Source organism: Oncorhynchus masou, chromosome 10, assembly GCF_036934945.1.
Source record: "Oncorhynchus masou masou isolate Uvic2021 chromosome 10, UVic_Omas_1.1, whole genome shotgun sequence".
In the NCBI taxonomy this organism is placed as follows: Eukaryota; Metazoa; Chordata; class Actinopteri; order Salmoniformes; family Salmonidae; genus Oncorhynchus; species Oncorhynchus masou.
Window position 1 is genome coordinate 11,853,588 of NC_088221.1, and position 131,429 is coordinate 11,985,016.

At 42.3% G+C, this 131,429-nt stretch overlaps 2 protein-coding genes across 4 annotated transcripts; both read left to right on the top strand.

Annotated features, from left to right (window-relative positions):
• Positions 1-4,954: 4,954 nt before the first annotated feature.
• LOC135547147 (protein Wnt-6-like) lies at positions 4,955-37,868 on the top strand. The gene is made up of 4 exons (XM_064975859.1): positions 4,955-5,570; positions 9,826-10,046; positions 33,110-33,420; positions 35,110-37,868. Exons 1-4 carry the CDS (start codon positions 5,491-5,493, stop codon positions 35,569-35,571), a joined length of 1,074 nt encoding a protein of 357 aa, XP_064831931.1. The 5' UTR covers positions 4,955-5,490; the 3' UTR covers positions 35,572-37,868.
• Positions 37,869-39,305: 1,437 nt separating this feature from the next.
• LOC135547148 (protein Wnt-10a) lies at positions 39,306-61,948 on the top strand. Of its 3 annotated transcripts, XM_064975861.1 has the most exons (5): positions 39,306-39,389; positions 45,523-45,612; positions 46,876-47,141; positions 51,481-51,854; positions 60,041-61,948. In XM_064975861.1, the coding sequence occupies exons 2-5, from the start codon at positions 45,551-45,553 to the stop codon at positions 60,509-60,511; spliced, it is 1,173 nt and encodes a 390-aa protein (XP_064831933.1). In that variant the 5' UTR covers positions 39,306-39,389; positions 45,523-45,550; the 3' UTR covers positions 60,512-61,948. The 3 variants fall into 3 exon arrangements, with proteins under 3 accessions (XP_064831933.1, XP_064831932.1, XP_064831934.1); XM_064975860.1 differs by lacking the exon at positions 39,306-39,389 and having other exon boundaries at positions 44,993-45,612; XM_064975862.1 differs by lacking the exon at positions 39,306-39,389 and having other exon boundaries at positions 45,554-45,612; positions 46,881-47,141.
• Positions 61,949-131,429: the final 69,481 nt, after the last annotated feature.

Genomic DNA, 131,429 nt, shown 5'->3' on the forward strand with positions numbered 1-131,429 from the left:
GTGCAGAATGTTCAAAAATATTACATTTTGCCTATTGAAAATTATGGAGCATCCACATTATTGTTGATGTAGAATACTGTAATCTGGAATACAATTACATAGAATTAATGAAAGGTATTAGCCTACATAACATCTGCAAGCTTAACAAACAAAATGATAAGACAGCGGTAGCCTAGGCTACTAATTAGTCATACTGAATTTATAAGTAGACCTATAGAATTGCACATTGCATAGAATCATATAGTATTTTAATAAGATCTCTGTTTATAAGTTATTCTTCAAAAGTCAATTCCACTGGGCACACACTGGTTGAATCAACGTTGTTTCCACATAATTTCAATGAAATTACGTTGAATCAACATGGAATAGACGTTGAATTGACGTCTGTGCCCAGTGGGATGTCATTAATTAAAATGACCATTAAAGACCAGGAATAATTTCTATACATTTAATCCTATCCGAATTCAAGGCCTGGTTATTTCATGTCCATGAATGTTGCATTTTATCTAATGAAATCCATTGTGGGTGGTAACTGTAACACAAGACCTACAATTTTCAGAGATTAGCCTACATGCTACCCCAGAAAACCCATTGCCGGAGTTAGTTTAACTGTATAAAGTCTATACTTACTCCAGGTTACCCATTATGGACTGTAACTATAGAAACAAGGTAGCCTTATTCACATCAGGTGAATTTAGCAAAACATGGTTGATTTTCACTTCAGGGGAATTTAACGAGAAGTGGCAGCCTATTTGCAAGGCACCTCCTTGTTATTGCATTACCATTTTTGTTTTTGTGTGTTGCACTTGCATTCAGTAGCATCTATGAATCACGTGATTATGAAGGCATAATCGATGAAAGCATGTGTACCTATTTTACATTATGTAGTTCTGTCCTCGATATAGCCTAGCCTACTTGTCTATTAATGTTAGGCCAATGTATTATGTCATGTATTATGTTTTGTGTGGTCCGAAGGAAGAGTATCTGCTGCTTCAGCAGTAGCTAATGGGGATCCTAAAAACAACAACTAAATAGCCTACTAAATTATTCCAGGTTGTGCCTTCTCATAAAAAATGGATGACATTAAAGCTCACACCACATACAGAGCAGCCTCGGCTAGTCATTAATACTTTCCTCTGTTCTCTCCTTTAGTGTCCTTTACATAGATTTCCACAAGATGGCGCTATATACTAATAAACCATATCAACGTTTTACATACAGGAAAAATTTCATCTCAAATTGTTCTTCTTTCAATAGGCTATGATACAGTATGTAAAAATAAAACAAAATGAATTGAAAGCAATATTTTCAAAGTAGCAAGGCTTCATTATGTAGTGTACCTACTGTACATAACATCACGAGGCATCATGATGAATAATCATATAGTGAGTGAGGGTAACGAAGAGAAAAGAAAGGTAATAGAGCAAAGATTTTAAAAAAGTAAAGAAAATCATATCTTCAATGTTGTTGTATATACTCAAGATAATGCATCTCTCCCCTTGGTTGCACATTGTCGCGCACAATGATTTTCTACATCTCATTATGAGCACTGTTAATGAACTGGGTTTATCATTCCGTTGATCAGTGTGAATGCCTGTTATCTTTGGAGACCATCTCCTCCAGGAGAGATCCACTAGTACATAAATATTTCCTTTGTTAGACACAGATGGGTGTGTACTGTTGCACATGGAGACGCGTGCTCAATAAAAGAAGATTCAGAAGTAGCTCCATTCATCTCCTTTTGTCTCTTTTGTCTTTTAAACACAACCTAAGACAAGAACACACATTAACTGTATTACCTCGACTAACCCGTACTCCTGCACATTGACTCGGTACCGGTACCCCTTGTATATAGCCTCGCTATTGTTATTTTATTGTGTTACTATTTTTCCTTTACATGAGCAAATTGTTCATAAAAATCTCTGCATTGTTGGTTAAGGGCACATAAGTAAGCATTTCACAGTAAGGTCGACACCTGTTGTACATGGCGGATGTGACAAATACAATTTGATTTAGTTCCATGGCTTTGTGTAACATAACCCTATCCAACAGAGTATACCTTGGTGATGTCAAAGCAGCTATACATATAACTGATAGACACACAGTGGGTCTCACTTTCACACAACACCATGGGTAACACAATCGATTGGGCCAAACCTAATCTAATAAACAAAAGTTCAACAGTGATGTTATTGTGGAGTATTAAATGTGACGCACTTGGAAGATGCGACCACTGCTGGAATGAATTAGGTTTCCAATAGGCTGGCCCGATTCTGAGGGGACTATTTGCTGCTGAGGGGGTGATCTCATGATCAGTAAAAATATTAACACTTTTTTTTTACACATCAGAATGTGTAATCTGCACAAGAATTCGGTTTTCATTGAGGAAGCATGCAGTCTGGACTCACTGAAAATGGTAATCAAAATGGTCATAGTTGACAGGGCAGATTGATTTTTGGGTGACATTGATTTGTGGGTGTTTTTTTCCCCTCTGGGCAATTTACTATTTTCCTAATAACATTTACACAATTCTGATAAAAACATTGTGTCCATGTCCCTAATTTGCTGTAGTCAGGGTATCATATGACATAACGCCATTTATTTTTCCAAACATACTTAGTGTTTAAATTACAGATATGTGAAATCATGCGGCATTATCAATGTTTTATAATAAAACTCCCTTGCCAGTTGCAAAGGAATTTCACAAACTTGACTTCTCAAGGGAATTCCAGAAACGACTGTGGTTTGTTTAAAAAGGTTAAGGAATATCGCCGTCATGTGTTTCTGATTTAGCCTTAATTTAACCCGGCATATGAAATGTGATGTGTGATGGGATTTCTAATCGTTTTGGATGATAATCCTAGGGGAATGTATTGACGGACTTTTTGCCAAAGCAAGGGGATTGAAAGATTTGAGGAACAAAGGGCTAATGTGTGGTAGAAAGATGAAGCTCTGGTAACCAGAGATAGAAGGTGCAATCCCCTGGCAGACAGTAGGTAGCCATTTCATGGTTGGATGAAAGCAGTTTGAAATAGGGAGTGTGCTGGGCAAGGGTGGAGGGCAAAGTATGGAGCACATACTAGCAGTGAAAATGTATTGTTGAAGCATTGTCAGCTAAAGACAAACTCTGGGTCTGCTCAGGGCTGTTCTCAGGCACACTCAGCCAAGAGCTCAGGCTCAACACCCTGCTGTACTTTGAAATAGGATCTTTATTGTCCATAAAGTTTTAACCAAGTATGAAGAATCAGTCCTCCCTAACAAAAACACTCGCCCCAGAGAGAGAGAGCGAGAGAGTTAGAGAGAATACAAGTGGAGTAGTCATGCTTGACATTATGCCTCAGTTAAATATAGACAAGGAGTGATAATGCCATTTTTTTGTATAACTTTCTTATTTCATTAGGAGTGCAAGTCACATATTCATGTAAATAGCGGGGAATGTAATTGCAGGAATTCCAAAAATGTAAGGATAAACTTATCTAGGCATATTTATTGGATTAGGTCAAATGTAATGTATTGCACTCAAAGCTGGGACATGAACTTTCTGGATGTGGTAAATAAATACACTTCAAACTTGATACAACATTGCGCCAAAACAAACACACGCATCAGCACACTTTGAATGTCGTCCTACATCTGATCATGAGTATACTGTAGGTCATGCACATTTAAAAAAAACATTTTTTTAAACATAGTATTTGATTGAATATCTGCTTTGTCACATGACCCGGGGATGCTTTGCTACTGTCTGATGCACTTCAACCTGCCATACATTGAGCCTGAGCCAGATATCACTTCTCATTTATCTAATGATAAATGGAACTATCACTACCGTGAAAACACCTGCGGTTCAGACAAAACTATTCCATATCTCACCTTTTGACGTTGGAGGTAAAAACAAAAGGTGAGAATGAAAGAAACCTGGTCACGAGACAGACAAACGGCTCCTGTCCTTTACACTCTGCTGTTCAGGACTATCAAGAGAGAGAAGTGAGCCATGTGAATGAGACTAGTGCTGTTACCTGTTGGCTTGTGACTGTATTGTGATTGATTTCTTCACTGTGTTGGAATGCAGAGGTGAATCTTTGATGGGCTACAAGAGAGCAGAGATCTTGAATTTTCAATCGGGATGCCATATTGGCCACTCGAAAGGGGAGATATAAACGTGCCAATGTAAGACATGTAATGACACATGGGCACGTGTCATTTTGTCTTGGAAATATTGTAAATCATTTATTAATGACTAATATGACAAACAAAATAGAATGTGAACTCAGCAAAGAAAAAGCACTGAGAGCAGGTGTTTCGATAAGAGTCGGGCCTATAATGGAAACATCACAAAATGGTTTTGAGCACAGATGGAGCTATTAACCTAGATGAATGTAGGCTACATGGCCTAAATGAAAAATATAGATGAATGGATGAGCAGAAACACATTTGATAACAGTCTGTCAAGAAATAGTTTAGCATGTTGTTGCATTTCCACAGCTGTTGTAGTTGCAATGAAAGTTGTGTTTACTAGTCTATTGGCCTACTTTATTATAGAAAAACAGGTGAGGGCATACATAGTTTCCCCAAAAGTGTGCATGTTTACGTTATCAACAGATATGGGCAAATATGGCAGAGGTATGCCTATTTGCAACACCTGAGACGAATTCCTCCATTCGCGTGAGCTCTTATTTCTTTACTGTAAACACGCAAGGGAAATGTTTCTCCCTTTCTCCCATTTCACAAAATACCCTTGTGCACACAGGCTCGTCCAAGTAATTATCCAGTTTTTCTGAGCGACAGTAAGGATTTCACTTGCCCCGAAGCAACGTCATACCGGGTTGGAGATGAGCGCATTTCTTATCCAAGGAAAATACGTTCCCACTTGAATACGGGTGTGGGGGGAAGGGGGGTGCACGAGCGCGCAGACACCTGGGTAAACTTGTGCGCTTTGACTACTACCCGTGAATCGAAAATGAACAACCAATTCGATGCCGAGCAACGCACAAATCCAACCAATGTTACCAAGGCCAATACAATTGATTACTTTTGCGTAATAACGTCAACATTAATTGTCCACACGGAATCTGCTGGGTCATTGGGTTTACTTTTCTGCCCAAGGTCTGGCTGCATCCCACCACCCCCGGGCTGTAGTATCCTTGCTGCCAGATTAAAATCGCTGTGCTATTGGAATTTGTGTGTTTTAGTTAAGACGTGCTTGTCACTTCTTCCTCTGGCATTTGAGCTTTGAATCTGTCTGCCAGAGAAAGGACTATGAAGAGGTTAACACATTTCACCACGGATGTTTCTTCCCTCTTGACCGAGTAATCGAACGTTAGTGATGCACCCAAAGAGGAGTTCAATGGATTTTTTGCGCGTTTCGTGGAGGTTCTAAATCCTGCAGATCACCAATTTTGCAGGACGTCCCAAGAAAACAACAACACATTAATTGACGGCTCTAATTTTTGAACGTAACTTTTTTTTTGTTGGTAGGACACTCTCATCATGACGATTCTATTATCTCGGACTCAACTTGCCCTGTTTTTCATTCTCCTATGTCCGGTCAATATCATTGGGTTATGGTGGTAAGTCATGCTACATACAATTAATGTGCTTCCAGTGTAGTTGCAAATGGAAATGAGGTTTCTCAGAGTAAAGTGTTTATGTCATCTGATGTTTTGTAGGCTAGGTTATGCACGCGTGTCCATGTTTTTGATGTTGTGTCCATGTTCTGCATATTGCACTAAAATTCAATTCTGGATCCGACTCTATTGATACAACCACTATTCAAATAGCCTCGTATTGACAAGTGTAATAACATGGTAACACGTTTGATGACCTTGACCGCATTGTGAAGCTTTGTCTGCAATTACTTTCCAATTAAATATTCTGCTTAACCTCTCACCGTATTGCAACCTTACTCAAATAAATTGTAACGATTGACAAACAATCCCTGTCAGTTCCCAACATTTGTTAATTTACCACACAATATTTTTTCGATAAAGCATTTTTATTGTTGATAACAAACGAATCTTATCATTTTATAATGTGGTTAAGTAAATAAAAAAAGTAAAATAAAAACGAAAGACCCTAATGTTATGCCTTGGCTCGACAGAAAGATGCAGCTGCAACTTTTGGAGGTCTGCCTTTGTAGTAAAAACAAAAAAGAGAAGATATTAGTGCTGTCAGAGTTGGAATTTTAGGTGGACCTTGAGGCAGTGCCTATATGTCATCATAAAACAATTCTTTGTTCAGCACTCTGAGATGTATGAGACTTGAAAAGACAGAGCCAGATTTGTTATTAAAGTATAATACATTCATTTGAGACATGCACATCTGAAGGGGGATGTTAAGATAAATCAAACCATTTCAAGTTTGCATCTCATCCAATCTCGATAATGGCCAGCTATTAGTACTGCTGAACTGTGAACATATCTCCTCTAAGACAAAATTGGAGCACTCAGGTGAGCACACCTGGAGGTCCTGCAGTTTGACAAGACAAAGATGCTTTCTGTTGAGAGCTGGGCATGCCATCACACCCCTGTCTCTCTACCCCTTGTCTTTTGAAGCAAATGATTGTCAGCGTGACCAGACAGACAGGATGTCATTTGTGGGGAAGATGAAATGTCCAGAGATAAACCCATTCTTTCAGAGCTTCCTTGATTAGGCTCTAATCATTTGGACAGAGAGCAGTGAGACCAGCGAGTGTGGAATGCTTTGCAGGTTTCAGGACAAGTAACCTCCTGATCCTCCTGGGTAAGTGTGGGTCATAAGTCTGGCAGGCAGCCAGGAGTGTGGCCCACAGGTATGCATATAGCGTGTGCCATTCCCACTCACCCGGCTTGGAATGGATCCCGGACCAGTCTACAGCTCTGCATCACCTGCAGAGAAGCACTTCATTATACTAGATATTTATTGTTCTCACTCCCATTTCAAAGCAATACATATGTCTGGAAAATTGCATGATTTCCAATCCAGGCCAGAGAGATGGGATCAGATAAAGATTCAATGACGAGGCTCGGCCAGGGATACTATGCACACTGTTTAACCGCAGAGTATGTGGCCTCTGTCGATTTCCAGACGTTGGGATTTTTCAGTGCACACGTAGGCCTCATGCTATCCTCACTTATTGCAAGACAAACATGTGACAGACAGCAGCGGTGCATCGGTGTCATGCAGGACCCCGGGCTCCAGTCACTTGATTTAGTGTCGAGTTCTAGCGATGATTGGGCCATGGCTCTGAGCCACGGACCACAGAGCTGAACCCAAGCCACTCTCCAGCTAGCGATCCAGCCTTGTCGTGACTGACTTCATATCCAGCATACTTAGAGGATTAAGGAGGATGAAATTCACTCGTATGCAAAGTGAAAAAAAGGGACACGTATCTACGGCCGTGCAATTCATAATGTAACTTGAGGTACACATATACAGCTAGAAGAACGGCTTATCTCCAACGGATCACGTCGGCCTACATTGAGACTGATTATTTGGATACTTGTCCCCTTATCAGTGTTTCCCGCTCTATTTTGGTCTCTGGTCATCTCCATGCTATTTAATGTGAGGCGCTGCTTAGAGGGCTCTTGATTGCATCGATGGCGATACATCCTCATTTGTGTTATGATTGGACTCTGTTTCAACGTTATCATGTCCTGGGGCTTTACTGTGACTGATAAATCAAAGGAATACCGACACATTGCATGGACAGGGAAGATTGATTGCTTGATTTTGTAGTTCCTTTTATGTGTGCTTATAAAAGGCCTTATCCTTTATATTCAACACAAATAGCATCACGTTCCTCTTAGGGTCCTGTTCAGGTTAGTGCTGGTTTGGATTAACACTGGAACACAGTCTGGTGGTCAAGACAGACAAATGTCTTCATCTACATATTTCTCGACCATACTCAGACTTTGTCAATGCCAGCGTTCCCGGGCCGGCTCCACACTTACTATAGGTGGCCCGACAACATTTTTGTATTGATTAATAATATTTTACAAAAAATGTTGAACTCAGTCTGTGTCTCAACTTACTGTTGAGAGTTAGAATAGTACACTACACAAGGTGCAATTTGGAAATTTGGTTATGCAGCAGTTTTTACCTTGTTATGTCAGTCACTGACAATCACTCAATTAGCCCATGTCAGCAACATTTTTGTAGATTGGTAAATTAGTTTAGCCAGCTATTAAAACTTGACCAATGGCAAAATGAGCAGAATTGCATGAAGTTTGTTATAAAATAGCAACATTTTCTCCGCCCCGTGGAAAAATGGGGGGTGGCACACAACAACATTTTGCCTAGGGCCCCCGAAAAGCTAGGCACGGCCCTGCCATTGTTCCAGTTGCATCAGCTGCTCATGTGATATTCAAGCGTTTCTTTTGAATTGTGCTAGGAGGGTTTGCCTTTGCCTTGAACAATGACACAGGACTTAGAGAAGAAACTCTGTCCAACACGGGCTGCTATTTTTTACGAGTCTACACCTACTGCAGTAAATCCTGGTCCCTTATTCTTGTGAGCAGCTCGTCGAGCCAATTTCAAAGCTGTGATCCTCACACACAGATTCACGCAGATTTGAAGGCCGTGACACATCAGATAATCAGGGGTTGTAAAGACCTGGGGTGTCTTGCTAAGTACTGCATCTGCAGATCTTAATTACATAGGGGTGTGGATTCATTGGAGTCAGATCTGTGTAGGAATACTAGAGCGTGCTTGAGATGTAATTCCCCTGTAATTTGTTTCTGTGGAGACGTTGTCAATACATTGAAGGATGTCTGGATCCCAGAAGTTGTTGACGCTGGACTGTCGGAGTCAAGTTCTCACACTTCCGCGAAGATAACTCACATTGTGGGCATTAAGTTGCTTTTCACTCCCCACTTTTAGGCTTTTAGGAATTTCTATTTGCTTAATCTGTGCAGCCATTATGCCATTTTTCAGTCTTTCAAGGACAAGTGTACAGCATGTTGGCAGTTCAGTTTGTAGTTTTCCATTACGCTATAACTAAAAAAGGTACATCTAACTGTACAAATAATTGGTATTTTGATTGAATCACAGATATACAGTGACATTTCAGACATTGATATATAAATGGTTTCTACTTCAATAAAGTAATTGACTTACCGGAGATGGGATGCATTACATTTTAAGAGCAAATATCCTGTGTCTCATGGTTCTTATCAGACCGCCATGCTAGGGATTGGAAAGAGCGCTTGTTTGACTTCTTAAAACAAACTCACGAGGCAGATGAATGTTATTACTTAGAAAGATTAGCTGTGACAGGGGTGAGTGAAAAGCAATGAGGTATTCTCACTCACTCCTTACTCCCACATAATGATAAAAATGGACTCGAGGTTTACGGATCACATCAGCTGAACTGGAGTCAGATGGAGATTTATTGAATAGAGGGAACAGGGGGATAGGGCTGTTCTCACATTATGTCATAGCAACTGTCATGGGAAGTACTGGCGAGAGTTCACAGTGTTGGACCTGAGGCCCGTACTCCCATTAGGAATTGAAATAAACAATTTACCTAAGTGTAAACATACATCTGTCAACGCGATGTAAGAAACACAGCAATTAAGATGCAACTTTCTCTCTCTTTCCTATGTTCCCTGACGATCAGCACAGCTTTACTATTTCTCTCCACACCTGAAATGTATTTTTTTTGCACAACTATGTGGTGTCAAGTAACCAAACTGCCTGATAGAAGAACACGTTCATTTAACTTTAGTGCTACTTCGATATATGATACTTCTCTGAAATGTAACAGGACCTCATAATAATGTTATGCCACTGTAGCATGACACAGGAGTTGTAGTCACAGTCTATGTGTTGTGTGCTTCCCTGTAGGGCAGTGGGGAGCCCTCTGGTTATGGATCCCAACAGTATCTGCAGGAAGACCAAGCGACTAGCGGGAAAGCAGGCCGAGCTGTGCCAGACCCAGCCAGAGATCGTCCACGAGGTCGCCAAGGGTGCCAAGCTGGGTGTGCGGGAATGCCAGTACCAGTTTCGCTTTCGCCGCTGGAACTGCACCAGTCAGAACAAGTACTTTGGCAAAATACTCCAACAAGGTGAGTGAGGACTTGTCGTAACGGAAATAAATAGGAACCTTTAATAATTACCCCCTAGTTTTTCTAATACCTCAACACACATGCAGCCTGACATGGAGAATGATCATCTAAGTGCCTTTCTCATGGTTCAAAAGTGTATCACTTAGGATGTGACCCCTTGACCCTTTGAGAGCACAGCCAATGGCCTCACTTCAATTTCAGGTCTGATCCCAAGTACAGTGGAGAACAAGGCCATCTGTTGTATGTTAACAAGGCAGATTTACACTTGACTGCTCCTCTTTTGCATTCAGTTGCACACTCCAAATCGATCTCCTAAATTGCTTCTCATAACCATTGATCTCTAACATCAACTGTGCTCTTTGAAGTCAGAAATAAAAGTGTTGGGTCCTGCTACTATTCAATTATTGTCCTGCTTTTTGTACGGAGTCTCGCCCTTTTTCACCTTTCAGTTTGTGGTTCATAGAGACCATTCTGTGTGTACCAACAAGGAAGTGTTTTTTGTCAACAAGCCACCGTTTAGATCCAATACAGTGTATCCTTTAGTGGTTTTATCTCCTTAACTATTTAGCTCATACATGGCCTTCAGAGGATGTCGTTCATCTTCAAAACAATTAGAGTTTAGAGTTAAGAGTTCACTTAAAGATTTTCTGTCTCAAAGAACCTCTACTTAGTTCTTAAGACTACATTCTGAGTTAAACATATCTCATGCCGTAGTCGAGCCATATAAGCAATTCCAGACGAAGCCTGTAATCTCCTGTGGCAAAGCTAAGTATTCTGCGGGTGTTTTAACATCATTTTGGTCGCACAATGAGGAAGATCTGGGTATTAAGATGATACCTCCTAAAGTGCTAGATTACATATGTCATCTTCCTGTAAACTCTAGTTTGTAACTTTCCTGTTTTGTTGCTGAAGGCCAGCAGAGGGCAGAGTGCCGGTGGTGTGGTATGTGACCACTTATTGGACTGATCATTTCATAGACAGTCTGATCTGAGTAGCATCTTTGTGGCTTTAGTTGAGTGTAAATTGAGTGACGAGATGTTGCTGTCAGGATTAGGCTACAACATTAGCAACTCCTTTCACTGAGAACTAGAGAACTCGGTGAAACTGCTAGGTAAAATGGTAATTAATCGTAAATTCCTCCATGTCTTTAGGTAAGGCTTAAGTGCTCCTCTGTTTTGAAGCATTCAGCACAATTATCAAGATGTACCACTAATGACCATTTGTCAGTGCAGGGAGATCTGCAAAGACAGGTTCACTTTCTCACGTGCGCGCGGTGGGCTGGGGCTGCTGCACGAAGTAGCTTACATTTTTCTCCCTTTGCAAAAATAACTTGAAGCTATATTTTCTAGATTTAAACAACGCATAATCCAAAGCTGTTGTTGTGTTGGCTTCTCGATGCCAGAGGTTAACTGTGATCCCTGCTGGCTGCTTCGACATGTTGTCTCATGGTTATAATTGAGTAGTTAGACGTGCTCAGAGACAATATGTGGTTGTGATTAGATATAATAATCATAATATAGTCTGAATGCCATTTCTATTGCCACCTCAGGAATGCAACTCAATATTAATTTGTCAGAATGTTCCTGCTTCTGTCTGCTTATCTGTCAATCATCATTTGGGAGCTTTGCATCGCCTGGCTTGGCGGAGATGTTTTCTCCAGACTCCTGGAGAGAAAACAACCACCACACATTCTATGTCCTTCCGTAGTCCTTCCTTATGAATGTGACACACTTAGTCTGAGTCCAAAATGGCATCATATTCCCTATATAGGACAACACCTTTGTGGAAACGGTGTAATTTGGGATGCATACTTATTATTATTATTATTAGTACCCGTTGCCTTGATGACAGCTTTGCACATGCTTGGCATTCTCTCAACCAGATTCACCTGGAATGCTTTTCCAACAGTCTTGAAGGAGTTCCCACATATACTGAGCCTTTGTTGGCTGCTTTTCCTTAACTCTGTGATCCACCTCATCCCAAACCATCTCAATTAGGTTGAGGTCGGGTGATTGTGGAGGTCAGGTCACCTGATGCAGCACTCCATCACTGTCCTTCTTGGTCAAATAGCCCTTACACAGCCTGGAGGTTTGTTGGGTCATTGTCCATTTGGCCACTTTGAAGATTCTCAAATATAAAATATATTTTGATTTGTTTAACACTTTTTTGTTACTACATAATTCCACATGTTTTTTTCATAGTTTTGATGTATTCTACCATTTAGAAAATATTTGTTTTTTAAATAAGGGAAAAACCCTTGAATGAGTAAGTGTCCAAACTTTTGAGTACATTTGGAAAGTCTTCAGACCCCTTGACTTTTCCACATTTTGTTACGTTATGGCCTTATTCTAAAATGGATTAAATAGTTTTCTTTCTTCATAAATCTACTCAGAATACCCCATAATGACAAAGAAAAAATAATTTTTTTAAATGTTGCAAATATATTAAAAATTAAAAACAGTCACATTTGCATAAGTATTCAGACCATTTACTCAGTACTTTGTCGAAGCAACTTTGGCAGTGATTATGACGCTACAAGCTTGGCACACCTGTATTCGGGTAGTTTCTCCCATTTTTCTCTGCAGACCCTCTCAATCTCTGTGAGGTTGGATGGGGAGTGTCGCTGCACAGCTATTTTTAGGTCTCTCCAGAGATGTTTGATCGGTTTCAAGTCCGGGCTCTGGCTGGGTCACTCAAGGGCATTCAGAGACTTGTCCCGAAGCCACTCCTCCATTGTCTTTGCTGTGTGTTTTGGGTCGTTGTCGTGTTGGGAAGTGAACCTTCACTGCAGTCTGAGGTCCTGAGCACTCAGGAGCAGATTTTCGTCTTTCCCTTGAATCTGACTAGTCTCCCAGTCCCTGCCTCTGAAAAGCATCCCCACAGCATGATGATGCCACCCCCATGCTTCACCATAGGGATGGTGCCAGGTTTCCTCCAGACGTGACGATTGGCATTCAGGCCAAAGAGTTCAATCTTGGTGTCATCAGACCAGAGAATCTTGTTTCTCATGGTCTGAGAATCCTTTAGGTACCTTTTGGCAAACTCCAAGTGGGGTGTCATGTACCTTATACTGAGGAGGGCCTGGTCTTAATGGCCTCTACTTAAAAGTCTGATTTGTGGAGTGCTGCAAAGATGGTTGTTCTTCTGGAAGGTTCTCCCATCTCCACAGAGGAACTCTGGAGCTCTGTCAGAGTGACCATCGGGTTCTTGGTCACCTCCCTGGCCAAGGCCCTTTCTCTCTGATTGCTCCGTTTGGCAGGGCGGCCAGCTCTAGGAAGAGTATTGGTGGTTCCAAACATATTCCATTTAAGAGTGATGGAGGCCACTGTGTTCTTTGGGGACCTTCAATTCTGCAGACATTTTTTGGTATCCTTCCTCAGATCTGTGCCTCAACACAATCCTGTCTCTAAGCTTTATGGACAATTCCTTCAACCTCATGGCTTGGTTTTTGCTATGACATGCACTGCCAACTGTGGGACCTTATATAGACAGGTGTGTGCCTTTCCAAATCATGTCCAATCAATTGAATTTACCACAGGTGGACTCCAATCAAGTTGTAGAAACATCTCAAGGATATTCAATGGAAAGAATGCATCTGAGCTCAATTTCGAGGGTCTGAATACTATTGCAAACAAGGTATATATAGTTTTAGTTGTTGTTGCTAAAATAAAACTATTTTTCTGCTTTACCATTATGGGGTGTTGTGTGTCGATTGATATGGACATGTTTTTATTTTATCCATTTTAGAATAAGGCTGTAACGTAACAAAATGTGGAAAAAGGGAAGGGATCTGAATACTTTCCGAATGCACTTTACCTTGACTTGGAAGAGTTCCAGTGTTGGATAGTCATAACCAACTAGCTAACCTAGCATCCCTCTATGTTTGAACTGGGTGTTTGAGTAGGTTAAACTAGCTAGCTGCATTTGCTAGCTAATTAAGTGAAAGTGACAAAAATGATCAAATCTCTCTCTCTCTCTCTTGCTCCTCCATTTTTGAATTTTTTGAACTTTTCAAAACTGTTCAATTATTTTCTTTCTCTCTCTTTCTTTCTCACACATTTGATGCAGTGCAGTTCTAGCTGGCTGTAGCTTATGCTTTCAGTACTAGATTAATTATTTGATCCTTCGATTGGGTGGACAACATGTCAGTTCATGCTGCAAGAGCTCTGATATGTTGGAGGTTGGAGTTGATATAATTACTGTGTAGGTCTATGGAAGGGGGTGAGAACCATGAGCCGCCTAGGTTTTGTATTTAAGTCATTGTGCCCAGAGATGGACGGAAGCAATTTGTCCTCCAGCTACACCATGTTGCTACCCTACAGAGTGCTGTTGAGGCTACTGAAGACATCAAAACTATGAAAGAACACATATGGAATCATGTAGTAACCAAAAAAGTGTTAACATCAAAATAAATTTGAGATTTTTCAAAGTAGCCACCCTTTGCCATGATGACAGCTTTGCACACTCTTGGCATTCTATCAACCAGCTTCATGAGGTAGTCATCTGGAATGCATTTCAATTAACAGGTGTGCCTTGTTAAAAGTTAATTTGTGGAATTTCTTCCCTTAATATGTTTGAGCCAATCAGTTCTGTTGTGACAAGGTAAGGGTGGTATACAAAACATAGCCCTATTTGGTAAAAGAACAAGTCCATATTATGGCAAGAACAACTCAAATAAGCAAAGAGAAACAACAGCCCATCATTACTTTAAGACATGAAGGTCTGTCAATGCAGAACATTTCAAGAACTTCGAAAGTTTCTTCAAGTGCAGTCGCAAAAACCATAAAGCGCTATGATGAAACTGGCTCTCAAGAGGACCAACCCCAGGAAACCAACCCCAGAGTTACCTCTGCTGCAGAGGATACATTCATTCGGGTTAACTGCTCCTCAGATTGCAGCTTCAAATAAATGCTTCACAGAGTTAAATTAACAGACACATCTCAAGATCAACTGTTCAGAGACTATGTGAATCAGGCCTGTTCGAATTGCTGCAAAGAAACCACTACTAAAGGACACCAATAATAAGAAGAGTCTTGCTTGGGCCAAGAAACACGAGCAATGACCGGTGGATATCCGTCCTTTGTCCAAATGTGAGATTTTTGGTTCCAACCCCCGTGTCTTTGTGAGATGCAGAGCAGGTGAACAGATGATCTCCGCATGTGTGGTTCCCACCGTGAAGCATTGAGGAGAAGGTGTGATGGTGTGGTGCTTTTCTGGTGACAGTGTCTGTTTTATTTAGAATTCATGGCACTCATAACCAGCATGGCCACCATAGTCTTCTGCAGCGATACACCTTCCCATCTGGTTTGCACTTATTGTGACTATCATTTGTTTTTCAACAGGACAATGATCCAACACACCTCCAGAATGTGTAAGGGCTATTTGACCAAGAAGGAGAGTGATGGAGAGTTGCATCAGATGACCTGGCCTCCACAATCACCCAACCTCAACCTAATTGAGATGGTTTGGGATGAGGTGGAGGAAAATCAGCCAACTAGGGCTCAGCATATACATTTACATTACATTTAAGTCATTTAGCAGACGCTCTTATCCAGAGCGACTTACAAATTGGTGAATTCACCTTCTGACATCCAGTGGAACAGCCACTTTACAATAGTGCATCTAAATCATTTAAGGGGGGGGTGAGAATGATTACTTATCCTATCCTAGGTATTCCTTGAAGAGGTGGGGTTTCAGGTGTCTCCGGAAGGTGGTGATTGACTCCGCTGTCCTGGCGTCGTGAGGGAGTTTGTTCCACCATTGGAGGCACAGAGCAGCGAACAGTTTTGACTGGGCTGAGCGGGAACTGTACTTCCTCAGTGGTAGGGAGGCGAGCAGGCCAGAGGTGGATGAACGCAGTGCCCTTGTTTGGGTGTAGGGCCTGATCAGAGCCTGGAGGTACTGCGGTGCCGTTCCCCTCACAGCTCCGTAGGCAAGCACCATGGTCTTGTAGCGGATGCGAGCTTCAACTGGAAGCCAGTGGAGAGAGCGGAGGAGCGGGGTGACGTGAGAGAACTTGGGAAGGTTGAACACCAGACGGGCTGCGGCGTTCTGGATGAGTTGTAGGGGTTTAATGGCACAGGCTGTGAGCCCAGCCAACAGCGAGTTGCAGTAATCCAGACGGGAGATGACAAGTGCCTGGATTAGGACCTGCGCCGCTTCCTGTGTGAGGCAGGGTCGTACTCTGCGGATGTTGTAGAGCATGAACCTACAGGAACGGGCCACCGCCATGATGTTAGTTGAGAACGACAGGGTGTTGTCCAGGATCACGCCAAGGTTCTTAGCGCTCTGGGAGGAGGACACAATGGAGTTGTCAACCGTGATGGCGAGATCATGGAACGGGCAGTCCTTCCCCAGGAGGAAGAGCAGCTCCGTCTTGCCGAGGTTCAGCTTGAGGTGGTCATCCGTCATCCACACTGATATGTCTGCCAGGCATGCAGAGATGCGATTCGCCACCTGGTCATCAGAAGGGGGAAAGGAGAAGATTAATTGTGTGTCGTCTGCATAGCAATGATAGGAGAGACCATGTGAGGTTATGACAGAGCCAAGTGACTTGGTGTATAGCGAGAATAGGAGAGGGCCTAGAACAGAGCCCTGGGGGACACCAGTGGTGAGAGCGCGTGGCGAGGAGACAGATTCTCGCCACGCCACCTGGTAGGAGCGACCTGTCAGGTAGGACGCAATCCAAGCGTGGGCCGCGCCGGAGATGCCCAACTCGGAGAGGGTGGAGAGGAGGATTTGATGGTTCACAGTATCGAAGGCAGCCGATAGGTCTAGAAGGATGAGAGCAGAGGAGAGAGAGTTAGCTTTAGCAGTGCGGAGCGCCTCCGTGATACAGAGAAGAGCAGTCTCAGTTGAATGACTAGTCTTGAAACCTGACTGATTTGGATCAAGAAGGTCATTCTGAGAGAGATAGCGGGAGAGCTGGCCAAGGACGGCACGTTCAAGAGTTTTGGAGAGAAAAGAAAGAAGGGATACTGGTCTGTAGTTGTTGACATCGGAGGGATCGAGTGTAGGTTTTTTCAGAAGGGGTGCAACTCTCGCTCTCTTGAAGACGGAAGGGACGTAGCCAGCGGTCAGGGATGAGTTGATGAGCGAGGTGAGGTAAGGGAGAAGGTCTCCGGAAATGGTCTGGAGAAGAGAGGAGGGGATAGGGTCAAGCGGGCAGGTTGTTGGGCGGCCGGCCGTCACAAGAAGCGAGATTTCATCTGGAGAGAGAGGGGAGAAAGAGGTCAGAGCACAGGGTAGGGCAGTGTGAGCAGAACCAGCGGTGTCGTTTGACTTAGCAAACGAGGATCGGATGTCGTCGACCTTCTTTTCAAAATGGTTGACGAAGTCATCTGCAGAGAGGGAGGAGGGGGAGGGGAGGAGGATTCAGGAGGGAGGAGAAGGTGGCAAAGAGCTTCCTAGGGTTAGAGGCAGATGCTTGGAATTTAGAGTGGTAGAAAGTGGCTTTAGCAGCAGAGACAGAGGAGGAAAATGTAGAGAGGAGGGAGTGAAAGGATGCCAGGTCCGCAGGGAGGCGAGTTTTCCTCCATTTCCGCTCGGCTGCCCGGAGCTCTGTTCTGTGAGCTCGCAATGAGTCGTCGAGCCACGGAGCGGGAGGGGAGGACCGAGCCGGCCTGGAGGATAGGGGACATAGAGAGTCAAAGGATGCAGAAAGGGAAGAGAGGAGGGTTGAGGAGGCAGAATCAGGAGATAGGTTGGAGAAGGTATGAGCAGAGGGAAGAGATGATAGGATGGAAGAGGAGAGAGTAGCGGGGGAGAGAGAGCGAAGGTTGGGACGGCGCAATACCATCCGAGTAGGGGCAGTGTGGGAAGTGTTGGATGAGAGCGAGAGGGAAAAGGATACAAGGTAGTGGTCGGAGACTTGGAGGGGAGTTGCAATGAGGTTAGTGGAAGAACAGCATCTAGTAAAGATGAGGTCGAGCGTATTGCCTGCCTTGTGAGTAGGGGGAAGGTGAGAGGGTGAGGTCAAAAGAGGAGAGGAGTGGAAAGAAGGAGGCAGAGAGGAATGAGTCAAAGGTAGACGTGGGGAGGTTAAAGTCGCCCAGGACTGTGAGAGGTGAGCCGTCCTCAGGAAAGGAGCTTATCAAGGCATCAAGCTCATTGATGAACTCTCCGAGGGAACCTGGAGGGCGATAAATGATAAGGATGTTAAGCTTGAAAGGGCTGGTAACTGTGACAGCATGGAATTCAAAGGAGGCGATAGACCGATGGGTAAGGGGAGAAAGAGAGAATGACCACTTGGGAGAGATGAGGATCCCGGTGCCACCACCCCCCTGACCAGAAGCTCTCGGGGTGTGCGAGAACACGTGGGCGGACGAAGAGAGAGCAGTAGGAGTAGCAGTGTTATCTGTGGTGATCCATGTTTCCGTCAGTACCAAGACGTCGAGGGACTGGAGGGAGGCATAGGCTGAGATGAACTCTGCCTTGTTGGCCGCAGATCGGCAGTTCCAGAGGCTACCGGAGACCTGGAACTCCACGTGGGTCGTGCGCGCTGGGACCACCAGATTCGGGTGGCCGCGGCCACGCGGTGTGGAGCGTTTGTATGGTCTGTGCAGAGAGGAGAGAACAGGGATAGATAGACACATAGTTGACAGGCTACAGAAGAGGCTACGCTAATGCAAAGGAGATTGGAATGACAAGTGGACTACACGTCTCGAATGTTCAGAAAGTTAAGCTTACGTAGCAAGAATCTTATTGACTAAAATGATTGAAATGATACAGTACTGCTGGAGTAGGCTAGCTGGCAGTGGCTGCGTTGTTGACTTTGTAGGCTAGCTGTCAGTGGCTGCGTTGTTGACACTACACTAATCAAGTCGTTCCGTCGAGTGTAATAGTTTCTACAGTGCTGCAATTCGGGGGCTAGCTGGCTAGCTAGCAGTGTTGATTGCGTTACGTTACGTTAAAAGAACGACAATAGCTGGCTAGCTAACCTAGAAAATCGCTCTAGACTACACAATTGTCTTAGATACAAAGACGGCTATGTAGCTAGCTAGCTACGATCAAACAAATCAAACCGTTGTACTGTAATGAAGTGAAATGAAAATGTGATACTACCTGTGGAGCGAAGCGGAATGTTGACCGGGTAGTTGAAGTTCTATTCGGTAGAGGTTGGCTAGCTGTTGGCTAGCTAGCTAGCAGTATCTCCTACGTTAAGGACGACAAATAGCTGGCTAGCTAACCTCAGTAAATTAAGATAATCACTCTAAGTCTACACACTCTAAACTACACAATTATCTTGGATAAGAAGACAGCAAAGACAACTATGTAGCTAGCTAACACTACACTAATCGAGTCGTTCAGTTGAGTGTAATAGTTTCTACAGTGCTGGTGGACGGTGGACGTTAGCTAGCTGCTTAGCTAGCTGCTGGGCAGATAGCAGTGTAGACTACGTTAGGACGACGAAATACGATAATTACGCAATTATCTTTGATACAAAGACGGCTATGTAGCTAGCTAAGAAGAAATTGCTAAGATTAGACAAATCAAACCGTTGTACTATAATGAAATGTAATGAAAATGTAATGAAAAGTTATACTACCTGCGGACCGAAGTGTAGATGCGACCGCTCGCTCCAACCCGGAACCATTCCTCATGAAGCTGAGTGTTAGTTTTTCACTCCATTTTTCAGAACCTAACGGACAACTAGTCAAAGCTCAAACCAAGTTTATTCACCCAATGGTTCAAAAAGCTGAAAGACAAAGACATATTTACACAAGCCCATATATTTATACCTTCTTCCTTTGCCGTGTCTCCTCCCTTACACATCTGGACAGCCAACACATCTCTGTTGCTAGACAGAATTTAGTGATGCGTGTTATTTCTCACTTCATCTGACCTGACCTTGGCCCAAATTGCTCACTCCTCACCAACTCACGACTGTCCTGTTGACTGGAACCACACTCTGGCCCTCTCCATAGGATACCTGATATATGACAATAACATGTTCTGACAGCATGTGCACTTTCTGCATTCCCTTCTCTCACTCAGTAGATTTCTATACCCTCGGTTCTAATATGATAACATGAATAGGGATATTTCATATTTCAAGTTTAGAATGTAGTATCCAACAGTCCCCCCTTTTGTACATGAATTCCATACTGTTCAACTCATTTAAACTTGGAATTACTTATAAACGAACAGGAATTTAAACATGGTTAACATTCACAGTTGATTATTATGTTTACACCTCCGAGGCTTATGGCCTCTGATCTATAATTACACTATGCACCCTGCTATTTCCATCTCTCGTTGTTCAACTGAGAATAACATTTCAGCTGAAGCTTTTGACTTCTTCCATTTCAAATGGACCTTTTTACTTTCTCCACTTCCTCTTTCTGCTTCCTAAGAGAGTGATAGCGCAAGACTTGAAAAGCAGAAAGAAACACAAAACACAACAAGTGTTAATGATGTGCTAAGCCTTGCATAATTGTATATGCAAAGACAAACTGAAGTTTGATAACATGACGATTCCCACTCGCTCTTCACTTGACTCTATGCCGTTGGGATAATTTTCTGCCGGGTTTCTCAAAAATGAAGGCCCTAAAAAACCTCCTCATGCCTCACCCAGACTTCCCCCTGTCAGGCCACAGGTTACAAGAGGTGTTCCCAAGCCATGTCATTTTCACTTCGCTCCCAAACTCCTTCACGAGATACACGAGATACACGGCCCTAATCAACTTTATCTCATCCTGAGGTAAATCAGCACTGTATATACGTATCAACATCAATGCCTTCAGAAGATGATATCCCAACAATGCACAGATAGATCTAGGACTGAACCTTTCAGATACTCCCTATCTGTCTCCCAACTCATACCTGGTTCCCTAGCCACCAACATCTTCAATGACCTCCTATATTCTGCTACAGTCGGTACCGTGGATAATACTTTCCTCTGCTCCAGTTAGGTACACATCGCTCATCCCAAGGCCGATCCACACCCACCCCTTTGAACACCCTCGTTACTGTGCTAACTTTCGGTCCCAATGGTTGATAAGCAGTCACCTTCTGACACTTTCTGTTTACCGTCACTCGGTCTCAATCTTCTGGGAGAAATGTCAAGTGTTTGCTGGCTGTTAGAAATGTGGGAGATATTAGTGGAGTTGGAAGAGTATCCAACCTTACTAAAATCTGATTCACATGTTTCTTAATCACACTCTGCAGGAGATGTGATGATACTACCTCAGTGAACTTCCCTTCCGGTGAGATGGCCTCCTGTATACAGGGATCTGTAGCTATTCTTTCAAGCGTTGTACCTTCTTTGACAAACGCCTCACTGACAGTTGACAATAGTGTCTGAAATGACTATCTCTGCTACTCTCACCATGATCTGGGTATGTGTGATGTTCAGGTAAACATCATAGTAGTCTCTATATTGTACACAGATGTCATTCCTCTCCTACGAGCTATCCCCTGTAACAATATACACAGAGTGTTATCGTTCCCCAGAGACTTGATTACCCACTTCCTTAATTTATTAGCCTCACAAATCGCCATCCCAGTCATATTAAATTCTGCTCTTCCAATTCCCTGTAACGTCCCCCATTGTCAGATTAGTACTGTGACGTGGTACGGTTGGACCCAGGTGCAGAGAAGAGACCAGACAAGGAATCAGTGGTTAAGGATAAACATAATACTTTACAGAGAAACAGAAGCCACAGGCTCTCAGTACACTTAAAAAGCCAACAAACACCAAGTCTCACAAACTCACTCACGTAACGACCACAGAAAACACACCTCTTTTAAGAGGCACATCATTAAAATAATAAGACACACCTGAGTCCAATAAAAGTCTCTAGGGCGGACTCTACCGCCCTCTGGTGCCAGGAGGAACCATGACAAGACGTAACGCATCATCCATCCGATCCACATAATCGCGTACTCCTTCTTTCAGTTACTAATTTTACTCGCATCCGTCTAAACAATACATTCCCAACTAGTTAGGAGTTCCTCAATTTCATAGTTTGCTGTGGGCTGGGTCACATGCTTCGATATCCCCGTGCGAGTGCTGGTAACATGGCCCTTGGCAAAAGCGAGCGTACAATATGATTGTAATCACCAGCATGGAACCCAAAAATTCTACCCTGTTTCCTCCGGCAACTGATAAATTCCTGTCCCTCCCTTACTGGATCTGGTGCCTCTTTCATAATACTACCCAATTCGCTCATTGGCTGATGGTGATGCTGAATTTGGATCCGTACTTGAGGATGTGCGTCATCAGGAACAGGGTTGTCCTCCCCTGGTACTATTTGTCACGGATAATATGTAACCGGGGTCTCGTGTATTCGTACTGGGTGCACATCTCTACGATTACCTGGATAATGCTAATCACTATCCAGTCCGGTACTACTATAATCCAGACTCGTAATTTTCCTGTCCTCTGTCTCTCGCATCCCATATCGCTCTTTTGCCTCTTTTACCTGTGACCTTTCACCTTGTAGCATGTGGTGAACGGCGGATGAGGTGCAATTACATATACTCCTTCCACACGTATTTGTAATACTGTTGAAGCGCAACCATGAGTTGTTTTATTTGTTTTTGTCTATCCTCAAGGGCACCCTCGAATTCCTGGTTTAGGTTTTGACTCTTTTCTAGCGCGACAGCCAATTCCTGCTTTTGTTAATCTAATCCAGGGCTCTCCAACCCCGTTCCTGGATAGCTACCATCCTGTAGGTTTTCACTCCAACCTTAATCTAGCACATCTGATTCTAATAATCAGCTGGTTGATCAACTGAACCAGATTAGTTACAACTGGGGTTTGAGCGAAAACATACAGAAAGGTAGCTCTCCAGGAACAGGGTTGGACACCCCTGATCTAATCTATGCGCACTCCCTTCGGATACGCCTAGTTTCTTATTTGTCGTCTCATTCTTGTCCACTGCCTGCTCCATTTGACCTTGCAGGTCTCTATTTTTCCCTTTTTCCAGTTTTATCCGCTGCTGATAAAATGCCATGGTTAGGATGCCTGCATATTGTAGTTTGGACCATTCTCTGATTTCAATATTCCACACTACGATTGCATTCTTGGCTGGTTTCTATCTATGGGATAATGTGTAGCAATTTTGTCCAATTTGGCAAATTTTTCCCACCATTTATTTGGTTCTTGGTGATTGTCATATGCCTTTTTTTTGCACTTCTAATGCTTTGGTAACATTTTGCCTTTCTACCCATCCCACTCCGGGAGTCTCCTGGTGTAACCGATGTGAAATGGCTAGCTAGTTAGTGGGGTGTGCGCTAATAGTGTTTCAATTGGTGACGTCATTCGCTCTGAGACTTTGACGTAGTTATTCCCCTTGCCCTGCAAGGGCCGCAGCTTTTGTTGAGCGATGGGTAACGATGCTTCAAGGGTGGCTGTTGTTGATGTGTGCAGAGGGTCCCTGGTTCGAACCCAGGTAGGGGCGAGGAGCGGGACGGAAGCTATACAGTTACACTGGCTTCTAAAAGCCATGTTCATTATAACTGACTCGGCGTCACCCCCCAACAGTGTTGAGTAGTAACAGCTTAGGCTATCAATAGTTTGGTCGCTACACCATACTCCACCTTTTGGTGCTGGATGATACTTTTGTGTCTGTCAATTCACCTAATCTGTCACATTTCCCCGCACCACTAAGGCATAAACCAATCTCTCTTTACTGCTACTGCTACTACACATGAATCATCTTCAAACGTACACACACACACACACACACACACACACACACACACACACACACACCCTTCGGCTTCATGGCCACTGTGGCTGAGACTTTCGTCCCTCTTTCAAAATTCCCCCACTAGGGACCTGTCCTTCACGGAACCTACCCAACACTGTAGTGACACTCATGGATCTCGCAGAGAAACACCCCTACTCTGGACCTATCCTTACGGAACCTACCCTACACCATATATTTACATGGATCTCGCAGAGGAACACCCCAACTCGGACCTAGCCTTATGGAATCTAGCCTACACCATATATTTACAACCGGTTGTAACACAATGGGACTTCTGAATAAGCTCTGGCTTTCTAGGTCCGTAGCCTATTCTTGTTCAGCCTACGATTCTCATCTCCCGAAGATGTCAAAATGAGTGGTAACACAGTGCCTTTCAAAAGAATTCATCCCCCTTGGCGTTTTTGTTGCATTACAACCTGTATTTTAAATTGATTTTTATTTGAATTTCATGTAATGGACATACACAAAATAGTCCAAATTGGTGAAGTGAAATGAAAAAATAACCTGTTTCAAAAAATTATTTACATTTTTTTTACGGAAAGTAGTGCATGCATACAGTGGAGCAAAAAAGTATTTAGTCAGCCACTAATTGTGCAAGTTCTCCCACTTAAAAAGATGAGAGAGGCCTGTAATTTTCATCATAGGTACACTTCAACTATGACAGACACAATGAGGGGAAAAAAATCCAGAAAATCACATTGTAGGATTTTTAATGAATTTATTTGCAAATTATGGTGGAAAATAAGTATTTGGTCATCAACAAACAAGCAAGATTTCTGGCTCTCACAGACCTGTAACTTCTTCTTTAAGAGGCTCCTCTGTCCTCCACTCATTACCTGTATTAATGGCACCTGTTTGAACTTGTTATCAGTATAAAAGGCACCTGTCCACAACCTCAAACAGTCACACTCCAAACTCCACTATGGCCAAGACAAAAGAGCTGTCAAAGGACACCAGAAACACAATTGTAGACCTGCGCCAGGCTGGGAAGACTGAATCTGCAATAGGTAAGCAGCTTGGTTTGAAGAAATCAACTGTGGGAGCAATTATTAGGAAATGGAAGACATACAAGACCACTGATAATCTCCCTCGATCTGGGGCCCCATGCAAGATCTCACCCCGTGGGGTCAAAATGATCACAAGAACGGTGAGCAAAAATCCCAGAACCACACGGGGGGACCTAGTGAATGACCTGCAGAGAGCTGGGACCAAAGTAACAAAGCCTACCATCAGTAACACACTACGCCGCCAGGGACTCAAATCCTGCAGTGCCAGGCATGTCCCCCTGCTTAAGCCAGTACATGTCCAGGCCCGTCTGAAGTTTGCTGGAGAGCATTTGGATGACCCAGAAGAAGATTGGGAGAATGTCATATGGTCAGATGAAACCAAAATATAACTTTTTGGTAAAAACTCAACTCGTCGTGTTTGGAGGACAAAGAATGCTGAGTTGCAACCAAAGAACACCATACCTACTGTGAAGCAAGGGGGTGGAAACATCATGCTTTGGGGCTGTTTTTCTGCAAATGGACCAGGACGACTGATCCGTGTAAAGGAAAGAATGAATGGGGCCATGTATCGTGAGATTTTGAGTGAAAACCTCCTTCCATCAGCAAGGGCATTGAAGATGAAACGTGGCTGGGTCTTTCAGCATGACAATGATCCCAAACACACCGCCCGGGCAACGAAGGAGTGGCTTCGTAAGAAGCATTTCAAGGTCCTGGAGTGGCCTAGCCAGTCTCCAGATCTCAACCCCATAGAAAATCTGTGGAGGGAGTTGAAAGTCCGTGTTGCCCAGCAACAGCCCCAAAACATCACTGCTCTAGAGGAGATCTGCATTGAGGAATGGGCCAAAATACCAGCAACAGTGTGTGAAAACCTTGTGAAGACTTACAGAAAATGTTTGACCTCTGTCATTGCCAAGAAAGGGTATATAACAAAGTATTGAGAAACTTTTGTTATTGACCAAATACTTATTTTCCACCATAGGACCACTTTAAGCCGTACACTTTAAGCCGTACACTCCACAGACCTGGGCTTTACGGAAGAGTGTCTAGAAGAAAAAAAACATTTCTTCAAGAAAAAAATAAGCAAACACGTTTGGTGTTCGCCAAAAGGCAGGTGGGAGACTAAATATACACTACCGGTCAAACGTTTAAGAACACATACTCATTCTAGGGTTTTTCTTTATTTTTACTATTTTCTCCATTGTAGAATAATAGTGAAGACATCAAAACTATGATAGAAACTAGTAAAAATAAAGAAAACCTTGGAATGAGTAGGTGTTTCAAAACATTTCACTGGTACTTCACTGGTACTTGCTTAAATTAATTTCATTAATATTATGGTGTTTCTAATATTTTGGTGTTTCTAAATTTAAAACCCTCTGTGTTTCCGTTGGAATGGAAAATATGGCGATGTACAACGTGACGGTTGGGAGTTGGGAGTACAATACTGGGCTATTTAGCTCAGGAATCCCTGTTTTGTGCGGGAGACCGTGGTTCAATTCCCTGATGTCGAAGAAGAAGGAGTAGGCTGTCCTTATAAATAAGAATTTGTTCTTAACTGACTTGCCTAGTTAAATAAAGCTTACACTAACTCCAATATGCTCTTTAAATAAATAAGACCTATACCACTTTTAGTAGCACATTACTCAACACTAGTGAGACTCATGTCGCCTATGGTAGGCCTACAGTATGTTGAAAAATATGACATGACTCTCTGCCAATAATTACATATTAAGGATTGGAGGATATTTCTGTAATTCAGTGATATTTATTCCTATAGTAATTTGTTATAGATCAATAACTAAATATACATCGGCATTTTGAAAAACTATTTTTAGCATAATTTTATTAATGACAATGAATGGGGTCCACCCCCCGTCCCCCTTCCTCCTCCTCCCTTCCCCATGGGCTAGGTCGGTCTTCTGTGCGAGGCTCTGCGTCCCATCCCGTGCCCCCTGCCCTTGTGCCTTGAACCTTACGTGCTTTCAGTGGATACAACTGGAGAACTGCAAGGCAATCCCATTGTGCACCACTCGGGAGCCATGAACAATATATACACTGCTCAAAAAAATAAAGGGAACACTTAAACAACACAATATAACTCCAAGTCAATGACACTTCTGTGAAATCAAACTGTCCACTTAGGAAGCAACACTGATTGACAATAAATGCCACATGCTGTTGTGCAAATGGAATAGACAACAGGTGGAAATTATAGGCAATTAGCAAGACACACCCAATAAAGGAGTGGTTCTGCAGGTGGTGACCACAGACCACTTCTCAGTTCCTATGCTTCCTGGCTGATGTTTTGGTCCCTTTTGAATGCTGGCGGTGCTTTCATTCTAGTGGTAGCATGAGACGGAGTCTACAACCCACACAAGTGGCTCAGGTAGTGCAGCTCATCCAGGATGGTACATCAATGCGAGCTGTGGCAAGAAGGTTTGCTCTGTCTGTCAGCGTAGTGTCCAGAGCATGGAGGCGCTACCAGGAGACAGGCCAGTACATCAGGAGATGTGGAGGAGGCCGTAGGAGAGCAACAACCCAGCAACAGGACCGCTACCTCCGTCTTTGTGCAAGCAGGAGCAGGAGGAGCACTGCCAGAGCCCTGCAAAATGACCTCCAGCAGGCCACAAATGTGCATGTGTCTGCTCAAGTGGTCAGAAACAGACTCCATGAGGGTGGTATGAGGGCCCGACGTCCACAGGTGGGGGTTGTGCTTAGAGCCCAACACCGTGCAGGACGTTTGGCATTTGCCAGAGAACAGCAAGATTGGCAAATTCGCCACTGGCGCCCTATGCTCTTCACAGATGAAAGCCGGTTCACACTGAGCACATGTGACAGACGTGACAGAGTTTGGAGACGCCGTGGAGAACATTCTGCTGCCTGCAACATCCTCCAGCATGACCGGTTTGGCGGTGCGTCAGTCATGGTGTGGGGTGGCGTTTCTTTGGGGGGCCGCACACCTCCATGTGCTCGCCAGAGGTAGCCTGACTGCCTTTAGGTACCGAGATGAGATCCTCAGACCCCTTGTAAGACCATATGATGGTGTGGTTGGCCCTGGATTCCTCCTAATGCAAGACAATGCTAGACCTCATGTGGCTGGAGTGTGTCAGCAGTTCCTGCAAGAGGAAGGCATTGATGCTATGGACTGGCCCGCCCATTCCCCAGACCTGAATCCAATTGACCACATCTGGGACATCATGTCTCGCTCCATCCTCCAACTCCACGTTGCACCACAGACTGTCCAGGAGTTGGCGGATGCTTTAGTCCAGGTCTGGGAGGAGATCCCTCAGGAGACCATCCGCCACCTCATCAGGAGCATGCCCAGGCGTTGTAGGGAGGTCATACAGGCATGTGGAGGCCACACACACTACTGAGCCTCATTTTGACTTGTTTTAAGGACATTACATCAAAGTTGGAACAGCCTGTAGTGTGGTTTTCCACTTTTATTTTGAGTGTGACTCCAAATCCAGACCTCCATGGGTTGATAAATTTGATTTCCATTGATAATTCTTGTGTGATTTTGTTGTCAGCGCATTCAACTATGTAAATAAAAAAGTATTTAATATGAATATTTAATTCATTCAGATCTAGGATGTGTTATCTTTGTGTTCCCTTTATTTTTTTGAGCAGTGTATATTTTCCTGCTAATAAAATATCTGTGAGAATATCCAACGGGATTTTATTTAATTCTACTAAATTAATAATAATTGCTTTGTTTAAAAAATAACAATATTTTGGAGATTATTTCGTTTTCAAATAACGTAAAATGAGGGAGAAAAAGACCATTCTTGGACATGGGGTGAGACATGTTTTTAGAGGGAGAGAAACCAAAAACCGACAATCGTCTCATGGGTTTCCCAGTCGAGGACGGCACGTGTATGTAGCAACACAGCTTGCACTGGTATTCAGTGTCTTAGACCGTTGCGCTACTCAGGCGCTGTATAACGTGACCGGTCATGAGTGGCCTACAGTACTACAGTAAAACCAAAATAATCCTAACAAAATAAAATAATAAAAACCTTAGTGTAACAACACTTTTAGTAAGTAATACTGAAGTTGTGCACAATTATCCATTTCTATTTAGATTTAAGCCACCCATTCTTTGTCAGTTAGAGACACAGTAGGACCCAAAAGCATGATCAGTGCTCTAACTCCCCCTAGCGCTGGTCTGGAGCAATGAAGTGGTGACACAGGGTACCGCACTAAACCACAAATTACCTCTAAGTCCCGAAGCCTATTCACAAAACATTTAGTGGAACAACCACTGTATGCTGAGCCCTTTTTGGCTGCTTTTCCTTCACTCTGTGTTCCGACTCATCCCAAACCATCTCAATTTGGTTGAGGTCGGGGGATTGTGGAGGCCAGGTCATCTGATGCAGCACTCCATCACTCTCCTTCTTGGTCAAATAGCCCTTACACAGCCTGGAGGTTTGTTGGGTCATTTTCCTGTTGAAAAACAAATTATAGTCACACTAAGCACAAACCAGATGGGATGGCGTTGCTGCAGCATTCTGTGGTAGACATGCTGTGTGCATTGAAGTGTGCATTTAAGTGTGCATTGAATTCAAAATAAATCACAGACAGTGTCACCAGCAAAGCACCATCACACCTCCTCCTCCATGTTTCACAGTGGGAACCACACATGCGGAGATCATCCGCTCACAAAGACATGGCGGTTGGAACCAAAAAAACGCAAATTTGGACTCATCAGACCAAAGGACAGATTTCCACCAGTCTAATGTTTATTGCCCTTGTTTCTTGGCCCAAGCAAGTCTCTAATTCTGAGGTGCAGTTACTCTAATGAACTTATCCTCTGCAGCAGAGGTAACTTTGGGACTTCCTTTCCTGTGGCGGTTCTCATGAGAGCCAGTTTCATCATAGCGCTTGATGGTTTTTGCGACTGCACTTGAAGAAACTTTCGAAGTTCTTGAAATTTTCCACATTGACAGACCTTAATGTCTTAAAGTAATGATGTCCTGTCGTTTCTCTTTGCTTATTTGAGATGTTCTTGCCATAATATGGACTTTCACCAAATAGGGTTATCTTCTGTATACCACCCCTACCTTGTCACAACACAACTGATTGGCTCAAACACATTGTGGAGGAAAGAAATTCTGCAAAATAACTTTTAAAAAGGCACACCTCCTAATTGAAATGCATTCCAGGTGACTGCCTCATGAAGCTGGTTGAGAGAATGCCAAGAGTGTGCAAAGTTGTCATCAAGCCAAAGAATGACTACTTTGAAGAATCTCAAATATAAAATTATAATTTGATTTGTTTAAAAAAAATTGGTTACTGCATTACTTTCATAGTTTTGATGTCTTCACTATTGTTCTACAATGTAGAAAATAGTAAAAAAACAAATAAAAACCCTTGAATGAGTAGGTGTGGCCAAACTTCTTACTGGTACTCTATATATAAAAACAAATTATTTCAAAACATGCTTATTTAACATTGCACACATTCCTCTCTGAATGAGATGAGACATTGTGACATAATGTCATAATAATGTCAATTAAATGATCCCAGTTGGACATGGGATAAAATGTACAAATATAAATGAACATTCATAAATTATCCATACCACCAACACCTAAAGTTGTGTACTATATCAACCTCTCACTGCTCCACTGGGGCAGACAGTTGTTAAGCTTACTGATTTTTCATGTATTTTCAATATAATCATTTATTTCACACCTGTGTTAAGGCACAGTAGTGTGCATCCAGTGAACACCAATGTCCAGCTACAGTCAGAATACTCTTGAACATTCCTCTGGCTCGAAGTTGAGGGCTTGAGAGGGGCTTATGGCCTTGGACTCTGCACGATGAAAGAAATATGTGTTTTCGCCATTCAGAGATCAACAGAGCAGCTGCGTTGAGTCAATTATCAGATTATAGTAAAAGCTATGCAATATAAGGCTATGCATATTTTTTTAAGTTGGAATGTGTATAGTTTTGGAGTAAGTGTATTCGTCTATTTTGTGCATCTTTAGGGATTACTTGGTGTGCTCACTGTTCTATGACTTAATAGAATGGATTGCAGGTTCTCTATGAGATATGTGCTGTACAAGACTTGACTGTGACACATGGAAGCAAAATCAATCAATAAAAAGTATTCGCACTCGTCAGGCTTTGTCACATGTACTGCTACAGAGAGGGGCCATGGGTTCCCTCCATATTTTTTTTCTTTTTTTTACCTGAACCCATGCATCATTGACTCAAAGATTGAGTATTAAAAAAAGATTAGCTAATTCCTTGTGAAGCCCCTTCTGGCACCAAGTGATCTCCCAGGCAAGCCCAGGCATAGGCTGCTGGAGAAGTTTGGAATTTGTGTCTTGGAGGAAATTATAAAAGGGTGTTCAAATCAAGAGATATACATTTTCATAATCTCCTCTCTCTCGTAGTCATGTAACTGTTTTTTTTTTATCATCTTAGTCAAGAGGGTCGGTCACATTGTACAACTGAACCGGCACACTTTTTGATTGTGTTTGTAATATAGTTTCGTTTAACGTTATGAATTGAACGTCTTCTATCCAATATAGATATCCAATATAGATATGATGATGGCATTATACGTTGGTGTAGTAGCTAAAGACGAGCGAAGCTAAGGGACATAGCTCTTAACTGAAACAAAACTGTAACTTGTCTAGACATTGAACCCCTTAGAGATTCGGGGGGGGGGTTCTAAACAGTTGTCTGTAGTTGTTTTCTCTAGTTCCACCTCTCCTGCTGAAACAGTAAACAGGTGTGACTGTTCGACGTCTCCCTTCAATCCCTCCATGGACGCTTCTAAAATGGCACCCTATTCCCTATGCAGTGCATTACTTTTGACCAGAGCCTTATGGGCCCTGGTCAAAAGTAGTGCTCTTTAAAGGGAATAGGGTGCCATTTGAGACACAGGCTATATGAAACCTCCTGCAACAGCAGCTGACGTGACTGGCCTGTCTAAGAGGAGTCTCAACAGAAGTTATTGAGTTAGTCAGCTCTACCCCTTCTGTACACTCAATTGGCCTGGGAGGAGAACGTTTTGTTTTCCCCCAGATCTATACAGCTGGTTGAACCTGAGAACAAACAGTGATGGTGTGTGATAGGGAATGGCCTGCACAATGCATATGACAGGCAGGCAGGGAGGGCCTTTATTGGAGAAGTATGTAGGGAGGACTGAGGAGGAATCAGGATGAGGTGTGTTCAGGTGGGATGTTCTAGGGCTGGAGCTGGGCTGGGGCTGTTCAGGTGACTGTCAAAGCTGAGCTAGGCTGGGGCTGGACTGGGCTCAGGCTGGGGCTGGGATGGGCTGAGGCTGGGCTGGGCTGGGGCTGGCAGGGAGACGCCACACACACAGAACAGGCCTGTATGGAGCCATCACTGGGTGTGCAGACAGACAGCTGGTATTCATATCACAGGGTGCTGGTCTGCAGGGCCCTCGCACGGCACCGATTCTGTTTCAGTAGATTTAATGAATCCCATTCACTGAATCATGCGATATGGAATTGGCAACAGGGCAGAGCGGTGACTACACGCTCATGTCTTCCAGCTCCAGAAAATAAGTCATTCATTTTAGCTTCGACACAATGGACTGCTAACTGCCTACCTCCCTTCCCCCAGTTCCTGGAAATATAGCAGCTAGAAACAGTGAATAGAGATGTTGTCGACAACTGGCCTAAAATACACCTGGATCTTTTCCAAAGTAACAAAGAACAGGGGAATCTGCAGTTGCAGCTGTACATCCCTCTGGGCCAGGGGGGTAAGCCCCCTCTTCTACAGTAATAGCCCTGCAGCTGTGTCTGAGATACCAGGGGTATTGAGGATTTACCAGAGTGTTTTACCCCGAAAGGATCCGACCTTTCTGTTTCCATCTACGCGGGCCGGCACCCATGTCTCACTGAGCCTTGGCTCCAGCGGACCTGCTCTGACTTGGAGCCAAGGCAAGGCCGTGGCTACTGTTCTACTAGGACTAACATATCAATGGCTAACTGTGAACTTGAACACCTTCGCACAAAGCAACAGTCTTGAATGCTGCAGAGGTTGTTGGTTCTTCTCGCCACAAGTCTGTAGTGTCACACTCTGGATTGAAACACAATAACACTAGTGCCTGCATTAACACAAAACACTGGCGGCCCACTCATTTGCAGGCCGTCATTGTAAATAAGAATTTGTTCTTAGCTGACTTGCCTAGTTAAATAAAGGTTAAATACAAAATAAATCAAACAACAATTGGAAAACCACTAGGTGCCCTGGCCTACTCTTTGTTCACTCCTCTGATGACACCCCTGTGTGTGTGCGTGTGCGTGTGTGTGTGTTTGTGTTTGTGTGTGTCTGTGTCTGTATGATCTTTCAGACATCCGGGAGACAGCGTTTGTGTACGCCATCACGGCGGCTGGGGTAACCCACGCGGTAACGCAGGCCTGCAGTATGGGGGAGCTGCTGCAGTGTGGCTGTGAGGCGACCAGGAGCAGGGCTCCCCCCCAGCCTGCCTCCTTCTCCACCACCACCTCTGTCGAAGGAGTCAAGTGGGAGTGGGGCGGCTGCGGAGACGACGTGGAGTTTGGCTACGAGAAGTCCAAGCAGTTCATGGATGCCAAGAGGAAAAAGGGCAAGAGTGACATCAGGACGTTGATCGATCTCCACAACAACGAAGCAGGACGACTGGTAGAGTGAAACTTACATTTTTTAAATAACGTGTGATACAGTCCCACTCCTTTCGTAATTCTTCATGCTTTATTACAATGGATATATATAGGTAGGAAACAACAGTGGGTCGTATTCGAACCCATCCTTGCAGTTGCACAATGTTAATGTGCCCCAGAGGCAGTAGCTTATGGAGCAGTAGACCACCCCAAGCGGTGAGCTAACTTTTTATCATTCACTCCAAACACACTTAATCTCATATGTTTTACTTGACCTGTGCTGATATAAGCAGAAGTACAGGAAATTATACTTCAGAAATGTTTTAGATTATGTTCACCTGATGCTTACTTTTTTTTAACAATGGTGTCTAGCTGAATGTTCCTCCTTTCATCCAATGCATCATCCAAGACAGCCTCTAGCCATAGTTGGACTCTAAACTTCCGCCCGAAGTTGGTCCCTCTCCTTGTTCGGGCGGTGTTCGGCGGTCGAAGTCACCGACCTTCTAGCCATCGCTGATCCACTTTTCATTTTCCATTGGTTTTGTCTTGTCTTCCATCACACCTGGTTCCAATTCCATCAATTACATGTTGTGTATTTAACCCTCTGTCCCCCCCATGTCCTCGTCGGTAATTGTTTCTTCTGGTGCCTATGCAACGGTATGCTGGTATTTACCTGGTTTTGTTTGACACATTTATTGTATTGTTCTGTTGACGGTGGTTTATGGATATTAAACGACACCGTTGTAAATCAGTTTTCGCTCTCCTGCCCCTGACTTCTCTGCCGCCAGTACGCACCACACTACAATAGTTCTATAACACTGTAAACTGATAGTTTAACAAAAATCATGTTTCTGAACAAGGAAACAAGTGTGTGCCACACAGTTTGTTTTCAAACCTTTAAGCCAAGTAGCTGCTAATATTTCGCCTTATAAAACTGTGATTTTCCCAGCTCTTTATGAAGGACTAAGTACATGTATGTAGACAAAGTGAAATATTGAAATACAATGACTTTCTTGTTGACAGGGAGAGTGCAACATTGATCCCGTAGTATTTTTTCAGCAGGGGTATGTGTGTTGGGGGGGGTGCATTGCTACTAGCCTTAGCGCAATAACATGCTAGCTGTTCCCATATACTTCCAGTCATTGAACCAACAACTATTGATTTAAAATGAGTCTCGGCAGAAGCGGTGGAAAGAATTTAGCAGCGGTGGTCCATCGCTGCTAAATGAATATAGGGGAAACACTGACTCAGTTTGGAGGTTGTCTGCTCTTTTGAGAAGGTAATTACAGGTTATTACTCTGAATTTCCTGGGACTTGCTCACCCTTGTCAGTATTGCTTCATCACAGTATGTTACACTGTCACACAAGCCAAAACCTTTCCAAGGGGTCAGAGACAGGTAAATGGGGAGGAGTGGCTGTGTAGTTGGGCCAATTATAGTCTCAGGAGGACATCTTTGGAAAAATAACATACAAGAAGCAAAGGGAGCCCAAATGTAGAAACAACAATGTGATCTTAAAGAGCTACTGAGAGGTTAGAGCAGTGCATGCAGCCAGGGTTAATTAGCACGAGTATAACTTAATGATCTTTGTTCTGTTCTGTTGTCAAGGTCTGGGAGCTCTGTGAAGGCCAGAGGCAGGAGGGGGAGGGTAAATTCCTTCTGTATGGTGTCTGCTTTTATCTCACCTATCTATCTCTGTGTCTTAACAACAGGCGGTGAGGAATTATATGAGGACTGAATGTAAATGTCATGGCCTGTCCGGGTCTTGCACACTCCGGACCTGTTGGAAAAAGATGCCTCACTTTCGGGAGGTGGGTGATCGCCTGCTGGAGAGGTTTAATGGAGCTTCCAAGGTGATGGGAGGCAACGATGGCAAGACCCTGATTCCTGTGGGCCAGAACATCAAGCCTCCGGACAAACAGGACCTGATCTACTCGGCCGAATCGCCCGACTTCTGCTCACCCAACAGGAAGACAGGCTCGCTGGGCACGCGGGGCCGCATGTGCAACAGCACAGCCATGGACGTGAGCGGCTGTGACCTGCTGTGCTGTGAGCGTGGCTACCGAGACGAGACGGTGGTGTTCGAGGAGAACTGTCTCTGCCGCTTCCACTGGTGCTGCGTGGTGCAGTGTAAGAAGTGCTCGGTGAGGAAAGAGCTCAGTCTCTGTCACTAGCATTACCACAGAGGAACTTGGTTGGTTTCAGGCCTCTTCAGCCTCACAGGAATGATGCACTGAGATCAGGCTCCCACAGTTCACTTCAGGAGCACGCTGAAAGATGAATGTCTTATCTAGGATCATCTTGGACAGACAGCTGGAGGAACTCTCCTCTCAAGCTGTAGAACAGTCCAGAATGGCCACTACTTCCGTGATCACCACATAGAGCTCTATGACCCTGAACTTAGGCTCTTTTTAAAAGTTACATTTCAGCTCCCAGAACTTTCTAGAACAGAATGCAGGGGTCCCATGTCATATAAGACACTCAGAAAGTTTGGTACTATTCTCAGTCATCTGTACAGAGCTGTTAGCCTCTAAAACAGTGGTTCCCAAACATGTTTGCACAGTGAACCACCCACCACAAGGCTTTAGCCATTGACCCAGAAAATAGCATAACAAGTGTTTCTAGCCTCAAACCCAATGCTAAGACCCACTAAGAACATGGGGCCTACAACCCACCATTAGGGAAAAACTTTGCATAGTCAGTTAACCATGTATCTACGAGGGGTAACTATTGTAAAGAAAACATAATGACTTTGCATGTGGAAAATACAAATATGGTCATGGTGATAAAATATTTTCCTATGTAGCATAAATGCCCTTCATGTGAAAGGTAAATGGACATGCTCAACATGGAATACAGGTTTTTTGTATCTAGCACAAAATGTATAAAAAAGGGAAATGTGGGGTTGTGTTTTTGGAAGACGAACCGAACCCCATCTTGTTTCATGGTGAGGAGCTGAACTGACATCCGAGACTATTATTTATGAACATTTTTATGACAAGACTACTCATAGTGATAAGGTGAGGAACGTGCCTACCGTCTCTCTGAAAAGCACTTTGGATGTTGGAGCTATCTATGTAAACCATTTGTTGCATTTCTGGTTTTGTTTGTTTGAGTAGTTTGCAAATGGAAAAATATGTTCAGATTTTTTTTTTTAGTTGTATTATGGTGCAGTATCAAGAAAGTATGATATTATGTTTATCTGTTTAATATAAAGGGCTTTTGTAATGCACTTTCAATTAAAGCATTTGTTACGTTAAGCTTTGTTAGGTATAGTCATGTTGTGCAGAATAGCCAGTCACAATCACATACAATGCTGACAATGAATCCATACATTTGTCTTTTTGATAAGTCAACTTGCTGAATTGAGTTGGAAGTTCGAAAGACCATTTATTTTGACTCTCTCCCCTAAATTCTTTAGAATAGACAAATAAGATCTCCTTGCTTGTTTTTTTTTGGGGGGGGGGATAAAGCATTCACTGTGATTAATAATAATAACGATTCCTCATGAGTTATGTTGGTACCCAAACACGCTGTACATTTTCTGTTGATGTGCGTAGCTATAAGTTATTGAAATGTACTGTGTCGTACCCTTCTTTTAGAGTACGCTTTTTTTTTTTTGCTACTTACCTTTCAGGGATCTGTAAGACAAGAAACCATTGGCAAAACAAAGAGAGAGTACGATGAGAGATCACATCGCTATAATTTATTGCCAATATACCATGGTTTATGACCAGATGATTTCTGGCCAGAGTTCATAGTTCATATTGTTACCATGACAGTGACTACACACTGCACAGGATCACTCTATTCTCAGAGCTACTAGCTCTATCTGTGGAATCAGCAACATTTTTTGTTTAATTTAATCTAAATACAGTTTTTGTACAAAAAGAATATCACTTTAAGGGAGAAGAATTGAACTATTCTGACTGAGATTTACTACAATATTAGGCATTCTTTACATACAGTTATGTTAGCAGTAGAACTGGTCACTTTACCATGTTAAGTTTGGGTTGTAGTCGACCAAATGATGAAATCAGACCAAATGTGACATTTCATATGTGAGATATATGCATGACTAAGCAAGGTCTTGGCCTATCCATTCCCCATAGAACAAATTTTGGACTTGTTGGGCTGCCAGGAGCATTTTACTGTTACTGTATGTAAGTTTAAACAGCCCTTGTCAAAATGGAAGAAGGTTGTTTTGTTGCTTTCTGGATTCAAAGGAAGACACAAGTTTAGAAAACAGGATTTTGTCATGGAATGTTGAATGATTTAAAGATCATTTCTCTGCATTTGTTTGTATTCTTAGACATCATTTTGATATTCTCATACTTTGTTGTTCATTGATTAAACTTGTATTATTCTACAAAGTTCATTTCATGTCCATTTAGTTACTTTCCAGTTACAGTATTTATATAAATTTAAATAAATTGGCAATTGAGTTTCTGCATTTACTATACAAATAAAAAGTAAACTGTTCACTCTAGTTTTCATTTATTTGTATTTTTTGTTTTCTGGTCTGTGGAGCAATGAATTCAAATGTCTTTTTTTTGTTGTCTCGTTTTAAAGCCTTTTTTTGTTAGACCAAGACAAAGCAGAGATTTAAATGCATAACCCTTTATAAACGAGTAGATTTATAGAAACGTATGTCACTTTTGCCTTCCGTTGACCTTTAACACATTGTGTAAGTGTTATTCATATTAGTTGTCTTCATGCTGGGTCAGGGTGGATGGTTTCACCTCACTCCCTTCCAATGACCATTCTGGAAGATATATTTTCAACACTTCTGCTTCAACTATATCATTTTGCCACCCAACAAAAAAATGTGTTGTTTTGAGTTATTTATGATGTAAAAAAAAAAAAAAAACTCCTGCTGTATTAGTTTGAGCCTTGCAAGTTGACACAAGTTCATTTTTTCCAGGAATTCACGTTTCAGTGGAGCCAGCAGTGTTTAATACAGAGGTGGGCCACAGACAGGGAAAGCGCTAGGAGCGCTCTCTCCTCGAGCTGCCACGGTTCAGCGTGGGTAGAGCCAGAGGAACTGCATAGACAGTGGATAGATTTATAGAAGCCCTGGTATTAATGTGGCTGCCTCTCTGCCTGCCTGCCGTCTTTCAATGGAGAGGTGTACTTTTCCACGTCTCCCCCTGAACAGTGCGCTGAGGAATGTGGTGTATTCGGATATGTGTCTGCCTTTGCCCGTTGATTGTAAAACACACAGAGACGTTAATGAAGGCCTGCCACTCTATGTGGCTATATGTCATGAGGCAGACACATTTCCTTGGATCAATCAGACCAATATGACTGGTGTAATGTCTGACTATCATAAGGGCAATGATGAATAAACTCCCGGTGGTCTAGTCACTGAGCTTAGAGGTTCTCATTAAAGGTGCATATTCTAGATACTGGAACCTTTGGCAATGTCCCAAATGGCAACCTATTCCCTATTTACAGCCCTACTTTTGACCAAGGGGCCACATAGCTCTGGTCAAAAGTAATGAAGTAAATGGGGAATAGGGTGCGATATGGGATGCAGGTTTGTCACAGAGTGTAACTGTTGACATGAGAACAATTGAAAGCCAGTTATCACGACAAAGATGTGCATCTCTTCTTGCTTGCTCCTTTCCTTGGGGAGATCGTTCTCTGTTGTCAGTCAGCTTGAATCTTGACCAGGAACAAAGGAGAGAGTAAGAGCAAGAGTAACTGTCCCCTGGTAATGTAACACCCATAATGTTCTGTGAACCTCTCTTGATCTTCACCGAGACGCTCTCGACTCCATTCCCAAGCGTTGTGTGAGGCTTGATCTGATCGTAATCAGTCTAATTATAACCCACATAGTGTAAAACCTCTGTTCTAGTCATGTGTGAGCACAGTGTTTGGATGAAGCAATGATATTTACGAGAGAGACATGCCGCAGGAGCTGGAAGTTCAGCTGTTGTCTGCCTGGTGGACTGACTGAGAGGGGCCCACCGAGGTAGGTGGCAATAGAGTACGTGAGTAACGCAATTACCTTCAGTGTATCATTACTTTGTCCGGGAGGAACTCTCTGTGTAGTAAAAGTAGACCTTGTTATCCTTCACGGTGAACAAAAAAAATTGCTGCTTGGGAAGTGATTGAGGAACCTGCTGTTTGAGGTTGACTTGGCAATTCCAGTTCAACAGAAAACAGGCTTCAGGACAGTCCCTCCATTGTCAATAAACACTTTTGTTTGCCAACACTCCAGACGGGAATTTCCTAATGCTGTTTAGCCTATGTCCCCAATCAAATGTTGTTTTCTCTGTTTGAACACAGCCCTCTTGTTGAGTGTTTATTATATATGGTTCAATTTTAGAGAGTCCCGGGGCTGTATGTATCAAGCGTCTCAGAGTAGGTGGGCTTAACTAGGATCAGGTTCCCCCTTTCCTTGTAAAAAAAAAAAGAAGAAAAAAAAGATACTAAATCAGCAGCAAGATGCAGTGCCAGCTCAGAGGACAGTATGATCTTTTAACACAAGATGGCGATCTTTGAACAGGGTGGGTTTTTTTCTCTCCCCAGCTGTACCATGCTTCAAAGACAATTCCTTGAAATGTTGTGTCATGAAACAGCTGGTTAATTGCAAGAGGGTTGACTTACAACACTAACACGTCTGGGTTTGGAGCTTCTTGTTGACTGTTATGGGGCTTTCAAATACTCCACAGTATAGTTTGCTGTTCAAGGCCACTGGCAAGCCACAGTAATCTGTTTTTGCCTGGTCAGCTCAGTGCACTCACTCCCAAATGGAACCCTGACTCTCTATATGGCACACTACATTGACCTTAGGAGCCCTATGGGCCCTGGTTAAAAAGTAGTGCAGGGGATAGGATGGCATTTGAGACACGCAACCACTGTCCCGGTGGGCCAGGTGCTTCAACAGACTGAACTCCCTGCTTTCTCTCTCATCCTTATCTTCATCTCTGTGACCTGAGACCACTCCACTTAGAGGTCGTTTTGAAGGAAGGCCATGCATAGCATCTCTTCAGATCTCCATCTCCAACCCATTTCTCTCCTCAGATTGTTTATCAATAATGCCTCGAGCAACTCCTTTCTCCTTCCTCCGGTAACTTTCTGCACTTTATGTGCAGTTTACCTAAAGTTGTAAAAGTGCCAATCCTTATTTTGATGAGATCCTTGTCTTGATAAACAAGATGTTGGTGGATGATTCACAGGAAGCCGTGGAGAGAGACAGAGTCCAGATGGTCGGGTCAGCACAGCCCACTGTCTATAGCAGAGAGATAGAGAAAGCGAGGGAGAGATAGAGAGACCACCGTCTACAGCAGAGAGAGAGAGAGAGAGCTCCCACTGTTCAACAACAGAGCAAAGCTCGGAGAGACTGTGCGTGCGCACATGTGTTTGTCATTTCAGTTACAATACTTATGCATTTAGCCAGCTACTATACTTCAATTCTTTGCGTAATTGCACAGCAATAAACATCAACATTACTGTACCTCTTATGTTTTCGACCCTACATTCTTCTCTGGTTGTATCACCAGCATTGCTCAAGCAGATGTTTTTGCACAATAACAATAGCACGCAAACATAGTGTAATTATGTCAAATTAGGGAAACCCAGGATTAATTTAAGCTGTAAAGAAAATAAGTGATGCTCAGATTTTCCTCAATGGGTTGTAGAGTGCCTGAGCCAGCTGGTAGGTAAACCCCAGCACAGAGGATTCCCTGCTTGTTGCCCTCCAGTAATTAATACCACATTAAATGCTATGTTCAAACCACAAACAACTACCTGGTCATGGGATGCCTTTGAATAGCTTGAGGATACCCAGACACAAGGCTTCAGAAAAGAGCAGAATATAATTGAATAAACAAATAATAGAAGAGAACGAAATAGAATAGTGGAAATCGTTGCTTTTATCCCCAAGAACATTTCACTTTACTAATTTGTGGACTGCATTCTGGATGAAAGATATCCCAAAATGGCTTAGGTTATATTCTGTTTTACTCTAACTGTCCAGAAGAGGGAGCCTCGGTTTTCACAATAGCAACTTTCCCAAAGTCCATTGTGTCCCCAGTCTTTTTGTAACTCACGGATGTAAAGACACTAACACCATGAGCTCTATGTATCTCGATACAGTTGAAGTCGGAAGTTTACATACACTTAGGTTGGAGTCATTAAAACTCGTTTTTCAACCACTCCACAAACTTCTTGTTAACAAACTATAGTTTTGGCAAGTCGGTTAGGACATGTAATTCGTGCATGACACAAGTAATTTTTCCAACAATTGTTTACAGACAAATTATTTTACTATTAATTCACTATATCACAATTCCAGTGGGTCAGAAGTTTACATATACTAAGTTGACTGTGGCTTTAAACAGCTTGGAAAATTCCAGAAAATTATGTCATGGCTTTAGAAGCTTCTGATAGGCTAATTGACATAATTTGACTCAATTGGAGGTGTACCTGTGGATGTATTTCAAGGCCTGCCTTCAAACTCAGTGCCTCTTTGCTTGACTTCATAGGAAAATCAAAAGAAATCAGCCAAGACCTCAGAAAATAAATTGTAGACCTCCAACTGCACATGGGGACAAAGATCGTACTTTTTGGAGAAATGTCCTCTGGTCTGAACTGTTAGGCCATAATGACCATCGTTATGTTTGGAGGAAAATGGGGGAGGCTTGCAAGCCGAAGAACACCATCCCAACCGTGAAGCGCGGGGGTGGCAGCATCATGTTGTGGGGGTGCTTTGTTGCAGGAGGGACTATTGCACTTCACAAAATTATTGTGGGAAACTTGTGTAAGGCTACCCGAAACGTTTGACCCAAGTTAACAGTTTAAAGGCATTGCTACCAAATACTAATTGAGTGTATGTAAACTTCTGACCCACTGGGAATGTGATGAAAGAAATAAAAGCTGAAATAAATAATTCTCTCTACTATTATTCTCACATTTCACATTTTTTTAAATAAAGTGGTGATCCTATCTGACCTAAGTCAGGGAATTTTTACTAGGATTATATGTCAGGAATTGTGGAAAACTGAGTTTTAATGTATTTGGCTAAGGTGTATGTTAACTTCCGACTTCAATTGTAGCTATTCACACATTCTACAATCAGTATGGGTACAACCCAAATAGTACCCTTTTTCCTATATAGTGCACTACTTTTGTTACCTTGGTTTAAAGTAGTGCACTATAAATGTTATAGGATGCCATTGGGAAAGCAGATTATATCTTCCCATGGTAACATGGGAACAACAAAACAACAAAAGGCAAAAGGAAATGTCACATGAAGGACTGCACTTGTATCTTCCTGTGCTCTTATGCATGTCAGACATTAGAGAGAGGTAGAGAGCGGCAATCTACGTCCCAAATCGTACCCTATTCCCTATATTGTGTACTGCTTTTGACCAAGGCCCATAGCACCGTGATTTGCGACACACCCTATTTCAGCCTGACCTCCAGCATGTCCTTTCCAGATAAATACACTGCATAGACGCCACACTCTTTCTGCATCATTTCACCACACTTCTGACTCTCTTTGCTATAATCAAAACAAAACAGGCCACATTTTTCAAAAGCCCATAAAAAGTTTAAACCCTCCCCGAGGCGACAGATTAGTGTACCTTCTGTGAGTTGTTAAGACCGTCCAAAATAAAGTTCCACTCATCCCCAAACTATTTTCAGTCCCACAATGACTAGTTAATTGAAAACCATACTGTTCTTCCTCCCAGAAGATTGCAACATAGATACAAAGCAACAACCAGATCGGCCTAAACTTTCTATTGCACCATGCATCTGTTGAACAGTGCAGTTTCAATAAACATGATTATAACTATAATGTCTTGGCTTTTCCTGAACTTAAAAAGTTCATTCCCAGCTTTGAAGTGTCCCTGCACACTACTGTAAGTCTCTTTATTTATTTATTTTTATAGAAATTCTGCAGAATTTTACTGTGCCATAATCACTCCATTTCTGTAGTGGATGTTACTATTGAGATGTAACAGTAGTGTAGATGGTTATTCACCAACTAGTAGAATGGCTTATTCTTCTATATATATTCACTAAATGTGTTTAATACTGTGACTATACATTACTATTTTGTAATGTAGTACAAAAGTAATGAAGCAGCGTTTTCACAATACGGAAACTGAAATTCCCTCTGGAAAAATCAAGCTATTCTATTCTAATATGATCGTTTTTTCACCGTCTGTCCATTTCTCGACTGGAAGGGAGAAAATTCTTAGAAAAGGGATGTTAATTTGATAGCAAGAGTCACTATAGCATCCCTTCTGCTATTTGAGCAACAATGCAGTACAACCTTTCACTCAAATTTATGGCAGATTTCCCCCCTCTACTCTGAGCCTCTGAACACAAGGGGCTTCTCCCAACAGAGACTGGTCGTAAATTTGTAATGAGGGACATAAATACAAGCACAACTACTTAACTTCAAGAGAATGGTAGGAGGACAGAAAAGTTGGAATATAATTTTAACTGACAAGAAAGTAATCTTGGTGAATTTTCATATTGGTGAATTCATAGTGCCTATCCTGAAATATGAATATAGTGTCAACGGAAGTAATAGAATAATAATATAATGATATAATCTACTGTATAAGCCTTTTAGATACATGCTATTGGTAGGAAATAGCCATGGTTCGTCCCTGAACAGGACACTGTAAAGCACACAACGTTTTAACTCAAATGGCTTGAGGAAGCTAATTGCCATGAATCATTTGAGAAAAGCAACACATTTTTTGTAAGTTAGAACTGGCCTACCCTTGGTTGACTTGGGACCGATCAATTTAAATGAACAGCAAATGGATTCCCGAGTGAACGATGGGAAACAATTAGGCTCCTTGTGTGAGAGTCCTGAGAGTCTTGACTGCATATCTTCTTGGCAAAACCCCACAGCACACCAGATGGAAGCAGTATTTTTTTTTTTTGAGCTTCTAACATTTTGCTATTTAATTCTCTGAGAGGAAATGTGTATATTGTAATGTATGTGACCTGAGGAAAGTAATACGTGAGTCATTTAAGCCGAACAGTTGACTCAGTCGTAATGGCTCACAGTCGTGGTTATTTGCAGTAGTATGAAGCAGACAGTGGGACAATTGCCATGTATCTACTCCCAGTCAAGTAGAGAGGTTCAGACCATATGAACTCAGGTTGTGACTTCACATTGTCAGAATGATACTTTACACTGATGGCGGTGGCGGTGGCTAAAGGTTATATGGTTTCATTTCTTCATACCACCCGCTCTCTTCAAAGCCTAACAATATGCGTAATCACATGGCTTGGAACAACTTCGTATTTAGACAATACAGCTCTTAGGAAAATAAATCAATGTACATTCAAATTAGGGTTGAACAACCATAATAAAGTAACTCTAGTCAGAAAGAAAAGTTACAATGTCATCATATTTACTCATAGTATTATTGATTGTTATTCATAAAAGTGCAGCCCGATCACTCCCATGTCAACTCATTCTCTGACTGAAAGTAAGTCAATGAACTTTTTTTTGTATCATTCTTCTCAATCTCATCATCATCATCATAAGAAAAGAGGACTAAAAGTATTTGTCGCTGTCCCAGACCGCCCCATTTAGACCTCTTATCTGGGAATCTCCATATCCCCTAACAAGACACTTGCGCTCTTCTGCCGCTTTTCTTTGCTCTGAGTGACGTCGAAGTGGGCTGGCAAAGTGCTAAGTGTTGTAGTTTAGAATGCTATCAGTAGGCTATAAGAAAAACTTCACAAGTCAACGAGACTCAAGATAGTGCGCATTAGTACACCCACTGCTTTCGGATGGATTCCAATGCTTATATCTTGGCGGAGCTATCGTACATTTGCGCAGATGTGAGATAGCATGAAAGAGTGTTCAGTCAACTCACTTCCAATTTATCTTCATTCTATAAGTTATAAGAAAGTGCAGTCAAACTTTTTCGTTCTTTAAATCACTTGTCCTGCAGTAGTTAGGATACATCCAGCACTTTGTCTGCCTTTTATCAGTTCTCAAATCAGATACACACTTGAACCCAGGACCTGTCATCCTCAAACTCCGTCGCCGGGAACTCTGGAGTGGACGAGCCTTTGATAAAGCTGTCAGATTTTAGAGGGACATAAAACTTGTTATACGCGCTCTATCTCTGCAGGTATCTTTGGTCAAAAACGAGCCATACAATGGATTTCTCATTCTGCCGCCTAATATGTCTTCTGATGGCTATCACTCTGCTCAATCAAAGGTGAGTTGAGAAGTTTAATTTACTTACTTTAATATTTTACATGAACATTTATTTGAATAGTAGCTGGATACCTTTTACTTTCACCGGCGTAGTTATTTCATCTTCAAGATGTACTCATACATAAGTTAATAAAAATAAATAATTGTGCCAGTGTTTATATAAAGTTTGTATCGCAAGTATTTATACAGTTGCTACATCATTCAGGTGTGTTTTAATTACATAACCTAGCTGCAGTTAACCCAGGCTAATCTATGAAGGCGCAATCAGGTTCATTGTAGGTATTGCTTTTGTTTGCAAATCATATTGTGCAATTATAGTACTGTCCAATAAATAACTCAAAACAAGTTTTAGCTCTGCAAATCCTGTTCGTCTAACATTAGAGAGGTTCAGTTTGTTATAGTCACATAATAAGTATAATTTTGCAGATAAAACAGGCTTTGTTCCTTCCATGTTGGGTCAGTGTAGGTAATAACCCAACATTGAATGAAAGGGTTATGAAATATGTATTTAGCATACCTGTTTAATGATCAGGATGCTGTATCACATAAATGTTCCCAAGTACTTTTCTAGGATTTTTTTTATTGACTTGAAAAGTTATCCCACACTTGTGGGATAAGTGTTTATTTTTTTTATTCTTGCCAACATGTGGTTCCATCCTCTGTTTTGACATGCCCCTTCATTCAATACCAGACTGCAAGATTTCAAGTTTGTTGTCACAGAGTGCTTTGAGACATGGTCAAAATGGGTTGGGAAAATGCAATCTGTTATTTGTTTTATTGGTGTTTGATTGGTACATGTATATACATGTTTTATTGGTCAATACTATGATTACAGTAACAACTCTTCAAATATGAATGATTGCACAAATGGAATTTGATGTAATGAACTTCATTGTGCGTGTGCGTGTGCGTGTGCGTGCGTGTGCGTGTGCGTGTGTGTGTGTGTGTGTGCGTGTGTGTGTGTGTGTGTGTGTGTGTGTGTGCAGGAGGCAATATATTTAAGAATGCATAACACAATAATAATAAAACAAATCTTTTTTATTTCCTCACTGTACAATGTACCGCTTTCAGACCTTCAAACGCTTCCTGAGTCAATATTGTCAGAAACAATTTACAACCATAAACTCTCAGAAGTGTAATACTCTTAAACACCTGACTCCTGTCTTGTGAATGACGGTTGTTACACATGATTTACGGGGCACAGAAGTATCAATCTTGTACTACAGAACAGGCACACCTTAACATCAAACCTTCTGTGTTCCAGGGTAGATTCCAACGAGATTCTAGGGCTGAAGATCCCCAATATTGACCCCATTCTCAACGCCAACACCGTTTGCTTGACCCTGCCTGGACTGAACCGCAGACAACTGGAGGTGTGCATGAGAAACCCCGACGTCACCGCCTCAGCCATCCAAGGGATCCAGATCGCCATCCATGAGTGCCAACATCAGTTCAGAGGACACAGGTGGAACTGCTCCAGCCTGGAGACCAGGAACAAGATCCCATACGATAGTGTGGTTTTCAAACGAGGTGAGTCACCTTACTGAAAGTACGGGGTAGTGAACCCCCTTAGTTAAAAAGGGTGCTTCTGATTACCACGCCTGCATCCCAAATTCTCTATAGAATGCCCTTCTTATGAAAGGTATTGCACTATAAAAAGACTAGGGTACCATTTAGGTCTTCTACCACAGGTCCCCTTTACTCATTCACTTCACACACTGACTCACAAAGCTGTTTGTCATTATCATTATTGGAAGAGTTGTTGGTTTTCTGGCACTTGGTTATGGACGGGTATGTTTTTCCTGAGGCATAGAAACTCTAAATGATAGATATTAACAGACACTTTTAAATGAGGTGATTCACCCGCTAAGAAATGCATACTGAATGAATATTTTGTTGCATAGTTGCAGATACATGAAAATATATTTTCTTGTACTACGTTTTACATACAGTAAGTAAGTAGCCCGATGGCAGAAATAAAGCTATTAAGTAATGTGAGTCTTTGTTTATTTCAATGCTTTTATGAGTGGGGTTTTACAAATGCAGCATATTATGCATGCCCTAACTAATTGTTTGTTTGGATATCTCATTTTACTACAGGAAACGGATGTCATATCCTCTTTACCTCAAACATATATCTGCTTGTTGATTAATTCTGACATACTTTATAGGGCCATATTTCTACATTAACCGGAATTAAAGCTAATCTAAAAAGCCAATGAGACATATAAAGTGAGCCTTCTCGAGGCCTGGCTAGTGCTTTTACTCTCTGCCAGTGCAAGTGCTGTGAATTTGCTCTCAGCACTTTCCCAACTCTCAGTGGCAATACATAAACCTGTTTAGTTGGTTTCTGTAAGACAAAGTGACAGTTTTCTTTAATCTTTAATTAATTTTCCCACTTCCTCAGCCATCAGTTCAGCCGGGCGTGCCTCTCATTTTAAATTATTTGTTAGACTGATTTGTTCCAGGTCTCTCGCCTCAGCCTGCTTGGGAGGAAATCTAAAACAGCATTTTCATGTCTGTGTCTCTGGACTGCATCTAAGTGCTGTCCTCCGCCCCCCATGGAATCATGGCAAGATGGAGAGGGAGAAAAAGTATTCTGTGTGTGCGTGCCTGCATGCGTGTGTACGTGCGTGTACGTGCGTGTGCGTGCGTGTGCATGTGCGTGAATAGGGGATGATCAATGAATCATCATTGACTATATCTTATGTATCTAAACCAGCATTTCCAAAAACATCAGATGTCAGATATGGAGTTGAAATATTTTCAATTTTTGGTTTGCATCCCAATATTACACTTTATATACATCACATAAGACTGAAATATAACAAAACCATTTGACAAAGAAAGTAAATCAGATTTTTGTAGTTAAAAAAAAGAATATCTTTATTCATTATGAAATCCAACCATGAGGCCAAAGATGGCACTTTTGGTCATCGACTGCATGAAAGGGCTACAATCCAAAATATTATGACAATCACTAAAAGATAAGACTCTCTGTTTCCCTCTACAATCGCCACAAACCTCATTCATTAGATGAAACCAGGCACTAAATCAGACTGGGGGGGGGGAGAGATCAAAGAAGATCATACAAGATCATACCAGAAGATCATACAAAATTATTACCTGAATACTTCCCAATATCTTTCTGATGCATTTCAATACTGTCAAAAGTACTGTCAGACTGATTTGTAATAGACTGTCATAGCAAACAATTAAAAAAGTAAACATTGGCCGTTGATTCCATCATTTCTTTTATGGGGAATCAAAATGGGGTCGCGGACCAAAAAAGTTTCGGAAGCCCTGTCTAAACCCTTTGGATGCCATGGTAGCATTTTTTTAAACATGTTTTGTGAATAGTGCAAAGTTCAGACATTACCGGCTCACATCTGATTGAACAGTGCAGTACAGTTTTTCATTAATCATGTGCTCCATCTAAGGTATAACAAAAGAAATCTGCATTGAACTGGAGTCATGGCCAGTTTAGGACTTGGGTCTGAACATCTCTTTTTTTAAAGTTTTTATTTTTGTAGTACATTTAACCCCTTATTCTCCCCAATTTCGTGATCTCCAATTGGTCGTTACAGTCTTGGCCCATCACTGCAACTCCCATACGGACTCGGGAGAGGCGAAGGCCTCGGGAAAGTCGAAGAACTCAGGTCTGTAGTGACGCATCAAGCACTGCGATGCAGTGCCTTAGACTGCTGCACCACTCGGGAGGCCGAACTGAGCATCTCTACAATGGTTACAAATAGGGCTGTTTGGCTGTAAGATTTGGAATCGAACTGTAAGCTTTAAAGGGCAAATCAGCAGTGGAAACAATCTAAAATCGTTTATCCTGGCCCTGTTACAGTAAAAATCTGAAGGTTGGGTCTGGAGAAATGCAACCATTCTCAAGTTCATAGACAGAGGTATGGATGCAAGGACTGACCATCCATGACATCAGTTATAGTTTTAACCATGTTTTGAGGCTATAGCGTTTATTAACATTTCATTTGTTTACAAACATTTAAGCAAAACAAGCCCATTCTTTGAGTTCTGATTGGGTATGCCAGTTTAACTAAGCACACGAGGCTTAGTTATATTATTCAAGAAACAATGGGTACATATCACTAATTAAGTCCAAAAATGGATGTCTCAACTGCGGATTGCTCCTTTAAAGTCTTGAATTTAACAATTTATTTGACATATTCTAAACATGTTTGTTTAATAACACAACATTTCTCTTCAGTGAGTTATTCTGAGAAGGGATAGTTTTACAGGAACTCAGCGAGTCATGGTTGCAGGCTATTAAGTCTGACGGGCACTAAGGAGAGTACAGTATAGACAGATACTCTGTATGTTACCCCGTTACCCTGTAAATGGGGAGCACTGGACAGAGAAAGTCTAGGCCCATTAACTTGGTGTAACAATGTTAAGATTCTCTAGCACAACTGTAGAAAAACCCTCAGAATCACCTTACACACGTGTGGATCCACTGTCAAAGATGTGTGGAATTATGTATATACAGTACGTGGGACAGGTTCCTGCCCTAGGCATAAGAAACATAAGCTAGTGGCCTAGTTACAATTTTGACTTAAATCGGCTTGAAAATCTATGGCAAGACTTGAAAATGGCCGACATTTATTTTTTACGAATAATGTGCAAATATTGTACATTCCAGGTGTGCAAAAGCTCTTAGAGACTGACCCAGAAAGACTCACATCTGTAATAGCTGCAAAATGTGAATCTAACATGTATTGACTCAGGGGTGAGAATACTTATAGACATTTCGATTTTGTTGTTGATTTGAATTTCAATAAATGTGCAAAAACGTCTAGAAACGTATTCACTTTGTCATTATGGGGTATTGTGTGTAGATGGGTGAGCCAAAAAATATATTTAATCCATTTTGAATTCAGGCTGTAACACAACAAAATGTGGAATAAGTCAAGGGGTGTGAACACTTTCTGAAGGCACTGTACAGTATGTGTATTTACAATCCCCTTCTCCAAAGAGATTACAAATTTACCTAGCTCTTATCAATAGCTCTTATCAATTTATAAATTACAGTACATGGAGAATGCTGTTATTTCTATCGCGAAATAATAAAGAAGATGCTTTTTGGAACCGGCAGGTTCCCTCGACCTTATTCATGGGATCTTTGTGCGTTAAGGTGGTGGAATTATGAGAGAATGAAATCAAGGTCCGAATACAGTATATCTGTAGACACACCACTGCTACACCTTCATTTCTTTGATCTCCACCTCCAACGAACAGCGGTTGAATAGCACGCTGCTCACATGCTTAGGTTCAAGGTCAGAATATGCATAGAGAGAAAAATGTATAAAAAGGGAAATGCCTTCCATTTACCCGTGCTTAACTTGAATCAGAATCTCCCCCCTACCCCCATTTGAAATGGCAGGCAGATCAAACGGCTGCCAACAGTAGCCAGGCTAATTGTAAACATGCCGGAGAGCTCAATAAAGCGAGAGCTTTAAAGGGGATTAACAATACGGTGCTCATATACTCTGCACCATCATCGGCCACTTCCATCCCTGCTTATGATCACTGTCAGATCCTTGTGTTGAAAGGATGGTTGATGGTGGGGGTCTGTTCACTTTCAGCCTCTGAGCCTGGAGACATGCAAGTGTTTGGGATTAATTGCTATTGTCCCAGATGTTTCTCTGCCTCTGTTGTGAGGCACGGCGGGGGTTTCATACTGGTACTGCAGGCTCATTGGACCTCTCCTCAGCTCAACAGATAGTCATCTACTCCACTGTACTGTATATGCAGTAGGAATCAAACGGTGTACAGCAGGATCCTATCTCGATCTTAAACATGACCCCTTGTTTTTTTCTCTCCCCCCCCCCCTCCCCCACACCCCCAGGTTTCCGTGAGAGTGCTTTTGCATACGCCATCGCAGCGGCGGGCGTGGTCCACGCCGTGTCCAACGCCTGCTCCATGGGGAAGCTGAAGGCGTGCGGCTGTGATGAGAAGCGGAGAGGCGACGAGGAGGCCTTCCGCGTCAAACTGAACCGGCTGCAACTGGAGGCCATCCACCGCGGGAAGGGCATGGTGCACGGTGTCATGGAGCACTTCCCTGCAGATCTGCCTGGGTCTCAGGACTCCTGGGAGTGGGGAGGCTGCAGCCCCGATGTGGACTTTGGGGAGAAGTTCTCCCGGGACTTCCTGGATTCGCGCGAGACCTACAAGGACATCCATGCCAGGATGAGGCTCCACAACAACAGAGTTGGCAGGCAGGTGAGAGGAGGCGTTTCAGCTACTGAAGGGCGCTGTTTGGGGGTGGTGGGAGTTATGACTGTGCAGAGGGGTTTACAGTACAGCTCTCTTCTCTCTAGAGAAAATACTATTTGAGAAGGTCCGGTCACACAAATTTGCTTTGTGGCAAGGTCTGAATGTGCAGTAACAAAACCCCACCTTGCAACCCATGCGATCCCAAACTTTTCAAACCGTTCACACCCCTCTTGTTGGTAGAGAGAAATTGCTAATTTCCTGCAATTGTGCCCATTTCGCCACGTATAATGTGTTTTCATATGATACCAAGCGTCAACGTCCGACTGAGTTCCAATTTATTTTTAATTTTTTAGCCGGGATCCGCGGTCCTTATTGATCCCGTTCTCTGGGTCTGGATCCGGCCTGTGGACCATCTGTTGTTTATCGAGGACTTAGTTTGTGGGGGCCCATAGGGCTATGGTCAAAAGCAGTGCACTTAGATCACCATTTGGGACACACTCTTAGTTCACTGAGGAGTTTTTTTAATGGAAAAGACACATTAATGCAGGTACAAAATGAGAGGATTACGACTCGAGTCCTAACGATAACGTCATTTTGAGGCACATGCACTGATTTTATTGGCTCAGTTGTCAGTAGTGACCTATCAATACAGATTACTCACTGATTTCTCCACATGATGCAATTGCCTTGCATCTGTGTTCTTTTGAGCCAGGCTTCCTCTCCCACTTAGTTCGTAATCAGGCAGTTGTAGCCTACAATAACAACCATGGAAGCAGCTGCGTATGTTGTTTGAAAGTACTCATACTTTTAGTATGGTTTTTCAGATATCAATATAGGAAATCGTTAATGGATTGATATGAAATAAATGTCATAGCTGACATTTATTGGCAATGAAGGTGTCTGCACCAACCCTCACCATATACATTTTCCTATCATTATTACGTTTCAAAGCAAGATGCCTAATTATGTGGACAACATAGGCAGTTCTCCTGTCTATGTGATCTTGCAATTTGTGCATGCTCAGTTTAATCTACTTATGTGTTCCTATGGGCAGTGTAGCATTTGGCTAATAAAGAAGCTTGGTTATGTTGGCCATATAGCAGTGGTTTGGAATTAGAACGTAAACATTGACAGTTTCCGTCTAAAAAAACATGGTTATCCTTAACTCTAGTTTAATTTGACTGATGTTATGATACCATAAGTGATCAAGTGAATAACATTAGTATGCTATTCCACAGGTATTTTCCCAGCATATAGTTGATTTCATGGACAGATGCTTGGGGTTGCCATGGTGTTATTGGTCTGGTGTTAGACTAATTGGATAATATGAGTCAGATTTGTGTTGCTCCAGATGACAGGAAGAATAGCAGAAGCATGGGATTGGTTTAGGGTTAGTCAAGTATGTTTTATGAAATAAGCAGAGAAGAGAAAGTGCCCAAATAGGAATGAGTTAACAATAGAAATGTTGATATACTACAGTTACGCTGTGCCACTCCTTCTCCTACTCCTACTGCTTCTACTACTACTACTACTACTACTACTACTACTGCTGCTACTACTGCTTCTACTACTACTGCTACTGCTACTGCTACTACTACTACTACTACTACTACTGCTACTACTACTTCTTCTATTACTACTACTACTACTACTACTACTACTGCTACTGCTACTGCTACTGCTACTACCACTGCTACTGCTACTACTACTACCACTGCGACTACTACTGCTACTGCTACTGCTTCTACTACTACTACTACTACTACTGCTACTACTACTGCTTCTACTACTACTACTGCTACTACTGCTACTACTACTACTACTACTACTACTACTGCTACTGCTCCTGCTACTACTACTACTGCTACTGCTACTCCTACTCCTAGTGCTACTGCTCCTTCCCCTACTGCTACCACTACTACTACTACTACTCCTACTGCTACTGCTACTCCTTCCACTAATGGCTACCACTACTACTACAACTACTAATATTAATATTGTTATTACTACTACTACTACTACTACTACTACTACTACTACTACTACTACTACTATTAATATTACTATTACTACTACTATTACTATTACTACTACAACTCCTACTCCTACGGCTACAGCTCCTTCTCCTACTGTTGCTACTACTACTACTACTACTGCTGCTGCTATTACTACTACTATTACGACTATTAATATTACTATTAATACAACTACTACTACTATAACTATTACTACTACTATTACTATTATTACTATTACTACTACTCCTGCTCCTGCTCCTGTTACTACTGCTGCTGCTGCTGCTACTATTACTACTACTACTACTACTACTACCTATTGTTACTGTAGATGATCACTCCCAGGCAGCACTGCTGCCATACCCAAAAGTAGCAGTAAATTCCACATTGTTCAACGCTTCCTCCTGAGTAATTTGGTCTTGTATCTTTTCCTCCATTTACTTTTCCTTGATTATTCAGACAAAACACAAATGTGGAGTTACTCAGTCAAGGAAAGAGAGAGAGAGACTCAGATGATTGTCCTGCTTCTCATGTGCAGCAGGGCCGACAATAAAGCCATGCTCTGCCCAACACAGTGACCCATCTGTGTGTCCATAGCATAGGTACAATGAGCCATAAAATGATTTGCTTCTTGGCCAGTGAAATACTGTAAAATCAGATGACATACATTGAAAAAAACAAATGTCATTTCTAAATCAACAGTCAATTTAATCCTCTTAAGAATTTCAGAGTTTCTATGTTACGTACTCCAAGGCTAATGTTGTTAGTTGGATGACAAGACCGATGATATATGATCATTGTTACACCCCTTTGTTTTAGGAAGTTGCAGTGTTATGACAAAAGTATGTCAACGTAGGGAAGAGAGAGAGGCGTAGCTAGCTACTGACTTTTTGATCTATTTGACAAACAGGGTGATAAGTTGCAGGGAAGATTCATAGTTTGGGCACATTGAAGCTCTGTTTTTGACAAGAGACCTATTTGGCAACAATAGCTGGTTGTGCTAGAAACGTACCTGCTGCTACTGGGAAATGCTTTGAAACTGACAAAACCGCTTTTGGAGACAGTTTCTTGAAGGAGAGCCAAGAAAACCGGAACTATTAACATACGCATTGGTTGAAACAAAAGCTATCCAAGCTGATATCCAATTACCCTGTCCAACAGTTGCAACTGTTTAATGAACAGGAAGTTTATCATCAAATGTATTTCAGTATGGCACAATTACATTTTGCTGGAATGTATATGCAGTTTATTGTGAGCAGTTTTAATGAACTCAATGTACATTATCTGACCTGTGTTTTGATACAGATTTGACCAGAGTTGCGTTCAAAAGCTGCAGTCTGTGCATCTGCTAGTCGTCACTCAGGTCAGGCTGCACAATGCTCTGGGTATGTGGAATGCAGTTCTCTTAGCACACTTCATATATCAATGCTTTAATGAGTTCTAAGCTCGGAGGAGAAAACAACTGAAGGTGCAAATTAAATATACTAAAGAACTGTACAGAGACATCAGAGGTACAGTATGACTCATGGAGTTATGCATCATTAGGAGAACACAGCCAGAGCAGCACCTTGATAACTTCAAACAGAGCAGAAAGCCCCCCCCCCAAAATCAAAATGAAAACACTGACAGGTGAGGTCTCAAATAATACCTCCTCCCTCCTCCACCTCCCCCAACCCCTCCCCTTAAAAAGGAGCTGTCTTTTATAGAGGAATGTGGCGGTTTTAGTGGGGTATACATGTCGCCTCATGCCCACCCTCTGGTTGTCACGACGTTCAGTCTTGTTAAAAGCTCTAATTAGTGGCTGTTGGCTCTTTGGAAACAGATGTTTAAACACAGCGAAAGATTTTAGACATCAAACACGACGGAAAGTAGAAAGAGATTCGCCCTTCCTTCCCCCCAAATACAGATTTCATAGAAGTTGATCAGGGGAGAAAAGTCCCAGAAATGATTATTTTTTTTTAACCAAAGCACATCCCTCTCATTCCAACAATTTTCTCAGAGTTAATTTTAAGCAAATGTTTAGTGTACAGCAGTGTGTTGTGTATAATTACTGATGATTGATTGGAACATGGTTTTCGAGATTCCCTCTGCATGATTAAATGTTTACGGTGTCTGTCGATAACATGGAAACATTTGCAAGGGTAGTAAAATTTATTTCACTTACATTTTCATTGGAATCACTCAATTTGACCTGCACAGCCCCAACAAATGATGGCATTATTTCACCTAGCATGTATGTATGCCCAACTACGAGCAGTATGCCTGGAAGTAGATATTAGCGCTCTGCTTTTATGTTGTATATTTCGATTTAATGAGGTCTCTCTCGAGCTCGTATGTAGCAGAGCTTATTACACATTGACAGGGCCTTGTGACTGCTTGGTCTGGTCTTTATGAAGCCCTTTACGGTGGCCTGTTGGATCTCCATTAGAGAGTTGTAGCATCTAAGGAGAGGGAGCATTCCATTGGGCCGGCAGTGGATCAGTTTCACCACCCTGGTCTAGGGTCTCACAGGGGCACCGCCACAACAAATGCTCAACACTGTTTAAGGCACAGCATGTGGAAGCTATCGATGTAACAACGTTTTATTAAAGGGCCCAAATTGGATCTGTGACTGTCGTGTACAATTAACTGAGAGTAAGACTGCATGTGCTTGTTGTGCAGTGAACGGTTTTCATTAGATTGTTACTTTAAGATGAAATCATTGTTCACTGTCGGTTATTGTGTGGCTACGTTTGAATCGTTCTTTTGATGACGTGTTTAAATGACTTACTTGATGCTGAAACTTAATGCGTTGCGGGTTTGTTTATATTCTTTGAATTCTTGGCTTTGTGTCCCTTTATGGTTGTTATTGCATGTCTTCGAAATGAACTACATAAAGCAGTGTGCAATGTTGCGTTGTTCGTTTAAAAAAAACGGACGTTTGACATTCCAGGACAGATTTATCTCCCACAAATATCTAAGTCATAACCCACAGAATATAGCTAAGTTCATAACTTAACGTCATATTTGCTAAACATTGAGTCATTATAGTACTCTAAATCTCATTGAAGATAGACAACATACCAGTAACAATCCACAAACAAGACAGTCAACAGATGTCGTTTAGGCCTAACATTTTAAAAGACTATTCAATGAAAATAATTATGACACAATAAGGATGAGAGGAATAGGGGATTAAGCATGATGGCAATATAAAACAGACACACCATTGATAGAGGAAGGAACATGGTGTGCGTCCCAAACGCCACTAAATAGAGAATAGGAAGCCATTTGGGATGCAAACATAGCGAAGTGTTTAAGTGCTCTGTACACCATGTAATACCTAGTATTGCCTGTGGTCCTAATCTGCTACCAATATGTCTTATTTGATCTCAGTCTGGGGCTGGTTTATAGAGGAGTCTGTCTCGCTCTTCCCCAATTAAAACAGCCCAGATGTGTGTTTTTAACGGTGGTCTGCCATTGAATTTGAGGGCAATTACTTCTATAGAAGTTTCCCCCCCCCCCCTTTGCATAACTACAATGTTAGTTTATAAGACCTACATATGTAGTCCACAGTTTTCATTGAGACTGACAGTCAGAGTGCTGAGACAGAGGCCTTGGAGGATATGACCATGTGTAGTTAAACATGAACATCTCCTCATACAGCATAAGAGGGTATTCAATTCAAGAAAAGGGGTTCTTCGGCTGTCCCCACGGGAGAACACTTTGAAGAATCCTTTTAGGTTCCGTGTAGGACCTAATGTGGAAAGGATTCTACAGGGAACCCAAAAGAGGTTCTACCTGGAACCCAAAAGGGTTTCTTTAAAGGGTTATCCGATGGGGGCAGCCAAAGAATCCTTGTATGCAGTTTTTCTCTAAGACGATACAGTTGTAATACCGAGGTACCAGTCTTTGCTAAATATTGTAAGTATTGTTTGTTTATATCTGACAGTTACCATATATAATATGCTTTGTGAACATGAGGGAGTATTGTGTGAATACACTGTAGAGTGAGACCTGTACAAGACAGGCAGTATTAGCAGTATAATGAGTCTATGGTTGCATTCAAAATGGCACCGTATTCCCTATAGATGGCACCGTATGGCGGCACACCGTATATCCCATAGATCACAAGGCTCTAGTCAAAAGTAGTGCACTACATTGGGAATAGGGCGCCATTTGGGGCGCATCCTAGGAGATGCTAATCAGTGGATGGCAGACACAGACACAACCATCAGATAGTTCCTGTACTCTGCTCTCTGTTCTCCACTCCAAGCCTGTCTAGCCTCTGGGCCTATGAGTGAGATTCTATAACCCAGTCAGTTCCGCTTCCAAAAGGGCACCATAAATCACTGCCATATCAGCGTCTCTCGTCAGGCAGTCACTTCCAGGAGAGCTCAGCTCGGCAATGGCTCACACACTCTTCCTGCCGGTGCCACAGGCACACCCACGTCGACTCAGCTCATGCCCCCAGGTGCACCCTGGTGCACCACGGCTTGGAGGACAGGGAACAATCTTCCTGATCTGATCATCATCACCGCAGTCATGTCAGAACAGGCCACTTATGGTAAGAGCAGGCAGGTCCCATTTCCTAAACTGTGACAGCTCTGAGGTTTTATGCCAGTTTTGGTTTCAGTCGTCTCTCGTTTGAGTGTGTCATTTTTGTGTCCCCCGCTTACAGGCTTCAGGATATTGCTTCGTCTAGATTTTTTGTTGTTGTCGTAAATAAAAAAAAACTACTAGCTAGACAGTTGATTATGAGAATTCATGAAAACAACTACAGTAGTGGAGACAATTAGACCGGCCAGTTCAGTGTGTATCTAAAGGGTTAAGTGGGTTACTTGCGTAATTACAGGGTGTATATATAGCCAGAAGGATGCAGTTCAGGGAAGTAAGTTGGTCTGATGTAAAAACAAAGCTTAAAAAGGCCTGAAAGTATCTCCTCAGGTTTGTGATGGTGGTCTGATTGGGTTGTGATCGATAGTTGTTAGCTTCGGCCCCCAGTGAGATCAAGAGTGTTGTTTCTCCTTCCCCGTCATTCCTAATGGATGACTCAAGTGGGTCCATTTATCACTCTCCCACTCTACCAATTCACACAGAATATCACTTTCTCTCTATTCAATGGGAACACATACGAGAGGCCCTGGAATGGAAACCCGCAGCGCGCAAACCCAAGCCTTAAAGAATTCATGCTCCTCCACAAAGTATATCTGCTTTTGGCAACTGTTAAAAATGACCTTTAGTCTTAGAGTGGCTGCGACGAGCCCTCGGCTCAAACCGTCAGAGCGCTCTGTTGAATGGATCAGAACACAGCTGAATAATACAGTGGGTTTCGACTCGTTTCGACCGAGGGAAAACACGTTTCGGGGTCTCCTCACTCTTCATCAGATTCTATCTCAAAACAAAGAAAGAGAACCCAGTACATGAAAAAGTGCAGCTTCATCTCAGCTCGTTTTAGCTCTGACTCACTCACACACTGTGGTAGTAGAAACGTGATCCTTTAGCAATCGACAGACTAAACTTGACTTCTCTCAAAGGTTTTGAACGTCTTCGTGTGTGTGTGTGTGTCCCAGGGCAGCTCCGTAGAGGCCTAGGAGAGAGTAGAATGTGGGAGTGCTGAAGGTGTGTGTTTGTTCTTTGCGCTGTTGATAGGGGTGGGTGTAGGAGCATCTGTCAGTGCTGAGGGTGGCCCCTTTTCCTGTTGGTAATTGGATCTAAAAGTTTATAACTCAGGCTGACAGATGAGTGCATTGTTGAGAAAATGGGAGGTCTGGGAGTGTGGGAGGGACATCCTCATTCGGGATGTGAACTTGGCATTGTCCTGAAAGAGCACTACTTCAGCACAGCTTCTTCGAGTCAGTTATTCCAGGCAAAACATCTCAATAGTAGGCTAGTGCTACCTACATACTTTTGATACCTAATTGGTCACTCAGCAATATGAAGCACCCACACACAGCCCACCGCCTTAGAGTGAGAAATAGTTTAAATAAAGTGTATTTCTATAGAACATTACTGTAGAACACTTAAGCCAATTATTGTAGGGACAATTATGTGATAAATGTTAACAGCTGTGGAATGAAAGAGGAGTCTAATCACAGTCTAGTTCATTTGCCTAATTGAATGAGGGAACGTGTGTCCTACTGCAGAATGGGATGAAGGAGGATGTTAACATGCAGTTCCCTGTTCCTCTCTGTGCAGGTGGTGATGGACCACATGAGACGGAAATGCAAATGCCACGGGACATCAGGAAGTTGCCAACTGAAGACCTGCTGGCAAGTCACACCAGAGTTCAGGGTGGTAGGCTCGCTGCTCAAGGAGCGTTTCCACATCGCCACCCTCATCAAAGCCCACAACAGGAACACGGGCCAGCTGGAGCATGCCCACCACCCCACACACAGACGCAGATCCAACCTCAACGAGCTGGTTTACTTTGAGAAGTCCCCGGACTTCTGCGAGAGGGATCTGCGGTCCGACTCGGCCGGAACGCAAGGGAGGATCTGTAACAAGACGAGTCCAGAGATGGACAACTGTGAAAGCCTCTGCTGCGGGCGAGGACATAACATCTTACAGCAGACCCGCAGTGAACGATGCAACTGCAAGTTCCACTGGTGCTGTTACGTGGTCTGCGAAGAGTGTCGAATAACAGAGTGGGTCAGTGTCTGCAAATGAAGAAATGCAGGAATTCAATAATATACCTTTTCTAAAACAGGGAAAGACTGCAAAACACCCATTCCCTTTGCAGTGGACTGCCATTTCCATTAGTAGAATGGAACGCACGAAAACAAGACTGGAATATAGCCAGTTCAAAGAGGTGTACAATCAGAGTGTGCACAGCATGTGTCCAACCACCATAGTTCAGAGCATCTGGAGCTGCACTGCCCTTCATCTCAGAAAGTGTTTTTAGATTAAAGATAGTGAAATACTACGGACAATATTAATAACTGAGCACTCATGAATTTAAACTAGGTTTCTGAAAATGACAAATGGCTGATTTTGTTATCTATAGATGTAAAAAAAAAAATATGAAAAAAAAAATATCTGGGATTCCGGTAATTTAAGAAGAAGAAGAAAAACTAACAGCAGATATATGAAAGAAAGAGGTTGTTCCAGAATGTTATGTCTGCTCTTGTTTTATACTCAGAGCCACACGTTAATGATGTTAACTCATATGGGCTGTTTAGTAATGTTTCAGGTTACAAAATGTGCCAATTCAATATGTCAATCTGCAAAATGGCTACCATGTGCCTCAAAAAAAAGTATATCTATCCATACTGGTAAAAAAAGAAAGGAAATGTGGACTATGTTGACGGTTGCGGGCGTTCGATTGCAAGGATGGAGTTGTGAAGACAGAGGGTCATGTGATAGAGACTTGAGTAGTTATACAGAATGGACCGCCTGAGGGCAATGGTGGAGCTGACAATGAAAAGACTGGGCCCATTGGTCTGTGCTGCTCTTGGTACAGTTAGTAGTTGCAAACTCTGGTAATCTATAGCCCTACCTTCACACTACTAACTGTTATGATATAGTCAATGTAATAAAGCACTACAATTATCTCATAGGTTTGACTCAATTAAGTTTAAATGTTAGAAGAAAACTATCGTAAAACCACCATTAGAATTTGTACAGATAAATTGTTAAAAAAATGCAAATATATGGTTGTATATATCCTTGCTTGCCAATAGGTCCGTTGTTTGTCTGTGTTGTGTGTTTTATTCTGAAAAAGATTATTTCCCCATAGAATATATCAAAATGCATTTCATCAAATACCTTGTCAGTCAGGGTAAATTATTATGAGCAAACACATTGTGTCTGTGTTTAAAAAAACTGAAAATGTGTTACTGGTATATTGGCACAGGTTATTTTGATGCAGATTCGTAGTTTGCACATGCATTTTGTTCTGGAGAACGTGTATTTTGGGGATATAACATAGCTATATGCAATTTGTTATAAATGTATTATTTTTCATGTTCGATGGTCATGGTTATTTTCTAAGTTATTTTATTTTTGTGGATCACTTAATATTTGTGAAGCAATAAAGAACTAAAGTATAAAAGGGAATTTAATGTGATGGAAAAATGAGAAAAGTACATTTATTTAAAAAATAAAGTGTCCAAATATATCTTGTCATGAGTCAGCAAGTTTACCGGCAATGCACATCATCACGACTTGTTTGCCTTCCATAGACGTTTGCGTGCAGCACCACTGTGGCATCCTGGCTTAGTGATGCATTCTCAGTTCCCTCGTGTAGGATGAAGTTACCAAGTCAAGTGTAAGAATGTGAGAGATATGCTTTCAAAGTAAATAGATGTGCACTATTAATGTGCAAAGTCATACAGACCTTTTCGTATCTAAACGTACAAGCTGAGAAGAAAAGCTCTCCCTCTTTCCTGAGCTGTAGTAGTAGCTTGGCATCCAATACAACTTTCAGTGATTTTTTTTTTTTTTGCCTTGGTGAGGACTGCTTGCGCTGTGAGAAAGCGTTGTGCCTCAAAACCCTAGGTTGAAGTTTGACATGTATGTTTTGCAATCCGGACAGAGATATCCCCAGGCCTTCTGTCAGTCTACGGTGAGCCTCATCAGCAGCCAAATTGCAGCGAACTGATCATTTCAGCCTTATATAAACAGGCAGAAAATGTACAAACAGTACACATAGAAGATGATTTTAAGCTTCCCTTTGATAATTCCTTTTGTCTCTCATTCTTTAAAAAAATAAAATAACATGTGACGTTGACATTTTGAATCATGAATAGGTATAATCATCCAGATAAATACTTGGTAAATATCAAATGACAAAGAAATGGACAGCAATCAATCATTGGCACTAGCTGATGCATGCATCCAGGTCTGGACAGGTCTGTTCATGAGAATAGTATCTCCTATTGGTCTTGAGTGTATATCCCAGTTATTCTAAGTTATTCTAAGTACCTAACATTAGTACCGAACATTATGTTGGTGATTGAGATTTTGATTTTTGATCCCATTGCATGAACTGGCAGGTGTGGTATTACACCTCTTTTATAAAAAATGAAAACCTGATGCTGCAATAATTAATTGAGAACACACTGGACCCACAGTAAACACATACTCATCTTTACACAAATTCACTGTCCAATAGTGCACCCTCTCGAGCATTTTCCAGTGAAATAGCAGAAAAACTTTCAATAGCATTTTAATCCGTGTTTTTTAACATCAGAAAACACTGTTGCCCGATGTCTGACCTTGGCGTATAGAACGTACATGCTCTGAATTAAAAAACATGAACTGTGTCACCAACCATATATTTAAAGAGTCAGCAAATTTAGGTGACCAAAAAATGTAAGCAACCGAAAATGCTAGTACATTACTCTCCGCAAACAAGCGTTGCTCCTTGTGGTGTAAACGACAGCAGGACAAGCCAGAAGTCATAAAGAAGGGCCGAGGAGAGCAGGTCTCAGAGCTAGCAGATGGGAAACAGGCAGTACACTGCCAAAGACTGATGGGAAATGAAAGTTCTCTGTGCATATTTCCCGAAGGGTGGATCGCGTAAAGCAGATCCGGGGGACCAGTCCATACAAGAAAGGTACCAAACTGAGAGAGTACACACAACACGTGAACTTCTGAGCGAGTTTTTATTGCGAGAAGAAATGAGTCATTGTGATTTTCTTTGTTGACGTCCACAGTCAATAACCATAGCATGTCTATTGAACGTACTACATGAGTCATTCATGCTTGTTTGCCCATACACTAAGGAGGAATTATTATCACAAGAGTCCCATTTCAAACTTGTTCTTCTAATTTCTCTTTTAATTAGATATCATTATTTTTGACACGAAGACCACATGTGAGCTCTGTTACGGGCATAGGATTACTGATCTCTTTGACATGTCTGAAATGAGCAAGCTCTGCTGAAGACTGACAAATTATGAACATACATGATTGGTTTACTAGAATCCTTCAGAAAATGTAACCATTTCTCTCATGTTTAGACATCCAGTGCATGGCCTACCCACCATATCTGAGCACAGGTCCGGTGTCCATATTAGGACAGACTCAGTAAACTCCTGCTGAGACTAAAGCTGTCCTAATATGAACGCCATACCAATGTACAGTACTGTGGCTACAGTGAAGGAGGAGATCAAGGGGCGGTAGTGTTCCCTCTGCTCCCTGCTATCAGTACCATTAATCTGGGGAAAGGGCTTGGTGATTACCAGACCCATTGTTTACAGACACCCTTCCTATGGGCGGTCAGTCTGTAGTCCTTTCTGTGTGGCTGTACGGGGCCACGGGCCACCTCCTCTAGAGACCCATATTGGTTCGTAACGGAATGCCACACTGGCTATTCCAGTGACACAATGGTTAATCACAGATTAGGGTTGCAAAATTCCAGTAGATTCCCCCAAATTCACAGGTTTTCCAGAAATCCTTGCTGAATCTGCAAAAATCTTGTAAATGGACCATATGAACAATCCATAATTGAAAGTCAACCCCTGCAAACAGTTTTAGGATGTTGCCTCATGGTCCCCTGGAGGTTGTGTCTCGTTCCCGATTGGTCCCAGGGACGTCACCTGATGGCCGCAAAGAAACGTTCTCCCTCCCCAAGGCACATGCACCCTAGTTTCATTACACATTACCCCTTGTTCCTGTTGCCAAGTCCATCAAAGCCCTGATTGGTGGACCACTGATCCAGTCACAACTCTTGGTCTTTTGGCAATGTTAGGGACACCCACAGTGCTTTTAAAATACTGTGTTTAACAACTTACATATTTGACAAACATGATTACATTGTGTATATTTATAGTAAGTATTATTTAACATTTCCTCACCTGGAATTTGAACTCACAACCTCTTGTTCACAGTATTCTAATCTTCCTGCTACACCACCATGTCTGTATCAATGACTGATTTCACATGTAGGCCTATTCCTATACTTTGCACTTCAAAGTAAATCTCAGTGCTGTTTAAAATATTATATCTATCGTAATGATTCAGGAGTAACATTAAAAGAGAATAATATTCCTCACCAACATTAGACAATTATACTGAAAGCCCAAACTCAAAGTGATGAAAATGGTCAATTAAATTGGTGAGAGAATAGTGAGATTAACTGATATCTAAAATAGCAATGCAGATGGCAGAGATCTATTGTAGTTAATGAATGTGTAGGGAACCAAACTTCTACAGACTTTGTGGTGCAGCAGAAAAAACAACATACCTAAATCCAGAAGTGAGGAGTTCAAATCCCAGGTGGGGTCAAATAGAAAAGTCAGTCTTGATCATGTAAAATGTAATTCTCATTGATTTAAGATGTTTTACACTATGTTAGCTGAACAGCGTACCACTTACCTTAAAACTCTCACTACCATTTCATTACCTTACTTCTAATGGTGTGGGACACCTAGGACCATCACGTGACAAAAACCTCCAAGGGACCATGACACAACATCCCAAGAACGTTCAGGTGACCTTCAGGGGTCAAAGACACAACGTCGCATGAATGTCCTAAAAACGTCCCCAGGTCAAACCGGGAACTATAAAAAGGTCCCTTAGAGAATGTTCCCTTGGGGCCATTATGCGATGTCCTAAGGACTATTAAAATGAGCGTCCTAAAAAGGTTCTAAAAGGTCCCTAGTAACGTCCTGGGAACTTACAGGGAACTAGACAAAGGTCCTCCTGAGAACGTTCTCAGAATGTCAGTGGGATAACGTCGCACCGAAACCCTTAAGGGACCGAATGGGATCGTCGCCAAACGTTCTCAGGACATCTTCTGTTTGCTGGGACTTCTGAACTCAGGGTTTGAATGGGGGTATCCAGTTTACTCATGCATTCTGTTTAACACCAAGCAGTTGATCATATTAGTTTCGCCAAACATGCTATAATACTTTATGTAATCGTAATGCCTGAGCGGGCGATGTTCAAAGACATTCATAAGATGGGCAGTTGTGTGAATCCGCCTGATTCTGTTATAGGTGATTATAGACTGTTGCCTACTGTAGCTGACCAGTGGTCTGAAAGATGCCACAGTCAGCAGAGATGTAACAGCTCAGGTCAGATCAGACGAGAACTAGAACACATATAGACGCTTAATCCCATCAAGGCCCTATTTCTCCCTGAGATTACACCGTGATACATCACTTTGATGCACCTTTATTATTGGATTTGTTCTATGGTTAATATGATAATACTCTGGACTATCATCCTGTTTGGTGAAAACATCCTAATCCTTACTTCTAATTCTGCTTGGGTTTTGAGAAATGTTTTTCCCCTTAGGTTGTTTTACCCGGCAAATTTGGAGCATTTCCAAAACATTAGCTAAGATTCCCAGTAAGTTCTAGTTAGGGTTTAATTTAACATTAGGATCATAACATCCCAATAACATTTTTTTTTAAATGTGATAATTATTATGAATATTTTTTTAAATGAAATATCCTTGGAATGTTCTCCTAACATTTACTAAAATGTTGTGAACAACCTCCACACAACCACCGACATCCCCAAGTTCTCATGAGGTTTCCAGGTAATGCAATAACACAACGTACGAGTAACATTTTCCCAGCAAACCAAAATTAGTTCTGTGAAAGTTCCCAGGACATTCATTAGGTTGCAGCAAACGTTCTCATAGTGAAACTGTGCAGTCGTGCTAATTCGTATACAATGTTTGTATAAAACATGAACCTGCTGTTGCAAGAAAGGATGTGGGAACAGTCTTGGGACATCACAAAAGATATGTTCCCAAAACATTCACCTGAGGTCACAAGAACATTCCAGAACATATATTTTTCTTTAAAAGTTCCTAACACATTTGTTTTGGGTTGTACTAAAAGTGTAGGACATTACAAAAGATATGTTCCCGTAACACTAAAACTGTCACTTTGTTCTGACATTCAGATAATGTTTGTACGAGGTTGCACAAAACATTATTTTGATGCAAGAATGTTGACAGAACAGCCTTTGTGAGTTCTTTAAAGATTCCCAGAACATTTAATTAATTAGGTTGTGGGAACAGTCTGGTTACATTACAAGAGATAGGTTCCCAAAACACAAAATATGCTCAGTTGTGATGATTTTAATACAATGTTTAAGTTAGGTTGCACATGATATTCCCTTAATGTTTTAAAAAATGTTGATGGAACACCTGGTCTAAGTTTTTTAAAGGCTCCCACAACATTTCATTATGTCATGTGAGTTGTCTGGGATGTTGCAAGAATATTATTGTGATATTCACAAAGGTTGCACAGAACATTCCCACAATGTTGCACAACGTTCCACAATTTCCAAATTAGTCCGTTTTTATGAAATTTATAGCACATTTGTTTTAGGTTTAACATAATATTCCATTGCTGTTCACACAATCTACTTTAAAAACAGTCAATATTTACACAATGTTTTATTTTTTACAGTTATAGTAAATTCTGCATTTCTGACTGGATTTATACATCTGGACAAAATAAAACAAATCCTCTCTTTTAGTAGATTATATGTGAGGCTCAATTTCATAGTTAAAAAAGAAAAGTTAATTGATATGTGTGTTTGAACCAGCAATCTTCAGATCTGCAGCAAGATGGCTAACCCTCTGCACCACCAGGGGATAGACCTGACCTTGCAGGATTTATGATTAGCTCTTTGCCCTTGCGTTAAAAAAAGAACAATACAATTTTAATTGAAAAATAATCAGAGTAAGGTAATGAATTGTTACCCAGAAATGATTTGATATTGAGATTTTAAAAATGTCAGCATTGGACCTTTAAATCAATTAAAAGATTATTGCATTAAACCTGAATTTGTTTTTGTATATTTATTATGTATCATAATTTTTCAGAATGGGTATTGCATGCATTTGTATATGTTTTGCATGCATTTGTATATGATGAAGAAACTAATTATTTAAAAAAATCATCACACAGTGTTACATGTACACAGCATATGAAAGGGATAGGAACATTTCAATAACTCAGAAATTGTGTTCTGTGTCCTGATTGAACATGTTAGGACAAAAACAAACCTGGAAGACCACTATTTTCCCCTGGTGATGCAGAGGGTTAATGTTCTGCCTACAGTGCTGAAGATTGTAGGTTCACTCCCACATATTCTTCAACCATGTTTGTTTAAAAAAAATATATATATGTACAGTATATGCTCTCCTCTATATGTCATCCAGATATATAAATCCAGTCAGCAATGCAGGGTTGAGAATACCTGTAAAAAATGAAGCATTTTGCAAAAATGTATAGTTCAATTTGTGAAAACACACAATATAATTCCTACTTTGAGACGCTTGATATTGTCAACCCTGTCTTATTTTTCATGATAGATCAGCACTCAAATTATTGGATGAATTGTGAATATGGGCCCAGAGATTATGGTAAATAACCCAGTTACCAGTATTTCTCAGGGATATATTCAGTGCCTTCAGAATGTATTCATACCCTTTGACTTATTCCACAATTTGTTGAGTTACAGCCTGAATTCAAAATGTATTAAATATATTTTTTTCTCACGCATCTACACACAATACTCCATAATGACAAACTGAAAACATATTTTTAGACATGTTTGCACATTTATTGAAATGAAATATGTAATTTACATAAGTATTCACACCACTGAGTCAATACTTTGTAGAAGCACCTTTGGCAGTGATTACAGCTGTAAGTATTTCTGGGTAAGTCTCTAAGAGCTTTCCACACCTGGATTGTGCAACATTTGCCCATTATTCAAAAAACTATTTTACAAGCTATGTCAAATTGGTTGTTGATCATTGCTAGACAACATTTTCAACATTTTACAGCCTTATTCTAAAATGGATTTAAATTCATAAAACCCCAGCAATCTACACACAATACCCCATAACAACAATGTGAAAACCTTATTTATATTATTTACATAAGTATTCTGACCCTTTGCTGTGAGATTCAAACTTAAGCTTAGTTGCATCATGTTTCCATTGATCATCCTTGAGATGTATCTACAACTTGATTGGAGTCCACCGGTGGTAAATTCAATTGATTGGACATGATTTGGAAAGGCACAAACCTGTTTATATAAGGTCCCACAGTTGACGGTGCATGTCAGAGAAAAAACCAAGCCATGACGTTGAAGGAATTGTCTATAGAGCTCTGAGACAGGATTGTGTCAAGGCACAGATCTGGAGAAGGGTACCAAAACATTTCTGCACTATTGAAGGTCCCCAACAACACCGTGTCCTCCATCATTCTTAAATGGAAGAAATTTGGAACCACCAAGACTCCTCCTTGAGCTGGCCGCCCTGCCAAACTGATCAATCGGGGTAGAAGGGCCTTGGCCAGGGAGGTGACCAAGAACCCGGGGTCACTCTGACAGAGCACTAGAGTTCCTCTGTGGAGATGGGAGAACCTTCCAGAAGGACAACCATGTATGCAGCACTCCACCAATCATGCCTTTATGGTAGAATGGCCGGACGGAAGCTACTTCTCAGTAAAAGACACATCACAGCCTGCTTGGAGTTTGCCAAAAGGCACCTAAAGACTCCCATACCATGAGAAACAAGATTCTCTGGTCTGATGAAACCAAGATTGAACTCTTTGTCTTGACTGCCAAAGGAGGAAACCTGGCACCGTCCCTACGGTGAAGTATGGTGGTGGCAGGATCATGCTGTGGGGATGTTTTTCAGCAGCAGGGACTGGAAGACTAATCAGGATCGAGGACAAAGATGCACAGAGCGAAGTACAGAGATCCTAAATGAAAACCTGCTCCAGAGTGAGCAGGTCCTCAGACTGGGGTGAAGTTTCACCTTCCAACAGGACAATGATCCTAAGCACACAGCCAAAGCAACGTAGGAGTGGCTTTGGGACAAGTCTCTGAATGTCCTTGAGTGACCCAGCCAGAGCCCGAACTTGAACCCGATCGAACATCTCTGTAGAGACCTGAAAATAGCTGTGCAGCAACGCTCTCCATCCAACCTGACAGAGCTTGAGAGGATCTGCAGAGAAGAATGAGTGAAACTCCCCAAATGCAGGTGTGCCAAGCTTGTAATGTCATACCCATGAAGAAAATATGCTGTAATATCTTCCAAATGTGTTTCAACAAAGTACTGAGTAAAGGGTCTGAATACTTATCTAAATGTGATATATATATATATATATATATATATATATATATATATATATATATATATATATATATATATAAATTGTTTTGTTTTAATAAATTAGAAAGCATTTCTAAAAACCTGCTTTTGCTTTGTCATTATCGGGTATTGTGTGTAGATTGATGAGAAAAAAACAACTTAATCGATTTTAGAAAGCTATACCATAATAAAATGTGGAAAATCTCAAGGGGTATGAATACTTTCCAAAGGTACTGTAAGTCAAAACTGTAACTCGTCCACTCAGGAACGTTCAATGTCACTTTGGTAAGCAACTTCAGTGTAGATTTGGTTTTGTGTTTTAGGTTATTGTCCTGCTGAACAGTGAATTCATCTCCCAGTGTCTGATGACAAGCAGTCTGACCATGTTTTAGCTCCATCCCGTTTCTTTTTTTATCCTGAAAAACATGATGTAGCCACCACTATGGAGGGTGGAACTCGGTAATGTTTTATATTGGATTTTCCCCAAACATAATGCTTTTGTATTCAGGACAAAGAGTGAGTTGCAATATTCATTTAGTGCTTTGTTAAAAACAGGATGCATGTTTTGGAATATTTTTAATTCTGTGCATGCTTCTTTCTTTCACTCTGTCATCTAGACTAGTATTGTGGAGTAACTACAATGTTTTTGATCCGTCCTCAGTATTCTCTTATCACAGCAATTAACCCTTGTTCAGTGTTCATGTTTTTGTTATTCACCCAATGATGGACTGAGTCTTTAAAACAACACAGCCATAACCATTTACATACAAACACTTCATACTTAATACGTAGATGCTGACTTATGTCAATTACAAGCAATATAGTCAGCTTACGTGGTTAATGTTTGCCATTTACCTCTGCGAGATCACATTAATCAATAAACGCTTTTGTCTTTTATAGAACAAAAATCAATTATAATCAAGACATGGGTGGAATAAATCCTGTTAATATTGAACAAATATACACGAAACAAGGTTTTCTTTTCACCCCTTTCTCATGGCATTCAATTGGTAGTTACAGTCTTGTCCCATCACTTTAACTCCTGTACAGACTTGGGTGCGGCAAAGGTCAAGAGCTGTGCGTCCTCCAGAACAAGAACCCCACCAAGAAACACTACTTCTTTGACACAAATGCCCACTTCACTTGAAGCGCCGATGTGTCAGAGGAAACACTGCGTTGGCGTGCATGCGCCCAGCCTGCCACAGGAGTTGCTAGAGCACGATGGGACAAGGACATCCCAGCCGGGCCAAACCCTCCCCTAAACCCAGACAACTGTGCACTACCTGATGAGACAGCTGCGACACAGCCTGGAATCAAAATAGGATATGTAGTGACGCAGACAGGACTGTGATGCAGTGCCTTAGACCTCTGCGCCACTTGGGACACCAAGTATGAAACAAGATTTTCATCAGTATTGATGTTGATTGCTTGGAACTGAACAAATGGTAAGGACAAATTTGACATACAGTATTTTATGGAAAATACTCATGCTAAAAAAAAATCTAAAATCAAAATAATAATATCTCACCCACGTACAGTTGAAGTCAGAAGTTTACATATACTTATGTTTGGAGTCATTAAAACTTGTTTTTCAACCACTCCACAAATTTCTTGTGAACAAACTATAGTTTTGGCAAGTCGGTGAGGACATGTACTTTGTGCATGACACAAGTAATTTTCCAACAATTTTTTACAGACAAATTATTTCACTTATAATTCACTATATCACAATTCCAGTGGGTCAGAAGTTGACATACACTAAGTTGACTGTGCCTTTTAACAGCTTGGAAAATTCCAGAAAAGTATGGCATGGCTTTAGAAGCTTCTGATAAGCTAATTGACATAATTTGAATCAGTTGGAGGTGTACCTGTGGATGTATTTCAAGGCCTACCTTCAAACTCAGTGCCTCTTTGCTTGACATCATGGGAAAATCAAAAGAAATCAGCCAAGACCTAATAAATTGTAGACCTCCACAAGTCTGGTTCATCCTTGGGAGCAATTTCCAAATGCCTGAAGGTTCCACCTTCATCTGTACAAACAATAGTACACAAGTATGAACACCATGGGACCACGCAGCCGTCATACCGCTTAGGATGGAGACGCATTCTGTCTCCTTGAGATGAACGTACTTTGGTGCGAAAAGTGCAAATCATTCCCAGAAAAACAGCAAAGGACCTTGTGAAGATGCTGGAGAAAACAGGTACAAAAGTATCTATATCCACAGTAAAACGAGTCCTATATTGATATAACCTGAAAGGCCGCTCAGCAAGGAAGAAGCCACTGCTCAAAAACCGCCATAAAAAAGCCAGACTACTGTTTGTAACTACACATGGGGACAAAGATCGTAGTTTTTGGAGAAATGTCCTCTGGTCTGATGAAACAAAAATAGAACTGTTAGGCCATAATGACCATCGTTATGTTTGGAGGAAAAAGGGGGTAGCTAGCAAGCTGAAGAAAACCATCCCAACCGTGAAGCACGGGGGTGGAAGCATCATGTTGTTCACTTCACAAAATAGATGGTATCATGAGGACGGAAAATTATGTGGATATATTGAAGCAACAACTCAAGACATCAGTTGGGAAGTTAAAGCTTGGTCGCAAATGGGTCTTCCAAATGGACAATGACCCCAAGCATATTTCCAAAGTTGTGGTAAAATGGCTTAAGGACAAAAAAGTTGAGATATTGGAGTGGCCATCACAAAGCCCTGACCTTTTGTGGGCAGAACTGAAATACTGAAATTATTCAAGAGAAAGGTATTGCAATTGGCATAATACCTTTTACATCCTTTACATATAGTATGTTTGATGCTGAAAGCTATCCTTTTTCATATTTTTCAGTCAGCACCAGTATCCTGGTTTGCAGTGATTGATTAGGTAAATAGGAGGAAAACGCTACCGAAATTCTACCAACACATCTGTGCTACACGTGCAACATGGACCATGGATCATGTCTACTCTCCCTTCTGGGATGGCTACAAGGCCCTCCCGTCAGCAAATCAGATTAATTCTGCTCCTCCTCACCTATAGGCAGAAACCTAAACAGGTAGCTCCCCTGGTAAGGACTGTTGAACATTGGTCTGACCAATCGGAATCCACATATGCCTCAAGTTTGTTTTGCAAGCAGACTGGGAAATGTTCCGGGTTCCTCTGAGAATAGTATCAACGTATACACTGACTCGGTGACTAGGTTCATCAGGAAGTGCATAGAGGATGTTGTTCCCACTGTGACGATTAGAACTTATTCAAACAAAAAGCCATTGATCGCTGACAGAGCATCATGTCGGGCAGTATTGCCTGATACGGCAATTGCACTGACCGCAGCTGCAGGTCTCTCCAGAAGGTGGTGCGGTCAGCCCATCACACCACCCGGGGCACATTGCCTGCCCTCTAGGAAATGCAAAAAAAGGCATTTCACTGTACTTGTTCACATGACAGTAAAACTTGAAACTTGAAGACCAAGAAGATCATTGAGGACCTCGCCATGGCCTGTTCACCCCGCTACCATCTAGAAGGCAGAGACAGTACAGAAGTATCAAAGCTAGAGAGAGACTGAGAAACAGCTTCTATCTCCAGGCCATTGAACTGTTAAAAAGGCACCACTAGCCGGCCTCCGCCCAGTGCCCCGCCCTGAACCTTAGTCACTGTTCTTGCCGGCTACCACCCTGCTCCTTAGAGGCTGCTGGCATACAGTATGTCCTTAAAGTCATAGAACACTGATCACTTTAATAATGTTTACATACTGTTTCACCCACATTATATATATATATATATTTACTTCAGAAAGTATTCAGACACCTTGATTTTTTTCTCCACATTTTGTTACATTACAGCCTTATTCTAAAATGGATTACCTTTTTAAAACTCCTCAGCAATTTGCACACATAATGACAAAGTGAAAACGTTTTGTTTTTTCTAAATTTGAGCCAATGTTTTAAAAATGAAAAAGGGAAATATCTTAGTTCCATAAGTATTCAGACCCTTTGCTAGGAGACTCAAAATTGAGCTCAGCTGCATTCTGTTTCCATCCTTGAGATGTTTCTACAACTTGATTGCAGTCCACCTGTGGTAAATTCAATTTGATTAGAAATTATTTTAGAATAAGATTATCATAATAATAAAATTATCATTTTAGAATAAGACTGTAACGTAACACAATGTGAAAAAAGTCAAGGGGTCTGAATACTCCCTCCCAGAAGGGTGCAGATGTGTAGGTGGGAGAAGGACGTGACTGCCAAGGAGACATTTTAGAGGCATTTTTTATGTTTGTTTTTTATCTAAAGTGAATTTCTGTTTTCTAATTGAAAGGTGTTTCTTGTTTGTAAACATTGCTATATTATACCAGTACATCTACTGTTGGTGTGTTTTACTTTCAACATTTCAACATTCAAAAATGTTCTCTCACATCTGAGCTATCTTGTTGTATGGTACACCGCTCTTAATATCACTTTTATTGAAGCTTACGTGTCGACCTCTTGGCCTTAGTTAGAGATTTTTGCTCTACTAAACCATATTTAGTATATACTGAAGTAAAATATATATATACTGAAATAAAATATAAACGCAACAAGCAACAATTTTAAAGATTTTCCTTAGTTACAGTTCATGTAAGGGAATCACTCAATTGAATTAAATTCATTAGGCCCTAATCTATGGATTTCACATAACTGGGAATACAGATATGCATCTGTTGGTCACAGATTTACCCCCCCCCCCAAAAAAAAGTAGGGTCTTGCATCAGAAAACCATTAAGTATCTGGTGTGACCACCATTTGCCTCATACTGCGTGACACATTTTCTTTGCATAGAGTTGGTCAGGCGTTGATCAGTGGCCTACGGAATGTTGTCCCAGTTCTCTTCAATGGCTGTGCGAAGTTGCTGGATATTGGAGGGAACTGGAACACACTGTCGTACACATCGATCCAGAGCATCCCTAACATACTCAATGTGTGACATGTCTGGTGTGTATGCAGGCCATGGAAGAACTGGGACATTTTCAGCTTCCAGGAATTGTGTACAGATCCTTGCGATATGGGACAGTGCATTATCATGCTGAAACACGAGTCGATGGCAGTGGTTTAATGGCACAATAATGGGCCTCGAGATCTAGTCACGATATCTCTGTGCATTCAAATCTATAAAATGCCATTGTGTTCATTGTCTGCAGGGTTGGGTAGGTTACTTTCTAAATGTAATCTGTTACCGTTAACAGTTACCTGTCCAAAATGTTAATCAGTAACATGACTTTTGGATTACCCAAACCCAGGTACATAATCTGATTACATTCAGTTACTTTTAGATTACTTTCCCCTTAAGAGGCATTAGAAGAAGACAAAAATGTATGTAACCAATTGAACAACATCTATTGCAGGATAAATCAATGTAAAGGTTTACATAGCTGGCCTTATATGGATTTCATGGGTTGATTATGCAGCATTCTTCCTCCCCATCGCATTCTACTACATATAATAATACGATTACTTTGTCCAGGTTGGGCTGGAGTAGGCCATCATTGTAAATAAGAATTTGATCTTAACTGGCTTGCCTGGTTAAATAAAACATTTTTAAAAACTTAGATCATGAGGCATTTATAAGTTATATTATTCAAGAATCAATGCATATATATATACAGTATATATCATTTATGAGTCAAAAAATGGATGTAGCAACTACAGAATGGCCCTTAAAGTCAATCAAAAGCGTGAACGTTTGAGCATGTGTCGATTAGGCCTATGGATTTTTTTTTTATCAGCATGAATTAGATTGAGCAATAAAAGCCCCACTTTTATTCCATAGGCTGGGATCTGCACTATGCAGCTGTTGCAAGAGCTCATTTTTCACTGGCTGTCCACTGGTATCAAATATAATGATTGATAGGCAGCTTAAACTTAATGAATTCAACCATTATTGGCTTCAAATACACTTTAAGATTTCTGAACAGCCATCCACAACAACAACAATCCATAAGGCGCAAATAGCTAAATGAGAGAGCAGCAGTGTGATTCACTATCTGTAATCTGATTACAATCTTTTTGCTGGTAACTGTTACCGTTTTTTTGTAATCACTTTCATGTAACTCACTGATTACATGTTATACGTTACTCCTCAAACCTGGTTGCCAGTAACTTATGCCTGCCCATACCATAACCCCAACGCCATACACGTGTTCTGCGGTTGTGAGGACCTACTGCCAAATTCTCTAAAACGATGGTGGATAAATTAACATTCAATTCTCTGGCAACAGTTCTGGTGGACATTCCTGCAGTTAGCATGCCATTTCCACGCTTCCTCAAGACGTGTAACATCTGTGGCATTGTGTTTGTGTGGCCAAACTGCACATTTTAGAGTGGCCTTTCATTGTTCCCCCGGCACAAGGTGCACCTGTGTAATGATCATGCTGTTTAATCTTGATATGCCACACGTGGAATGATTTGTCACATTTGTGAAGAACATCTGAGAGAAAATAGCTTTTAGTGCGTATGGATCATTTCTGGGATATTTTATTTCATCTCATGAAATGTGGGACCAACACTTCACATGTTGAGTTTATATGTTTGTTCAGTTTCTATAGCTCTTTTCAAAACAATCTCAAAGCTCATCAAAAGCAAAAGAAACTAACACTAACAACAACATGAGTAGCCTAGGCTAGGTGAATCAATAGACGCCGAGTATTTGAGTTCATGCAGTCTCCAAAGATGGAGAGTGCCAATTAATGGCTTGATCAGAGGAAAGTGGTCAGGGAGATGGTTGATGAAGATGGAGTCTGGTGAAGATCTTGTAGAGGGCTATCCACTCTGGGAACCAGACGGAGTCCTGTAGCCACTGGACTTCTCCTTCACAATGTATGGTACCAACTTGGGTGATGCCTCAGCAGGTCTGGGCTCCAGAAAGCTCACCACTCACAGTTCAGAGTAGCATTACATTTACATTTAAGTCATTTGGCAGACGCTCTTATCCAGAGCGACTTACAAATTGGTGAATTCACCTTATGACATCCAGTGGAACAGCCACTTTACAATAGTGCATCTAAATCATTTAAGGGGGGGTGAGAAGGATTACTTTATCCTATCCTAGGTATTCCTTAAAGAGGTGGGGTTTCAGGTGTCTCCAGAAGGTGGTGATTGACTCCGCTGTCCTGGCGTCGTGAGGGAGTTTGTTCCACCATTGGGGGGCCAGAGCAGCGAACAGTTTTGACTGGGCTGAGCGGGAACTGTACTTCCTCAGTGGTAGGGCGGCGAGCAGTCCAGAGGTGGATGATCAGAGCCTGGAGGTACTGCGGTGCCGTTCCCCTCACAGCTCCGTAGGCAAGCACCATGGTCTTGTAGCGGATGCGAGCTTCAACTGGAAGCCAGTGGAGAGAGCGGAGGAGCGGGGTGACGTGAGAGAACTTGGGAAGGTTGAACACCAGACGGGCTGCAGCATTCTGGATGAGTTGTAGGGGTTTAATGGCACAAGCAGGGAGCCCAGCCAACAGCGAGTTGCAGTAATCCAGACGGGAGATGACAAGTGCCTGGATTAGGACCTGCGCCGCTTCCTGTGTGAGGCAGGGTCGTACTCTGCGGATGTTGTAGAGCATGAGCCTACAGGAACGGGCCACCGCCTTAATGTTAGTTGAGAACGACAGGGTGTTGTCCAGGATCACGCCAAGGTTCTTAGCGCTCTGGGAGGAGGACACAATCGAGTTGTCAACCGTGATGGCGAGATCATGGAACGGGCAGTCTTTCCCCGGGAGGAAGAGCAGCTCCGTCTTGCCGAGGTTCAGCTTGAGGGGTGATCCGTCATCCACACTGATATGTCTGCCAGACATGCAGAGATGCGATTCGCCACCTGGTCATCAGAAGGGGGAAAGGAGAAGATTAATTGTGTGTCGTCTGCATAGCAATGATAGGAGAGACCATGTGAGGTTATGACAGAGCCAAGTGACTTGGTGTATAGCGAGAATAGGAGAGGGCCTAGAACAGAGCCCTGGGGGACACCAGTGGTGAGAGCGCGTGGTGAGGAGACAGATTCTCGCCACGCCACCTGGTAGGAGCGACCTGTCAGGTAGGACGCAAGGTAGGACGCAATCCAAGTAGCAGCCAGTCATCATCATTTTGGTCCCTCTGCCTAACCTCTGCGTTCCTCTACTCTGCATCTCCCATTCCTCTCGATCTTCGGGTAACTCTTCAATTGATACACTGCTCAAAAAAATAAAGGGAACACTAAAATAGCACATCCTGGGATCTGAATGAATGAAATATTCTTATTAAATACTTTTTTCTTTACATAGTTGAATGTGCGGACAACAAAATCACACAAAAATCATTGAAAATAAGAATTTGTTCTTAACTGACTTGCCTGGTTAAATAAAAAGGTGTTGTTTGAGTGTTTCCTTCATTTTTTGAGCGGTGCACATGCATAGGCCTACGGTACACTGAAGTTTACACCAAATACTTTGTTCCAAATGCTAGCTACTTAGCTAACGTTAGCTAAAAACAACCACAAGAACGGTCACTGGGTGGAGCTACAGATGAACCTTTCTGGTTCATATGAACCTGTAACTGATGGTGGGTTCAAGACAACAGGGAACTCAACATGGAAAAATCATATTGAAACTCGGGTTTCATCCTAGAGTTCTGACTTCTACGACCTGAAGATCACCGAGATCACGATTTTGTTTCCGAATTCCCAGTTGTCTTGAGTGCACCAACAGTAGCATGTTTCATCCGTGACATACTGCATACTTTTTACTAAACAGTACATGCTAAATAGTATGTAGTACGATTAGTACACAGTATGCAGTTTAAGTAAACCAGATTTCGGACACAGACTTTATCTCGTAGGACCTCATACCTCATTCTGTCAGCTTCTTCACAAAATACTTGATCTGTGCTAACATTACAGTTTGATCCTTATTACTTTTTAATGGCCTGTACCAGCATGAATGTTGTTGACGAGGAAAGAAGGATAATTTGTGGGCCATATTCATGAAATATTGAGAGCAAGCCAGCAAGTGCATGCTTTTAACACCATTCGCAACATGTTCCGAGAGACCTAAGCCGACACCACGAGTGGATTTAGTTCGATTTTCTTGAAGGCTCTGCGAAAAGGGAGTTATGAAGCCTGCTCACCCAAGTGACTGTTCCCACATTACACTAGCTTAGGCTCTATGGCCATGTCTTTTACAATGCAGGAGATGGGGAGTGACACAGAGCAATCCACTGAAATATTGATCAACAGGGTTAAATATTTCCTCGCCCACGAGTGCCATAAATGGGTAGATGCCAGAAAGCCATGGGTCCAGCTAGGTCCCCATGAGGGAGAGTCTTCGACTCACAGCCGGTCCACTCCACCTCCCAAGGTCCCCCATCTGTCATTAGAGTAAACCTGTTCTCTATTTAAGTGCGCCCTCTCCTATTGTGACTTCTTAAATACTTCACGAGTTCTGTTTAAAAAAGGGCTCCTTGAGTCACTTGTTGCATCTTTCATAAAACATCATGTACTTAGGCCATACTTGAGTGGGGGCTGAACATGATCTAATGGAGGCTGTGCAAAGTTTTTGGGGAATATTTTGTTAGTTAAGCGTTAGTTATTTAAAGAGAGCGTGTTTGAAACATACCTAATGCCTTGGAACTCTGGAGTGAATTGGAGAAATGAATTGGGGAAGCACGCATTTTCCCAACCTCGCTAACGGAGTTAGGAAAACATTTAAATGGCATTTTTTTCTTTATCAGCATGGTTATTTGATCACTTTTCCCAACGGGTGAAATTTCTATACAGATTCTATTTTATCCATCAACATCTTTGGCTTCTCCTCAAGGGCTGAGAATTGTTTTAGGTTGATTTTAGGACAGTATCATCCACGATTGCCCTTAAACAATGGAATGTACTTAAAACACCATTAGGAAACGGTCTTTTATCTGTGCTACGATGCATATTTTGGTCATCTGTTTTGCATTCTCCCGAACAGAGACAGCTGTGAGTATTGGTGTAGCGGTCCCCCTTGCCTCCATGAGAGGTCTCCTGGAGAATTTTAGATATACTATTTCAAAATGTTTACACTTGGTCATCATGGAAATCAAATGTCCCTGCCTGTGCCCCTGGAATTACCTCCTAAGTCCTGGCACACTCCCACCACTGACTCTGGGCCCTACAGTTCTGATCAAAGTTATCTGCACTAAATTAGTTCAATTGCTGCATCATCAACCAACCATTCAAAAGTTCTAAAGAGTATAATTAGCCATTTCAGCAGTTAATAACATAAAACGTACAAGCTACGTTATCCTTTAATCTCAGGCTATTCAGATTTTTTTTGGGGTGTGTGCTTTTTTCAGTTGCTGACCCACCAAGCCACAAGCCATGGTATATGGTTACCTAATATTAAATCGCAGAGCTGTGGAGATTAAAGTGGTTTTATTGACTGGTATGAGGAGCGATGGTGGAACAACAACAGAGCCAAGCACTTGTGACTAAATGGAGGACTTCAGGAGTGTATGGACTGTTTTAGACCTGTACTGTCAAAGTAAAAACAGTGTCCCATAGTAAAACTATAATTTAAAGCTTCTAGAGAATATTCCAGAGAAGTAGAGCTGAGAATAGGTATCACAGATACAGGACAATGTGACCATTTTTGTACTTTAAAGATTTTTTTGTTTAAAAAATATATATATATTAAAGAAATTCTAGCAATTTCTGTATAAATCTTTACCATCTACTCCATTGCATGGCCAAACAGATGGCTGTCTTAACCTAAGAAAAAATATCAAATGTTATTTATCATATTTATCAGCAAAGCATTGCTAAAGGGACATGGCATCCGGCTAGATAGGCTAGAAAAACAGGTAACTGCCAAAATAAAGGAAACACTTGAGTAAATGAAAAAGTATATTGAAGGCAGGCGTTTCCACACAGGTGTGGTTCTTGAGTTAATTAAGCAATTAACATCCCATAATGCTTGGGTTTACGCAAAAAATTACTCAATTGCCTATTATTATGGCGACCATGGCTAGAAGAAGAGATCTCAGAGATTTCTAAAGAGAGGTCTCAAAGGAGCATAGGGGGTTTAAAGGGAAATTAAAATTCAAAATAAACGTCACATTCATCATCTCCAACACCACCCCAAAATCAACATATGTGAAAATGGTGCGTTTCTATGTTTTGTAGTACAAATGATAGAAGATAAGTGTTTCAAATTACATCATCAACCAATTCGTAGACAATTAGTAGGCAATGCCTACTCATAATTGGTTAAAATCACACGATGTACACTGACGATATCATTGGAAACACTTATCTTCCTCTATCTTTATACTACAAAACATAGAAACGTGCAATTTCCACATATGTTGATGTTGGGGTGGTGTTGGATATGATGAATATGAATGTGTGTGTGTCTCAGTCACCAGATCTCAACCCAATTGATACTTATGAGAGATTCTGTAGCGGCGCCTGAGACAGCGTTTTCCACCACCATCAACAAAGCACCAAATTATGGAATTTCTTGTGGAAGGATGGGGTTGCATCTCTCCAAAAGAGTTCCAGACACTTATGGAATCTATGCCACGGTGCATTGAAGCTGTGCTGGCGGCTCGTGGTGTCCCAATGCCCTATTAATACACTTTATTGTTGGTGTTTCCTTTATTTTGGCAGTTAACCTGTAGGTTAATCAGTAACTGCTTTTTGTTCAGAAAATACAAAGCCCCGGGGCATTTTGGCTACCTTAAACAAAAGTTCAATATTCTCTGCAGAGACCTGTAGAACTGAGCTCAGAGATCATTCCAGACATTTTTCCGTCCTTCCACCCTGCGGATCCTGCCCGGGAAATATATCTAGTACTGCTTGTGGTACACTATACAAGTATGCTGTGAACAAGTTGAATCAGCTGCATACATTAGCTGTCCCCTGTAGTTAACCAGCAATGTCCTGGACAGGAATGTGCTCCACTTTCACCCGAAGTCTCACAGGTGCCCTGTGAAGTCCATGACAAATGACACGCTAGTAAGTGTGTCCTCTACCACAACATCTTCTTGTTTTATTTAATAGGTCAGAAAAGTAATCAGATAAGATTCAGCAGCACTAGAAATTACTTGGGAGAGACAGATTAGAACATGTCTGAAGGGCAGTGCCAACGCTTGACTGTTCCCTAAAGTTGAAACCTGCCTGCTGATGTGTGCGTCAGACATTACTCACACCAAAGATGATCAATAATATTGACAAGATAGTCGAGTGACCACTCTAACAATGGAAATTCATGTCATCAAAGATGGAAGGCAGGCGGGAGAAGGCAAGATCATGTGGGATCATTCTAGCCAATGATAGGGCAGATATTGTCAGGCGGTGGGTAACTGGTACAGTGAATCAGGTGCAGGAGAGCACAGATGAGTGTACAAGGTATTTAATTCTATGACAGCACCAGAATACAGACAATATTCAAAGTGCGGAGAAATACCGGTCACTCGAAAATAACGGGCGTAAATAAATAACCCGGCAAACATAACCAGCCGACAAGTATTGGCATGAACAATCAATAAACACGCACACAAACGTCTGGGAAACAGAGGGTTAAATAATAAAACATGTAATTGGGGAATAAAAACCAGGTGTGTAGAAAACAAAGACAAAACAAATGGAAATTAAAAAGTGGATCGGCGATGGCTAGAAGACCGGTGACGTCGACCGCCGAACACCGCCCAACAAGGAGGGGGACCGACTTCAACGGAAGTTGTGACAGATATTGGCATGAACAACAGGCACAACTCTGATATACAGTAAAGTATTTATTTTCCGAGTTGGAGAAATGCCACATGCGCCCACTTATATCAGTGCAGTCATAACAACCATTCCGAAACTTCTACACAATCAATTAAGCCTCATCTAGCAAATGATCAATTCCATTTTTTGTTCAACTGTCTCTTATTGACCTCCATATAAAAGTACCTCACTTCGTAGTCGTATTTTCATGGAAAACATTTGGGCAGAGTAAACCCTCTCACCTCGCCTCTTCCTCTCTGCCTGCACCAACCACAACCCCTGAATTGAATCACATAATCTTGGACATGTGACATCGGCATTCTACTTCGTCTTATTGGCAGCATTATATTTTAACCCACCAACTTTTTGAAAATCTTGATGCTGTACCTTTTGGAGAGGTAGGGGGTTGGGGGTGGGAGGAGGGGGACTGAGGAGATGTCTTCTCTCTGATGTGTTATTTTTCTTGCGCGGTCGGCCTAGATAGTGACACCCGCCCTTTTGAAACAGTACAGGGGGACATCTGGAACAGGCAACTTTTATAAGGCTTACGACATCAGGGTGCTCTCTTACACAGACAAACAGAACACAAGAGCCAGTAAAGGGGTACCTTGCAGGCGCTACAAACAGCCAGTGTCATAGGTATACTCTTCATCTCGATGTGGAAACCACAACTGAGCACCTGGAAGGCTTCTGTGTCATCTGACTGATGGAAGACACTTAGCTTCAATTGACATTTGACTTGGGGGGCTATGGAGTCAAAGTCAGCTCTGATATTTAATTAAATTGCTGTATTTGTATCAAGAAAAGACCCTTCACTCTTATTCACCCGGACTGAATGTTTAATTGTTGGCGCTCAACATAAAAGTGACAGTTTCTCTAGGCACTTTAGTGAAGAAGGGATTGTGTGTTCTACTGAAAACTATTACACAGCAAATGTCTGCCAGAAACAGGTAATTGTCCAATCTTCTCCAAGCAGGAATCCCTCTCCCTCTCCTTTCTGTGGCATTGTTGCCAGGTTGGTGGTTTCAAATGAAGACAAGTGAGTCACTCATTACACATTCTTTGGAAGTTCAGTAAGAAGGAGACAATAATGGCATGCTGCATGCATGAGACAGCCATAAACCAAGGAGAGCATGAGCCTTGCCCCGACTGAAAAGAGACCTCTGTGAAATGTGATGTGGAGCCCGAAAACACATCCGAGCCTTTGATGATTTTAATCAGTAGTAATGCATTGTCAAATGAGTTGTGAGGAAACCTTAGGAATCCCACAAGAAAGACCTGCACTGGTGGTGTGCTCTTCCCTCTTTCCTTTGAGTGATGGAGTTTACTTGTGGTCCTGCTGCTGCAGTGAAACGGGGTATCAGGTAAAATACTGTATAGGAATACGTTGTCCATATTAGGACTGCTTTATTAGAAAAGGTGAACGGTGTGCAGCAGGAGACACGCATTGAGGATCTTAGAGTGAGTGGCCCTTTAGTGAGTGGCCAGCTTAGCCGGCGTGGGGACACAGGGCAGAGAGAGTCACACAGCGTGGAGCAGAACGGAGCGGTGCGGCAGTGCAGAGCACATCAGTTAGACGAGCAATAAACGCAGGTCTTTAATCTGGCTCGAGCAGCTGGCCTCGGCTGACAGCACTGAGGTTCTCATTATCTCCGTATTCCTCCAGTGAGCCCTCTCATGTGGTCGTGCAGCTGCAAGTGGCGTGCCTCTACTCCATCGCTCCCGAGCAGGGGGACTTTCCGAGTAGAAGAGGTAGAGAGAGAAAGAGAGGGAGAGAAAGAGAGAGAGAGAGGGAGAGCAAGAGGGGAGAGAGGGAGAGCAAGAGGGGGTGAGGGGAGAGAGAGAGAGAGAGAGAGAGAGAGAGAGAGAGAGAGAGAGAGAGAGAGAAAGAGAGAGAGAGAGGGAGAGAGAGAGAGAGAGAGAGGGTGAGAGAGAGAGGGTGAGAGAGGGTGAGGGAGTGAGGGCCTGTGCGAGAGAAAGAAAGAGAGAGGAAGAGCGATAGAGTAATCCTAACCTTGGAGTTACAGTACTCAGTTTGAGAGGAAAAGAGGCAATTTAGCTCTGTGCAGAAACAGAAAACACCATCTTGAGATTTGAAATGGTTTCCTGTAATTTATTTCAAACCTGTTTATGTCACAACAGTAACCTATCAACATAGAAAGAATAAGAAAACCTTACAGAGTACACAGTTATTCAAATTAATGTTTTGGAGGTAATGTCAAAGTTAAGGTTTGTGCTTTTTGCATCAGTCGTTTAGACAGGGGTTGAGAGGGAGCTGCTGTGCTGCATAAAACAATTATAATGCTCCCTTACAAATGTGCCCCAGGCAGTAGTGGAAGAACAACTACATTTTCATACTTGAGTAAAAGTAAAGATACCTTAATAGAAAATTACTCAAGTAAAAATGAAAATCACCCAGTGTAATATTACTTGAGTAAAGGTCTAAAAGTATCTGGTTTCAAGTGTACTTAAGTACAGTGATGGAAAAAGTACTAAATTGTCACACTTGAGTAAAACCAATGAAAACTGGAGATGATTGTCGACCACAGAAAAAGGAGGACCGAGTACACCCCCATTCTCATCGACAGGGCTGTAGTGGAGCAGGTTGAGTGCTTCAAGTTCCATGCTGTCCACATCACCAACAAACTATCATGGTCCAAACTCACCAATTGACAGTTGTGAAGAGGGCACGGCAACGTCTACTCCCCCCCAAGAGACTGAAAAGATTTGGCATGGGGTCCTCAGAGCCTCAAAAAGTTATCCAGCTGCACCATCGAGAGCATCACTGCCTGGTATGGCAACAACTCGGCATCCAAACACAAGGCACTACAGAGGGTACTGCGTACGGCCCAGTACATCACTGGGGCCAAGCTTCCTGCTATCCAGGACCTCTATACCAGGCAGTGTCAGAGGAAGGCCCACAAAATTGCCAAGGACTCCAGCCACCCTAGTCATAGACTGTTCTTTCTGTTACCGCATGACAAGCGGTACCGGAGTGGCAAGTCTAGGTCAAAAAGGCTTCTTAACAGCTTCCACCCCCCCAAGCCATTAGATCTTGAAAAGTTCATCAAATAACTACCTGGACTATTTCCCCCATTTTTACGCTGCTGCTACTTTCTGTTTATTATCCATGCATAGTCACTTTACCTCTACCTACGTACATGTACATATTACCTCAATTACCTCGACTAACCGGTGCCCCTGCACATTGACTCTGTACCGGAACCCCCTGTATATAGCCTCGCTACTGTTATTTTATTGTTGCTCCTTAATTATTAGTTGCAGTTCTTTTTTCATTATTATTATTATTTTGTGTATATATTGTATTGTGTTATTTTTTTAAACAGCGTTGTCGGTTAAGGGCTTAAGTAAGCATTTCACTGTAAGAGCTACACCTGTTGTATTCGGCGCATGTGAGAAACACAATTTGATTTGATTCGAAACTAAAAAAGTAAAAGTAAATGCCATACATCAAATTCCTTATATTAAGCAAGCCAGACGGCACAATTTTGCTTTGTTTTTTTATTTAAAGGAGTACATGTAAGTAAAAAGTACATGTTTTCTATAGGAATGTAGTGGCGTAAAAGTTCAATAGTAAAGTAAAGTACCGATACTTAAAAAAAGTTATATTTCTATGTATTTTTACTCAGTTACTTTACACCACTGGTCTCAGGTGATACAGTAGGTGGTCGCAGGGATATGTCTTAGCAATGCAGTATACCTCACATGAGAGGTAATACAAGTGTTTACCTTATACCTACAAAGAAGTTGTGCTCTGTATCAAAGTTCATGGGACACTATGAGATACATACCACAACTTCAATAGCTACAGTTATCTAATGTTACATATAACCATATACAATTATATGTTATATAATTAACTGATAATGCCAGAGAAGCCGGTGTTTGGAGGATATATTGGCACGGGGTGTTGTTAGGTCCGAGACTAAGTGAAACGTGATATCAGGTGAAATACTGGATAGGAATACGGTGTCCATATTAGGAATGCTTTATTAGAAAAGGTGAAAGGTGTGCAGCAGGAGACACACATTGAGGGTCTTACAGTGAGTGGCCCTTTATACACCGGCTTCAAGGACATTATCACTTTTACCAACATGTAAAATATAATGATATACATATTTTCAATAAAAACGTTATTTTGAATAATTTATTCATGCTATTTCATCCTTCCACACGATAAAGTCCCAACAAAAATCTAGGGTTGCTACCCAAACCGGCTGGTTATTAGTTCTATCGGTTCGGTTGCCAGAGAAGCGACCCATTCGTTCAGTCTTTTTGTTGTGTATCTATGGACGCAACCTAGTCATTCAGTATTTTTGTTGTGTATCTATGGACCCAGTCGTTCGTTCTAAATGTCCTATTGCCATAGTGGCTGGCAACTATACTTGCTAGCTTGGCAACTACGGCTAACTTACAGCCATGTCAAACAGTGCTGCCAGACTAGCAACAGTTGCTGCATTTGTCAAAATGTAGTTATTGACATATCCTTGTTCTGTTCAATATTCTCTACCTATATAGTACTCTAAATACTCCAATTCATGTTGTTAAATTCAAAATAATACCAGATATTGGGAATATCAGAACTTTAAAGGCAATTACCCCATAATCATCTTTTTGCAGATCTAACTTTATAGTCCCATGCTCTCGTAATATTCAAATTTCTAATTTTGTTATATATTTCAGGAAGGAGTCACTGTTATCTCTGAAGACAGTAGTCTGGTATTGTATGCGGTGTGGTTGATACTGAGTATTTTAATTGGTTGGGTAGTCAAGGTCAAATCTGACAGGAAGTTTCATGTTCTGGTCTGAATCAATGGAAGTAATCTGATAGGGTTGTGAGTAGATGACAATAAATAGGCGGGTACGTAAATAAATAAATAACAAATAGTCAGTACATTCTCTGTGCACCTTTGCAGCATATGAAGGAAGGACATTCAGGTGTGGTATTTCCTCCTTTCTGACTCATGCATGATGCATCATATGTATTTCGACTGTTTAACTTAAATATCCAACCCTTTTTTTCCATTTTCGCCTAAAATGACATACCCAAATCAAACTAGCAAGGATTTTAAAAAAATGTATTGTACCTTTATTTAACTAGGCAAGTCAGTTAAGAACACATTTTTATTTTCAATGATGGCCTAGGAACAGTGGGTTAACTGCCTTGTTCAGTGGGAGAATGACAGATTTTTACCTTGTCAGCTCAGGGATTCAATCTTGCAACCTTTTGGTTACTAGTCCAACACTCTAACCACTAGGCTACCTGCCACCCAGACATGACTATTCTTGATACCATTTGAAAGAAAACACTTTGAAGTTTGTGGAAATGTGAAATTAATGTAAGAGAATATAACACATTAGATCTAAAAGATAATACAAAGAAGAAGAAAAATGCTGTGGTTTTTTTTGTACCATCATCTTTGAAATGCAAGATAAAGGCCATAATGCATTATTCCAGCCCAGGGGCTATTTAGATTTTGGCCACTAGGTGGCAGCAGTGTATGTGCAACGTTTTAGACAATGATCCCGTAGAGGTTAAAGTAACTGTCCAGTGTTTCTAGATTTTTATGAAATATCACCTATAATTAATTACAATATGAGTACAATAGTTTTCCTTCCCCCAAAAAATGAAATACTTATGTTAATAATGTGCTTTTCTGTGTTGGAATGGTGTGAGCATAACCGAACAAGAGAATGGTGTGAGCGTATACTGGTCATTAAACATATTCATGCGAGTAGACTGCTGATTGGCCACATCATCCTCTAGTCTATGAGGACATAGCAAGCATTTTTTAAATCGTCTGTTTGAGATACAAGTTTGAGGTAGGGGTTTTTAAGTGTTTTTATTTTTCTCCAATTTATGCTTTGGTCACAAATACAAGTATAGGATGGGTCAACAACAATATTTGGGTATGAGTCAACAGAATAGGAACTTTTAAAAGTGAGAATTTCAATGGACAGTTAAGTGTTTAGTCATTTCAAGAGAAACATCTCTATGATAATCCCAATGCATCCCACTGCTGGCTCACTTCTGAAGCTAAGCAGGGTTGGTCCCTGTTGGAGGGCCAGTAGGAGGCACCCTTTCCTCTGGTCAAAAACAAATATCCCAATACCCCAGGGCAGTGATTGGGGACGTTGCCCTGTGTAGGGTGTTGTCTTTCGGATGGAACGTTAAGCAGGTGTCCTGACTCTCTGTGGTCACTAAAAGGCCCATGGCACTTATTGTAAGACTAGGGGTGTTAACCCTGGTGTCCTGGATAAATTCCTGGATAAATCATGGCACCTAATCATCCCCAGTTTGCAATTGGCTATTACTTGTTAAACAAAATCTCTTTATTTGAGCAATGTATTAGTATAAAATAATATAATTGATAAAAAAAAGTAATGTAGTGTACAATATAGCTCAGTATTTGTATTGTTCATTTGATAGTATTTTCTCCTCGTCTTTATGAAGGGATCCAATAATTCCGGACCCAACTGTACAGTAGCTGTTACATAATATCTTTATAGTAACCAAAGCCATTATCCAGATGAACTCTTCACAAGTTTACATCATATCGTTTTGGCAATAAGAACATACTTTAACGGTCCAATGCTAATCCGTTAGCTAATGTAAACTGTCCTAATCCATTTCTAAAAATGGCTTCATTCGCAGATGGTCTCATCAATAGTGGCAACCACAGCAGGCCGTGAGCCCTAAGCTCTGCCTGGCTGCATGAACATCTGGCCCTGAGGTCAGTGATCTCCTCATATTTGGTAACTTGAGGATGATGGATGCAATGGGCTCATAGGGCTCTGTGGTTTCTCCCAGAGTTCAGATGCTCTCAGGTTTGAGGCCAACAGGGCTATATAAAGAAGAAGGGATATAATATCTATCACATGTTCAGATGTTCTCCGGTAGAAGCCAAGTCATTGGGAAGAAGCAACGGTCAAGTTGCCTTTCCACTTCTTTGATATGTCCAAAAACATACATATTTTTACATTTCACACTTATCTTACCAGGAAGTCCCACTGAGGTCAGAAGACCTCTTTTACAAGGGAAACCTGAAGTTACATGTTCAGGGGTGCTGTAGGGTAATGAAACGCTAACCTGATCCCAGATATGTTTTTGCGACCATGTCAAACATGTGACAAGAAGTTGATATTAGCGCACAAACAGATCTGGGACCAAGCTAATGAAATGTCGGTATCAGCTATAAGGTTTGTTTAGTGAATACTATTTCTGTTTCCTTGGTGTTCACGTGGCTTTGAAAACCAATGAAGATTGATGTCCCTGTATGTTCCACATTCCAATGGCCTGTCGTGATGCTTACAATTGAGTTTAAAATGCATAAGAGACCTCTACATCTGGTGATAAAGATGGGTGTGACACAGTGTGTGGATTTACAAACGGGCATTCTTGCTCATTAATGCATAAAATACACTGTTCGGTTTCTCAGAGCACAAGGAGATCATCTCAGTGTGCAGGGTGCTGCTCCTGAAACCAAGAACAAATGACATTGTCAGTCATTATATCTGCGGATATACAGTATGCGAGGTGGGGGAAGTTCTTATTAAACAAAGGCTATCTTTGGACAGATTTCAAAATGCCCTGGGAACTATTAGCAAACAACTACTAGGTATGACCTGATACATTTCACACTTAGAATGTACATGGCATCACTGTATACCCATGTTTGTCCAAAAAGTCATCACAGAAAAGAGGCAGGGGCATTCTACAGAATGACCTTCAGGTGCATTGGACGTCTGAGTACATATCACGCCAGTACTATATGTAAGCCACAGCGGCGTACGGTGTACGGTGTACGGTGTCCATATTAGGACAGCCTCAGTCTCAGCAGGAGTGTGTTTCAATCGACCCCGTACGGGTCATCATTCCGGGGACGTGATCTCTACATCAAAACAAGGCCAGCCATCCCATACAAAATGTCAGGGGGATGTTGTTAATCAGTTAGCAGCCCTGCTACTGGAACTGGAATGGAAAGAAAGAAAGAAAGAAAGCAAACAACCCAGTCCTCCTCACAGCACAGGCAATGTACTAATTAAACCAATGTGCACACGCTGCTAGTGGGTGACGGTGCCAGGACTTCCGCCTGCAGTTCAAATGCTCAAATGGTAGCAACGCTTAACAAATGTAGTCTGGAACAGCTAGATGGCAGGTTTGACATGGTTGTTTTTGAGAGTGAGGCTGTCCTAGCATGCCTGTCTTTTTGCTGATCATTTTTGCTGAATCGTTTTGAATAATTCAGCTGAGATCTACACTTAAGAATAGATGACTAAGATTCCAGGTTTCAGTTGAACTGACTTCGCGATCAAGCACCTGCAGGCCACACGGATGGAATCACACCACACAATTAGCTCCGCCTCTGTCACACAATGCTTGATTTGTTTTCCATCCATCATGACATCCCCTCCAATCTGCATATCTAGATTACAGAGCGCTGTGACAGGGGTAAACTGTTAACTCAGACAATTACTGGTTGAGGTCCTTGAAGGTAAGATGCCAAACATCGTGCAGGGGAGTCAATTAGTCTGCGTGTAGTTAGGCCTTTGATTTCAGGCTAAGTTATGACCACAAGCTGAAGTGTAATAAGCGTGTCCTGTCTGATGGTGAGGGATGAGACAACTTGAAGCTAAATAACAGGGTGATGTTATTCGCAGGGACAGAGAATGAACAGTTGCCACCCTCTGAGGATAAAGAGAAAATAAGCTATTTAATTAGTAATTAAAGGCAGGATATAAGATTCTGTAAGGGGGGAAATGACAAAGACCTATTTAAAGTATATTGTGATGAGGTAATGGCTAAATTCTCAGGTGTGACTTGAAACCTTCAGACATATTGTACTCAAAAGACCCGGAATGGAGTTAAAATGAAAATGAGCTGGTCTGCCGTAAATCAAATAATTCAGTCATCATCACCTTCCGCGTAGAATTGGCTAAATTAAAATTCATGAAATTCTCTTGAGGGGCAATCTGCAGGCATTTGTGGGGTAAATACTTCAGGTTTTAGTTTTCATAGGGAATTTTGAAAATATGTGAAGGCTGGTGAATAGAACAGTCTTTGCAGAAGCAGATTTGTCTGATGTTGTGATTTCTCCAAGGTTTGTTGGAATGGGAAGTAGATTGCAATGGATTCCTCTGATATTTTAGTAATACCAACAAGTGATCTCTTACTTGCTCCGTTTTCAAGGACTTACCAAACATAGTTAAACGTAGATGACTGTTTGTCCAATTAAAACATTACCGGAAGGAGGGAGCTGAGTTACTGTAACTATCTGTGTGCCCCAGTGGTTAGTCATTGCTCCTGAACCACTCACAGACAAGAGGTCAGAGATCAAAGTAAGTCCAACTCACTTGGACTGCAGGCACCCCAATTTCCTGCAGTCACGACTTGTGTGGCTTCAGTGATTGGTTTGAGTTTGAAGGATAATGGGGGGATATTTCAGTCGTTATCGTCGGGGTATTTACTATCCCCACACTTACAGACAGAAGTAAGCTGTAAATGACACAATTGTATCCAGATGATAATCCACCCCTTTAAAGTCACCCGCCACAGACTGCCACACTCTGCATACACTCTGGTGCCAATTTACGAGCGGGCCATGTAAACCTAGCAGACCATCTTGAACCACATCAGTGAGATATGAATCACAAAACACAGACTTTCATCTTCAGCTCTGTGCTCCGCCAGTGGTGGCTGAATCAGGGAGCAGTGGAAACATGGCTTGACATGGCCATTGTACTGTGTACCCTGCCACCATTTTCTACTTAATCACAGCGATGCAACCTTCTCAGTCTGGCGTTGCTATTTTAAAAAAAAATGGATATGATGAAATAGGGAAGACATTTAGTAAACAAAAGTTCCTCACGGTCAGCTCAGAGAAAAGATGATGTAATTGTCATCCTGGGTATGTTTGTAGACAGGGGGATTATTTTGGCTACAAGTCCAGGGCAATATGATGGCAAATCAATTCATATTTTCAGATTGTTAAATGTTATCATGCTAATCATGTAACATTTTAGTGCCAATTGCATACTCTTGGAATAAAATAGAATATCATGACTTTATTTTTCCTTGAAGGAACTTCAGTTGTGGCAAGTGGGAAAAGATAAAGATATACATTATAGAAAACATAAATATTCACACATGACAGATACAAATGCTATACAAAGTATTTTTTTAATAAAAATAAGTCAACAAATGTTTTATTGCCGTCAATGCATTACATCTTTGTTCCTGGAGAGCTGCCAGCTATAGAGACAACCAGATACCAGAGAATGCATGTTATTGCCTCATAAAGTAACTAACACCCCGTTGCAATAATGAAGTATTTACTACTTTAATTATGGGTAGCAAAACTGACAGAAATTGTTTATAACCAGCAAAGGGCTCCACGGTTTCTTTCAGTGTCAAAATAGTTCTTCACAATGGCATTCTACAGGCCTTCCACCCATTGGGCACGGACACAATTTTTCAGAGTGGTTTTCTCAATTCAAATATAAAAAGTGTAGTAATACCTTCTGTTTTACCATAGGTATAGTTTGTATTCATTTCTAAAATTAACCATGGAAGATGTTATCTTGTTTGAGAGAGAGAAGGAAAAACAGTTTGTTTTGGATTGTGTTATTTTTATTCAGGTTAACCTAAATTGATTTCCTTTTTTTTTCTTCTCCAGTTTGTTGACATTGACTGAACAACAGAAATTGTCCTGGGTGATAAGCATCAAGGGGCCTGTGTTCTATTTTGTGTCTATATGGAATGATATGGAAGGTTTTAACACGGTATGGTTCTAGGATAGACCAAACCAGAACCACATAATATCTAAATATATGACTCTGGGCCACACCAGCACTAATGACCGTGACAGAGATTGACAAACACCGTGTCATATTGATGGGATGGGAGCATGGCCTGTGTCCCAAATGGCACTATTTACCGTAGGTAGGGAATAGAGTGCCACTTGGGATGCCTGCGGTGTTTCATTCCACAACACCCCCAGAGTTTCCATGATGAATGAAGTGTCGTATTTTCAGCTTTCACTCAATGAAAGCACTGTCTTTCCATGAGACACACACAATATTCTCAATCTAGAATAGTTCAGAGAGTGACAGAATGCATTAGACAATATGAGAAATATATTATAAGTACTGTAATAAGAGCACACTCTTTAATTGTTTAAATTATACTGCTTTCCCATACAGACACACACCACAATCACATCAACCCGATTCTGAAAATGTGTTTTTGACAAATCCGATGTGACTGTCCTGCATGGTTCCATATGCCAGGCCTGTTTCTGTGTATTTAATGGTCATTGCTAGGGAGGGGCCTGCCTGTTGGATTCCTATCTGGTGTGTGACTAGGAGCTGTGGGATAACTGGGCAGGGCCGGCCCATGATGTGGTTCCCATGTGCTACTTCACACATGGTGATGAGCGATGCACATCAGGATGACTCCATGGGAATGTCAGGGCCCAGTCCACCGCCATCAGTGAAAGCTCCAGCTGTGGTCACACACAGATGATTACACTCCACAAGTTTACAGATGGCCGAAGCACCTAGCCAGTACCTATGACCAGCCTATGATCCCCTTTCTTTAATGGCTATATCAAATCGTGATCGTATCTTCTTTTCAACGTTGGACCCATAATTCAAGGTGATTGTCAGTGATATTCAGTGTATAACTTAGTTTTAAAACTCTTAGAAAAAAGGTTCCAAAAGGATTCCTCGGCTTTCCCCATCGGAGAAGCCTTTTTTGTTCCAAGTAGAACCCCTTTTGGTTCCATGTCGAACCCTTTTGGGTTCCATGTAGAACGCTCTGTGTAAATTGTCCTACATGGAACCCAAAAGGGTTCTACCTGGAACCAAAAGGGGTTCTTCAAGGCGTTATTTTATGGGTACCTTTATTTCTAAGACTGTGGTCCTGTATTGTCTGTGTAAAGATTTTTTTAATGGTGGGGTCCCAAATGGCAACCTGTTCCCTTATGGTTCCTTAAATAGGTCTCTGGTAGTGCACTACAAAGGGAATAGGGGGCTATTTGGGACGTGTCCATGGTCTGTCCTGGTTTCTTACTGTCTTAAAAAGTAATGGGGCCCTTAAATTATATATATTTTTTCTAAACCTCTCTAATTCCGTCCACCATTGTTCTGTTGGGCTTTCTCATTGGACCCGTTAAGACATTAGCAACAGATCATCTGCATCATGTCTTCGTGGTAGGTGGGTGGTAGGGGGAATTCATGTTATGAACTCTACTATATACTATGTGTATTCTCTCCATGCCATGCCCTACTCTCCAACCCTAACCTTTGACCCTTTCAGATAATCAGAGGCAAGGCCTAAATAGTGAGCATCCATTTTAGATCTTTTGAAGCTCCCCACCTTCAAGTCACCTTTCCCCAATGCCATCTGTGTATCAGCCTGTATCGCCTAATCATCTGTCGGATGTGAGATCTTCCCAATGGCAGCGGGCCTAGGACTTCTTACCATTTCCAAAATAACTTTGTAAGTACTATGGTATCGTATATCTGTTTCACAACACAGCTCTCGGTAAATTGTGGCTATGACACATGTCGAGGTTCTCGAGTGGTTCTCAAGTGGTTCTTGAGCGGTTCCCGTGGTAGAGCAGTGTGCAGCTGAGGAGAATCAGGGCCAGTCCACTGCTGACTTGACTGTAATGCTTCCAGCCGGCGAACCAGAGCATCTGAACTCTCTGGTTGAAAAGAACGTTCAGTGTTTCCAGGGAATCCGGCTCAGGGATCAAACAACCTATAGACTCCAGCCACCACTGCTGGGCTGCTGGCCCCTGCTCCAACGGGAACACCCTCTCTGTGGCTTCCTTTACAAATATTAAAGACCTATACTTTCGTTTGGACATTTCTGCTCTTTATTTGTGTACCATTTTGTGGTTGCATAAATAAAAAACTGACATGCACTCATTCATTTGTGCATTTAATATCTGAGAATCTAGTGAAATCCAAAAATACACAAGAAAACATGCACATGTTCAGTTTACCATCTGCAGAAATACTTCCAATAGCTGCCACTCTGTTTTTTTTTCTTCTTCTTTTTCTCCTAACAGTCAAACTATGGAGGCGCATTCTTGTGTCGAGAGCCCGATGGAATTCAACACTGATATTGAACACAGAAGTGTGTGAATGTATTGTTTGAGTTTCGATTCAAATCTATTGTCGGTAGTTTCTCTGTCTCTATGGGCTCTATTTTAACAAACCTAATGCAATGGTAAATCCTAGTCCTGGCGGTAGCGTTATAGGTTCGGGGGTGTGTCCGATTTTTTTGTTGCTATTTTCACAACCAGAATTATGGGTACAGTAGCTGGCGGTTGCACAAAAAGGCTGGGTTTTGATGAAGAAACAAGTGGTGCATGTGTCAAGGCTTGGCCCATCACTGGCCAATGAGAACATGATCCATGGCTAAATATGCGGTTGATGCCAATATATGGCAGGCATTGTGATCAACTCTAATTCGAATGTTAATCCGTTATGCCTAGTTTGTTAAATTGCCTGCCATATATTGGTTAAATACTGTGTGTGGAACATGTTTGCAGTCTACATTGTTCTAATTGCATTTCTTTAATATGGAAATGCATTAAACATAGGCTATACAGCATTTATACTGATATAGGGGCTAGGCCTACTGTAAATTGCAGTCTGGACATGGACATGCCAAACGTAGTAAATAAATCCAATTAAATTCACTAGGCTATTGATAAGGGCTAAAAAGACAGTTCGAATAAAAACCAAACAAAAACTTGTTTTAAATAGGCTATGTAAATATGGTTAAAGGCACCATAAATCGCTACCCTGGGTGTGTAATAATCATGGTAATAAAATGAGGGGTGCTTTTTGAAAATGGGGATGTGTAGCTTTCTTGAACAAGCGAAATGCAAGCATGTAAATTGTGAATAAGGGAAAAGCATACAGCTAAAAACCTCAGAAGACCACACTCAGTAGACCAGGGTTCCCCAACTGGCTAGCCCGTGGGTGATTCTATTTGGCCCCACAAGTTTTCTGAGCCCCAAAAATATCTATGTTTTTGCATTTCTATTGTTGGACAAAAAAACAGCAAATCAGCTCCAAGTTATTTTCATTTTGGAAATCTGTTCCAAAGTATGTCCATGCATAATAGAAAGATATATGTGATGTTATTATATTTAATTCAAATATTATATCTGTTTGGGCTTCTTGTGGTCAATTTGCAGTCTACAAATTATTTGTAAATATCTTCCGGCCCCCCTGTCCATCTGCTCAAGTTAAAATCATCGCACGGGTGAATCTAGTTGATAATCCCTACAGTAGACCATTAAAATAAAAACGTTATTCATAGGCTACTTTTGGTTAATGGCCAGAATAAAAAGATGCACATACGCGATGCTACTAAACCAGTCTTGATTCATGGGATGGTGGGCTATGCTTGATTTTTTTTAATCAAATGAAACTAAATGAGGGGAAGCCAATCGTTTCTAAATACGAGATTCATTGGCGAAAAAGGCACATCTGTCACGACTCCCGCCGAAGTTGGCTCCCCTGCCTGGTCGGGCGGTGCTCGGCGGTCATCGTCACCGGCCTACTTGCAGCCACCGATCCCTTTTTCCTTTTCTGTTAGTTTAGTCTTATTAGTTGCACCTGTTCCTATTTGTGTTTTCTTGATTTGCTCGCCTATTTAAGCTTGTGATGCCTGCTCTTGTTTGTTCGGGAATATTTTAACCTTGTCCGCAGGGGTGGGGTGGAACGACAGGGCTTTGATGGAGCACTACCGTTGTAGCCTCAGGGACGACGTCCGCAGGCAGCTAGCATGTCGGGACACCACCATCTCCCTGGATGAATTGATAGACATGTCCATTCGTCTGGACCACCTGCTGCCTGCCCGTGGGCGTCCAGAATGGGCCCTGTCGATTCCACCTCCAGGCCCTCCTGCTCCCATCCCCATGGAGTTAGGGGGGCTGCAAGGACACACTGCTGACCGGTGCTGGAGGAGCTCGTCTGGGAGTCGGGAAGGCAGGCGGAGCACTACTCGTTCACCCCAGGTGAGTCAGCACCAGACTCACCCAGAGCTTCCTGTCGGCCATATGTTTGTGCTAACTTCTTTCCCTGGGTTTTCTCCCTCTCTACAGCATAAGGCGCTAGTCAGGCGTAGCTTGGAACTTCATGGATCGTGGGCTCGCGCTAAGGCTAGGGATTCCCCTGGTGTCGTTAGACCAACCTTTCCCCGTGCACGCCTTAGATAGCCGACCATCAGGGTCAGGGCTGGTCAGGGAGGCCACGGTTCCACTGGACATGGTAATGCAGGGGGATCATAAGGAGCGGATTAGTCTATTCCTTACCGATTCATCTGCGTTTCCAGTGGTGCTGGGAATTCCCTGGCTAGCTCATCACAATCCGGTGATTTCATGGAGACAGGGGGCTCTTCGAGGGTGGTCAGAGGAGTGTTCAGGCAGGTGTATAGGAGTTTACGTAGGTGCGACTACGGTGGAGAGTCCAGACCAGGTTTCCACTGTGCGCATTTCCTCTGAATATGCCGATTTGGCTATCGCCTTCTGTAAGAAGAAGGCGACCCAATTACCACCCCATCGATGAGGGGACTGCTTGATAAACCTCCTGGAGAACGCTGCACTTCCTATGAGTCACGTGTACCCGTTGTCCAGGAGGAGACAGTGGCTATGGAGACATACATCACTGAATCTCTGGGACAGGGGTACATTCGGCCCTCCACGTCACCCGTCTCCTCAAGCTTCTTTTTGTGAAAAAGAAGGAGGGAGGTCTGCCTCTGTAAATTCAATCACAGTGGGGTTTAGTTACCCTCTACCTCTCATCGCTACGGCGGTGGAATCATTTCACGGGGGGGCGCGTTTCTTCACAAAACTGAACCTGAGGAGTGCGTATAACCTGGTGCGTATCCAGGGGGGAGATGACTGGAAGACCGCATTTAGTACTACATCTGGCCATTTTGAGTACCTCGTCATGCCATATGGGTTGAAGAATACTCCAGCCGTTTTCCAATCTTTCGTAGAGGACATTCTCTGAGACCTGCACGGGCAGGGAGTGGTAGTGCACTTCGATGACATCCTGATCTATTCTGCCACACGTGCCGCGCACGTGTCTCTGGTGCATAAGGTACTTGTGCGACTGTTGGATCATGACCTGTATGTCAAGGCTGAGAAATGAGTGTTCTCTAAACATGCCGTTTCCTTCCTGGGTTATTGCATTTCCACCTCTGGGGTGGTGATGGAGTGTGACCGTGTTACAGCCGAGCGTAATTGGCCGACTCCGACCACGGTAAAAGAGGTGCAGTGGTTTTTAGGGTTTGCCAATTACTACCGGAGGTTTATCCGGGGTTTTGGTCAGGTGACTGCTCCCATTACCTCACTGCTGAAGGGAGGACCGGTGCGCTTGTGCTGGTCAGCAGAGGCGGGCAGAGCTTTCAGTTGTCTGAAGGAGCTGTTCACCAATGCGCCCGTGTTGGCGCATCCGGACCCCTCTTTAGGGTTCATAGTGGAGATAGACAAGTCTGAGGCTGGGGTAGGAGCCGTGCTGCCACAGCGCTCGGGCGCGCCACCAAAGCTCCGCCCTTGCTCTTTTTTCTCGAAAAAGCTCAGTCCGGTGAAGCGAAAACCTGCCCCTCCGCCTGCCCTGCCGGAAGCTGGGGCCGCAGTGTGTGGGGCATTTTAAAGTCCTGAGGAGGATAAGGTGTGTTATAGGTTACAACTTCCTACTTATTATCGTATTAACCCCTCATTTCATGTGTCTCTCCTCAGGCCGGTGGTGGCTGGTCCCCTACAAGAAGGTGAGGCGCCTGAGGTCCCTCCGCCCCCTCTGGACATTGAGGGGTCCCCGGCATACACAGTACGTGCCATTCTGGACTCGAGACGCCGGGTGAGGGGCCTACAGTACCTCGTGGACTGTGAGGGGTACAGTCCGGAGGAGAGGTGCTGGGTACTGGTGGGGGACATTTTGGACTCTTCACTCCTGAGGGACTTCCACCGCCTCCACCTGGATCGCCCGGCACCTCGCCCCCCGGGTCGCCCTCGAGGCCGGTGGCGGCGAACTGTGGGAGCCGCGCATCAGGTGGGGATACTGTCACGACTCCCGCCGAAGTTGGCTCCCCTGCCTGGTCGGGCGGTGCTCGGCGGACGTCATCACCGGCCTACTAGCTGCCACCGATCCCTTTTTCCTTTTCTGTTAGTTTAGTCTTATTAGTTGCACCTGTTCCTATTTGTGCTTTCTTGATTTGCTCGCCTATTTAAGCTTGTGAAGCCCGCTCTTGTTTGTGCGGGATTATTTTATATACCATTATGCAGAAGAGACAATTGCCTCAAGCCTCACATCATCAAGGGGGCTCATGAGCTGGGCATAAATAAAACATCATAATAAATTCTCCGCTCAAGCCTTAATAAATAAATCCCAATCAAAATCTGCCTGTTAAAACTAGAGATATCTTTTTGCATGGGCGGCATCTAAAGCCACCGCATCCACTGATGTCGGCCTTCTGCGGTGGAAGGTGGCTGAGCTACAGCATTGTTAGTCAGGCCAGGAGACATCCGGAAAATCGGTCTTCTTATGAAAACATCTCTAGCTTCCGAGCGGTTTGGGCTAGACTCTCTCAAACACGATGGTGTTCCCCGTTTTGCTCTATGACCCCCAGAAAATGTCACAGGACTCGTTTGAAGGTAACTCAGTACCAGGCCGAAAAATGAATGGACTTGAGTAGGGCATTTCCATCTATTTATGTAACTAGGCAAGTCAGTTAAAAACAAATTCTTACTTACAATGTCGGCCTACCCCAGCAAAACCCTAACCCGGAGGACGCTGGGCCAATTGCGCACCACCCTATGGGACTCACAATTATGGCCGGTTGTGATACAGCCTGGAATCGGACCAGGGTCTGTAGTGACGCCTCTAGCACTGAGATGCAGTGCCGTAGAATGCTGCGCCACTCGGGAGCCAAACGGTAATTCCACTGTAAAACAAATATAAAAAAATCAGGAGCTTTTGTTATATCTCTCAGATATAGGACAAACATTTTGGACATTTTAATTTTGGACTATCTGTTTTTCCATGTATGAATCTGTTATTCAATGCAGTGCTATGGGCTAATAGCAGTAAGGCCAAATTCAATCTTTCATCAAATGTTATACCTACAGTACAGGGGACATAAAATGTAAAATCAATTAGCTAAATGATCCTTGGTATGACCGATTTAAAACAATTCCATATGTTAGCTTAGTAGAAACCCAGAACCGTCCCTTTGACTCTAGGAGGATACAATACACAATTATTTAGTAAAAAGACAGGTGCTGCTGATAATACTGCCATCGTCGTCGAGGTAGAGGACATGTGTGTGTAGCCCATGTATGTGATGCTGTCTGGGCTAAAATATTTTGGCAAGTCATAATCGTTTTGGCCAGACAGCATCAGATACATGGGCTACGTATACAATGACAGAGGGATGCTGTTTTGCTCGCTCCGATGCTTTTTCCGGTGAAATAGTTTCAATCACAGCTAGAATTTGGTGGAAAGTTGGTGGGTGAACATGGCCCTGTTCGGATGCTGGAATTATTTTAGATGAACGTGTGAAGGTAACCAACTTTTTGAGTTGATTTGTTTGACAATCAGATGAAAACACCATGACTAGCTGTGTTCATTGCACATTAAAATGGAGGGGGGGGTAGACAGGAAAGGTGATGAACCTGGCGTTAGTGGCACCAGGTTTTACATGATGAAATTGCAAACTAACGTGCTTTCTTTACTTGCGCCTCCTTAGCGCCAGCCGGAAATAGAGCTCTCTCTCTCTCTCCAGCTGACAGGTTGGGAATTAGCAGGCCTGCCTTCAAAGCCAGATCTAAGTGTGTGCAGATTTACTCAGAACACAGGGGATAATTAAGCCAAGGCCCTGCTTTACACTGCAACCACCTAGAACCAAAAAACCTTTTACTTGTAGTTAAGACACGATTGAAGACACCACATTGTTACCCTAAGCATTTGTATACAGCTTGTCATGCAGGTTAGACATTTTTAAATTATGTATCTCCATTTGCAAGTCAGCACTAAAATGTTATGACGTTTTTGACCTCTGAATCACTAACATACACAAAATAAAGTAGAGCATTGACATTCTGCCTACCACCCCCGTCTACCCAAACAAGAAGCACTCTAACTACACCATTCAACAGCATGCAGTTATGTGCTGAAGCATATAAAAGAGGTCTTAAAATCAAATATTTCATCGCAGAACTCAGTTTCATATGGCATGACCGTTCTGCCGAAGGAGTGGGTGACGTGGTCGGGATTCCCCATTGCCTGCTGTCCTGTCATCAGGTGGAGCTTTCCAACACCTTACCTTCTTCTACGTTAATCTGTGCTTGTGTAAAAATACTCTGGACAGGGAAAGAGAAATAATGTAACTGGCCAGCATAAGAAATTTTTTTGAAAAAAAGAAGTTCCACGAAACTACGAACTCAAACTCATTTTCTCCTCTATGACATCTGGCTAACAGGTGGGTAACCAGCTGTGGCGGCAGGGAGATCTACTGAGACTGGAGATCTGCTTCCCCTATAGGACAGAACAGGAAGCACACCCTCAGGACGGGGCTGAGGTTCAGATAGGCAGACACATGATAGGCCTCATGATCTCAACAGAAATCTACTACACAGACAATAGATGTCAGAAAACGAGAGTGTGTGCAGTACTACTGTAAATTATTTCTCGGTTTATTGATTTTGGGATCAATGACAGCAGAGATCTCTAGATGAAAACCATAATAGCTAGATGTTGAGATTGTTAGCTCATAGGTCAGAGTTAGGGTTGCAAAGTGAAGTTATATTATTGGAAACTTTCAAAGTTTCCCAGTAAACTACCAAAAATGTGGTAACTTTCAAGGTATTTTATTTTATCAGATGACAGATGGTCTTTTTGGAACTTCAGATTAGCACCGGTATCTGTAATTATCTCTGGTCCTTTATGTGACCTTATCACATGTGAAATATATACAATAATTAAATAAGATGATTTTAAAATACAAAATAGACTGACAAAGCTGTAAAACATTATCGTAAATATAAACCATCAAACTTAGTGTTTAATATGAGGGTTTCATCATGAAATATCCCTTTTGATGAACATAGGGGCCTATTTTATGAAGACAATTTCATTAGAATCTAGCTTGTCTTTAATAACGAGTACCAGTAGCACGGCTGTGTTCCAAATACCACCCTATTACCTTATAGTGCATGACTTTTGGACAGGGCACATAGGGGATAGGGTGCCATTTTAAGGGAATTAGGTCACCATTTGGGATGCAACCCATGCCTTGGAGCTCAACATTCTATAGATCACATGTTGTAGGCTCTCAGTGTGTTAAAGTCTCTGTGTCATTGAGAGACCACACACAAATCATCTGGCTGATAAACCATACAACACCTCCAATCTGCATAATGCATTCCCTTAACACATTTTCTGGTAGAAGCATGCCGCAAACAAAGCTCAATGCAATGGGAGCAAGCTGTGGGCCAGATCCTAACATATAGACACAGTCAATCGATTGAAGGGGCAATCCGGGATTCAAAGAATAAAGAAAGGCACTTGAACGAAGCTCACGAGGCATTTATACGTTACATCATTCACAAATCAATAGCTGCAGTATATATCATTAATGTAAGAGTAAAAAAAAATAATTTACGTATCAATCCCATGAACCGATAACGATGACCTTGGAATGATAGACAGAAGGCTGTGTATTCTTTATAAACACAACACTATACGTGTATATTAATACTAATATTAATTGGAGACTTTTATCTCCCTCACCAACTTCAAACATGTGCTATCTGAGCAGCTAACCGATCGCTGCAGCTGTACATAGTCTATTGGTAAATAGCCCACCCATTTTCACCTACCTCATCCCCATACTGTTTTTATTTATTTACTTTTCTGCTCTTTTGCACACCAGTATCTCTACCTGTACATGACCATCTGATCATTTATCACTCCAGTGTTAATCTGCAAAATTGTAATTATTCGCCTACCTCCTCATGCCTTTTGCACACAGTGTATATAGACTCCCCTTTTTTTTCTACTGTGTTATTGACTTGTTAATTGTTTACTCCATGTGTAACTCTGTGTTGTCTGTTCACACTGCTATGCTTTATCTTGGCCAGGTCGCAGTTGCAAATGAGAACTTGTTCTCAACTAGCCTACCTTGGTCAAATAAAGGTGAAAAAAATAAATAAAAAAATACAGTTATGTTGTCCATATGGGGGGCAATTAAGTATCACCAAATAGAGTGGAATGTTTAGGTGAATTCTTGTTAACACATCATTGACCAAATTTAGTTTGGACCGAATGCTTTGGAAAATGAAGTTAACCATATTGATCAACCCAGTGACTTATTCATCGATTTTCTTCACTGTTCTATTCTACTAACGCCTGACATTATGTTCCTCTGGCAGCCGCTGGCCGCCCTAAGTATTTCACCTTGGCGTATTTGTGAATAACCATCCACGGTCTGCGCACTGCAGAGACCCTGTCTAGAATAAAACTCTTTAAGGCAGTGATTTCTGTCTGTCTGTGTTACTTTCCCCAGCACTGTTCCTTTCTGAATTGGCATTCTTTCAAGATTACACCTTTTTCACAGGCGTTGAGGAGCGGTCTCCACCAGAGACAGAGGGACAACCCCAGGGCCCTGGGGCCCTGGTGGTCAAACAGACAGCTGGCAAACACAGACGGATGGGTATCCCCGCTGGGGCTCTCACATCACACTACCTAACTACACACTTAATGGGGAAATCTGGAATTGATTCATACATTTTTGGACTTTTAAATTCATTATATATAGCCTTTGATTTTGGAATGGGGGAAAAAATGATAGATACCTCCACGAGCTTTTATCCCATCGGAACCCAAAACACAAGCTTGTTTAACTCCACTGTTTGGATTAAAAGCATGGTTAAAACTATCATTTTTGATCTTATGGATGGTCAGTCCTTGAATCCATAGCGCCGTCTATTAATTTGAGAGTGGTTACATTTCTCCATCCCCTCAGCTCTTTACCAAAAAAAGTGTCGGGCTGACGTATTTATTGTTGTTTGAACCCCAGACTGCCAATTTATCCCCATGGTATGGACCAGTTTAAAGACCAGCACTGGCACTAGGACTTGCATCAACAGCACTGTTTCTCCATGTTCAGTAATGTTTGCAGAGGGGGGGTTCTTGGAATCAAGTGGGAGATTAAATGAAACAAAATGATCCTCCAAATATGTGTTGGGTCCCTGACAACTCAAATTAAATCATTAACTTCCAAACAAAAACACACAGCTAAGTGGTTTGGGCTGTTGGTGGCCCTGACAAGTTATTCACATGCCTTTTTGATTTGATTTATTAGGATCCCCATTAGCCAACACCAATTGCGACAGCTAGTCTTACTGGGATCCAACATATAATGAAAAAGACAGAACACAGACAAAATACTAAACAAATGACATATTTAAAAACATGAACATGTAGTGTGTGTGCATCTATCAGTTACCCATGCATGTCAGTACATACACACAAAAAGAAGGTCACGTGAGGGAGAGGCGGTGTGCAGTGAGTTGTTACTTTATTAGTTTAAAAAAAACAGGTTTGCTGTTAACCTGCGCTTTATAAGATGGACATGGGGACTATGAAAAGACCCCTGGTGGCTAGTCTTTCCTCAACTCTTAGACAAACAGACTGGCATGCATAGTATTAATGTTAGCCCTCTGATTGTTAAGGCTTTCTTCCGGTGAAGGAGAGGCGGACCAAAATGCAGCATGGTTATTTCGATACATGTTTAATACAAGATAAATACAAAGAATACACGTAACATGAAAACCTAAACAGCCTTATCTGGTGCAAACAAACACTGAGACAGGAACAATCACCCACAAAACACTCAAAGGATATGGCTGCCTAATCAGAGACAACGATAAACACCTGCCTCTGATTGAGAACCAATCCAGGCAACCATAGACTTTTCTAGACAACCCCACTATACCACAATCCCAATACCTACAAAAAACCCAAGACAAAACACACCACATAAAATACCCATGTCACACCCTGGCCTAACCAAAATAACAAAGAAAACACAAAATACTAAGACCAGACGTGCCACCCTGTACTGGGCCAGCTGCAGCTTAACTAGGTCTTTCTAATCAAAATAAGATAAAACTAGAGCCTGCAAGACTTGCTTTGTGGAGTGTGGCGTCAAAAAGCAGAGCATCTCTTTATTATGGCTAGACCTCTCCCCATCTTTACAACTGTTGAATCTATATGTTTTGACAATGGCAGTTTACAATCTAAGGGAACACCAAGTAATTGAGTCACCTCAACTTGTTCAACAGCTACACCATGCATTTCCAGATTCAGCTGAGGTCCAGAACTTAGGGAATGATTTGTAACAAATACACTGCTCTTAGTTTTAAAGATGTTCAGGCCCAAGGTTATTACTGGCCACCCATTCCAAAACAGACTGCAACTCTTTATTAGTGGTTTCAGTGACTTCAATAGCAATTGTTGCTGATGCGTATACAGAGCATTCATAAAGTATTCAGACCCCTTGACTTTTTCCACATTTTGTTACGTTACAGCTGTATTCTAAAATGGAATAAAGAGTTTTTCCTCTTATCAATCTTCACATAATACCCAATGATGACAAACGCATAAACAGGTTTTTAGAAATGTACATTTACATAAGTATTCAGACTCTTTACTCAGTACTTTGTTGAAGCACCTTTGGCAATGCTTTCAACATTGAGTCTTCTTGGGCATGACGCTACAAGCTTGGCACACCTGTATTTGGGGAGTTTCTCCCATTCTTCGCTGTAGATCCGCTCAAGCTCTGTCAGGTTGGATGGGGAGCATTGTTGTGCAGCTATTTTCCTGTCTCTCCAGAGATGTTCAATCGGGTTCAAGTTTGGGCTCTGGCTGGGCCACTCAAGGACATTCAGAGACTTGTCCCGAAGCCACTCCTGCGTTCTTAGGGTCGTTGTCCTTCGCCCTAGTCTGAGGTCATGAGCGCTCTGGAGAAGGTTTTAATCAAGGATCTCTCTGTACTTTGCTCCTTTAATCTTTCCCTCGGTCCTGACTAGTCTCCCACTCCCTGTCGCTGAAAATCGTCTCGACTGCATGCTGCTGCCACCACCATTCTTCACCATAGGGATGGTGCCAGGTTTCCTCAAGACGTGATGCTTGGCATTCAGGCCAAAGAGTTCAATCTTGGTTTCATCAGACCAGAGAATCTTGTTTCTCATGGTCTGAGAGTCTTTAGGTGCCCTTTGGCAAACTCCAAGTGGGCTGTCATGTGCCTTTTACTGAGGAGTGGTTTTCATCTGGCCTCTCTACCATAAAGGCCTGATTGGTGGAGTGCTGCAGACATGGTTATCCTTATGGAAGGTTTTCCCATCTCCACAGAGGAACTCTGGAGCTCTGTCAGAGTGACAATTGGGTTCTTGATCACCTCCCTGACCAAGACCCTTGTCCATCGATTGCTCAGTTTGGCTGGGTAGCCAGCTCTAGGAAGAGTCTTGGTGATTCCAAACTTCTTCCATTTAATAATGATGGAGGCCACTGTGTTCTTGGTGACCTTCAATGCTGCAGACATTTTTGGTACCCTTCCCCAGATCTGTGCCTTGACACAATCCTGTCTCAGAGCTCTTCGGACAATTTCGTCCAACTCATGGCTTTGTTTTTTCTCTTGACATGCACTGTAAACTGTGAGACCTAATATAGACAGGTGTGTGCCTTTTCAAATCATGTCCAATCAACTGAATTTACCATAGGTGTACTCCAATCAAGTTGTGGAAAGATTTCAAGCATGTTGAATGGAAACAATATGCACCTGAGCTAAATTTTGAGTCTCATAGCAAAAGGTCTGAATACTTATGTAAATAAGGTATTTCTGTTTTTTATTTGTAATGTGCAAAAATGTCTAAAAAAACTTTTGAATTTGTCATTGTGTACATTGATGCCATTTTTTTTATTTAAGAAATTTCATATTAAGTCTGTAACATAGCAAAATGTGGAAAAAGTCCATGTGTCTGAGTACATTCTGAATGCACTATAAGGTTGAATCATCAGCATACATGGACACAAATGCTTTATTTAATGGCAGTGGCAGGTCTTTAGTAAAAATAGAAAAGGGTTGAGGGCCTAGAGAGCTGCCCTGCGGTACACCACTCTTTACATTAGAGGAGCTTCCATTAAAGAAAACCCTTTGAGTTGTATTAGATAGATAGCTCTGAATCCACAATATGGCAGACGTTGAAAAACCATAACACATAAGTTGTCTCAACAACAGGTTATATATGATCAAAGGCTGCACTGAAATCTAACAGTACAGCTCCAACAATATTATTATTATCAAGTAGCATTGTATTGTAAAACAAGGTCTGGCAGCAAGCTGATAGAGTCTGCTGTTAGAACAAGTAAACGTCGCTTTAGCTTCCCTCCAGGCCTGAGGACAAAGACTTTCCTCAAGGTTCAGATTAAAGATTCATTAAACAAATTAAACTTTGTTCAGCAAATACACATAAAACATCTGAATTTAATCCATATTTTGACATTTTATGGGAGGCTGTCGGATGTAGATTTCAATTCACACTTAGATTAAGCTCACAATTTGTTGTAACATAATCAGTGTCTTGGACTCTTGGAAATTAAATATCTTACTTCATGAGTGGAGAGATATTGAATTGTGAATGTTGAACTCCGCAGATAATCACTTCTCCTGAATAATTTATTGTGTTCCAAATTATCTTTAGGACATAATTGAAACCTTGTGTACTGTCCTCCAATGTATGCCTGTCTTCATATTCCGACTGTATTATCATAATAATCCTATTACATTATGCCTGTAGACAGACCCCCCCCCCCCCCAAACACACACACACACACACACACAAAGAAGGAGAAGATCTGTCCGCATACCTAGAAAAGGCCTCCTGCCTAATTTAGGTAATGAGCTTTAGGCCGCATGCCCTAAAAATGAACTGGATACAGCTCTGTTTTACTAATTAGATTTTGGCATTTCTGCCATTCACCATCAAGTGTTGCACTCCCAGAGACATCAGTTGGCCTCTGCAGATCTTCTCTGGCCATCTGAATCAAATCTGTTTCATATGACTTAGCTACCAGAGGTCTCACAGAGTTTATCCTGAACCTCTGATCTGCTCTTTGACTCCTGAGTGGTTTTACTTTGGTTCATCTCTTCAAATAATCTCCCAAGGTATTATCATTCTACTAGTTGTAGGATGACAGTTGATAAAATGCTTAGCCTACTATGAATCACTGTGTGGTCTTTTTTATGTACAGCCGACAATCAGAAATGCTTGAATCAGAAATGTCAAGACCGTGTACATTGAGGGGTTTAACTTTAGTTTGGTAGCCTCAGATTGGAAGTTTCCAATGAATGTTTGTAAAGGAGCTTGATTTTCTCCTCCCTCAAATTGATATCATGCTTGTCTATTCTGTTTTATCTACCAGAGGGTGGGAATGGAAGCTAATAGTTGGATTGCCATGTTGCAAAAGGCTAAAGGTGATGGAATACCTCTCACCCCTGACAGTATTTTCCTGTGTGGCTCAGTTGGTAGACCATGGCTCTTGCAACACCAGGGTTGTGGGTTTTATTCCCACAGGGGACCAGTATGGAAAAAAAGTATGGAAATGTATGCACTGTAAGTCGCTCTGGATAAGAGTGTCTATCTACTAAGTAACACTGAATAACACAGTCCTAAATGTTAAAAAAAAGACAGTAAAAAAATTAATCCCAAGGAATAAGGTTTTGAAGTGTCTGTCTTATCTAGGTGAAATAAGATAGCTCAGGAAATATTTTGGGACACATATTTAACCCCTTATTTTTGTTGCCACAAATGTACCTCCATACTACCATTCATTTGTATGGGTTACCTTCAGACGAGTACCCTGACACTTGCTCCAGTCAAGCTCTATGGCTACCATTTCCTGTTTTTGTCTGTCACTGCCTCCAGGCTCCCGCAATGCAATGTCAGCTTGTGCCGGAGCGCTCTCGACAGCTGTACTGTCGCCTCTCCACCAGCAGGGTGTCCCTCTCCTTCGACCTCTACTGTTTTCACTGACCCATGACTTCTACCCCTGCAGCGTCTCACCTTCCATCCATTCCAGCAATTAACTCCCACATCCCAGCCAGTTATACACCAACTGCTCCTGCAGGGGTTCGGCCCCTGGTCTTCCCAGCTTCAACGCTCTCCTAGATCAGTGAAACAACTGCCTCTGTTCAAGTCTTCAACAGCTGTCCATATTCTAGCCTTGCGGAAGTCCGCCACCCCCCTCCGTCTGCCTACATCCAGATGCTGAGATCAGGTTACGTCACCATTACAGTCTCTCCAAGCTGGGATTTATTATTCTATTGACGTCCTTTTGCTCCCTGTGATGTTCAAAGGTTACATCCCCATTGTCTACCGACTTCCATTATTTTTTAAATGTATGTTATTTTACCTTTATTTAACTAGGCAAGTCAGTTAAGAACAAATTCTTATTTTCAAAGATGGCCAAGGAGCAGTGGGTTAACTGCCTTGTTCAGAGGCAGAATGACAGATTTTTACCTTGTCAACTCGGGGATTCAATCTTGCAACCTTTCGGTTACTAGTCCAATGCTCTAACCACTAGGCTACCTGCCACCCCTTTATTATCTCATCATGCCTGACATCACTGTCCTCCAAAGATACCCTCATCTTCACAATCAAACACAGGAAATCGATCAGTTTGGCACAACCACACAAGTCTACCTATTCTAGCTACCATCTACCCTCAGCCCTTACGAACTACTCACCTACTTCCTAAAGCTCAGTCAATCTCAACATGCCTCTACATCTGATCCATTATTCTGATCTGGCTCCTCGCCTCTCGCAAATGGTTCCATTCCCATCTAAGACAAATATTATCCCAGTCCGACTATCTTGCCGACCAATTCTCTGGACACTCCTTCAGCATCTGAGCTGCCTCCATGGCACCTTGACACGACATCCCAGACCATACTGTACAACTCCTCAGAGGCTGGTCCTCTCAAGTTTATTGTTCCTACATCCGCTCTGACATCAACAACATCAGGACAGCCCACAACATGCTCATCTCTCAAAACCTGCATTAACTCAAGCACAGTCCTCCAATCCCTACCTGCATCTCATCCATATGCCTGGACTACCTCAACTATATCGCCAGTCATTCAGCACCTGAAGTCCAGAACAGCTCACTTTCTCTCCAGTGTCCGACTAACTTGGAGTTCTCTTTTTGGGGTTTGCCATCCCCACAGCAGCCAACCTACCACGTCTACTAATGATGTCTACCTGTGACTATAAGCCAAACTCTACTGAGTCCACCCCCTGGATCCTTCATCTGCAGCCCTTGGCTCATCTGGTCCATTCTAATTCCTCTCCTGAAACGTCATTTTTGCCTCCATTCCATTCCTCACCAAGTATTCTAAACCCGTTTCAATGTCTGGTCCTTAAATTTGTGAAATAGTGTTAAAAATGTACAGAAATTCAGGAGAGAGCACCAGACTTGAATGCAACACTTTTAAACTAGTTGCCTTGAACCCTGCTCCCCAGCAACTCAACAAGCACCAGCTGCTACAAATTGCCAATCAGCTCCAACACCTGTTTGCAACACTTTAACTAGTTGCCTTGAACATAGCTCCTCAACAAGCATCAGCTGCTACCCATTGCTAATCAGCCGCCACACTTGTCCTCAGTCTCCTTAATCGCCACTGACCAAATGAACATCCCTCCCCTTTGTTTTACAGTGCATGTTCTAAATGCTTTATTACATGGTGTTTCCATTATAAAGTGTTTCCTTTGATATGGGTTCTGTTTGAATCGACTAAAATGAACAGCTTTGTATTTTACATTGTCATGCTAGCTCCATCATGTTGGCGCAGGGGACTAATTTCATGGATAGAGACCAAAAGATCAAACGTTCAAATACCACTGACGCTGTACCGCAATAAAAAAATACATATATTTATTATTAATGCCTAGGTAAATGAATTTCATGCATCCTATTGGTACTTGGCGTTCAAAACAATTACCCTAAGCTAGCAGTGTTTTTGAAAATCTTATTGAAACATGCAGTGAAAGTTTTAAGGAAGTTATTCAAAAACCTTTAGTTTTGAACATTTAGTTCAAAACATTTCACAACATTTAGAGACTCTTCTCAGAGTCTCTTCTCTTCTTTTAATCTATCATTTCCATTCTCAAAACATTAATAAAAACTCACAGGAGAACTTTCAGGGAACCATAGTAAAACATTCTCAGAACCTTCTTGCAACCTAAACATGTACGTTCTACATTTTTACTTCCATTATCAGAACGTTTAAAAAACGTTCAGTTTACCGGTCAGTAAACGTATGGTTCCATTCCCAGAACCAATAGCAAACCAAATAAGTACTTTCTCACCTTCCAAGGAACCAAATATACTAGCTGGGCTATAATCTGGAATGCTTTACCAGTTGGTATGGGCTATACAATGTGTGAAAAGAAACATTTATATCCAACTTTACTTGAATTTACCAAATTCACACCATATCTCCCTAAAGGTGCTCTGTCATCTGGGATCACACGGGAATCTCCCGTTGCAACTACTAATGAGTATGGTGACTAGGGAGTAAACTCCGGAAAATTCAGATTTAAACATATATTTTTTACACACATTGTCTAGCCCATACCGACTGATAAGGGGGGGGAGAGAGAGATTTGTAGGTTTGCATTTGGCTTCAGGTCAATTTGATTTGATACAGGTAAACCAGAGTGCGGGTAAATCTGTTTTTGTGGTATGGGATGTTGCCTTCAGTGACAAGAGATCAATGTGTACAGGTCTCCCAGAGCAAAGAGGCTACAAAATCCCAGTTTTTTGTTTTATTTACAATCTCAGACAAGACAACACTCCCCCCAACACAAACCCCCACACACCAGGGTTGTGGTCAATGAAATCTAAATTCCAATCAATTCAAAAAGTAAACCAAATTCCAATCCAATTATAATTTTTAAAGAGAATTAGAATTGGAATTTCAGTGAACTTCCTGAATTGTCTGGAATTTAAATGGAGTTGACCCCAACCCTGACATACACTCAGACACACTCCCAAATGCCCTCTCACGTGTCTGGAGTCCCTCGTCAGCACAGGTGTGGCCGTTGTGACAGTGTTCACACATTATGCCCTGTCATCGGCTGGTTTATTTTCTGACCCGTGGCCACCCTTCTCTCACTTCTGTACCTCTGACTTTGCTTTTTCTATAAACAAATACATTTGGAAATGTTCTGTCACTGTTTATGGGGATGTGTGTGTGCGAGGCGAATGTCTAAACCCATATCGTGGAAACAAGTGATGTTTAGATCTGATAATCCCTTTTATTGCGGGAAATGGGTTTCAGATGTTGCTCTCTGGCTGATCACTTTGGGCCTGAGCTCCCTCGTCATGTCTTATAAAACCACTTCAAGGGGAGGCTGATGTGGGATGATAGCGGCTTCGGAGATGGAGGCTCAGGAGTTAGCCTAAATGCTCCCCTGGGTCCCTCTGAAAGAACAACTGCAATATTAGCAGTAGCAGTGTGATCTATTAGCCCATGGTGGAATAATAAAACAATAACAAACTAAACATTTAACCATGTTCAGTACAGATGCTAAAACCAATAGCTTTTAGGATTTATTGATTGGATGTTGAAAAGGCCACTTCGCATTTAACAGGGCTATATAAAACAAATGAACACAACATTTACTATAATTCATTTCCGACACCTGTTGGAAGGATCCAATATGAAGCCTGTGGATGTCACAGCCACTATTCCAGTAATAGGATGATTCTGTTTATTTTCTTTGGATGACTTCTTTCTACCGGGGTGAAGACTTTGGTAATTCGCTAGGGAGGCCTGGGAGTTGATGTCATGGTGAGAGGGAGAGAAGGTTGAGAGAGAGTTAGAGAGAGAGAGAGAGAGAGAGAGAGAGAGGGAGGGATGGAGGGATGGTGGTGGGGGGGGGAGCAGAGAGAGATTTGGTATCCTTTGTTGCCCTCTATTGGAGGTTACACAAGGAGATGCTCAGACAGTACCAGTATACAGCAGTGGAACTGGGTAAAATCAGTCTCCAAGATAAACTCAAAACCAATTATGTTCATAAGTATATTTTGACCCTGTATCTGATATCTCACCTAGATGATTTGAAAACATCTATGAGGGGGTGAGTGTTTTCTTTAATATATTTGTCAAATCTGTCTACTTTTTGCCCATAATGCCAGATCAGGGAGCAGAACAGTGTCTGTTCTGATATCTTATAATGATGTTCTTCTGTTCATCAACAGGTGGAACATCTCTCTCCGGAGACCACCGCCTCTCAAAGACGCTTTCCCCAAGACAGAAACAGTGACCTTATTACTTCCAGAGGGAATACTTCTTTCTCTCTTTTCTCTTTAATTTGACAAGTCATAGTGTTGTGCTATAGTGAGAGGGAATTACATCATCCACTGCATGGAACAGAGCAGAGCTAGGCACTGCTAGGCCTTTTCAACATGTGCTGTTGATCTTGGCCAAGGTGTCTGGAGCAGTGCAAGGCCCGGTGAGAGGTCCGGGAAACAAGAGGTCCCTCTCAGGCTAGGAGGAGAGGGTCGGTAGGAGGGATGCAGTGATAGCAGACCTCTACAACCACCTGTCGATAAGAATGCACCTTCCAGTTGGCCTTGGAGCTCTCCCTTACTGCTGGCTTCTGGGTCAAAGAGATAAACCCAATGGCTACATCCCGAATGGCACCCTGTTCCCTATATAGTGCACTACTTTGAACCCAGAGGGCTCTGTTCAAAGTAGTGTGCTGCATAGGGAATAGGGTGCCATTTGGGATGTAGCCATTGGGTTTATCTCTTTGACCCAGTACCACGCAGTACCACGCACAGTCATATCAATGAATTCTCTCATTGTGTAACAGAGCACCTATATGTGTGTCATAACTACTCTACAATACGTATTCAAGGACATTTGCTTGGCTACTAAGATGTGTTTTCATTGAGTTATACATGTGATGCAATTTGGGTGTTATTCGTTCTTTTCTTTAAAATAGCCAAGTTAAATTACCAATCTGCTGTTTTGTAGCCAAGAGGTGAACACGGTACACAAGCGACAATATGGAGCTACTTAAAGTAGTTTATCACATGGATTTCTTCCCTCGGAAAGAAGTGTGAGACAGCTCTCTGAATGGTAAAACATCTCTGAACATCAAAGGTGCTAGAATGTGGGCCTGGGGTGAAGGAATCTTCCCACTGTGAACACAGGGTTAAGACAGGCCCCACTCCGCCGTTCACGCCTGTCATAAAAAACAACAGGCAACCAAGTGATGATCATACCAATGTATTTATCTGCCCTGAAATCAAGCGCTGAGAATCTTTCCAGCCAATTGGATGTCCGAGTGTGATTCCCAGGGCCGGGGAGGAAGAGGGTTTATTTTTGGGAAGGAGAGGGCTGGCCCATCAAAGACCAGGCTGATGACAACAGGAGTTGTGTGTAATGTATTTATCTGCTGGGTTCTGCCTTTCATGACGCGCTTCTTGTTAAATGTAATCAGGGCTCTGTGTGTTTGTCATGGCAGGGCCTGAACATTAAGGACAACCCTGTCTTACCATACAGGACAAGCATTGTCGACTGATACACAGTAGTCGACACTCACAGGTCACAGAAAACGGGCAATGCCGCCACCTGTCAGGCATTAAGGGTACTGCACTGACTGTTAAGCACAACACAAGCATTTTTTGCTGCTGGTTATTGTGGTTTTGATAATTAGGACTCATACTCGTCTGATACAAAGTATGAAAAATGTTCAAAAATCACCAAAATGGTCTCTATTACTGCTGACATACTATTCACATTATATCGTGCCTCAGAATTTATTTTTAAAAACTTTAGAAAAATAAATATTTCACAAAACCAGGGTGAAGTATTAGGTGGAAGATAAGTGTGTGTTGTGAATGGATTGTTTTGAGGAGAACCGACAGAGCTGTAATGTCCCAATCAAACACTCTATTTAGTCAGATATCTCCCAGGACAGAACACATCTATCAAGGCCAGCAGGAGAACCCCCATTCTTCACATTGCTCTCCCATCTCTTCTCTTTTTCAATGTCTATGTCCCAAATCACACCCTATTCTCTATATTGTGCATTAGTTTTGAACAGTGCTCTAGTCAAACGTAGTGCACTATAAAGGGAACAGGCTGACATTTGGGATGCACATTTTTTCCATTCGTTTCCTGTTCATGAAAATGTTATCGCTGTTTTGTTTTTATAAGCTATATGATAAAGGGTAACGGCTATAGGAGAATGAAGAAGGACATCTGCAAATTACTGTTATTTTGTATTCTCAATGTTTCTTTGACCAAAGAGAGTCAAAAGTTGAGTTTAGAATGAATCACATGATCAATGAGACAGAATCACGTAAATAGTTATCCAGATGGAATTCATTTGGTCATCCTGTCTGCATACCTCGACTGAGATGGCTGAACGCTCATTGTTCAGGTTCACTCTAAAGGGGCTAGCATTTATCTTACCAAGCAGTTGCTTTATCAAGCACTTATCTAACCAAGTAATATATTTTCAAACAATATAGTCAGTGCACTATTTTGTTACAAGGGATCTATATTATAGTCATATGAATCACCTTCATGTGTAGGTGATACATCAAATTTTTTAAAGAATCATAATTAAAAAAGAACCCCCCCCCATCATGTCCACTATGACACTATGAGAGTTGTTTGCGTGTGTACGTGTGTGCTTATTTGTGTGTGCAGTGCTGCCCCTAACCTTCTGGGAACCCTAAGTGAGACTTGGTTAGTGGCCCCTCTCTTGACAATGGAAAGAAGCATTTAAAGTTTTAAAGTTAATTTGCTGCAATTCTACACATTTTGCCTTGGGTTGTAGAGAACATGTTGCAGTTCTATAACTCATTTCATGCAATTCTACTAATTTTGTCATGGGGCATAGAGTATAATTAGCAGTTTTGCAACTCATTTCCATCAATTCTATACATTTTGCCATGGGGTGTAGATTTGTTTTTGCAGTTTTAAAGCTAATTTCCTAAAATTTGAGACATTTTGCCATGACCGCTTATGTCGATAAGCACGTCCGGGCCTTTTAACTGAGATCTGCTCTGCGCCTCCCTAAATGGCAGCCTTAGATCACCTGCTACTCTACAGAAAGAATGCTTGATTTCATTGATGTGTTTGATCTCTGTTTTATCCCCAGGCCACAAACAAACATTTCTCTATTACTGTACTATTTAGGGTTAGTCCCAAATGAAACACTATTTCCTATGTAGTACAGTACTTTTGACCTGGGCCCAGTGCACTACATAGGGTACATTTTGTAATTTGGGACGCAAGCCCTGCTATGGAATTCTGGCCCTTGACCTTGAAAGCTTTGTAGGCTGGTTGGCGTTTTTCTCAATGAGAATCTGAAATACTCCTGAACACTGTAGTCTTTCAGTTCTTGTGTTGCATGAAAATCCTCTATGATGGCCCAAACAATTTTTCCTACTCAAGGATGGGAAATATAGAACAAATGTGAACGCCTGTGTTGTCTGATGTGGTGGGAGTGTGTTGGCGTGTGTGCGTGCATGCGTGCGTGCGAGCGAGCTTGCGTGCACATGCACATGTGTGGGAGTGTATGTGCTGTGTTTCTCATGTCCCTTCTCTCTAGCCGTGGTTTCACCTTGCAATAACATGTGGTTGTCGTCATCCGATCAAGATGATCGGATCACTATCTGATTGAGATTTGTTGCGTCTACACAATAAAATGTGTCTATTGCTGCACACTGCGTCCGTACTGTGATCAGATTCTCCGGTCCCTCCCTATATACAAATTAATCCAACCTGCCTCGACTCTCACCCCATGACACAAGTTATATAAACCGACAGAAAACAGCGCACTTTTATAGTTAATAGTTTTATGGTCTCATCATTACAGCTTACTTTTCTTATCCAATGATTTAAGACTGAGCATAATGGACTATGTTCCGATATCCTCGACCTGCCCACAGCCGTACAAGTAAATATTCAGATAATCTTTCTGATCCTTAAAAAAGTATCTGGATGTGTGTACAAAATACAATGACACTTAGGCCCTAATGCACATCAGCCAGCTAGCTAATGTTAGCGTTGGCCACCTAGCAAACGTTAACCACAATGAATTGGAATTTGTAACATATCATACATTTTGGAAAATGTAATATAGTGTACATTTAGAACACTCGTAAAATATTGTACGTTTTGCAAATTGGTAACATATGATGGACAACCACAAATTAATACTTAACATACTTTACGTACAGAACAATAGGAAATGCTCTGAGACCAGGTTGAATTTTTCACTCAGGCCCTCCTTCCAAAATTTCCTATACGAAAAGTAATATATCGCCATATATATCAAAGAACGTGACATATATTTAAAAATATATCATCATATATTTTAATAACATATACTGCATGAGCGACAGTATGTGGACACCTGCTCGTCGTACAGCTCATTCCAAAATCAGGAGCATTAATATGGAATTGTTCCTCCCTTTGCTGCTTGAACACCATCCACTCTTCTGGAAGGGCTTTCCACTAGATGTTGGAACATTGCTGTGAGGACTTGCTCCCATTCAGCCACAAGAGCCTTAGTGAGGTCGGGCACTTATGTTGGGCGATTAGGACTGGCTCGCAGTCGGCGTTCCAATTCATCACCAAAAGTGTTCAATGACGTTGAGGTCAGGGCTCTGTAGAGGCCAGTCAAGTTCTTCCATACCGATATAGACAAACCATTTCTGAATGGTCCTCACTTTGATCATGGGGGCATTGACATGCTGAAACAGGAAAGGGCCTTCCCCAAACTGTTGCCACAAAGTTGGAAGCACAGAATCATCTAGAATGTCGTTGTATGCTGTAGCGTTAAGATTTCTCTTCACTGGAACTAAAGGGCCTAGCCCAAATCATGAAAAGCCCGCCCCCAGACCATTATTCCTTCTCCACCAAGCTTTACACTTGGCACTATGCATTGGAGCAGGTAGCGTTCTCCTGGGATCCGCCTAACCCGGATTGGTCGGTCGGACTGCCAGATGGTGAAGCGTGATTCATCACTCCAGAGAATACGTTTCCACTGCTCCAGAGTCCAAAAGCAGCCAGCTTTACACCACACATGCGTTGGGGCTCCTGAGTTTGGGCAGTGGCTTAAGGCACTGCGTCTTAGTGCTAGAGGCATCACTACAGAACCTGGTTTGATTCCAGGCTGTATCACAACTGGCTGTGATTAGGAGTCCCATCGGGCGGAGCACAATTGGCCCAGCGTCGTCAGAGTTAGGGTTTGGCAGGGGTAGGCCGTCATTGCAAATAAGAATTTGTCCTTAACTGACTTGCCTAGTTTTCTATATTTAGTGTATATGTTTCTGCCATACATGCCTATATACATATATTGCCATATTTTATTTTTCGGTATGGGTGGAGAATATCTCGCGCTCCTTATCTATTTCTATGGGCACAACACAAGCACTGTTCATGACACAAACTATTCACACCCCTCTTGTTGGTGAAGAAACAATTTGGCAACACCATATTGGTAGCCTTTTGGCATGAGCGCATCGGCGGATCATTGGGTGAGTCAGAGAAACGGAAAGCTATTGATGGATTCAAGATGAGGTCGTTTATATTGATTCTCAGTTTGTCAGTGTCGAAGTAGCCTGTCATTTCGATCATTTGTGCGGTATTAAAAAAGTTTCTGCCAAAGGCTTTGTCGTTGTCACGCCCTGGTCTATATTTATTATGTTATCTTCATGTATTGGGTCAGGCCAGGGTGTGACATGGGTTTATTTGTAGTGTGTTTCGTCTTGGGGTTGTGTGGGGTGTATAGATTAGTCAATGGCTGCCTGAGGCGGTTCTCAATCAGAGTCAGGTGATTATCGTTGTCTCTGATTGGGAACCATATTTAGGTAGCCTGGGTTTCACTGTGTGTTTGTGGGTGATTGTTCCTGTCTCTGTGTTTGTTGCACCAGTCAGGGCTGTTTCGGTTTTCGACATTTGTTGTTTTGTATTGTTTGTATTCTTCAACATTAAAGATGTATCGAACGAACCACGTTGCATTTTGGTCCGATCCTTGTTCCACCTCTTCGTCAGAGAAGGAGGTGGAAGAAAGCCGTTACAGAATCACCCACCACAAACGGACCGAGCAACGTGTCAACGGGCAGGAGCCACAGGAGAAGCAACAAAGGCAGCAACAGCGATCACAGGACTTCTGGACTTGGAAGGAGAAATTGTTCGGAGAAGGACCCTGGGATCAGCCTGGAGAATATCGCCGCCCCAAAGAAGAACTGGAGGCGGAGAGAGCTGAGAGGCGCTGGTATGAGTAGGCAGAGCGGCGACGCAGATGGAAGCCCGAGAGTCAGCCCCAAAAATTTCTTGGGGGGGCTCAGGGAGATTGTGGCAGAGTCAGGAGTCAGACCTGAGCCCACTCTCCCTGTTTATCGTGTGGAGCCAAGGAGGAGACCAGAACCGGTGTTGGAGGTGAGCGAAGCAGAGACTGTGAAGGAGTTAATGGGGAAATTGGAGGAGAGAGAAATGAGGGAGTTGCTGTGTTGGTGCTTCTTGCATGGAATTCGCCCGACGGAATGTGTCAGGGATTTGATGGCACCTGGGTCAGCGCTCCATACTCGTCCTGAGGTGCGTGTTAGTCGGCTGGTAAAGTTGGTGCCAGCCTCACACACCAGGCCTCCTGTGCACATCCCTAGCCTTGCACGTCCTGTGCCAACACTGCTCTCAAGATCTCCAGTACGCCTTCACGGTCTAGCCCATCCTGTGCCACCTCCACACACCAGTCTTCCGGCGGTAGCTCCCCGCACCAGGCTTCCTGTGTGTGTCCTCGGCCCAGTACCATCAGTGCCAGCACCACGCATCAGGCCTACAGTGCGCCTCGCCTCTCCTGCGCTGCCGGAGCCTCCCGCCTGTTTAGCGCTGCCAGAGCCTTCCGCCTCTACAGCGTTGCCGGAGTCTCCTGCCCGTTTAGCGCATCCAGAGCTGCCAGTCTGCATGGAGCAGCCAGAGCTGCCAGTCTGCATGGAGCAGCCAGAGCTGCCAGTCTGCATGGAGCAGCCAGAGCTGCCAGTCTGCATGGAGCAGCCAGAGCTGCCAGTCTGCATGGAGCAGTCAGAGCTGCCAGTCTGCATGGAGCAGCCAGAGCTGTCAGTCTGCTTGGAGCAGCCAGAGCTGCCAGTCAGTCTGCATGGAGCTGCCAGTCTGCTAGGAGCTGCCAGTCTGCATGGAGCTGCCTGTCTGCAAGGAGTTGCCAGTCTGCAAGGAGCTGCCAGTCTGCAAGGAGCTGCCAGTCTGCAAGGAGCTGCCAGAGCTGTTAGTCTGCATGGAGCAGCCAGAGCTGTCAGTCTGCAAGAAGCCGCCAGAGCTGTGAATCTGCATGGAGCAGCCAGAGCCGCCAGTCAGCATGGAGCAGCCAGAGGCGTTAGTCAGCATGAAGCAGCCAGAGCCGTCAGTCTGCCAGGATCCGCCAGTCAGCCAGACTCTTCCAGATCTGCCAGTCAGCCAGACTCTTCCAAGATCTGCCAGTCAGCCAGACTCTTCCAGATCTGCCAGTCAGCCAGACACTTCCAGATCTGCCAGTCAGCCAGACTCTTCCAGATCTGCCAGTCAGCCAGACTCTTCCAGATCTGCCAGTCAGCCAGACTCTTCCAGATCTGCCAGTCAACCAGACTCTTCCAGATCTGCCAGTCAGCCAGACTCTTCCAGATCTGCCAGTCAACCAGACTCTTCCAGATCTGCCAGTCAGCCAGACTCTTCCAGATCTGCCAGTCAGCCAGACTCTTCCAGATCTGCCAGTCAACCAGACTCTTCCAGATCTGCCAGTCAGCCAGACTCTTCCAGATCTGCCAGTCAGCCAGACTCTTCCAGATCTGCCAGTCAGCCAGACTCTTCCAGATCTGCCAGTCAGCCAGACTCTTCCAGATCTGCCAGTCAGCCAGACTCTTCCAGATCTGCCAGTCAACCAGACTCTTCCAGATCTGCCAGTCAGCCAGACTCTTCCAGATCTGCCAGTCAGCCAGACTCTTCCAGATCTGCCAGTCAACCAGACTCTTCCAGATCTGCCAGTCAGCCAGACTCTTCCAGATCTGCCAGTCAGCCAGACTCTTCCAGATCTGCCAGTCAGCCAGACTCTTCCAAATCTGCAAGTCAACCAGACTCTTCCAGATCCGCCAGTCAGCCAGGATCTGCCAGAACTGCCAGCCAGCCAGGATCTGCCGGATTCAACTACCTGGCTGGGCTTCCTCTCAGTGCTGGGCTTCCTCTCAGTGTTGGGCTTCCTCTCAGTGCTGGGCTTCCTCTGTCCCGAGCTGCCCCTCTGTCCCGAGCTGCCCCTCAGTCCAGTGGGGTTCTGGGTGAGGACTACTAGGCCATGGTCGGCGGCGAGGGTGGACAATCCTAGGACGGAGGAGGGGGGACTAAGACATTCATAGAGTGGGTTCCACGTCCCGAGCCGGAGCCGCCACCATGGACAGACGCCCACCCGGACCCTCCCTATTGTTTTTGTTGTGCATCCGGGAGACCGCACCTTAGGGGAGGGGGGGTTCTGTCACGCCCTGGTCTATATTTATTATGTTATCTTCATGTATTGGGTCAGGCCAGGGTGTGACATGGGTTTATTTGTAGTGTGTTTCGTCTTGGGGTTGTGTGGGGTGTATAGATTAGTCTATGGCTGCCTGAGGCGGTTCTCAATCAGAGTCAGGTGATTATCGTTGTCTCTGATTGGGAACCATATTTAGGTAGCCTGGGTTTCACTGTGTGTTTGTGGGTGATTGTTCCTGTCTCTGTGTTTGGTGCACCAGTCAGGGCTGTTTCGGTTTTCGACGTTTGTTGTTTTGTATTGTTCGTGTTCTTAGACATTAAAGATGTATCGAACGAACCACGTTGCATTTTGGTCCGATCCTTGTTCCACCTCTTCGTCAGAGGAGGAGTTGGAGGAAAGCCGTTACAGTCGTGATGTGACTATAAATTAATCTGATGACTGTTATTTATCGAATCAAACTATCTATGTTTAATTGTTATTCGATTAAATGAATCATGTCACAATCAACTCAGGAAATTTGGGGCACCACGAGAGAAGTGGTTTACAGAGTTACCGTCTCCCGAATGAACTCAATAATATAGATTTTGATACCAGACACTAATTCATAATTTCCTCATATCAGTCTCATTCTGAACGTCGCATACTTCATGAATCTGCACAAACCCGAGTCTTAGTAATCATCCCGTACCACACAAATTGATTTGATTATTTAGGTTACACACATAGGTTATTGATTAGAAATTTAATACGATGACAACAAGTCCCTAGCGGACTAACACAATATGACACTTGTTACATAAGATGGAGTGAGAAAAAGAGAGAAAGCGAGAGAGAAAGAGAAGCAACACATGGATACATTTGGGAAATATGCTCACAGTGACCCTAATACCATACTAGACACCAGAAAGGAGTTGTCTGCTGCATTACAATTTACGATCGACATGAGATGTAAAAAAAAAACAAAAAAAACACATCAACCCTTCTTTGCAAGTGAGAGGGCTCTATAGACGCTGATCCACTGTCTTGATCTTTGGATCCTCACAGGAGACCCTAATACCATACTAGACACCAGAAAGGAGTTGTCTGCTGCATTACAATTTACGATCGACATGAGATGTAAAAAAAAAAAAAAAAAACACATCAACCCTTCTTTGCAAGTGAGAGGGCTCTATAGACGCTGATCCACTGTCCTGATCTTTGGATCCTCACAGGAGAGTCTCCAGTCATTTGACATGACAATTGCATGAAATGTGTTTCTAAAAGGCTACATTTTTCCCAGTCCCGACACAGCAAATTGGCCAGTGTTGATTTTTCAGTGTAACTCTGCTAGAGTTAAGTTATTTTCCTGCTGAAAGGGAAATTGTATCCTTGTGTCTGGTGGAAAGCAGACTGAAGCAGGTTTTCCTCTAGGATTTTGCCTGTGCTTTCCTCCATTCCGTTTATGTTTATCCTGAAAAACTCCCCAGTTCTTAACGATTACAAGCATACCCATAACATGATGCAGCCATCACTATGCTTGAAAATATGGAGAGTGGTACTCAGTAATGTGTTGTATTGGATATCCACCAAACATAACACTTGTATTCAGGACAAAAAGTGAATTGCTTAGCCACATATTTTGCAGTATTAATTTAGTGCCTTGTTGCAAACAGTATGCAATTTTTTGAATATTTTTATTCTGTACAGGCCTTTTTCTTTTCCGTATTTTCAATTAGGTTAATTATTGTGGAGTAACTACAATGTTGTTGATTCATCCTCAGTTTTCTCCTATCACGGATAATGTTTTAAAGTCACCATTGACCTTATGGTGAAATCCATCTCCAGCAACTGTGTTCGGAAGTACTCCTGTATCTTTGTAGTGACTGGATGTATTGATTTCCCATACAAAGTGTAATAATAACTTTACCATGCTCTAAGAGCTATTCAATGTCTGCTTTTTTTATTTGCCCCATCTACCAATAGGTGCCCTTCTTTCCGAGGCATTGGAAAACCTCCCTGGTCTTGGTGGTTGAATCTGTGTTTATAATTCACTGCTCGAATGCAGGACCTTACAGATAATTGTATGTGTTGGGTATAGAGATGAGGTAGTTATTCAAAAATCATGTTAAACACTATTATTGCACACAGAGTGAGTCCATGTAACTTAGGTGACTTGTTAAGCACATTTTTCCTCCTGAACTTACAGTATTTAGGCATGAATAATTATTGACTCAAGACATTTCAGCTTTTAATTTTGAATTAACTTGGAAAAATGTCTGTGTGTAGTCCAGTGAATTTTTGGGGGGCATTTAAAATATTTTCAATTTAGGCTGTTTTGAAAAATTGAAAAAAGTTAAGGGGTGTGAATACTTTCTGAAGGAGGATTAATTTTATGATTAATCTTATGCTACACAAAGATAAACAACATACATTTTTCTAAACCCTGGTAGATTGCTGAAAGCAGGTTGCGGGTGAATACAAACTCCAAATGTTGGATATCCTAACTGGCTGGATTCCAAAAGGAATTACAAATCGCTTTGCCAGCAGCATAATGAAACTTGCAGGCCTGACTTAGCCTATGTAACATGTAAACCAGGATTTTCCTAACACCACTGTGTAAAACTAGGGCATCAAAGTAAGGCCTTATGATAAGTGTAATGCATTGTCATGAAGTTTTAACAATAACATTCATCTAGGTACTCATTTGGTGAAAGCACAGGCCTTTAAAAGGAAACAATTCAACAACCACGTCTTTGTCACTAACAAATGCACTAATGGGTGGTAACTCTAAAATCACCTCCGGGAAAGAAAAGGCACCATAGAATATATGCAAATTAGGCTTTACACCATATAGTGTTAAAACAACACCCAAAATCACTGACTGTAACAATTATTTTGCATAACACTAATAGGAATTAACTCTAGATTAATAATAGTGTTGAACAGAAACAATACTGTGAGTGCCTGGTTGCAACAATTCTAACAGTTCGGCTAACAATTCGGCTAATTCAATTGACAAAACAAGCAAGTATAGTGTCTGTAAGCACCTCTACTCTACTGCTTTATGCCACTGCGCAAATGTGATGATATGCATGCAATGCTTTATTATACACTGCTCCAAAAAATAAAAGGAACACTTAAACACCACAATGTAACTCCAAGTCAATCACACTTCTGTGAAATCAAACTGTCCACTTAGGAAGCAACACTGATTGACAATATATTTCACATGCTGTTGTGCAAATGGAATAGAAAACAGGTGGAATTTATAGGCAATTAGCAAGACACCCCCAATAAAGGAGTGGTTCTGCAGGTGGTGACCAGACCACTTCTCAGTTCCAATGCTTCCTGGCTGATGTTTTGGTCGCTTTTGAATGCTGGCGGTGCTTTCACTCTAGTGGTGACATGAGACGGAGTCTACAACCCACACAAGTGGCTCAGGTAGTGCAGCTCATCCAGGATGGCACATCAATGCGAGCTGTGGTAAGAAGGTTTGCTGTGTCTGTCAGCGTAGTGTCCAGAGCATGGAGGCGCTACCAGGAGACAGGCCATTACATCAGGAGACGTGGAGGAGGACATAGGAGGGCAACAACCCAGCAGCAGGAACGCTACGTCCGCCTTCATGCAAAGAGAAGCAGGAGGAGCACTGCCAGAGCCCTGCAAAATGACCTCCAGCAGGCCACAAATGTGCATGTGTCTGCTCAAACGGTCAGAAACAGACTCCATGAGGGTGGTATGATGGCCCGACGTCCACAGGTGGGGGTTGTGCTTACAGCCCAACACCATGCAGGACGTTTGGCATTTGCCAGAGAACACCAAGATTGGCAAATTCGCCACTGGCGCCCTGTGCTCTTCACAAATGAAAGCAGGTTCACACTGAGCACATGTGACAGACGTGACAGTCTGGAGACGCCGTGGAGAACGTTCTGCTGCCTGCAACATCCTCCAGCATGACCGGTTTGGCGGTGGGTCAGTCATGGTGTGGGGTGGCATTTCTTTGGGGGACCACACAGCCCTCCATGTGCTCGCCAGAGGTAGCCTGACTGCCATTAGGTACCGTGATGAGATCCTCAGGCCCCTTGTGAGACCATATGCTGGTGCGGTTGGCCCTGGGTTCCTCCTAATGCAAGACAATGCTAGACCTCATGTGGCTGGAGTGTGTCAGTAGTTCCTGCAAGAAGAAGGAATTGATGCTACTGGCCCGCCCATTCCCCAGACCTGAATCCAATTGAGCACATCTGGGACATTATGTCTCGCTCCATCCACCAACGCCACGTTGCACCACAGACTGTCCAGGAGTTGGCGGATGCTTTAGTTTTTTCCCTTTCTTTTTTTGAGCAGTGTAAATAATGTGCTTCGGTACCTCAGAGCTACCCAGGTCACTATTTTTTAAACCAGGGGGATTTGTTAATTTTGAGCACCTTTCCCCTGAAAGGTCTGTGCACGGTCCTGTTTAGGTTTATGTTTTCAAATATTGGTTTTAAGCTGACATTGGACGTGGGAACGGGAGAACCCTTTTTCACTAAATCGCAACTTTAAATACTTGGTTTAATTCTGATTGGACTGTGGAATTAATAACTTGCTTTCTAATGATGACCATTAACTTACTTCTGGATGAAATGTAGTCCAATAACGGACTAAAGGAGCCTAACATAACTCCTTATAGTCCAAGGACCTTACATGTTCTGTTTAGAGATGAATTGGCAATTGAAGCCAAAACAGCCTAATAATCAGTGGCAATTTTAGCATGTAAATATTTTTTTGGGGGGGGGGGTGCATGCCAGCAAAGCCACTACACAACACTAAACAATACATTAAGTGCATAAAATGGTGACAAACGGTGCCAACAAACTGTTAGGGCCGACATAAAGCTGTCCCAACAGCAGTCCCAACATCTTACCACTGCTACATCTGGCTATCAGCGGAGCCTTGTCTGGCAATGAAACAGTTCATTGATTTAATGCCTTTAAAAAAAGATTGCTGATGCCGCTGACTTGCTTAAACAAATGTGGTTTTTAATGACGATTGAGATGTACAAACTATGGCATAAGGGGACGACAAGAGGAAAGGAGGTAATCCGTAATTTCGATGAAGACATTAATGAGTGAGCTAGGACAGACGTAGTGAATATAAAAAAAAAATTCAGCACTTTTGGAATGCACAGGTATAGAATTCAGAACATGGGCCATTCTTACAGTGTTCTCCCTGTACATCAAGTCAGAACTGTAGTATAAATAAAGGGGACATATAATCAGACAATGAAAGCTCTTACAATATTCAATGATTCCATTTCTATAAGACAGTTTGTAGGCTACATGTGCACCACCAAGTCAGAACAGCGAACAAAATTAAGAGGGGTAAATAGACCAAATTATTAGGGTGAGGCACATGGGCAACTAACATCTTACTACACAACATACACATAGTATTACTTTCTTAGCTACAGTATATTTCTTAGCTCCATGGCATATTACATAATTTATGCTGCAGCATACAATACATTTTTGGACTCACTTTGTTGTACTGTGCTCACTTGAACAGGAAGGTTCTTCGTGGGCATATTTTGTCGTCAAAGTCTGACATTCTCTGGATTTATGGTGCTTTCAAAACAACTGGGAACTCAGAAAAAAACAAGGTTTAATCATGATGACGTCATTGATATTCAAGTCGTAGCTCTAGAAAGATGCCGGATTAACAATTCCGAGTTGGATGACCGTTCAAAATTTATTTTCCCAGTCGGAGCTCATTTATTACTGACTTCCCAGTTGTCTTGAACTCACTGAAGTCAAGCTTTCGCAGTTCCGAGTTAACAGTTGTTTTGAGCGCGGCACAAATCATGCTTTATTGACAGCATGGCCAATGTTGACTGTTTATCATTTTAAACGTGGAAAAGAGCCCCTTAATCCCAGATTTGGGACCACACTGCCACTGTCACTGATTCCTTCCAAACCACTCCTTGTTGAATTTGTGATTTCCAACTCGTTGTGTAATATTTATACCCAATGGCCGATGAGCACCGATACGTTTTATCTATAATTTCTCTTCCATATTTCTCTTCATATGACAAGAATTAAAAAGGATTTGCCAGTAGATTGTTGACTTGATTCATGATGATGACTGCTAGCTTAGATTTTGAAAGTATGATGTTGACATAATCAGTCCAATCAAAGTTATTGTACATATAACGTAATTTTATCTGAGGTCAATGACCTTGAGCCTTCCTGGATGGGCACTTCTAATGTAACTCCAATTCAGCACCCAAAGGACTAGAATTATCGAGGTCTACCCTTAGACTTGGTGGTAATGCAGTGTCCCCATGAGTGACAGAACAATGCGCCACATTTTCTGCTGGCTTGCCCCACCACAGAAAGCACTGAGCTAGGCTGAAACACCTGCATTTTGGAGCTGCCTTTCTCATGAAAACAAAAAAAGAGACCATGTTTGTATGCGGCATTATTAACCTAATGATACATATTTATTTTCATATGCAAACTGGTATGTGACACGTATTAATGCCAAAATAACACGCAAAACAGGCAAATATTTGCTAAAACTGGGGCTGCCCTAAATGACAGGTCGCCATTGCAAATAATCCATCTACATGTGAATCGATTCTCAATTGCAGTACGGTTCTAGAAACATAAAGCCCTTTACTTTCATATCACATGACAATTATTTCCCAAGTGCAAAATATACACTTACTGTACACTGTTTTAGCCGGTTTTAACACAGTTAAGGCCGACAGTATTTTTCAGTGTCAACACATTTGTGTCGTCACTTCTGTTTACACACAGGATTAATAGCTAATTAGCACAGGTACACCTCTGACTTCCCTCTGTTTTCCGTAAACAAGTGCTGTAAACCCGGAAATATGGCCGTGTGGGAACCCTAACCCTATAAATGTGTGTAGTAATTTAACATTTTTTTATTATTGGAAATATGAAAGATGCTGTACGTTCCGTATGTTTCCAACACTGTACAGCAAGCAATGCGTTTTAACGTTCCGAACGAGCTCCGGGGCTCTCAACAAAACCAGAAAATACTTGTCAATAGGCGCGAAAGGTAGTTAGCATCTATGAATGTTTTAGAAGAATTGTAGAGGTATCATTGTCCATAATTATCCCTCAACAGGCTGGTGTGATACATTTTTGGATGGCAGGACAACATTGACGTTGGCCCGAATGTAATTGATTTTGCTTTCAGGATTTGCTTACACTTCAAGGATATCCGTACAAGATACGTCTTCGACCACCTCCATAGGTGGTTAGGATGATCTAATCACAATCAGATCACAATGCATCTTTTGATTGTCTACACCTGTCAACAAATGTGGACAAGTTCAGGACAACAGACACATGTCAGAGCCAGCTATAAACAGGGCTTTTGTTGTGCTGCTGTGTGTCTTATCAGGCTGTCTATGGCCAGCTGCAGTGGCAGGCAGGCAACTCCCCCATGGAAGGACCTGTGATCTGGCTTGCGTGCCTGCCTGCCACCCCCTTCCCCCTCCCTCCCTCATGCCTCTGGCCACAGTGCTGTGCAAAGCCCCTGCTGAAGGCCTTGATGGACAAGGCCTCGATAAGACAGGATACCTGATCCCTCTGTTTGCTTTTGATGTGCTTCACGACAACAGCCAGACAGATTCTTCTTGTAGAGAGAATGGGCTGAGGGTATAGGCTGGTGGGAAAGTGAGAGGCTTCATCTTTCTGGGAATGAGTGCTGAATGATTTCAATGTGGTAGTCCAATTAAATGTATTGTATTATTTCCTACTACTTGTCCTATACCATAGCATTGTAACTGTCTGGGATTTATTTATTTCATGTATCTAATAATGGATTCACAGATGTATCTAACTATTTGTGAATAGTTTCATTCTCAAGCTTTACGAGCACTTGCCTTGCCACATAAATGGTTGTGTCTAAACATTAAATGAAGAACAATTAAGTTAATGTATTTAGCAGAGAAAGAGCTTTTCCTGTAGTAGTAGTTGGTATAGGCAGGTCATTTCCATTGGTTGTGTGACTAGACTCCTGGCAGTGGCAGATGGGTTGAAAGGAGGATTCTGTCATGATGGGCAATATTACCCTGATAGAGGCATTGGGGTCTACCATTTCACCGTCTGGACTAATTAAAATGCTTGCTTGAAGTGGTGAAGACTTGCTGACAGAATAGATCAACACGCTGCCTCCATAGGCATATATTCACTTTTGGGACACATTCACTGTACGTCTGACTGAGGGACGAGCCTGCACCCTGGTGTTCGTTTTCAATAGTTCAGAAACAACTAGCACTTGTGACATATGAGTTCCCGATGCACCACAAGAATAACAGCCAGGCCAGCACTTGTGACATATTAGTTACTGATGCACTACAAGAATAACAGCCAGGCCAGCACTTGTGACATATTAGTTACTGATGCACTACAAGAATAACAGCCAGGCCAGCACTTGTGACATATTAGTTACTGATGCACTACAAGAATACAAAAAATACTCAATTGAATCTGTGTAACCCTACAATTAAAAGTTTGCACTGTACAATAACAATTTTCAAAATGACATGACCCTCTCTTTCTAAATTAGTAAATGCAATTAAAACATAATGTAAAATTTTGTTACATTGTCGTAAAAACTGAAAATAGGAATAGACACTTTTATTATGGCATTTTGGAACACAGGTGGTACTCTGCACTATCACTAGCACTAAATGACCACAAGGTGGAAGAATGCAACTTTGAGAATGGAAAGTAAGCTTTTCAGTGGTTCAGCACAGCAAGTGTTCAACCATTGATGCTTAAATAACAATGTAAACTTGATTGAGAACTAATCAAAATTACAATGACCACAATTACATGTAAAATAAATGTTGATGTTCATTTCATTTTGTCTGTGCAACTTCCCTATTTTTCTATTATGTGCTATTGGTTGTCATGAATAGTATTGTGGTGCAAGTTGCTTTTTACTTGTGTGAAACTGAATTCTTCCAACCGATATTCTACATCTGGTGGATTTGGACACAAGCCATTTCCTCCACCCAACTCCAATTGTTGTTAGAGAACAGATGTGATGTGAAGCCTGTCACTTCTCTCTACTCTCACACCCACTCACTCACTCCCCCTCCCTCTCTTTCCCTCTCTCTCTTTCCTT

Bases quoted from the DNA above. Each gene is read 5' to 3' on its own strand.
- LOC135547147 (XM_064975859.1), top strand. From the start codon at position 5,491: ATGACGATTCTATTATCTCGGACTCAACTTGCCCTGTTTTTCATTCTC. The intron at 5,571-9,825 runs GTAAGTCATGCT...GCTTCCCTGTAG, and splicing joins AATATCATTGGGTTATGGTG to GGCAGTGGGGAGCCCTCTGG. The intron at 10,047-33,109 runs GTGAGTGAGGAC...ATGATCTTTCAG, and splicing joins TGGCAAAATACTCCAACAAG to ACATCCGGGAGACAGCGTTT.
- LOC135547148 (XM_064975861.1), top strand. From the start codon at position 45,551: ATGGATTTCTCATTCTGCCGCCTAATATGTCTTCTGATGGCTATCACT. The intron at 45,613-46,875 runs GTGAGTTGAGAA...TCTGTGTTCCAG, and splicing joins ATCACTCTGCTCAATCAAAG to GGTAGATTCCAACGAGATTC. The intron at 47,142-51,480 runs GTGAGTCACCTT...CCACACCCCCAG, and splicing joins TAGTGTGGTTTTCAAACGAG to GTTTCCGTGAGAGTGCTTTT.